Genomic DNA, 134,535 nt, shown 5'->3' with positions numbered 1-134,535 from the left:
AATTATATATACATGTTAAAGCACACTGTCTGTTTAAGGTCATTTTCTTTTTATTATTATTATTTATTTTTAACACAGTTTATAACTGATAAAGCAATTCCAACTTTTGATCAGGTGATACTTCTTTTTAAAGCATTTACAATATGGACCACAAAAGAAATTTTTATTTTTAAACATTAACCGAGACACAAATAATATTTATGTTGCTAACTTCACAAACTCTTGACCTAATTGTCTCCACAGTATTACTAAGAATTAAAGGACCCTAACTTATTGTTGTTGGTCTAAAGTCCTATGCCTAATAGCTTAATTTTAGACAACCTCAGATGTTCCCCTACCCATAATCTATAATTGAATAGATGTGGTATTAGCTTACAAACCTTTTGATTATAGAAAATTGCCACCAATAGTAAAGACATTGCAGGGATACAATATCTTCCCAACTTCATGTCAGTTCCAGGCAGGATTAGATTGTCCCCTTGCATTCAGTCAGGCTTAAAGTCTGCCAGGTGTCAGTGGGGAAACTGAGTCAGGAGACTCCCACCTCAGCCCATGCTGAACAGCTGCTGTCCCACCCTTCCCTTGAGATCACCTATTCAGTTCATAGAGCATCTCATCAGCTTACTGGCATCATGTATTGGAGGCTCAGATCACCTTTCTTGCTACCCCTACCTGGAGTTAGACTCAGAAGAACAGTCACTTAATAGTCCCATAGCATTTAAAAATGGCAAGTTCCAATAACCAGGTTTCAAATATGATTATAGTTTCACTTTGGCTAAGGAACATCTTTTGAGGCAAGTCTTAAGTGGCTTACATGCCTTTCTATATATGTTCTAGTTCCTGATTAAATGGCAATCATAAAATCAAACTTACCATTAAAACCTTGACTTTTCCATCAATGCCAAGTTTTACCCAAAGTTACCTTCCTCTAGGAAATTTAGACTGAAATTCTTTTCTCCAAGCTAAAGATGTCATTGATTTATTCTCAGTAATTAATTCAGTCAATTGTTTTAATACTAATTGCTTTTACCTCACTTTGTAACATGTCCAATTTTTCTCCCCATCACTCCTCTTCCCCAGCTTCCTAATACCTTGCATTCTGATTACTCCTTCCCTCAATGTACCCTCCCCTCGATCACACCCCACCCCTCTCCTATCCCCATCTTCTCTCTTTTTTTGCAGGGCAAGATAAATTTCCTTACCCCTATCCCTGTAGTTCTTATTTCCTGATTGTATGCAATAAAAATTCTCAACATTCGTTTCTAATATTTTGAATTTCAACTTCTCTCCCTCCCCCCCTCCCTCCCCAGCCCTACTGAGAAGGCAAGCAATTAGATACAGACTAAATATGTGTTATTTTGCAAAAGACTTCCATAGTAATCATGTTGTGTAATACTAATTATATTGCCCTCTGACCTACCCTATCCCCCCTTATTTTCCCCCCTGCAATTGACCTTGTCCCTTCTTGAAAGTGTTTATTTCTAGTGATTCCCTTCTCCCATTTGCTCTCCCTTCTACCATTCCCCCTTGCTCCACTTATCACCTCCTCTTCTACTTTCCTGTGGTGTATATAAATTTTCATATCAAATTTAGTGAGCATGTTATTCCCTCCCCACATGTAGGGAGAGTAGCTTTGTTTTTCCCCCTCTTGCCTTCTCCCTTATCTCCTCCATTGAGTAAGATTTTTCTTATCTCTTTTATGAGTTATAGCCTGCCCCATTCCATTTCTCCCTTTCTCTTCCCGGAATTTTCCTCCTTCACCTCTTAATTTTTATTTTATTTTATTTTTTTAATGTGGATATCATCTCTTATTGTACTCTCTATCTATCTATGTGTGTGTGTGTGTGTGTGTGTGTGTGAGTGTGTGTGTGTATGTACAATCTCTCCAACTACCCAAATACTGAGAAAAGATTCAAGAGTTTAAAATATTTTCTTTCCATGTAGTAATGTAAACAGTTCAGCTTTGGAGAGTCTTTTGTGATTTTTCTTTTCTGTTTATGCTTTCATGCTTCTCTTGATTCTTGTCTTGGGAAGTCAAATTTTTAAATATAGATCTGGTCTTTTCCTCAACATGAAATCTTCAAATTCGACTATCTCACTGAATGACCATTTTTTTCCCTTAAAGCAGTATATTCAGATATGCTGGGTAGGTGATTCTTGGCTTCAATCCCAGTTCCTTTGACTTCTGAAATATCCCACTCCAAGCCCTTCCATCCCTTAATGTTGAAGCTGCCAGATCCTGTGTTATCCTGATTGTATTTCCACAATACTCAAATTGCTTCTTTCTAGCTGCTTGAAGTATTTTCTCCTTGATCTGGCAACTCTGAAATTTGGCCACAATATTCATAGGAGTTTCTCTGTTTGAGTCTCTTTCAGGAGGTGACCGATGAATTCTTTCAATATCCATTTTACCCTCTGATTCTATAACATCAGGGCAGTTTTTCTTGATAATTTCGTGGAAGATAATGTCTAGGCTCTTTTTTGATCATGGCTTTCAGGTAGTCCAATAATTTTTAAATTATTTCTCCTAGATCTATTTTCCAGGTCAGTTGTTTTTCCAATGAGTTGTTTCTTCTATTTTTTCAAATTTTTGGTTTTGTTTACTAACTTCTTGGTTTAACTCATAGTCATTCATTTCCCTGAACTCAATTCTCTCTTTCAATGAATTATTTTGTTCAGTGAGCTTTTGAACCTTCTCCTCCATTTGGCTAATTCTGCTTTTTAAAACCTCCTTCTCCTCATTGGATTTTTGGATCACTTTTTCCAATTGAGTTAGCCTCTTTTTAAAGCTGTTATTTTCCTCAGCATTTTTTTTTGGTTCTCCTTTAGTAAGCTGTTAACTTGTTTTTTAAAGTCTTCTATTGCTTGAGCCTATTTTAAATTCCCTTTGGAGGCAGAGGCCTTGACTTCCTCTGACAGTATGCCCTGTTCTTCCTCATCAGAAAGGATGGAGGGAGACACCTGTTTCCCAAGAAAGTAGCCTTCTATGGTCTTATTTTTTTTTCTCTTTTTTGGGCATTTTCCCAGCCAGTTACTTGACTTCTGAGTTTCCTCTCCACAACCAGCTTGCCTCCAGTTCTGCCCAGCCAGTGCTTGGGGGCTGAGATTCAAATGTGCTGTTCCCAAGCCTTAAAGGTTTTCGGTGGGGGGCAGGGCAGTTATTCAGTGTGAGATTAAGATCAGCTGGTCAGGTGGGGGCAGGGCCGCATGGGGCTCAGTTTCCTCAGGGGGTTTACAAGGAGACCTTCAATAATGCATGCAGGGAGGGGGCGGAGCCAAGATGGTGGAGTAGAAAGACGCACATACACATAGCTCCTAACCCACAACCCATGGAACATCTACAAAAAAGTAACTCACGGCAAATTCTGTACCCAGAGGCCACAGAACATTAGAACGAGGGAGATTTCTGTTCCAGAGACACTTGCAAACCTCTTGCAAAAGGTTCTTCGTGCTGTGGACTGGGCGCCGGGACTGGGAGCTGAGTACAGCCCTGCCGCGGCCGTGGCACCGAGAGGAAAAGATCCAAGCGGGCTTCAGGGATGGAATCTCCAGCAGCCACGCGGGTCCCTCCACTCACAGGTGACAGGGGTCGGTGAGAGTGTCTCTTTGGCGGGTCAAGAGGGGAGTGGGGTGCCCCCATAACTCAGGCCCCCGCGGGAGGCAACAGCGGAGACGGGAGCAGACCGGGGCTCCCCAAGCAGGCAGGAGCCCAGATCCATTGTTGAAGGTCTCTGCATAAACCCCCTGAGGGAACTGAGCCTGTGAGGCGGCCCTGCCCCCACCTGAGCACCTGAACTTAATCTCACACTGAATAGCAGCCCTGCCCCCGCCCAAAGCCCTGAGGCTGGGAAGCAGCATTTGAATCTCAAACCCCAAGCGTTGGCTGGGAGGATCTGGAGGCGAAGTGGGTGTGAAGAGAATATTCAGAAGTCAAATCACTGGCTGGGAAAATGCCCAGAAAAGGGAAAAGAAATAAGACTACAGAAGGTTACTTTCTTGGTGAACAGGCATTTCCTCCCTTCCTTTCTGATGAGGAAGAACAATGCTTACCATCAGGCAAAGACACAGAAGTCAAGGCCTCTATATCCCAGCCCACTCAATGGGCTCAGGCCATAGAAGGGCTCATAGAAAATCAAGTTAGAGAGGTGGAAGAAAAGCTGGGAAGAGAAATGAGAGACATGCAGTCAAAGCATGAACAGCAGATCAGCTCCCTGCTAAAGGAGACCCAAAAAAATGCTGAAGAAAATAACACCTTGAAAAATAGGCTAACTCAATTGGCAAAAGAGGTTCAAGAAGCCAATGAGGAGAAGAATGCTTTCAAAAGCAGAATTAGCCAGATGGAAAAGGAGATTCAAAAGCTCACTGAAGAAAATAATTCTTTCAAAATTAGAATGGAACAGATGGAGGCTAATGACTTTATGAGAAACCAAGAAATCACAAAACAAAACCAAAAGAATGACAAAATGGAAGATCATGTGAAATATCTCATTGGAAAAACAACTGACCTGGAGAATAGATCCAGGAGAGACAATTTAAAAATTATGGGCCTACCTGAAAGCCAGGATCAAAAAAAGAGCCTAGACATCATCTTTCATGAAATTATCAAGGAAAACTGCCCTGAGATTCTAGAACCAGAGGGCAAAATAAGTATTCAGGGAATCCACAGAACACTGCCTGAAAGAGATCCAAAAAGAGAAACTCCTAGGAACATTGTGGCCAAATTCCAGAGTTCCCAGATCAAGGAGAAAATGTTTCAAGCAGCTAGAAAGAAACAATTCAAGTATTGTGGAAACACAATCAGGATAACACAAGATCTAGCAGCCTCTACATTAAGGGATCGAAGGGAATGGAATAGGATATTCCAGAAGTCAAAGGAACTAGGACTAAAACCAAGAATCACCTACCCAGCAAAACTGAATATAATACTTCAGGGGAAAAATTGGTCTTTCAATGAAATCGAGGACTTTCAAGCGTTCTTGCTGAAAAGACCAGAGCTGAAAAGAAAATTTGACTTTCAAACACAAGAATGAAGAGAAGCATGAAAAAGTAAATAGCAAAGAGAAGTCATAAGGGACTTTACAAAAGTTGAACTGTTTACATTCCTACATGGAAAGACAATATTTGTAACTCTTGAAACTATTCAGCATCTGGGTACAGGGTGGGATAACACACACACACATGCACATGCACACGCACACACACATAGAGACAGAGTGCACAGAGTGAACTGAAGAGGAGGGGATCATATCTTTAAAAAAAATGAAATCAAGCAGTGAGAGAGAAATATATTGGGAGGAGAAAGGGAGAAATGGAATGGGGCAAATTATCTCTCATAAAAGAGGCAAGCAAAAGACTTTTTAGTGAAGGGAAAAAGAGGGGAGGTGAGAGAAAAACATGAAGTTTACTCCCATCACATTCCACTAAATGAAAGAATAAAATGCACAGTCATTTTGGTATGAAAACCTATCTTACAATACAGGAAAGTGGGGGATAAGGGGATAAGCAGGGTGGGGGGGATGATGAAAGGGAGGGCATGGGGAGGAGGGAGCAATTTGAGGTCAACACTCATGGGGAGGGTCAGGATCAAAAGAGAGAACAGAAGTATTGGGGGACAGGATAGGATGGAGGGAAATATAATTAGTTCTTACACAACACTACTATTATGGAAGTCATTTGCAAAACTACACAGATCTGGCCTATATTGAATTGCTTGCCTTCCAAAGGGAAGGGGTGGGGAGGGAGGGAGGGCAGATTGGCAGACAGGGGCAATTAGAACGCTCAGTGTTTTGGGGTGGGGGGAGGGGACAAAAGGGGAGAAAAAGTGGAACCCAAAATTTTGTGAAAATGAATGTTAAAAGTTAAATAAATTAATAAAAAAAAAAATAATGCATGCAGGCTACTGCCTGCTTTGGGAGCCCCTGTCCACTGCTGCCTCTACTGCTGCCTCCTAAGGGGGCCTGAGTTATGGGGACACCCTGCTCCCCTCTCAGCCAGCCAAAAAGACCCTCTCACTTACCGTTGGCACCTGTGGGTTGAGGGACCTGCGCTGCCACTGGAGATTCCGTTCCCTGAAGCCTGCTCCTCTCAGTGCCACGTGGCCAAGGCAGAGCTGGGATCTGCTCCAGGTCCAGTGCTCGACAGATCTTTCCCATTGGTTTTTCAGGTCTCTCTGGAACAGAAATCTCCTCCACTCTTTTGTTCTGTGGCTTCTGCTGCTCTAGAATTTTTTTTTTTTCTTTTTTTTTTCTTTTTATTTAGCTTTTAACATTCATTTTCACAAAATTTTGGGTTACAAATTTTTCCCCTTTTCTCCCCTCCCCCCCCCCAAACGCCAAGCATTCTAATTGCCCCTATGACCAATCTGCTCTCTCTTCTATCATCCCTCTCTGCCCTTGTCTCTGTCTTCTCTTTTGTCCTGTAGGGCCAGATAGCTTTCTATACCCCTTTACCTGTATTTCTTATTTCCTAGTGGTAAGAACATTACAGTTGATCCTAACACTTTGAGTTCCAACTTCTTTAGCTCCCTCCCTCTCCACCCCTTCCCTTTAGAAGGCAAGCAATTCAATATAGGCCAAATCTGTGTAGTTTTGCAAATGACTTCCATAATAGTTGTGTTGTATAGGACTAACTATATTTCCCTCCATCCTATCCTGCCCCCCATTACTTCTATTCTCTTTTGATCCTATCCCTCCCCATGAGTGTTGACCTCAAATTGCACTCTCCTCCCCATGCCCTCCCTTCTATCATCCCCCCCCACTCTGCTTATCCCCTTATCCTCCACTTTCCTGTATTGTAAGATAGGTTTTCATACCAAGATGAGTAGGCATTTTATTCTTTCCTTTAGTGGAATGTGATGAGAGTAGACTTCATGTTTTTCTCTCACCTCCCCTCTTTATCCCTCCACTAATGAGTCTTTTGCTTGCCTCTTTTATGAGAGATAATTTGCCCCATTCAATTCTCCCTTTCTCCTCCCAATATCTTTCTCTCTCACTGCTTGATTTCATTTTTTTTAAAGATATGATCCCATCCTCTTCAATTCACTCTGTGCACTCTGTCTCTATGTGTGTGTGCGTGTGTGCATGTGTGTGTGTGTAATCCCACCCAGTACCCAGATACTGAAATGTTTCAAGAGTTACAAATATTGTCTTTCCATGTAGGAATGTAAACAGTTCAACTTTAGTAAGTCCCTTATGACTTCTCTTTGCTGTTCACCTTTTCATGGTTCTCTTCATTCTTGTGTTTGGAAGTCAAATTTTCTTTTCAGCTCTGGTCTTTTCATCAAGAATGCTTGAAAATCCTCTATTTCATTGAAAGACCAATTTTTCGCCTGAAGTATTATACTCAGTTTTGCTGGGTAGGTGATTCTTGGTTTTAGTCCTAGTTCCTTTGACTTCTGGAATATCCTATTCCATGCCCTTCGATCCCTTAATGTAGAAGCTGCTAGATCTTGTGTTATCCTGATTGTATTTCCACAATACTTGAATTGTTTCTTTCTAGCTGCTTGCAATATTTTCTCTTTCACCTGGGAGTTCTGGAATTTGGCCACAATGTTCCTAGGAGTTTCTCTTTTTGGATCTCTTTCATGCGGTGTTCTGTGGATTCCTTGAATATTTATTTTGCCCTCTGGTTCTAGAATCTCAGGGCAGTTTTCATTGATAATTTCATGAAAGATGATGTCTAGGCTCTTTTTCTGATCATGGCTTTCAGGTAGGCCCATAATTTTTAAATTGTCTCTCCTGGCTCTATTTTCCAGGTCAGTTGTTTTTCCAATGAGATATTTCACATTATCTTCCATTTTTTCATTCTTTTGGTTTTGTTTTGTGATTTCTTGGTTTCTCATAAAGTCATTAGCCTCCATCTGTTCCATTCTAATTTTGAAAGAACTATTTTCTTCAGTGAGCTTTTGAATCTCCTTTTCCATTTGGCTAATTCTGCTTTTGAAAGCATTCTTCTCCTCATTGGCTTTTTGAACCTCTTTTGCCAATTGAGTTAGGCTAGTTTTCAAGGTGTTATTTTCTTCAACATTTTTTTGGGTCTCCTTTAGCAGGGAGCTGATTTGCTGTTCATGCTTTGACTTCATGTCTCTCATTTCTCTTCCCAGCTTTTCCTCCACCTCTCTAACTTGATTTTCAAAATTCTTTTTGAGCTCTTCCATGGCCTGAGCCCATTGAGTGGGCTGAGACACAGAAGCCTTGATTTCTGTGTCTTTGCCTGATGGTAAGCATTGTTCTTCCTCATCAGAAAGGAAGGGAGGAAATGCCTGTTCACCAAGAAAGTAACCTTCTATAGTCTTATTTCTTTTCCCTTTTCTGGGCATTTTCCCAGCCAGTGACTTGACCTCTGAATATTTTCCTCACACCCACCTCACCTCCTGATCCTCCCAGCCAGTGTTTGGGGTCTGAGATTCAAATGCTGCTTCCAGCCTCAGGGCTTTGGGCGGGGGCAGGGCTGCTATTCAGTGTGAGATTAAATTCAGATGCTCAGGTGAGGGCAGGGCTGCCTCTCAGGCTCAGTTCCCTCAGGGAGTTTATGCACAGACCTTCAACAATGGATCCAGGCTCCTGCCTGCTTGGGGAGCCCTGGTCTGCCGCTGCCCCTCAGCTTCTGTCTCCCGAGGGGGCCCGAGCCATGGGGGCACCCCACTCCCCCCTCGACCCGCCAAAGGGACTCTCTCACAGACCCCCGTCACCTGTGGGTGGAGGTACTTGCGCGGCCGCTGGAGATCCCGTCCCTGAAGCCCGCTCGGATCTTTTCCTCTCTGTGCTGCGGCCGGGCTGTACTCAGCTCCCAGTCCCGGCGCCCAGTCCGCAGCACGAAGGACCTTTTACGAGAGGTTTGCAGGTCTCTCCGGAACAGAAATCTCCCTCGCTCCAATGTTCTGTGGCCTCTGGGTGCAGAATTCGCCGTGAGTTACTTCTTTGTAGTTGTTCTATGGGTTGTGGGTTCGGAGCTATGTGTATGTGCGTCTTTCTACTACGCCATCTTGGCTCCGCCCCCCTGCTCTAGAATTTGTTGAGAGTTCTTCTTTACAGGTATTTTATGGGCTGTGGGGTAAGAGCTCAGTGTATGTGTATCTTTCTACTCCACCATCTTGGCTCCTCCCTCGGAATGATTTTCTTTAGTGAGATTCTGTACCTCTTTTTCTATTTGGGCAATTCTATATTTTTAAGGAATTCTTTTCTTCAGTGAATTTTTGTGCCTCTTTAACCATTGGGCCAATTCTGTTTTTTAAGCTGTTATTCCTTTAGTATTTTTTGTGTTGGTTACCAAGCTTTTGGTTCTGTTTTCATAACTTTCTGACATCCCTCTTATTTCCTTTCCCATTTTTTTGCCACAATTATCTTTCTTTAAGTCTTCTAGGAATTCTTATTAGGCTTCAGTTCAGTTAGAATGTAGCAGATGGAAGCTAATGACTTTAGGAAAAATAATCAAAAAATTAGAAAGCAAAACCAGAAGAATGAAAAAAAATAGAAGACAATATGAAATATTTCATGGGAAAGACAACTGACCTAGGAAATAGATCCAGGAAGGACAATTTTAAAATTATGGCACTACCTGAAAGACATTCTCAAAAAAAGAGCCTAGGCATCATCTTTCAAGAAATTATCAAGGAAAACTGCCTTGATATTCTAGAACCAGAGGATAAAGTAGACATTGAAAGAATCCACAGATCTCCTGAAAGAAATTTCCAAAGGATAACAACTAGGAATATTGTAACCAAATCCCAAAATTCCTAGGTCAAAGAGAAAATATTGCATGCAGTAAAAAAAAAAAAAAAAAAAAATCTCAGTATTGTGGGAACACTATCAGGATAACACAAGATCTAGCAGCTTCTACATTAAAGGGTAGAAGGACTTGGAATATGATATTCCCAAGGTCAAAGGAGCTAGGATTAAAACCAAGTATCACCTATTCAGCAAAAGTCAGTATAATACTTCAGGGGAAAAAAATGGTCATTCAATGAAATAGAGGACTTTCAAGCATTCTTGATGAAAAAGCCAGAGTTGAATAGAAAATTTGACTTCCAAATACAAGAATCAAGAGAAACATGAAAGGGTAAACAGAAATGAGAAATCCTAAGGGACTTAATAAAGTTGAACTGTTTACATTTCTATATGGAAAGATAATATTTGTAACTCTTGAGACTTTTCTCAGTATTAGGGTAGCTGAATGGATTTTAAATATATGTGTATGTGTGTGTGTGTGTGTGTGTGTCTTATATATATATATGTAATATATATATATATATATATGACATAGGGTGAATTGAGTATGAAGGGATGATATCAAAAAAATAAAATTAAGGAGTGAGAGAGAAATATATTGGGAGAAGAAGAAAGGGAAAAGTAGAATGGTATAAATTATCTCTCACATAAAAGAGACAAGAAAAAGTTTTTTTCAGTGAAGGAAAGGAGGGGAGAGGTAAGAGGGAAAGAATGAATCTTACCCTCATCTGATTTGGCTTATGGAGGGTATAACATGCACACTCAATTTGGTATGACAATCTAGCTTACCCTATGGAAAAGTAGGGGGAAAGGGAATAACAGGGGAGCTGTGGGGGAATGATAGAAGGGAGGACAAATAGGAGGAGGGGGTAATTACAAGTAAACACTTTTGAGGAAGAACAGGGTCAAAAGAGAAAACAGAATAAATGGGGACAGGATAAGAAGGAGGAAAATATAGTTAGTCTTTCACAACATGACTGTTGTGTGAGTGTTTCATATAACTACGCATGTATAACCTATATCAAATTGCTTGCCTTCTCAATGAGAGTGGGGAGGTAGGGAGGAAGAGAGATAAGGTGGAACTCAAAGTTTTAAAAATGAATGTTAAAAATTGTTTTTTTGTGCAACTGTGAAATAAGACATACAGGTAATGGGGTATAGACTATCTTACCCTACAAAAAAAAGGAGGGCATGGGGATAAGAGAAGGAAGAGGTATGATAGAAGGGAGGGAAGAATGGAGAAGGGGTAATCAGAATGCATGTTCTCTTGGGGTGGGTGCAGGGGAGAGATGGGGAGAAAATTTGGAACTCAAAATCTTGTGAAAGTGAATGTTGAAAACTAAAAATAAATTTAATCTAAAAAAGGAACTCTTGTCATTTAGTCTGCAGAAGAGGAAGGTAAAGATTGACTTGATAAATGGTCTGCAGGTCTACAAAAGATAGAAAAAAGTAACCAACTGCTCCCTGTTTCTACTGAAAACAAGAGGAGACAGGTTTATTCTGCAGCATGAGAAACGTAGGTGAGATATAACGAACAATTTTTTCATCCTGTCAGCCACTGCTTTTTTCTACCTCTGGAAAAAGTCCCTGCTGGTATTTAAAAGTAGGTTAGAAAGTAATCACTATGAGTAAAGATTAAATATGAGGGCAGTCTGGACTTGATGACTATTAAAGGTCACTTCTGACCCTATCAACATCATGGAATCATTTAGGCATTTCTGACTCCCTCCTAAATCAGGAAGCTGAAAACTGTGTGGTTAAGGGCATTAGGAGAGATGGGCACAGGAGGAAGGAAGTCATGGGAAAGCTGACAGCTCAGAATAACTTAATTTTTAAAATATTGTCAGTGCCAGGTTTGGCTTAATTTTAATTTAAACCAGAAAGACTAGTTTAAAAAATGGTGTCAATGAGCAGAGGAAGAGGGAAGGGTTAGTTTTCCAAATTCAATATTCTTTCTGTTTATTTTTATCAATGATTATAGTAAATCATATTTATGAAGTGCTTAAAGGTTTACAAAGTGCTTCATACGCATTTTATCATTTGAGACTCATAACCACTCTGTGAGGTAAGCACTCTGAATATTACGTCCCCGTTTGCTGATAAGGAAACTGAGGCACAAAGAGACTTTGGCACTGTAGACACTATTACTGCAGAGTTTTACAAAAAATGTTCATATGCCTATGACCTTTCCCATTCTACTGAAAGGTCTGTGATACTCCAGATAGGTTTAGTGAGCATTTGTATAACATTTTAAGACTGATAAAGCATTTTATATATGTTATCTCTTTTAGTTCCTGTATCAACCTTGTGAGGTAGATTCTTATCCCCATGTTGATGTTGTTTAGTTGTTTGTTTTGCGTCTGACTCTTCATGACCCCATTTGGGATTTTCTTGACAAAAACACTGGAGTGGTTTGCCATTTTCTTCTCTAGTTCATTTTACAGATGACAAAACTGAGGCAAACAGGGTTAAGTGACTTGCCCAGGGTCACACAGCTAATAAATGCCTGAGATTGGATTTGAATTCTTGTCTTCTTGTCTCCAGTCTACCTAGGGCTCTATCCACTGCACCACCTAGCTGCTGTTGCAGATGAGGAAACCGTGGTGGAAAGAGGCTAAGGGACTTGTCCAGTGTCATATAACTACTGAGTGTCTCAGTCATGATTTGAACTCGGTGCTTCCTGACTGAGTCTGATACTGTGCCACTTAGCTTCCTAGGAAACATAATGGCCTCCCCATTGCTTTCATCCTCTAGTTTGCTCACTCTCTACAATTTGTACTGTAGCATGATAATTGAAAACTTCTACAATAATAACTCTATCCTCCCTTTTCATCCACATTTCCCATTAGATGGCTCCATGAACTCATAAGTTCTAACTAGTGATTATGTTCCCTGCAAACATTTCTCTTCTAAGCTTCTGATGACATCATTCCCCTACATGGAGCACCATCCTGTCACCATTCTATGAGTACCTCATTCTTCTCTGATTTTCTAGGTAACATGGTCTGTAGCACACATTTAGTCTGTATGTTATGAAAGTATATTGCTAATTTTTTTTGTATATTTTAAATTGCTAGTTTTTAATGTATATTTTATGGTACCCAATGAGATTACAAATCTTTGAGGGCAGGGGCCATTCGTTATATTACTCATATTTTACTCTTGATCATACAAAAGAATCACTGGTCTCACAGGCCTTTCACAGTGAATTGGACTTTTGGTGATGGAGGGGTTAGGGTGGAGGGTTCAGACTTGAAATTTCATTTTGTATAAGGAACTCTTGGTGAGAAAATACCCTGTACCAATTCAGAGCAGCAACTGTGACTCACAGATTATAGACTTAGAGAGTTTCCTGGGGCAACTTACACAGCTAGCAAGTATCTGAGCCTGGATTTGAACACAGGTCTTCCTGTCTCCAAGGCTGATTTCCTTTCCACTGCGTCTCACTGCTTGTCACCTTGTGCATAGCAGGCGGTAAATAGACAATGGCTGATTGGTTAATTAACTCTCCTAGAGAAAAAAAAAAGGAATTCAGAATCTCTGTATTGGAAGAGACTTCAAAGGATGTGTAGGTCAAACTCTAACAGACGAATATCCCCTCAGCAATAGTGTTCATCCAGCCTTCACTGGAAGACTGTTATTGAGGTTATGACAGCCAGATGGTTACAATGGACCTGGAGTCAGGAAGATCTGAGTTCAAATCCAACCTCAGACACTTATTAGTTGTGCGATCCTGGCCACATCATGTAAATCCTATTTGTCTCAGTTCCTCATTAGCAAAATGGGGACACACTAGAGAAGGAAATGACAAACCAATCCCGTATCTTTGCCAAGAAAACCCTGTGGACAACATCCATGGGGTCATATAGACTCAGGCACGAGTGAATTACTAAACAAGAACTGAGGTTAAACCCACTATCTCCAAAAGACAGTTCATTCTACTTTGGATAACTCTAATTATTAGGAGGTTTTCCTTTATATTGAATTTACATCCTACTCTACGACTTTTGCCTCTTGTTTTTACTTTTGTAGTCTGGAACCAAGCAAAACAAGGTGCACAGTAGATGGAGAATGGAACCTAGAGTCAGGAAGACCTGAGTTCAAATCTAGGCCCAGAATCCTGCTAGCTGTGTAACCTTGGGCAAGTCACTTAACCTCTGTCTGCCTCAGTTTCATCATCTGTAAAATGGAGATAATAAAAGCACCTACCTCTCGGGTTTGTTGTGATGATAAAATGGGAAAACATTTTTAAAAGCATTTACAAACTATGGAAATGTTAGGGGTTATACTTAATAAAGTGAATCCTTCAAAGTCTTGAAAACAGCTATCATAGTCTCCTTGGTCTTTGTTTCAAGCTTAACAGCTTCAGTTTCTTCATTTTTTCATGACAGTGTTTCAAGTCCCCTCATTATCCTAGCCAGCCTTCCTCTAGATATCCTTTTATTTGTCAATGTCCTTCCTCAAATGTAGCACTCAAACCAAACTCAGAAAAGCAGATGTTGTCTGATCAGACTCACCAAGAACATTAGGACCACCAGGCCATTCAGTACCATGAACACTAGAAATTATCCCTCTCACATTGCTTTGAATTTGGATTTGGCATTCTGGTTCGTTCATCCATTTTCTGTGACCTTAATGAGGTTGCTTCTCCAGGCTGGTTGGTTGCATTGATGTCTTGGCCTTACGGTGATCAATTTTGCTGTTTTAGAATGTGGGCAGATATGCGGTTGTTTTTCTTGGTAGGTTCATGGCTAATCAGTAAGCCACAGTACTTCCTGTTATTCCTTAGTACTGGCTGTGTTCCTCCATTCTGGTCCATTTTTCTGAAAGGGAAGCCTGTCAGACCAGATATCACTATATAAATAACTATACCAACGCTGGTTTTTATGGGGTTTTTAAAAAATTCCACTTCACATACAACTTCAAATGTCTTTCTACTTGAACATGCCCATGTGCACATGCATACAAAGGTAATATTTTGAAAAGTAGCATTACTGGTAATTATGTGCTGTGTGTGAACGCATATTACTGAATGGACTGTCTCTACATGACCAGTGACTCCAAATCATGCACATATGGAATCCATTCTTTGAAGATGGTGAATGAAGCTACCATTTGAGCATCTGTCTCTTCACAGCTGGCTATTTGTACTATTTAATTTAGTCCCATGAGTCACAGTGATCAAAAAGAATAAGTTAGGATGAGCTAAGAAAAATTTAAGGAGCTTTTAAGTCTCCTTTCTAAGTGGAGCAAGTAGTGCTTCGCTGAAATACCTTACTTCACAGAATGTTTGGGTATTTGGTAGTATGGTTCATGGAAATTTTTTCATTAGCTCATTGTTAAGCAAGAAATTTTTTTGTTTCAAATGTCTTTGAAACATTTCAAACATGACAGAGCCCCAAGATTTAGGGAGAATATTTTGTCATCAATTGAGGATGACTGATTGCTTCCGGGGAGAATACCAATAGGGGCTGGAAGTGTAGCCTCTGAGAGTTACGTCCAAACTACTATCCTTGGTCTCCTAAGTGTTGAGTATGAGAGTGGGTTCAATAAGTGACCCCAAATGGGGCTCAACACAGAAACAGGGAGATGACTGCTATGCTCTTTCTCCCTGGTCAGAGCATACCTGGAGTTCTGGGTGCCAAAGTTTGGGGAGGACATTGCTAAGTAATGGGAGGATGGCAACCAAGATGTTGAGTCCATACCATAGGGAGAATGTTTGCGAAAACTGGAGATAGTTAGCTTAGAGAGGATGACTCAGGGCCCATCTAAATACCTGAAGGACTGGCCATCGGAAGAAAAATTAAATTTGTTCTGTTTGGCCCCAGAGGATAGAACTAGGAGCAGTGGGTAGAAGATGCAAACCAGAGCATCCAGGCTTGACATAAGAAAAACTTCCTGTGAATCAGAGCTGTCTCAAAGTCGACTGAGCTGATTTGAGATGAAGGAGGTTCTCCATCATTGGAGGTCTTCAAGGAGAAGCTAGATGACTACTTACTGGCCATGCTGTAAGAGAGATTATTTCCTTTTCAAGTAGGAGTTGAACTAAATGGTTCTAAAACTTCTGTGATTCTATGATTCTGGGTCCTGTGCTATCTGAATTCCACTGACATAATCTTATTTCTACAGCTTTGAAATCTGACTACCACCTGAACCCTTTATCTATCATAACTATATATAAATACACACATATTCATAATACATACATTATACTATACTATATATGTATGATGGTATATGTATTATATGTATATACACATACATGTGTGTATACACACATATATAGTAACCAATATATACATTGTATGCATATAGCATATGTGATATATACAGTAATATGTAGTACTTTTATGTGGTAACATATATAAATATATGTGTATACATAGCAACATATATATATTATACATCAACCCCCATACACACATGTAAAGTTGTCTTTCTCATGGTCTCCTTTTTTCCATATTAATAAAGTCTAAAAATGCTTCCAACATTTCAGATGTCTTGTGAATTGATCCCTCAGTGTCCATACAATTATGTCATTACTATAGAAGGAAAACTTTTTCAAAACTAACCAGTGGTTGACTTGTCACACTTTTTCTTTCCTGGAATTAATTCTTTAAGGCCAGCATTTTTTTTTAATGTAGTGGCTTTCTTTTTGTCTTTGCTGTACTATTTACAAGTAAAGAAACAATACTTGTAATACCCAATTGTCTTCATGCCTATGGGCTGGCCTTTCCATATGCCTGGCATGCATTCCTTCCTTACCTACACTTCATGGAGTTCCTCTCTTTCTTTGAGATATAGATCAAGTGCATTCTACATGTATGGCCTTTCCTGACCTCAACTGCTAGTGGCCTTTCTCCAAAACTACCTTGTATTTAACCACTTTGTGCCTACTCATTTTATACTTATTCTGCAGATATATACTTATGGACTTCCTCATTAGAGCACAAATTCCTTGTGTAGAAGGATTCTTTCATTCCTTGTATTTGCATCTCCAGCACCCAATACAATGCTTGGCATATGGTATTTAGCAAATTCTTATCAATTAATGCATTTATTAATATTATTGAATTGATAGATATTCCAAGAATACTTTTCACACTTAATGCTTCTCAAGTGAAGTTTTACATTTTGAAAGTTTGAAGTTTTTTTTTTTTTTAATAAATTAGTATCCCTGGAGCTTAACACAACTCCTGGCACATAGTAAGTACTTAATAACTATTTATCGATTGAACACATTTTTATGTTATCTTGAAGGAGACTACAACCCTCATTCTAGAAACTAAAAGCTCATTCTGATTTTTGCGTAAGTTAAAAGAATAAACATGAATGTCACTCAGTAAGCATGAGTGACAGAGAAACTATGTTTGCATCTTTGAATTTAGCATCATACAGTTCACTCAGGTCCCCAAGAAATTGTGTATTGAATGTGTATTGAATATTGCATTACTTTCAGATTTAATATTATGTGATTTCATATTTATTTTGGAGAAATTAATTGTTAAAATAGGACCTAGTTAATATTCAAACCAGAGTTGGGAAACAGGAATCCCAAGGTTAGGTGTACTGATACGATGAAACAGATTAAGTACCTGAGATGTAGACTGTGGTTTGGAAAAACCAACTAGTGGGGCAGTCTTCTTTGGGGTCTTTGCTCCCATATGGAATTCAACCATAAATTCTCAGATTTCAGGGGGTAATCACCAAATCAAGAACAACCATTAGTTTTTTGCAAGTTTTAGAGACCAGAGCAGGACTTACATTTGTTCTTAGTCTTGGCAAAGAGACTGAGTAGAGGAATCTGGGTCACAGGCCAAATGTACTCTGAAATGAGACCCATGAATGAAATGCCAACCCAAAACAACATGTACGTACTCATTGTGCAATGCAGTAACATTTAAAATTAGTGCTGAAGGTGATGATTTCCCCCCCTGCCCACCTTTTAACAGATGGAAAGCTCATTCTCATGTGAGATTGGAGCAATATTTTATTTTCTAAAAAAAAGGGTTGCCTTTAGTTTAAGAGTCCTCTCATACTGTGGCTTTCAAGGATGGTTTCTTAATGTGATTGTGACACTGTTGGTCAGACGTAGGATGTGTAGGCACCAACTATGGGGCAACTATGGGGTCTGAAATGCAGGGAGATCTAAATTAGTCACTAACTTACATGAACCAAGTTGTTTCATTGCAAAATACAGTTGCGGTTTTCCTACCTCTCTCTTTTCAGAAAACAGTGCCCTAAACAATAAAACTTCTTAATCATTTCATGAGGGTGAATGTGAATAATTTTCATAACTAGAATCCTTTTATGACCTTGGATGGTTCACATTAAAAATACTCCTTTAAATATCTCAAAAAAAATTCATGATTTTATCCATGTAGATTCTACTTCATCAGAAGTTTTCTTTGTTTTAAAAAATACCTTAAGAATTCCTAGATCCCTTCAAAATTCAATTCAAATGCTATTTCTCACATGAGACTTGTACTGATTCCTTTAGATTTTAGTGTTTTCTCCTCAAAATTATTTTGTATTTCCTTTAATAGCACCTACCTCCTAGGGTTGCTGTGATGACTAAATGGGATAATCTTTGTATATTGCTTAACACAAATACTTGTTCTCCTTCCCCTTTATGTGTATTTTCTATATACTTCTAAATGTTGCTGTTTTCTGGTTGGGGGAAAAATGTTCCTTGAGGACAGGGACTATCTCATTTTTGTTTTTATATCCAGTGTTTGGCACATAGTAGGAATTTAATCAATTCTTATTGATTGATTAATTAGGAGTTTCCATGGCCAAAAAATATGCCATTTGGTTGGAATCTTTCCATTGATATGCTACTTTGGACTTAGCAAGGTTGGACCTTCAATTACAGGTACAGAGACCAATGTTAGGCATATACTTCAATTCTTTCCTGTCTCATAGAACCCGTCAGAGATTTCATTTCACCGACCTTCAAGAACCTAGGATAATTAATCTTCATACCAGAGTGAGGGATTAGAGGAAGATTTAGAAGGAGAAATAAAAATGTTAATCATACTATAACAATAATGATAATCATAAATTCTTATAAACGATTAGAATCACATAATAAGGCTACCATAAAGATAGGGATATTATAAAAAGTGATAATATTATCTTTTCTTTATAGTAGTAGCTAGCATTTGTACAATAATTTAAGGTTTTTAAAATACTTTGTGTAGATTATCACATATGATCCTCACAACAACGTTGGAAGGTGCCATAGTTATCCACATTTTACAAATAAGGAAAATAATGCTAAATTTAAGTGGTTAAGAGAGGTTAAGTGACTTGCCTATAGTCGTACAGCAAGGAAGTGTTTGAGACAGGATTCAAATATAGAGCTTTCTGAGTTCAAATGTAGCATTCTCTCTACTATGATACTTAGTTGTTGTTTTTTTTAAAGATGAGAACAAAGATTTAGGAACGAATGTTGAGAATTGTTTTTGTATGCAACTGAGAAATAAGAAATACAGGTAATGGGGTATAGAAATCTATCTTGCCCTACAAGAAAAGAGAGAAGATGGGGATAAGGGAAGGGAGGAGTGTGACAGAAGGGAGGGCAGATTAGGGGAAGGGTAATCAGAATGCATGGTGTCTTGGGGTAGGGGGAGGGAAGAGATGGGGAGAAAATCTTGTGGAACTCAAAATCTTGTGGAAATGAATGTTGAAAACTAAAAATAAATAAATTTTTTAAAAAAAGATGAGAAGAATGTGAGAAGAATGATAGTCCATGTGTACACATTGCCTTCAAATTTATAAAACATTATTTTGGTAATCAATCAAATAACAAGTATTTATTAAGCACCAGCTGTATACCAGGCACTATGCTAAATTGAATAATAGGAGGTAGTGCTTCTATTTTATACATAGAGAAACAAAGATTCACTGAAATTAAATGACTTGTCCAAGGTCACACATCTAGTTATGGGTGGATCCAGGACTCAAACCCAAGTCTTCTGACTCATTGTTCTTTCTACTACTATTCAGTCCCTTATCAGTGTAGATGCAACCTGCCGAGATAAAGAAGGTAATTGACTAGAACGCTGACATGAAAAGATATTATTGAAGTGAAGGTTTAGTATGAGCTGAATTCCTTTCCCTTCGTTTGGACAATTGTTAAGGGAACTATTTTGTGCAAAGTATTGATCTTAAAGTTTACATTTAGACTAGGGAGTGGTTAGTTACATTTAGACCAGGTAGGGACATAGGCATGTCCTATGGATACCTGTGTTATCACTGTTCATTTCCTTTTCCTCAAGGTATGCCACTATGAATGAGTATATACCATTTTAATAAGTAAATGCAGGTATAATTTGGGGAAGGAGATAGCATGAACATACAAAGGTCTGGGCTTAATATATGGCACCTGAAGTGAGCCTTGAAGGAACATAAGAATTCTAAGACATGAAGGTGAGGTTGGAAGAAGTAGAGGGGTGGCATTCCAGCCAAGCAAAACTGCTGTGTAAAGAATAAGTGGTGACTTTGGAAGATTAAGTTCAGGGATCAGCAAGTAGGTCAACTTATCTGGAAATATTTGAAGAGGAACACACACTAAAGAATCTGTCTTACTCTGCCTGGTTCTGTAGATTACACTCATCCATATCTGCCTATCCTGTACCATTCTTATCTATGGTCTCCTTCAAATCCCTCTCAGTGTGCTGAGGGCCATTGTCTCATTCTCTTGATATTAAGTCAGCACTGGAAGAGATTATGGGCTATCGTTTCTCTCTCGGTTGTCCCACATGATGAAATGGTTTCAGAGAAACTTGGGAAGAGTTTTGTGAACTGATGCAGAGTGACAGCACCTACAGTAGCCACAATATGTTAAAGACAAATAATTTTGAAGGACTTAAGAACAATGCCAACCATGAACAGAAGCATGCCTTGTACCTCCTGATGGAGAGGTGATGGACTAGAATGCAGATAGATATTGATATCTATATCCATACATATGGGTGTATTTTTCAATAAGGCTGATGTAGGAATTTTTTTTTGCTTGACTATGTATATTTGTTATAAGGATTTTTTTTCAAGTGGCATGGAGAGAGATAGAAAATAAGAAAATAGATTTTTAAATGAAAAAGGAAAAAGAAATAAATTTGGAAAGGTAGGTTGGAGCCAAAATGTGAATGGAGAGAAAAGGGTAGATATTAATAGAGGTAGATTTGACAAGTCTTGGTAACTGATTGAATCTGAATCACTGTAAAGATGTTGTTCCCATAAGAAATAGAGAATTATGGAGAAGGAACAGCTTTGGTGCTGATGTGCAACATAATGGACTTGATTTTAAACATGTCAGATTGGGATATCTATGAGATCTAAGGCTGTAGCTCAAGGGAGAGATTAGAGGTTCATAGATTTAGTAGTCATATGCATTTTGGTAATATTTAAACCTATGAAAGCTAATTCACTGAGAGAGAGAGAGGGAATGGTGAGAGAAGAGGGCTGAGGACAGACTCCCTTGACAGAAACTCATGGGACAACAGTGTCACAAAAGTTGAATGAGGAAAAAAATACTCAGGAGAAGAATGAGGTCAAAGGTACCAAAGCTTTTAGAAAAGTTAAGAACAGTGAAAAATGAGAAAAAGACAGATTTGTTTTTTAAAAAAGAGTTTGTTTATTTGTAGTTTAGGAGTAATGTTTCAGTTGAGTAGTAAGTTTAGAAGCCTGATAGCACATCAGTCTCTCAAACCTCTATAGTATTTCCTAACATATTCCACGCTGACCTTCTCCCAGCTTTGAATTGCTATTCTGGGCTCCTTTTAATAACTCCTGCCTAATCCTTTGGATTTGTTCACTGCAATGAACTTTTTGCTTGACCCTTGCATACTATTCTGCTTTCATTTTGAATCACGGCCTGGGACATCAATTTCCACCCTTCCTTTGCTCCATTTATTCATGCTTTCCATATCTGTCTACCTGTCCTTCCCTGTTTTGTATCTAAATGTTGGATACTCATTTCCTCTAGTAGTGAGATCAATGTATGTTGATAATTATGGTTAATAAGTAAGCATGATGGTGAAGGGAAAATACCTAGATCCTACTATGATTCAAAAGGATAAGTACGATGCCATCTTAGATCAAACCAAAGCTTTAGTGGGGTAAACAAGTCCAGAGGGTTAGATAGGAAATGGAGCCTAGAGCAGTAAGTCCAAACAAGGTGGGGAATTTCTTTATGGAGTAAGACAGGAGACATTATAACGTCATGTGGAGCGAGCAGCAAAAGATGTTAGTAAATTATATATTTCATGTAAAATCTCTGTCTGAGATAGCATCCCTTTATGATGGCACCATACTAGCTATGCCACTTCTTTACCCAATTCTTTCTGCACTTCTGTGGACTGGGTATCATGTATATTCTTGTACTGGGAATTTTCCTATCAAAATATTTACTATCTCTGTCCTCTTAGGGTAGCTGTTCTTAACCCAGAGTCTGAAAACTTGCTTTTTTTTTTTAAAGTGCTTTGCAAACTTATTTTTATTTTAAAAAATATTTTTTGTTTACCTCATTAAATATTTCCCAATTACATGTAAACATTTTTAACATTAATTTCTAAAAATTTTGAGTTCCAAACTCTCTCCTTTCCTTTTGTTCCTCCCCTTGCCTTGAGAAGGCAGGTAATTGGATACCGATTACACATACAAAATCATGTGAAACATATTTCCATATTAGTTATATTGCAAAAGAAAACAGACAAAAAACCCAAGAAAAATAAAGAAAGTTAAGTAAGCATGTTTCAATCTGCATTCAGAGTTTATAGTTCCCTTTCTGGAGAGGGATAGCATTTTTCATCGCAGGTCCTTTGGAATTGCACTGGCTCACTTTTTTGATCCAAATAGCTAAGTCTTTCACAGTTGATTATCTTTACAAGATTGCTGTTCCAGTGTATGATGTTCAGTTCATTTGCTTTGCACAAGTTCATATAGATCTTCACAAGTTATTCTGAAACCATCTTGCTTATCATTTCTTATAGCAAAGTAGTATTTCATCACAATATAACACAACTTGTTCAGCCATTCTCCAACTGATTTGACCTAACTTACCAAGATTTTAGCAAAGCATTTTAAAAGTATTTCATCTTTTTCTTAAGGAAGGGGTGGAGACATGGGCTAGATGATGTGCAATGATACGGATTCAGAACTGATTTGACGGCATTGGTCTTTGAAACAAAATAGTCATCAGTGTTTCTAAGTCAGTTTGGAAAGAGATCGCCAGGATCGTGCCCCTGGGGAGCTATATTTGTCTTTGTGTTATCATTCTTATTGATGATTGGATTAAAGGCAGCTATGGTATTCCCACTCAGTCTGCAGGTGAAACAAAGCTGACAGAATGAGAAAACAAAAAGTTCTTGGTAGGTTAGAATGTTGGTCCTACTCTAAAAAAAAGAATTTCATTTTAACTGGGGTAAATATAAAATCTTACACACTTTCAAAAATCCATTTCACACTGATTATCCTGGCCCCCCACTGCCGGAAGGCTTTCTAGGTTCTCTAATACATAGATATTTAGGCAGGATTTAAGGAAAACTTTTTGACAATGATTGTTGTCTCAAAGTGGACGAGGCCCCTTCACAAGGTGGTCAGTTGGACAGAATGATTTCTTCAGGTGAGATGTTAGCATATTTTGCTACTTAATGACACCCTTGCAGTTTTTAAACCACCACAACAAATGGCCGGCCAGTGTAGTCACTGCAATGTCATTTCTTTTCGAGGTCTTGCTGTGTGACACTCAGTACTGAGGAGGAGTTTCCTTAACATTTGCATTTTGAAAATTCACAAACAAAAGTTTGACAAATCATAGAAAAAGGTCAATACCTTCCCATTGCTAAAGGAAATACATTTACTGGACAATTTATTACAGGGAGAATGTTGCAGTGGAAATATTTGGTATCCTGAACTGACTTCTCACTGTTGTAGCCCATTGCGGCTACTTCTGGGGACAGAAAAGTCTACACAGAAGTGGCGGACTGGCCAGTGATGCTATAATCAACCAACTTTTATTCTATCAGGGGTGAGGAACCTGTGGCCTCAGGACCACACGTGGCCCCCTAGATCCTCAAGGATGGCCTTTTGACTGAATCCCCTTAATGAAAAGATTTGTTCTGCAAAACTTGGACTCAGTCAAAGGGCTGTACCCAAGGACCTAGAAATCCACGTGTGGCCTAGAGGGTGCAGCTTCCCCACCCCTGTAAAGTGTTTAACTCACATAAAGGGAGGCATAAGGTTCAATTTAAGATACCCAGAGTCTTGGGAGAAAGGCAAGAGTAGGGTAAAGCTACACAAAGGTGTAGCCACAGTCTTGGAAGGGACAACCTATATCCAAACTCAGCCAAGGAGGGGCATCTAGGTCTTGAATGACAGACTTTTTAGGCAATAAGAGGAATGGCATCCATGATCCTAAAAAAGGCACCATCCTGACCTCATACATAGGTTATATACTAGGATTGTCTCACTCTTAGTTCATTAGGGTCTTTCCCAGATAACTGAGTAGTCCCAATAAAGATAGGGCCAGGGCTTGCCTGGGGGAAGCATAACTGATTTTTCCCCCATTTCTGACATCAGGGGCAGGGAGGCACCCATTGGGGGTGTGTATGGGCATTTCAAACTTTTAAGCATGGAATGTTTATTCATAGAGGAAAAGTAGTATTAGGCAGGATGAAGGAGTAGAAAAATCTGTCACAGGAAAGGCTAGGCCCAGAAAACCCTAAAGGTTTTTTGGACTATCACACTGACACAGAGGTTCTTGACAGCAAACTCTCCTGGCAAAAATAAGAAGAAATAAGATAGTTATTTTAATATAATCTTGAGTATTTTTGGATTTTGACTATAAGTAACTTCTTTTCTACTGAAAGGAACAACACAAAAAAAGTCCAAAAGGTTATTTTGTTCTCACCTTTCATTTCTGCTTCTTTCTGGACAGTATAAATGATTTTTCTCTGAGGCTGCTATTTATTTACTTCCATCCCTCTCACTGTAGTCTGTTTCTAATGACTTAGTCTGATTAGTTTATTTTGGGAATATGTTGCATGAAATTTATTTATAAAGTGCCCAAATTTGCTCTTTAGTATATGCTAGATGGTAGGTACAGGCTCAAGTTTTTGACTTATCAAATAGATTTTTTTCATTTTAATACTTTGCAAACTGAAAGTCAAAAGGTCTATTGAATAAAGACCTGCATTTAAGATCTGCCTCCAACTCTAAGTTAGAAAGAGTTGCAGATTCTCTTCAGTGGAGAGAGTTTTCTGTAATGACGAAATCAGAGATCTGGACCTAATGCAAAACCAAACCAAACCAAACCACTTAAATCACCTCAAACTAAAAGGCATTTATACACATCTCGCAAGATGAGGGTAATCATAGGGTACACCAATAGGGAAATTCAATAGAAAAAAAATGCCAAGCTATACTTATACTAACAGTTTCATTTTTAAATTTAATGATAAAAACTTCTCACTTCCTGATTTAGCTCTGAGACATCTAATTTTATTTAGGTGACCACAAGAATCACTCAAATATTGCTTTTTTTATAATATATTAGAGGCATAAGGTATTTTTATTAGTTGATATTTATAACTTAATATTTTTGTGACTATGGAGGTTATCATGGTGTAAGTGGATAGAGAGATAGTCTTGGAGCTAGGCACACCTAGGTAGAAGTCATACCTCTGAAATGTATATTGGCTGTGTGACACTGCGCAAGACATTTAGACTTTTTCTGATCTAGGTATCAATTCCCTAAGACTGTACACTACAGAAGGACCACACTGAGTTCGATAGTTGAGATGTCACCTTGTCCTGCTTGGAACTAGAGCTTCATCTTCTACAGGAAGTCCTTCCTAGCGCCTCTTAATTCTAGTGTCTTTCTTCTGCTGTTTCCTATTTATCCTATATATAATTTGCTTTGTATATATTTGTTTGCATATTATCTCCTCCATGTAAGCTCCTTGAGGGCAGGGACTGTCTTTGTATCCCCAGTCTTTAGCACAGAGCCTGGTACATAGAAGGTACTTAATTGATTATATAGATGTATATACCCTATACTCCAATGAATAGCAGTCAGTTGTAAATTGCTTTATAGAGCTAGAGAATGACAGCTAAATTAAAATATCTTGAAGAAATATACCTTAGAAACATTCAGATTTTGTGGGCACTAGAGAGGAGTTGTATTTTTTAAAATGGTTTTCATATTGATTTATATATTTAAATATATTTATATTCTTAATATCTTATTATCAAAATACTCTGTTTCCCAAGAAAGTAGAAATGTCATAAAAAAATCAATAAAGAGCAAATGAACTAAACCAAGTATATGCCAAGGAAGCTGGCGCTGGAAGAAACACAATTTCAAGGGCATTGAGGGATCAATTTTCAAGATATCTGAAAGAGGGAAAGACACCAAAAGCATGGGGAAAATCACAGACCTTATTCCCCACCCTCCTACTCAAGGCCATTAAGAAAATATGTATAACTACTCTTTCATATGGTTACTTTTCTGTATCTACCAGACCTTTATGAGAATAATTTACGTATTTATTGATTGATCTTTGATGAGGATTTGAGAATAAGGAGGTTTTTAATAAATTATATTCTCCAGCAGATCACATCTTTACAATAATGCAGTTGACTGAAGAAAACTTAAGGGGAAGATTCCCCCATGGGGGATTTGTAGGAAGATGTAGCCAGGAGTCAGAGGAGCAATCACTAGTAGGTCACCAATTCCATTACTGGGAGGGAGTGACCACATCAGTGAGATCACCCTGGCTGAAGTGTAGAAGCAGGTGATTAAAACACTTCTGGGCTCTTTAGGATCACTCTTGTTATTTGACATTCATCCACTAGATGGTGCTCTGAGGTCTCCATTCAGGGAGTAAATTTGGCTGAGTAAACATTGCTACCTTTGTGATTGTAGACCAAGGCTCTGAAAAATCTCCAGGTTTATTTTAAGCTACTGAGGTAATGCAGATTTCAGTGTGCTGCAAATATTATTCTGACAAGTTTAAATCTTAGTTTAATTCTTTTAAATTAATTTAATTAATTAAATTAAATTAATTTAATTCTTTTTAACCACGAGGTTTGTTTCTCAAACATAATTTTGAGTTCATTGAACTGTTCCACTGAATTTTAATTTTAAAATGCTTTAAGTTCCAATGTATTCAAATGCTCTTATTTTCTGGCATTACTTCAAAGTAATTCATGATATTAAAAAACAAACAAAAATGTGGCCATGTGTGGCAGTGTGTACTTGCAGTCTCTGCTGCTGAAGAAAGCTGAGGTTGCTTAGTGAATCTCTAGCTCTCAGGAGTTCTGACCTTCAGTAGGACTAGAAACCATCTGATGTCCCGGTCACACCAAGTGTGGAACCAATATGGTAAATATTGAGAGCGAGGGGGCATGAGGCTGCCTACGCTGGGGCAAATCAGCACAAGGGGGAAAGAGATGAAGTCAAACCTCCCTCTGATCAGGAGTGGGATTGGCCCATGAGTGGCTACATTTGCAGCCTGGGTGAGATAGAGGGGCCTAGCCTCCAGATACACAAATACGTAAATGAGTAAACAAACAAACAGACAATCCAAACCAACCAAGGTTATAAAAATCTCAAAGCCATTACAGGATTTGAAGGAGCATTACTGGAATTTTCATTTTACAACAAAAACTTCAAGAGTGGGGTGGGAAGAATTCAAATGCATGGTAAAAATGAAGCTTTACATGTCTTAAAATGTTCTTTAAAATGTGTTCCTTTAAGTGCTTACAAATATATGAATCATGAATGAATACTGGTATAGCATTTATACCTTAAGAGTCAGCGTGATTTGTTAACTTTTGAAAGTTATTAATTTTAGTTCATAGCATCAGGTTCAGAGCGAGAACGGACCTTCTAAATTAGAAGCTATTTAATCTAATTCTCTAATTTTACATGAAGGCCTTTTGTGATTTTTCAGTTTTTTAAAGTTTGTTTTTTAGAATTTGTGTATTTACTATCATTCTAACAGGATAAAAAATGTTCCCATTAATCCCAATTAATCACCTCAGTACTTGATTTTTCCAGTAGGTCATTAGTAGTAACCCCTTATGATGAAAAAGCATTTGTCAATATTTTGTTTGCAGGCTCTTCAGAGAAGAGAACTTAATGACTGAGGATGAACATATAGCAAAATATACATAATCTTGAATGTGAAACACTAAAATATATATGTATACATATATACATGATTAATTCCAACTTATATCAAAAAAGAAACACTAAAATACATAAACAAATAATTTGCAGTAAATGGCAGAAGAGTGTCCCAGTGGATAGAGTCTTGAATTGGAGTCAGAAAGACCTGAGTTCAAATTCTACCTCAGATATCTACTATTTGTGTGACCCTGGGCAAGTCACAACCTCTTTTAGTCTCAAATTCTTCATCTGCAAAATGGGGATAATAATGGCACTTACCTCATAGAGTTGTGAGGATGAAGCGATTATATGAAATGCTTTGTAAAGCTTAAAGTGCAACAAAAACTCCATCACTTATTATTAAGTACATTGCAAGGGGAAAGCACATTAACAGTTGGTCAGCTTGGAGTTTAACACTTGGATAAAGAGTTAAAGGAGGTAGTCACTCCCTTCCAGATTAGTAAAAGAAAATTTTACATAAAAAATGATACTTCAGAAAATGCTGAAAATAATAGAAAGGAGATTGGTTATCCAGCAAAGACTGAAAACAAGCGGGGATAAAGCACAAAACTACATTAGTTACGGTTTCATGTATGTATGTATGTAAGTATTTATGTACAGATACATATTTTGGTGATATAAGCTTATAGAGAAATATTAGAAATTACAATAGAGGTCAGCAATCATATGAAGTAGCAGTTTAGTACAAGCTGTCCACCACAGAATGGGATATGTGTGAGTAAAGTGTAAGCTCTTTGAGGGCAGGGACTGTATAGCTCTTATTCATCCTTGTACATCCCAATAAAGATAGTGCCTTACACAGAGGAGGTGCTCAAAGAAAGTTTACCAAATCAAATCTACAAATGTGTGCAGACCTCTGTTCTGCTTCTTGCATTTCTCTTGGAGTTGTCAGGCAGCAGACACCATTATCAACTGCTCCTCAGCCCTTTCTGAAGTCACATTGGCTGTCAGGTAGACGACCATCTTCCAGGTGAAGGATCAGCCTATTAAGGAGGACAGTAGCAAGAACTTTGCCAGCAATGACTAAGAGAGGGATCCCCCTGTGATTGTCACAGGACAGTCTATTCCCTTTACCCTTATAGGGATGGACAATGGAGAACTCACATGGGGCAGGCGAACACATGGTGGCCAGAAGAAACAATACAAGGACTCTCTCAAGAACTCTGAATTTGACTGTGTGACATGGGAGACACTGGCACAGGACCGCTCAGCATGGCATGCCTATATCAGAAAGGGTGCTGGGCTCTTTGAGCAAAGCAGAATTGAGATAGCACGAAGTAAATGCAGAATGTGCAAATTTGGGAAATCCATCCCAAATATACACATGGACTACCTGGGCCCAACCTGTGGTAGAGCATTCTGAGCTTGCATTGGTCTGATCAGTCACAATCTGACACATTGAAATTTCAGTTTATCATGGTGATGTCATTTTGGTCCTCTTCGAAGATGAAGGACAACAGCCAACGAAATCAAATGGAAATAATTACTCAGTTTTCAGATTCTGATGTCTCACTCAAATTTTTCAAGGTTTATCAAATGAGAGAAAGAGTGTCAAAATATTTTGTAGTAATAGATTGCAGCACAAATGGTCTGAGCTGGTTCTAAATCAGATTAATCCAGTGAGATCAGGCTTAGGATTGGGATGTGTTGTGGGTCTCAGGATAAAAAGTTTACCTAATGGTTAAAAGGAAAGTCAATAAGAATATAGCATTGATATAAGTGGACATGCCTCACTTCTGCCTCTGTATCTTTCACTGCTAGAGATTATCCAGTGAATGGCAACCAAAATGACAAAGAGACTTCAGTCCATATCACATGGACTAGTTGAAGGAATTGTGGATGTTTAGCCTAGAGAAGACTTAGGAGAGACATACAGATGTGTTCAAATATTTGAAGGACTGTCATGTAGAAAAGGAACTATTAATAAAATAATAACAAGGAGCATTTATATAGTGCATTAAGGTTTGTATAAATTTATGAATATTATCTCATTTTATCTTCACTGCAACACTGGAAGGTAGGTGTTATTCTCATTTTACAGATGAGGAAACTGAGATACAGAGATGTTAAGGAACTTGCCCAGGGTAACACAATACATATCTGGGGTAGGATTTGAATGCAGAACTTCTTAACCCCAAGTTCAATGCTCTATCTACTGTACCAACTAGCTGACTTTTAATTATAGATTGTTTGTATCAAGGAGACAGAATCAGGAGCAATGGGTGGTTTTGTAAGGAGATAAATTTATACTTGATGGTAAGAAAAACTTCTAAACACTTGGTTGGTTGGTTCGTTGTTGTCCGTCTTTAAAGAGGACCAAAATGACATCACCGTGATAAAGTGAAATTTCAGTGTGTCCGATTGTGGCTGATCAGAACAATATGAGCTTCGAATGCTCTACCACAGGTTGGGCACAGGTAGTCCATATGTATATTTGGGGTGGATTTCCCAAATTTGCACATCTTGCGCTTACTTTGTGCTGCCTCAATTCTGCTTTGCTCAAAGGACACAGCACCTTTTCTTATGTGGGCACACCATGCTGAGCAGTCCTGTGCCAGTGTCTCCCACGTTGCAGTCAAATCCAAAGTTCTTGAGAGAGACCTTGAGAGTATCCTTGTATCATTTCTTCTGGCCATCATGTGATCACCTGCCCATGCAAGTTCTCCATAAAATAGTCTTTTTGGCAAGTGTACATTTTGCATTTGAACAACATGGCCAGCCCATCAGAGTTGCCCTCTCTGAAGCATAGTTTGAATACTTTGCAATTCAGCTAGAGCAAGGACTTCAGTGTCTGATACCTTATCATGCCAAGTGATCCTCAGAATCTTCCTAAGTCAGTTCAAATGGAAGTGATTCAGTTTCCTGGCATGGCACTGTTGGACTGTCCAGGTTTCACAAGCATACAACAATGAGGTCAGCACAACAGCTCTGTAGACCTTCAGTTTGGTAGTCAGTCTAATACCTTTTCTCTCCCAACCTTTTCTTCAGAGCCTCCCAAACACTCAACTAGCTCTGGCAATGCATGCATCAACCTCATTGTCAATGTGTACATCCGTCGAAAGTACACTACCAAGGTAAGTGAACTATCCACAGCATTCAAAACTTCTCCATTGATTCCACGTATGGATGGTGTGGTGGTGACTGATGGAGCACCTGTGGTTTTTTTGGTGCTAATTATTAGGCCAAAATTAGCACAGGCAGCAGAGAATTGATTCATACTTTGTTGCATCTCTGTTTCAGAGGCTGCATTAAGTGATAATCATCTGTAAACAGAAAATCATGCACTAACACTCCCTCCACTTTGGTCTTGGCTTACAGCCTTTTCAAATTGAAGAACTTACCATCAGTAGGGTAGTTGACCTTGATGCTGTGTTCATCCTCATTGAAAGCATTTGTCAACATGACTGAAAACATCATGCTAAAAAGCATGGAAGCAGGAACACAGCCCTGTTTCACTCCATTGGTGACTGGGAAGGCACAAGAGCTTTGTCCATTATCCAGAACTTGGGCAAACATGCCATCATGAAATTGACATACAATATTGATGAACTTCTCCAGGCAACCAAATTTTGACATAATTTTCCATAAGCCCTCACTACTAACAGTGTCAAAGGCCTTGGTCAGATCTACAAACGTTGTGTACAGACCTCTGTTCTGCTCCCAGCACTTCTCCTGGCAGCAAATATCATATCAACCCTTTATGAAGCCACACTGGCTCTCAGGTATATGCCCATCTTCCAGGTGAAGGATCATCCTGTTAAGGACTCTAGCAAGAACTTTGCCAGCAATGACTAAGAGAGAGATCCTCCTGTGATTGTAGCAGGACAACCTATTCCCTTTACCCTTACAGAGATGGACAATGGAGACATCCTTGAACTCCTGGGGGATAACCTCCTCTTGCCATATAACCTGGAAAATTTCATTGCCCATACAATTTCACTATTATGGCTCAAATTCCTGTGGCGATAGGCAAGTGATGAAGCAGCAGGTGTGGATACACTGGGAGCTGTCACAACTCTGCACACAGGCGGCCCAGGCCATAGGGTTGTTTCTCATTGGAAGCAGCAGTGGGATTTGGCAGTCCCCTGGGTGTCTGAGCAGCCTTTTAAGGATTGTACTGGAGGAACGGGGTTAGAAAAGGTGCCCTAAACATTGTCTGCTTACCCAACCCTGGCCTGATTACCACGGCAGGCGAGGAATCCCACTATGTGGTCGAAATACACAAAAAATGTATGACAACATCTGCAAAGATGATTCCACTCACCATCGGCACATCAGATGTGTGCACACTAATAGACAACACAAAATCCAATAGATCTGAGAGAACTACTCTTGTTGCAAGAGAATTCAACAGGTATCGCATCCAAATAGCAGCCTTGAGTGAAACAGGGTTGGCAAATGAAGACCAGTTTACTGAGGTTGGAGCTGGATACACCTTTTTCTGGAGTGGGTGCAGTGAAGGGGAGCGCCATGAAGCTGGTGTGGGTTTTGCAATCAAAACTAATCTAATCAGCAAGCTGGTATGCCTGCCAGAAGGAGTGAATGACAGGCTCATGACAATGTGATTGCCACTCACAGGAAAATGTCATGCTACCATCATCACTGCCTATGCTCCCACCATGAGAAACCCTGATGAAGTTAAAGAAAAATTTTATGAAGATCTAGAGACCCTTATCATCAATGTGCCAAAAGAGGACAAGCTTATAATTCTGGATGACTTTAATGCTAGAGCAGGCTCATACTACCAGACTTGGTAGGGAGTCCTAGGGAGGAAAGGAGTTGGAAACAGCAAGAGCAATGGTCGTTTACTGCTGAAGACTTGTGCATTGCATGACCTCATCACCAACACTGTCTTCCGTTTACCTAAACACAATACAACTTCATGGATGCACCCTTGCAGCAAATGCTGGCATCTAATAGATTATGTGATTGTAAGAAGAGACAAACAAGATGTGAAAATGACAAAGGCAACGTGTGGTGCAGAGTGGTGGACTGATCATAGACGTATCCTTTCCAAGCCAAATATTGACATTCATCAAAAGTGCCAATCCTAAGGCAAAATGAGTACCAGAATAATTAATGTCAACAAATTAGAGCTCTTCTCTGAGCATGAACAGTTTGCTGCTGACTTGGAGGGAAAGTTGAACCAACACACAGTGAACAACAGTGGAGAAAAGGAGTGGGCAGCATTCAGAGACTTGCTGTATAGCACTGCATTTGCTCATCTGGGTCAGAACACTTGCAAACACCAAGACTGGTTTGATGAAAATGATGGGAATATTCAGGAGCTGCTAAATGAAAAACAAGAACTCCACAGGATTTATCAGCCAGATAGTTCAAGCACCTCTAAGAAGGCAGCATTTAATTCCATCAAAGTACAAGTAAAGCTTAGAGAGATGCAAGGTTCCTGGCTCAGTAAGAAGGCAGATGAAATTCAGTTTTATGCTGATAGTAACAATCCAAAGTGCTTTTATGATTCCCTGAAAGCTTATTTATGGACCAAAAACCTATGGTGCATCACAACTACTCAGTGCTGATGGAGCCACATTGATTAGTGATAAGGACATGATCCTAGAGAGATGGGCTGAACACTTCCATAGTGTTCTCAACAGACCATCATCAATCAATGCTGAGGCCATTGACCATTTACCTCAGTTTGAAGTCAATCCCTCCTTAGCCGAACTTCCAACTGAAGAAGAGGTTTTGAGGGCCATTAGGTTCCTTTCATGTGGCAAAGCACCTGGTGCTGATTCTATTCCAGCTGAGATTTACAAGGTAGGGGGACCATTGCTCATACAAAAGCTGACTGAAATTCTAAACACTTAAGAGTCATTCAAAAGTAGAATGGACTAACTCAAGAGGAGTGGGTTCATCCTTTTTGGAGGCTGAACCATCAGATGGAAGGTACACTACACCAGCAATCCTTTTGGTGGTGAGTTAGACTAGATGACTGCTAAGGTCCCTTTCAACTCTCGAATTCTGTGAGACTATGATTGTGCAGGTGATGCATAAGATAGAAAAGAAATGGATACCCATAACACACCTGACTGTTGCCTAATCAAATTATAATATAATTGGGAAATTGTAACAAGATAAAATGCAGTTAAATATACATTTTACATTTTAAGACTCAGTCAGTATGTGGCCTTCAGGGATCCTTCTGTATGGATTAGTGAGTCCCTTCAATTTGAGTTTGATATCACCATACCAGACGCAGAGCAAGGAGAATATTGTATTTCAAAATCCAAGTTCAATACACTAAGTAGTTGCCTGAACTTTGAACAAGTTTATTTACTTTGTAACGTTCTCTTATCTGTACAATTTGCCTGTATATATCTTGTGAGAATAACTTGAGAGAGTGGATGAATGGGTGGATAGGAAAATAACTGCAAACTGCAAAGTGCTGTTTATGTCTGACAGATGATGATTGAATTACCTGGTTGATGGTCAATACGGTGCATATGAAATAGCTCTGAGATCTGTTTTTTAAAATGTTTTTCCTGCCAATATTGCTGCTATAACAAGAATTTATATAGTGTTTACTGTATACCAGGTATTATGCTGAGCATTTTACAAATATCTCTCTTGATCCTCACAACAACCCTGGGAGGTAGGTGCTATTATTATCCACATTTTATAGTTGAGGAAACTGAGGTAGACAGAGGTTAAGTGACCTCTCAAGGGTCACACAGCAAGTCAGTTTCTGAGGCTAGATTTTAACTTAAGTCTTCCTAATTCCTGGTCCAGTGTTCTATCTTGTGCCAATTATGTTGCCTACTAATGATTTATAGATCAATAATGCATTTATTAAGCACTTACTAGCCATCAAGCACTGTGCTAAGTGCTAGGAGTACAAATACAAATACAAAGGGGAAATGATCGTCTGTATCCCTGAATGGATTTTACTAAGTGGAGGTGATTCAGGGAGAGGAACTGGAAAAACTCAGAGTCAGAAGTAGAGCCAGGAGACAAGAATCTTCTTCTTAACATGCTCTTTGACCTCTTGACTTTCCTTTGGAATCTCAATCTTGACTTTTATGATCTGTCAAACCCTGGGTCAATTCACTCACTTCTCTGGACCTCAGTTACCTCATGTGTAAAATGAGACAGTCACACTAGAAACCATATTGAAATAGAAGGAATGGAAAACAAAGAAACAGCGTAAATAATAAAGGATACAATGCAAACTAGCATATTAATATACAAGTAAAAAAAGTCTAAAGAAACCAGAAAAAAAATTCACATAAAGGCACAAACACATTCAAAGTACAAATATACGATAATAAAAAATACCTTAGAGCTGTATAACACTTCCAAGTGCTGTAATATCCTTTCTTTATTTGGTCAAATCTGTTTGCTCTAGTTAGAGAAGGAAGCTTACTTATGGTTTTAATAAGTAATAACTTAAAAATAAGTTACTTACTTATTTTCCCAAATAGCTGTTTGTTTTTGAATTTTTTTTGCCTGTCATAGAACACAATTTAAGAGTACTCTACTTAGAACAAATTCTCTTCCTGAAGATGTTGAACTTTCCATTTAAAATATTTTAGAAACAACAATTTATTTAAACTCTACTATTTTTCCTATTCCTATTACTTCACAATAATGTATAGCATTTTATAAAAAAACCAATATTACACAAATCTTGAAACTAATTTGGCAGTTTAGTATGTCTTATAAAAATAGCATCACTAGAATTTTCATTCTTACAATAAAAATATCAAATAAAAATTTTGGAGGGAAGAGGTAAAGTGCAAAATAAAGATTTATATTTCATATAATGTTCTTTTAAAAATTCACAAATAAAACAAATGAACAATGAGTAAATAAAGGTACAAAGTATCTGCAAAAATAACAATGTTTCCTTTCAACTCTTGAAAGTTGAGAACTCTTCTGGATTTTTCAGTTTATCTTTCAAGTTCAGCTGCTAGAATTTCCCCCCAGGTATCTGCATCCATAGGGCACATATTTTTTTCTGGAAGGCTAACGGGAGAACAAATGTTGCTGTATCTGCCACTTAGCCATTCATGCTTCACCTTACTCTTCCAGTAGTTCCTCAATAGTGTTACCTGAAAAAGGTAAGCCATTATCATTTAAAAACAGGTTGAGAGTTTGTTTTCAAGGTATTCAGCAGAGGGAGAAACACATACAACCAAATATATAATTAAATGAAATATAATAAAATACAGGAATACATACAATATTACATGTAAAATATAGGAATAATTTTATATTATACAAAGTGCATTCATACTAGAACTTTGCTAGAAATCAGTCACGTACACTGAACATAAAGAAAAGGAAGTGTTTCTTACAAAGAGAAATGGTTTCATTTTCATATTCATATTTCATATGAATTCACATTTCACATTCACAATTCACATTTCATATTCATGGTTTTATGAATAATAATAACTCCTGTTAACCTAACCTCACTTCCTTTTAGGTGACCACATCATCTGGGGCACTCCCCTAACTTCCTCTCCTATACAGGGAGGGGTTGAGGGCCCCAGAGATCTATTGACTACTCCTACTCAGAATTTACCCTGAGAAGCTAGGGTTTCTAATAGTGTCAGTCATGTACCTCTACTGGTACATTTCCAATTGATAACCAGCTAGTCACCTTAGTTGGGTTTTAAAGGTATTTGCTAAAATGATATAGTAAAAATAGTTGGTATAAAATGTCCCCCCACAAGAAAAAAGGGTACACTCTCCCCTTGCACACACAAAATTACTGGAGAAGGTTGGCTCAAGTACAAAGTACAAAAGTAGTGAGATACATGTAGGGAACTATATAGCAAAAGGGCACTTCACAAATCCCAGTTGCTGGGAATCCTTTTCTCCCTTTGTGAAGTTCTCATGAAGCTCCCATTTGGTGTAGCTTGTTGGTGGATTCTGAGGCTTAGTGTTTTTCTAGAGTCCAAGCTGCTTTCTTCCTCCAATGGCTCTCTTTCTGTATCTTTTTATTGGTATTTTTTCTTTTGCATATTTCTGCTGCTCCCTGCTGGAAGTGTTGTTTTCTATTAGTCAGTCTCTTCAATAACATGGTCACCAGGATTGTAGAGGGGCATAACTCTCCCTCTGGATTCATCCCCTATTTTCATTTACCTTTCATTCAATGGCTCAAAGACCTATGGTCCTTTCAAATAAATTAAGGGCTTGGGCACACATTATAATGAGAAAACAGGAAAATTCCTTAATAACTAGCATTCCCTATTGATGAAATGGATAATTAGGGAAGAAGGAGAAGCTTGTATTTAAACTCAACAGAGTTATTAATTTGGTAGATTAGGGGAATTATGAAAATAAAGTTTACTCAGCTATTAGGAAAACATTTGCTAAAACCTGCCATGCTATTTTTGTGGAAAATTTTGAGAGACAGGGGGCTAGATGATAGTACAATTTGGCAGATTTGGACCTGACTGAACTACTGGACTTTAAGATTAATTATCACTTGTTTATAATATCATTTTGCTAGGAGTCCTCCAATGAATCACTCCAGGGATTTGTGCTTGAATCTATGACGTTTATTATTTTTACCAGTGACTTAGGCATCCATGGTAGGTTCATCAAATTTATAGATAACACAAAGTTAGAGGGATAGCTAATATGATGGATGCCAAAGATTCAAAAGAGAAAGGATTAACTTTAAAATCAAAGTTGAACACAAAATATCAATTTCATAAGCAGGGAATAGGAGAAGTATGGCTAAATAACAGTATGTCTGAAAAAGGAGGGTTTTGGATGGCTCAATATGAGTGTGATATGGCAGCCAAGAAAACTAATGGGGTCCTATATACCAAGAGGATCAAAGAAAGATGTATAACAGCTTTTTTTGTAGTAGTAAAGAACTTGAAACTAGGGGAGTGACAACATATTTGGGAATAATAGATAAACCACTTACGGAATATAAATACAATGGAATATCATTGTGCCATAAAAATGGTGAAATGAACAGTTTTGGAAAAACCTGAAAAGATCTGTGTGAACTGATGAAGAGTAAACTGGGTAGAAGCACGAGAATAATTTATAAAATATAAGATTATTAAAAAGCACAAATTTGAAAGACTTGAGAACTCTGATCAATGCAATAGTTAATTTTAGAGTAGTGATGATGAAAAGGGTTATTCATTTCTTCACAGAAAGGTGAGAGATTCAAGATGTAAGATAGGACATATTTTCAGACACAATTAATAGAAATTTATTTTGCTCGACTACTATTTGTTACAAGAACTTTCTCTTTTTCTTTTTTTTTCAAGAGGGATGGGGAGAGTGAGATGAAATACGTATAGGATAATAGCAAAAAGGAAAAGGAAAGAGAGTCAATGGGAAAGCTTTTTTAAAAATGCAGACAACAGAAGGAAGAGCAGAAAAGAAGAAAAGACAAGTGAGTGAGATGAGGAGATTGTGAAGACTTTTCATAATAAAAATATGGGGAATGCTGTATTTTCTAAATAAAATTTCTCTTCCATAATGCCTCTCTCCCTGGATGGTCAGTTGGTGTCGCCCCCCACCCCCTCCCCCCCCCCGCCCAGCTACCAGCTTTCTTTGAAAGCACTGTGGGCTGTACCCGAAACTTGGAAGTTACTCAAATCTCTTTGTTTGCTGTACTGTTGCCACATCAACATTACCAGCTCCCCCTTCTCCCCCTCCCCTCCCTTCTAAAGCCACATCAGCAGTTAAGTTAGGTATTAAATGAGGTAACTGTGTTGGGATAGGTGAAGATTTCCTGGGGCTTATCTAGTTTATCGTGCTTAGATTGTAAGCCCACCTCCCAGCCAATGGAGAGGTGGGATAGCGGGGAGGTGGGATTCTCTGCATTAGAGTATAAAAATTGTGCTTTGATTTCTGTAAGTTGCTTCCTTCCATCAGATTCCCCAACCTGGTGGAGGGACGTCCCTTTCTCGCAAGAATTGTAATAAATCATTTTTCTGTTCTTATTGAGAAGCCTCTTCATTTATTTAAAACTTAGAGTAAAGGTCTTTTTATCCCATACACAAGCAGTATGAAAGCTTGAGGTTGAACTTAAACACTTGAAAAACAAGTTGCAATTCATGGAGATTTGCAATTTCGTGTAAAATCCTTTTATTCTGTTCTTCTGTGTGTGTGTGTATGTCTGTATGTGTGTATATATATTATATATATACATATATATAATATATATATATGGAAATGCCTATTTTACTCAGTTTGTTAAGTTCAGAATAAAAATATCTTTAAACTTAACCTCTATGAATATTCATTTCCTTGACCATCATCTATCTCTTTTTGACATATAGCATTAATAAATAATGTGCTCCTATACATAGTAAGAAAGGTAGAATGTCCAGGAATAAAGAGGTAAGAGTCTTACTTGTACTCTGTTATACTTGATAAGATCACATCTGAAGCATTGTGTACAGTTTGGGATACCACAGCTTGAGAAAATGAAGTGTCCATAGCAGAGGATGAGGACGTTTGAAGGAAATGAGGGAAGTGAGGCTGTTTAGTTTAGAGAAGTGTTAAAGGGAATATGTTAGCTGTCTTCAAGTGTTTCAAAGGCTATCATATGAAAGACAGATTATTCTGGATGGTTCCAAAAAGCAGACTTAGGACCAATGGGTAAATCTAACAAAGAAGCAAAACCAGGTTTGTTGTAAAGAAATACTTAAAAATTCATAGGATCATAGATCTAGCTAGAGATAGAAAGGACATGAAGGCCATATCAGAAGTAGAATGGGATGCTTCTGGAGAAAGTAGTATGTTCTCCCTCACTAGAGGCCTTTTAGCAAAGGCCAGGCAATTATTTGATTGGCTTGACTGCAGAAGGGATTCTTTTTTCAGGTACTAGTTGAAATAGATGGGTACTCAGGCCTCTTCCAACGCTGAAATGTTGTAATTCTGATGGATAAGGCTTCTCTCAAATTCTGACTATACTGGCATATGTATGTTTATGTATGTATAAGGATAAAGATAGTTTATTAGAGATTATGGTGGGTAAGTCATAAGATGTTTTGAGTTTTAAAATGTATAATGTATAAATGCATAAATATGTGGAATTAGCAAATTTTTAGGATGTTACCATTTTTTGTTGTTGTTACTGCTAATAATATAGTCATTTTCAATGTTTAAACTTACCCTCCATGAATATCCATTTCCTCGATCACCATCTATCTCTTTTTGACATATAGCTCTGACAGTCAAACAGTGGTGCTTCCATAAGTAGTCACAATTCTTGATTGCTTGATTCCAACTCTTACATGTTGTTGCAGCTCGGCATAAACTCTGAATGTCGAGTTGGCTAAAAATTTTAATAGTGACTTCTGGAGGTAATATTTCAACAAAATTGTCTTTATTTTCTTTCTTCTTATCAGGACAAGCAGAGTTAAGTTCTTTACCAGCAACAGGTGAATTACTATTTCTTTTGGAGATTTTCTGCATAATTTGATGTTTTGGTAAATCTGTTTCATATGTGACCTAAAACACAGTACAACATATTCATTTTCTTCTTCAGAACACACTATAGATTCTACTCATACTTTATCATTTTATTCTATTTGAGAGTTACTTTTCCTAAATGAAATTATTCCCCCATATTTATAAAAGTGTAGGAATAGTAAATGTTAAGTAGTTGAGCCTTATGGGGACCTTTCAAGGTAGTGTAAAAATTATCTTCATTTTACAGATGAGACAAGAGTTCAGAGAAGTTAAACGACTTGCCTAAAGTTACCTAGCTAGTAAGTGGTGGAGCTGACCTTAAATTCACTGACTTCAAGTCCCTCGCTTTTTCTAATGTATTACACTAATCTTAAACGATGTAGAAATGTTCTTCCAAAAGGCAGAATCCATGTTTTAGTTTATAATGTTTTAACACCAGCTTGTTGCTTATGTGTTAATATGTAAAATTCAATTCCTTAAACTCTTATAAAATTAAGATACTTGATGTCTAGCAGACTGACAATGACTAAAAATACTATGCCGTTAATCTCTTGTCAATTTGTGAATAGGCCTAGTAGGTAATTTATGCAAAAAGTCCAACACATGGGTTTTGTTTTGGGTTGGTTTTTTTTTGGCCACATAATTTCTAAAAGCATTCATAGTAGCAGAAAGAATACTGGACTTGGAGTCACTCATCAACTTACTCCTTTTGTGATTTGTGCTATTTTATTCACAAACTATGAACCTTAATTTCCTCACCTATAAAATAGCTCTTACATTAACTCACAGGGGAGAAAAAAACAAAATGTGAACTACTACTAATAGTTCATTTTAGCACTAGAGTAATAATAATAAAATAATAAATATGAACAAAATATAAACATAATATAAATAAAAATTAAAATATAATAAATAAAATTTATATATAGCACTTATTAATGTGTGAGATTTTGTAAAATGATTTGGAATTATTATCTCATTTGATCCTCACAACAACCCTGAGAGATAGGTGCTATTGTTATCTATTATCCCCATTTTATTGATGAGGAGGCAGATTGATATTAGTAAAGTGACTTGTGGAAGGTCAAATAGCTTCTAAGTATCTGAGATTGGATTTGAACTGAGGGTCAGGATATCTTCCTGACTCCAGGCCCTCTGGAGTGCCTAAAATCATCTAAAATTGCTAAGGAGTCAAGATTCAAGTCATTAAGGCACTAAGTCTAAACTATACAGTTTAGTGGCATACTTTGTGCTTTGGAATATTCCTAGGAGCTATCCAGCCAGCACCATTAGTTGAAAAGATAGGAAAAAACACAGGGTTTTTTGACTATTCCCCCCCCAAATAACTGTGTACTGTGGCTTTGTAGGTTACACTACTGAGCCAATGATTTGTTTCCATACATGCCTATCATTTTCATTGTAGTATACCTATACTTACCTGAACTCTTAGCTGACTGTGATCACTAGTGGGATAAGGCAAGAACAGGGATGCAAGATAGGGCTCTTTATATCCACCACTAAGTCCAAACTCTTCCTCCCCCAACCCTATAAACCAACTCAATGACCAATACCAGTTTAAAGTGCCCTATTTTTGTACATAAATGGGCTTAAAATACTACTTATGTTTCATATATTTAGTTTTACATCTCTATTACAAAGATCTCCATGTTCTTTTAAAAACTATCAATTATTAGGATGAAATGCTTTAAACAAACTAAGCATGAGACCACTTTCTAAATTTGCTATTAAATAATGAAAATAATAACAAAATCTGGAAAACATCCAGAAGGAGGCAAGAAGCTGACAGAAAAGCAAACAAGATTTTTTGTTATTTTGTTAATGTATATGCTATGGTTTCTGACATATGGACATCCAGGGTCCTGTGGACATCCTACACAATGTTAGGAGAAATTAAGGGGGCCTCCATCATATTACGTGAACCCCCTATGCTGAAATTATGAAAGGATATGAAAAAAGAGTTGCCCAGAATGGGCAGGAATGAATAGTGTTTGATAGGTTATCATGGAGGGAACTAAACAATTAATGAAAACTTAGATCCATTTGAGTATCCCTAACATAAACATTAAAAATTGTAAATAAATTACGTCTTTCATCATACACGGTCTCTTTTAAATGTCTACTTAAATGTTTTATTGGTAACAAATTATTCCCTTCTTTCAAAATATTGCTCCTCTGAATTAGGTTTCCGTATTGGGTTTTCTCCAAACTACAATTCCTACCATTCTGTTTATTTTGGTGCTCTAATAATTAATAATTTCCATCTTCTGAGTCAATCTTGAGCTGAGGTTATGATGGTGAAAATAAAATAGAAGCCTTCTTTATCTAAATGTGGTCCCCAGATAGGGCAAAATTGTGAAGGTTTACTTTTTTAGTACCAGGGACCCTCAAATGTCTGGTAACTGTCTCTCCTCTATCAAAACCCTTTTGCGGAGATCCTAAATCCTAAATCATTTACACCTGACTTCGAGTTTTAAGTCAGGGCTACCACTCCAAGAGGGCATCTGTTTACATTTCAAACCACGTAAGCGTCTTAGATTCTTCCACGGCTAATTATGGAGAGACGTGTTCTTCAGTTGTAGGTATTTCAGGCATCTACTAGCAGAAAGCTGGGGAGAATGCCTTTGCTAGGTTCCTAAAGCATGACTTCTAAAACCAGCTGTGGATCGTCCCACATCACACTCCCTGTGCCTGGACTGATTTCTCTCCCCGTCTCCTCCTACTAGTTTCCCTGAATTCCTTCAAGGCTCAGCACCTTCTGCAAGAAGCAGTTTCCCAGTTCTCTAGTGCCTTCTCTCTGAGACTACCTTCCATTTACCCCGCGCATAACTCGCTCGTACATAGGTAATTTGCATGTTTTCTCTCCCATTGAACTGTAAGCATTTGGAGAGCAGGGGCTGTCTTTTGACATTCTTCGCATCTCCGCGCTGCTACACGGTAGGCGCTTAATCACTGTTAATCGATTAATTAGAAAATGATCCTCAGCAACTCGTGATTTCTCCGTATTTTTTTTTTTTTTTTGGATTGTATAGGGAACTTTGACAACCTTCCCTCGTCACTGAAAGCTACAAAGTATCCTAGGTCTGTCCTTTCGCAGTAAGGGGGACACCGGGCAACCACTTTTAACTGCCTTCCCTCGTCACTGAAAGCTACAAAGTATCCTAGGTCTGTCCTTTCGCAGTAAGGGGGACACCGGGCAACCACTTAACTGCTCTGAGTTTCTTTTGAGTTCCTCACCTATAAATCAGGTGTAAATTTTCCCCGCAGCACGTGCCCCACCGCAGGGTGAGACAAAGCACTTGGTAAGCTTTAAGATGCCATTAAAAAAACAAAAACCCGGCAAAGTTACCTCCCCCCGCCTGCCCCGCCCTCCTTCCGCAGAGGGTGTCAGTCCTGGGCCGATGACAGCCCCAGGAAGGACCGGGCGCAAGCCCTCGGGGAGAGATCAGTCACCAGCCCCGAGGAGTGGAGACACACGCCTACTCCTCGGTCGCCCCCCGCCCCGGGCCGCCTTATAACTGGGGAGTTTGACAATGACCGAAACAACCACGGTCCCCATCAACTGTCACCGAAGCTTGGGAGCCGGCGCGTCAGGCTCGCAGCATTCGCTGGCAAAGGCGGGACGCGTGGGCTGCCAGGAAATTCGGGTCCCCTACCTGCTTGGGGCTAGGGCAGCCGTTACACGGCCCCCCCTCCCTACAGTGCTAACGGCCGTTTAAATGCTTCGGAATTCGAATCCAACCCCATCTTGCCAGCTTGCTCTACGCCCCGCCCACTTCGTCGTGCCAGACGCCTTCTTTCTGCGCAGGCGCAAAAGCGAGCTGCACAGCGCCTGCTGGGAAGAGTAGTTTTTAGAGTTCCAATTGGACAAGAATGAGAACGGAAGGCGGCAGAGCTAAAGACTACAAGAACCAGAGCCGCGGGGAAGTCGCGATGGGGGTGGACACGTATGAGGCTTGCAAACCTTTGGATTGGCTGCTGAGGGGAATCCCGGCTCGTCATGGGGCGGGGTCAGCAAGAGGGTGTCTCCCGTGTTTTGGCGTTCGTGTTTCAGCGGTGCTCCAGGGTATTATCCCGCAAAGGGGTCCTTCAGTCCGCAGGCCGGTGAGGCGTCGCCGTGCGAGGCCGAGGCTTCGGCCGAAGCTGCTCTCGTCATGGCCGGGGGATTCGAGCTAGCGCCGGCATCTGGCGGCCCGCGGGTGGCCCTGTCGCCCGGGGAGACGGTGATCGGACGCGGGCCGCTGCTGGGTGTAAGTGTACGAGCAGCCCCCCCGCCCCGGGCGCGCCGCGGCTCGGCTCGCCCACCCTGCCCTGGCGCTTTGCCTTCCGATCGGGGTGGGCGCGTGCTGCCCAACTAGCCCCGCCGTCCCTTTAAACAGGCCAGAAAGTGTCTTCCGCTGGGGGCGATGACGCCTGGGTGAGCCAAGTGTTTGCAAACTTCGTTGAGCCTCCCAAGTGTGCGTTGCTGTTTTCACCTTTTTTTTTAAACCAAGGCTTTGTCACTTTGTATCCTCGATGCTGCGGTGCGCACGAAAAGTTTTATCCACAGACCCCCCAAACCGCATGATACACTTGTAATTTTAGTCTGCACTGTTAACATTTTCTCCGTTACTCTAGTCCACAGAAGCAACAAAACAAGACACCAAGCCCTGATTGAAGTGTTTGCCAGATTTCTGAGATGTCCATCGGATCTCTGCTCCAGCAGCACCTTTGCTTTTGTAGCACCTAGGTGTAGGCACTTTGTATGATAGAGCGCTGAATTTGGAGTCAGAAAGACCTGAGATGAAATCCTGACAAAGATGCTTATTAGCTGGGTGATCCCGGGCGGCTCACTTAACCTGTTTGCCTCAGTTTCCTTATCCGTAAAATAGGCATGCTGATAGCTCACTGGGTTGTTATGAGAATCAAATGAGATAACACGTGTAAAACCACTTTGCAAAACTTAAAAAGTGTTATATATGACATATATACTGTATTATATATAGTGTATATAATATATATTATATAAGTGTTATACGTACCCACACATATGTATACACACGCATATAAATAAATGCTCACTGTGAGAGAGGTTTGGGATCTAGAAATGAGTAAATTATGCTCTTTATCTTCCATTTGATTTATTAGAAACTTACCCTCTTATCTATCTTTGCATAGGATTGTTTTAATTAGTGCCAAACGGCATTTAGTCCAGTGTTCTTATTTTGCAAATGGGAAAACTGAGATGTAGAGAAAGTGACTGAGTGAATAATTGGCAAAGGTAGGCGTGAAGTCTGGTAAGCTTCAAGGTTTGCAAAATCCTTAATAAGTATTATCTCATTTGATCCTCAGTCCTGTGAGGTAGATGCTATTATTACCCCTATCTTACAGATAAAGAAACAGAGGTAAAAGATTTAGTGATTTAGGGTCACACAGCTAGGAAGTACTTGAGGCAAGATTTGAACTCAGGTTTTCTTGATTCCTAACTTTGTGCTTTATGCTTTGTCCACAAAACTTCTTGTTCAAAAAGCAAAGATGAAAGGTGCTTTTAAGAAACCAATTGTCCATTGTCATGAAATATTAGAGCTGGAAGGGTAGTCGTTAGAGATGATCTAGTTCCACTTGCTTATTTTCCAGATGATGTAATTGAGAACTAGAAAGGTTAAGTATGTCCGAAGTTACAGCTAGTAGTACCAGGGGCAAAATTGGGACTGTCACTGTAGTATGACTCCCAAGTCCAGTATTGTTTCCCCCATTTTATTACTAACCAAGAATTTTGCCCACTTTCGAGAATTTAAACAATTTCTCTGCATAGATATCCCAACAGATGCAAGTATTGAATGGATGAGAGAGAAGTTTTTGTTCTTTTTTTATAAAGAAAATAAAAGGGACTTGGTTTACATCTGCTAAACTCCATTCAAAGGTGCTAAGCTTTTCTTCCAAAGACTTTGTACTCAACTTTCAAATCACAAAAACATTTATTAAGTTATTACTGTGTACAAGACGTTGTGCCAGGTAGTTAGTATACAAGGACAAAAATAATTTCTTCCATAATCTACACAACAACATAATACAAATCAATTTGAGACTGGTGAATGAATACAATTTAGGACTATCAGGAAAGTCTTCACAAAGGAAATGGAACCTGAGAAGCAGTAATGTAAAGGAAGTGGATTTTAGGCACCTGGAATAACATGTACAAATGACTCGAAGCAGGAAATAAGCTTTGAGGAATAGTTAACTAGTTCCTGTTTTCTAGTGTAAAGGAAATCAAATTAGAATTTTTTTGTGGTTTTTGTTGTCCTAAAAGTGCCTCTGATTGAATAATGTGATTGGGAGGATTTTTCCCACCCATTGATGGGCCTGCCCTTTGTGGGAAGCTTGATTATGGGAATAGTTTTGTAGGAGGGTCCCAAGTGCCTTTTGTTTTTTCTCGAGTCACTGGGTTAGAGGGTTATGCCCTCTGGCCCTAAAAAGTGCATAAATACTCTGAGGGTGAGATTTTACTTTGGGGTTTACTGACTGGAAGTGTTTGTTTGGCCAGATGATGACTCTGGGCTACAGCTTTAAGGAGCCCCCCCACCCCCTGCTTTGAAAACCCAGATGTCATTTTCTGGTAATTATGGTCAGACAGCTATCTGTCAAGTTATGGTCAGACAGAAGAAGCCATATCTGTTTATTACTTTGGGAATTAGGGTGTTGGCTCCCCTAAACTAGGTGAATGATGTATGTGCTTGACTAAAGGATTGATACATGTGCTTGATTAAAGTGATTGTTAACCCCGCAAAAGTTTTCTTTCCTTTTATGAATGCAGGTGAATGTGATGGCAAGTCCCCTTGGGTATGTTGGGTTACTTACTGTTAACTTCCAATTTGACTAGAATGGAGGGTTTGCAAAGGGGATTTATTATTATTACTATTATTATTATTAAAGAAGAAAAACTAGATAGGAGCCAGAGTGCACAGACCTTAAATGCTAAGTTGAGAAGTTTGTATTTTATCCTAGAAGTAGTGGCATTGATTTTTGAACAGAAGAACGACCTTGTAGGAATATTATTTTGACAGTTGTGTTGGATAGAATGGAAAGGTGAGACTGGGAGCAGGTACAACTACTTGTGTTTTGGACATGTTCCTTTTTTAGTTACTGAAAGAACTGGCAGGTGTGGCTGCTAAACCACTAACATTCATTTCCAAAAGCTTATGGAGAGCAGGAGAGGTGCTGCAAGATTGCAGCACTTATTTTCACTGAAAACTGGGCCAGTGAGTTTGATTCCCATTAATGGAAAAATTCCAGATCTAATTATTAAAGAGATAGTGAACACGTAGAAAAGGAAATGATGGTCTAAAAGATCCAATGTGACTTTAACAAGAATGTGAAATGAATGTTATTAATTCTGTTGATAGGGTCATTAGAGTAGTAGGTTAGGAAAGGGCCATAGAATTTCCTCAGATTTTAGCAAAGCATTGTTGATAACTAGTCTCATGTTATTCTTGGAGAAAGGATGGAGAAATGTGGACTAGGTTATAATACAATTAGCTGGATTTGGAACGGTTAGTAGTTGAATTGCCAGAGCCCAAAAAATGGTTGTCAGTGTTGGTTCCACATCAGCTTGGAAGGAAGTCTTCAGTGTAACAGTCACTCCAGGGATTTGGACTTAGCCCTGTGCATTTAAAATGTTTATCACTGACTTCAAAAAAAGAAATCCATAGCTTGCTTATTAAATTTTCAGGTGAAACAAAACTAGGAAGCTAGCTGACATGATGAATGGGAGTGTCAGTATTTAAAATTGAAAGGCTCGAATATTGAGCTGAATTTATAAAGTAAAATGATATAGGAATTATAGAATTTTACCCTTTGATACTGGTGGAATAGTTAGATAGTAGTTTGTCAGAAAGAGTGTTTTAGTCTTTAGTAGTTTTCAGTTTCAATATGAGCCAGCAATGTGATGTGGCAACCAAGAGACTCATAACTGTGGACTGCATTAGAAGAGGCAAAGCTGCTCGTAATAAAGACATAATAGTTCTTCTATATTTTGTTATGGTCAGACCACACTTGGAACATAGTGTTCCATTTTTGGCATCACAGTTTAGGCAGGATGTTGATAGAAGTAGAAACTAGCCTCTGTAGGAGGGAAATTGGAATGGTGAAAGGCCTTGAATTTCTGCTACTTGAGGATGGATTAAAGGAACTTGATATTTTTAGCCTGGAGAAGAATAGCCTTGGGGGGAATGATAGAATGTTCAGGTATGAACAAGATGTCCTCCAAGGGCCTTCGAACCGTGAAATTTGGTAAGATGACAAGTAAACAAGACATCAAGGGAGAAATTGGATTTTGACACTAAGAATCTTCTGAAACAAATTGGCCATATATTTTATAAGAAACATTTTTTTCTAACTTCAGAATCAAATCACAGTGCGTATAGCATCCAGGGACTACGTCTTTCAGGTGCAGCCATTTGTGACTACCCTGCTGGAGCTCTCTAAATTTAGTGTTTCCATATCACTCTCTGAACAAATACTAAGCACCTATTATTTCTAGGCACTGGGGATACAAATACAAAGAATCAAGCAATCTCAATGCACAAGGAGCTTATATTCTAATGGGGAGACAACAGGTACATACAGAACTATATGCAGCAGTTAAATGCAGTGACTTTAGAGAGAGGGAGTGCTAATAATTGAAAGGATTGTGAAATCATGCAGAAGACAGTTGCATCTTGAGAAAGAAAGGGACTCTGAGACAGAGGTGAGAAGAAATGTATTTCAGCCATGTCTGATGGCCAGTGCAAAGGCACAGAGATGGAAGATGGAGTGTTGTGACTGGTTTACAGAGTTTGAGAAGAAAAGTACTGTCCACCAAGGCTTGAAGGTTAGGTTAGGGCACGGTTTAAGGCAAAGGACTTTAAAAACTAAACAGAGATTTGTATTTTATCCTAGAAGCAGCAAGAAGTCACTGGAATCATTTAGTAGGGACGTGCCTGGTCAGATCTCAGCTGAAGGAAAATGTCTTTGGTCTCATTGTATAGGATGCTCGGGAGTAGAGAGAGGCATGAGGCAAGCAGACAGTTGCAGTAATCTAGGACCAGAACTAAAGCAGTAGCTTGGTAAGTAGAGGGAAAGAAGGGATCACTTGCAAGATATGTGAAGATAGAGATGGTAAGATTTGATATCTGACTTTATATGTGGGATAAAGGAATGGGAGGAAGCCAGGATAATGCCCAAGTTACAAATTTGGAAGCATGGAAGGATAGTGATGCCATCTCCTGGATTCCTTGGCTGCTTTCAGTGAGCTAAAATCTTCCCTTCTACCAGAAGTCTTTCCTGATCCCTATTAATGCTTCCCTCCCTCAATTATCTAATTTATCCTTTATATATATCACTTGTTTGTAAGTAATTGTTTGCACATTGCTTCTTCCTTTAGACTGTAATTTCCTTGAGAGCAGGGATTATTTTTGCCTTTCTTGGTGCCCCAGTGCTTCTCACAGGTCCTTCATTTCCCCGGCTATACTCCTCTGGACTGCACTTTCTTCTCCCCACCTTCCCTGCCTGCCCTGCACTTACCCAGCCCCCCACCCCTCCACCACTTTTCTTCTTCCTTTGTGTGTTGTCTTTTCCTATTACATTGTGAGCTTGAGGGCTGGAACAGTTTTTGCCTTTCTTTGTTTTTTCAGTACTTAGAACCATTCCTGACATGTAGGAAATCCTTAATAAATGTGAAAAATTTGGAGATTTTGGTTAAAGGGAAGAGAAAGTTTGTAGGATTTAGGGAGTGGAACCGATCTCCATTGAAGAGTATTGAAGGAAAATGGTGTGAGGCGGGAGTTTAGTTAAGGGGAATCTTGGAGGAGAAGCAATCGTGGTAAGTTGAGGAAATGCCAAAATCAGGTGAAGGACGAAGATTTAAGGATGGAGACGACTTGGATATGAGGTAGGAGGGAAGGAGCTGGTGAATAAAGAGTGAGTGAAGGTGAACGAAAAGGAGAGTTTGAAGGAGAGTAGACTAGTGCAGGATATAGGATTAATAACATAATTGGAGGAGTTGGCATTGGTGAGAAGGCCCATCTTCTCTTTAGAACCTGGAGCACTGGAGGAGAGATTGTGGGGGATGGTGAATAGGAATTTTGAGGTTAGTAGTAAACTAGAAGGGAAAACTCAGGCCTTTGTTTTCAGTAAAGTAGGAGCAAGGTCCTCTGCTGGGAGGGAAGGGGGAGGAAGTGCTCTTAAAATAATTGTATTTGGAAAAATTGCACCATTGTTTGATTAGACTTATAAGTAGTGCTCCAAAGCATGCTGACTTACATTGTTCACATTTTTAATATCATGAAGATAGTACATTTGAGAACAATGGGCATGAGTAGTCTGAAGTACAATTCTAGTTTTACAAAGAGCATTTTGAATTTTTATTTCAATTCTTATGGTTATTTGAATTCATTTAGATCTAGTATGTTGTGGGCCTTGCAAATTTTGATAGTTGGCTTAAATTTAAACTAACTGTACCTTTATAGTTCTAATTCAATACACGTTTTATTTCTTGCTTTATTGAAACACACACTGAGGTGACCATATGGTTTGCATTTCTTTTTATAGATAACAGACAAAAGAATATCAAGAAGACATGCCATCCTGGAGGTGGTGGGTGATCAACTGAGAATTAAACCGGTAAATCTGTTAATGATTTCTCTTCTGTTAATGACTTCAAGTTTTTCTTACCTTCTGAGTATGGAAAACTAATTTTGCATGCTAATAGAAAATATAGCAGTAAAACTGGGAACGTGGTGACCATATGTAGCTAGAAGATGTTGATACAAGTTACCTATTTCTTTCCTAAGCAGTATTGTTATATATAAAGTTGGGAAAACTGGTTGGTACTAATACTAATTTATATCATTACCTATTTTAAGAGAAATCTTGCAAGGAAAAACATAATAGTATATAGCAGTCTTTGAGAGAATAATCTAGTTACTGTGTCCTGAAGTTATTTTTTAAAAAGCAAAACAAAAGAAAATAAAAATGTGTCCATTATCCTAGTTTAGCTTAAAAAAACTACAGCATTTAGCCACTAGTTTTTAAAGGTTTTTAAAGGAAATTTAAGAACTTCTGCTGAGGGCTAGGACTTTGGCTCTATAGTGTTTCTGATTGACATAGATTGCTTAGACTCTCATTTCAGAGACTCTTTGATGTTATCATTCTCTTTTGTATTCCCAATGAATTATGTGAATGAAAGAAATACATGTATAAATCCATATTTTCTCTTGATTGGTAGCATGATATAGCATTAAATGTTAGGTAAGAACATGTACAAATCTTAGTGGAATCTTGATTATAGGCCTTCAATTTTTTTTCTCTCTGAATCACTGTGTTCTTTTTGTTCTGTTTTGGTTTTCTGTCGGTTTTAGTAAAGATTTCTAGAGATTGTTGTTTTATTGAGTCATTGTTAAATGCCTCTGTCATTGGAGTTTAATAGCCAGAAATGTCTGTTTTATAGTACTTACCTTGGTTAATATCTTGTTAGTGTCACTTTTGTCTTTGTATCTCCAGTACTTTATACAATACATATAATAAATGTTCATGGAATTGAATTGAATTGTATTGATCATAGTAGTCAAGTTTTTCAGAGTTGATCATCATTACAACATTGCTCTTACTATGCCCAATGATCTCCCAGTTCTTCTCACTTCACTTTGCTTCAGTTCATATAGGTCTTGCCATGTTTTTCTGAAACCACCCTTCGTCATTTCGCACAGTAGTTCTCCATCACAGTCATATGCCATAACTTGTTTAGCCGCTCCCCAATTTATGAACATCCCCTCAATTTCCAATCCTTTGCCATCAAAAAAGAGTCCTTTTCTTTTTTCTGTGATCTCTTTGTAGTCGTGTTACTGAGTCCAAAACTATGCAGTTTTATAGTTCCAAATTATTCTCTAAAAAGGTTGGAACATTTCACTATTCCACCAGCAGTTCATTAGTGTGGCTATTTTCCCCTTATTTCCTTGCATTTGTCATTTCTCATAGTTGTGAGGTGGTACCTCAGAATTGCTTTAATTTGCATTTCTCTAATCAATGATGATTTAGAGCATTTTTTTAATATGGCTATCGGTAGCTTTGATTTCTTCTTCTGAAAGCTTCCTGTTTGCATCTTTTAGCTATTTTCAGTCAGAGAATGGCTTTTATTTTTATTAATTTGACTCAGTTCTGTACTCAGTATATATTTGAAAAATGAGGCCTTTATCAGAGAAACTTACTTAAAAATGTTGTTTTTTAATGGTACTGTTGGGCTCACGTCAGCAAGATTATGCTTAAGATTCTGCAAGTTAAGTTTCTGCAATATGTGAACCTAGAATTACCAGATTAGGCTGGTTTTTGAATTGACAGAGAAACTAGAGACCAAATTGCTAAGATCAGGAGAGGACCAATATCCATATAGTAAAAGGTATGGTTTTCTTCCTAGTAGCAATGTATGGTTGTGAAAATTGGACTAAAAGGAAAGTTGAGCGCCACAGGACTAACACCTTTGAATTGTGGTGCTGAAGAAGACTTTTGAGAGTCCCTTGGATAGCAAGAAGCTCAAATCAGACAATGAAGACATTACTTCAGACTATTTACTGGAAGGTCAAATACAAAGTTGAAGAAGCTTAAATACATTGGCCATGTAATAAGAATATGGGGCTCATTGGAAAAGACTCTGATGTTATAGAAGATTGATGGCAAAAGGAAAAGGGGATGGCAGAAGATGAGATAAAGAGATGTCAAGGAAACAGTGAACATGAACTTTGATTTTGAGAGATAGTGGAGGATAGTAGGGCCTAGTGCACTATGGTCCATGGGGTCATGAAGGGTTGAACATGACTGAACAACGATGGTTTTTACTTTTTCTTTGTCTGAGATCATGATCACCACTCCTGCCTTTTTTACTTCAACTGACGCATATTCAATCCTGCTCTAGTCCTTTATTTTAACTGTGTGCATGTTTCTATTTCAGATGTACCTCTTATAAAAACATATTATTGGATTCTGGTTTCTAATCCATTCTATCTGCTTCCATTTTGTGGATGAACTCATCCCATTTACATTCATAGTTATGATTACTATGTATTTCCATCCACCCAATTTTCTTCTGTTTCTTCCTCCCTCTCTCTTTTTATCCCATCCCTCCTCAGAAGTATATTTTACTTTTAACCACTGCCTTCCTTAATCTGTTTGCCCTTTTAGCATCCCTTTCCTTTCTGTTATCTCCTTTCCCTCTTATGACCTTATTGGGTAAGTTGCAATTCTTATATAACTGAGTATGTATATTTAATCTTCCCTCTTTGAACCAATTCCTTTGAGAGTGAGGTTCAAGCATTGCCCACCACACCACCTCCATTTCCCCCCCAACCCCATTGTAAAAGATCTTCCTTGCATGCCTCTTTTATGTAAGAAAATTTCCCCCATTCTACCTTTCCCTTCCTCTTTCTCCCAGTACATCCCTCTTTCTTACCCCTTCAATTTTTTGGAGATCATTCCAGTGTAATCTATTGACACCCCTGCCCTCTATGTACACTCCTTTTAACTGCTCGAATGATAAAATTCTTTGGAGTTACCATGTATCATCTTCCTTTATAGAAATGTAAACAGTTTAACTTTATTGATTTTTTTCATGACTATTCTTTCATGTTTACCTTTTTATTTATTTCTTGAGTCTTCTATTCAAATGTCAGATTTTCAATTCAACTCTGTCTTTTCATCAGGAATGCTTGAGAGTTTTCTACCTCATTAAATATCTAATTTTTTCCCTGAAGGATTATACTCTGTTTTGCTGGGTAAGTTATTATTGGTTGTAATTCTGGCTCCTTTGCCTTTTGGAGTGTTATATTCCAAGCTCTCTGCCTTTTTAACATGGAAGTTGCAAAAATCTTATGTATCCTGAGTGTGGCTCCATGATATTTGAATGGTTTCTGGCTGCGTGAAGTATTTTCTGTATCACCTTGGAGCTCTGGAATTTAGCTATAATATTCCTGAGAGTTTTCATTTTGGATTCTCTTTCAGGTGATGAATGAGGAATTCTTTCAGTTTCTCTTTTACCCTCTGAATCTAAGACATCAGGGAAGTTTTCCTCAATTTCTTGAAAGGTGATGTCTGGGCTCTTTTTTTGATCATGGCTTTCAGGTAGTTCAATAATTTTTAAATTATTTCTCCTGGATCTATTTTCCAGGTCACTTGTTTTTCTGACGAGATATTTCATGTTGTCTTTTATTTTTTTCATTCTTTTGACTTTGTTTTATGTTTTCTTGATGTCTCATGGAGTCATTAGCTTCCATTTGCCCAATTCTAATTTAAAATTTTTTTTCAGTGGATTTTTGTGCCTCTTTTATAATTTGAATAATTCTGTTTTTTAAGATGCTATTTTCTTCAGTATTTTTTGTACCAAGCTGTTAATTCTTTTTTCATAAATTTTTGCATCATTTACATTTCTTTTCTCAATTTTACTTCTGCCACTCATCACTTTCTTTAACTTTTCCAAGAATTCTTGTTAGGTTTGGGTCCAATTAGCATTTTCCTTTGAGACTTCTTTGGTAGTTGTCTTTATATTACTGTTTTCTTCTGAGTTTACATCTTGGTCTTTCCTGCCACTATAGTAGCTTTTTATGATAAAATTCTTTTTGTTGTTGTTTGCTTATTTTTCCAGGCTGTTTCTTGACTTTGAACTTTATGTTAAAGTTGGGCTCAGCTCACATGGAAGTAGGGAGGCACTGTCCCAAGTTTCAGGGCAAGTAAATGGCACAGTGGATAGAGTGCTGGGCCTGCAGTTAGGAAAAGTCATCTTCCTGAGTTCAGAGCTGGCCTCCAATACTTAGCAGCTGTGGCAAGTCACTTAACCCTGTTTGCCTCAGTTTCCTCACCTGGAAAGTGAGCTGGAGAAGGAAATGGCAAACCACTCCAGTATCTCTGCCAACAAAGCCTCAAATGGAGTCACAAAGAGTTGGATGTGACTGAAAACAAGGGAACAACAAATAACATCTCTTCCGTCATAGTAGCTTGTTACGATCAAATTCTGTTTTTGTTGTTTGCTCAAGTTTCCAGCCTCTTTCTTGACTTTGAACTTAAGGTTGGGCTCTGCTCCCCAGTGGGTGGAGGGCACTGTCTCAAACTTCAAGCTTTCTCGTGTTGCTGTTTTCAGAGTCCGTTTTAGGGGTCTGTGAGTTTTGGCATTTCCAAGGTGGTATTATCCTGGGAGAAGTATGGTCACTTCTCTCCTGGTCTGTGCTCTGGTATTTATCCAGAAAGGGCCTTTGATCCCCTCCAGCCACTAGTACTAGTGCTCTCTCTCTCTTTTGGAACTGTGACCAGAGCCCCTGTTCTCTTGTGACTGACTTTCAGCACTCTTCCCCATGTTACATCTGTGGCCTAGAACTATATCTGGGCAATAGAATTGCCAGTCAGCTCCAGCTGTACCCAGTGGCAGCAAAGTTTCCCCTGTAGTCTCTTTCTGATCAGTTGTCTGACCCCCTTACCATCTCTAGGCTGAGAGGTCCTGAAGCTGCTGTTGCTGCTATGGTCACTGTTGTTGAACCAGTGGTCACCGGTGTTGATCACTGTATTTGTTCTGGACCGGACTGCTTCCCCCTACTGTACCCCTCCACCCCAGTATCACAGATTTCTCCTGTTGACCTCTTAAGTTTTCTTAGGCCAGAAAAATGTCTCACCCAGATGTTTTGTTGGCTCTGCCACTCTGCAATTATTTTAGAATTGCTTGGAGGGGAATGTTGGGAGAGTTCAGGTAGCTGACTGCTTGTATTCTACCATCTTGACTCCAGCCCTGGCTGATGGGTTCTTGCAGGATAAAGAGGTTTTCCCAATAATGAGCTTCCTGGGTCATAGTAGAGGAATCAGAGAAGTAGTGTAGTCACATGAGAATTAAGAGGACAAGTGACCATCCATGATCACAACCTCCAGTCCTTCTATCCTGTCAACAGGCAATCACAACTTCATGAAACTTGTAGAACATGCATGTGGAACCCAAAGACTTCATAATTCATACAAAAGTTTGAATATTTATGTTAGTACAACAAAGAAAGGGGAAAAAGGACAGAACTCCTCCTGAAGGGGAGGAGCAAGGCAGTGGTCAAAGCCACATTCTTTTCCCTTTGAACTGCTGGACCATGAAGATATGATGGTATCTCTATCTACAAGGGTCCAAGCTGCACAATCAATTTCACAGTCTAGTGCAGACTAACTGGCGAAGACATAGGGAGTCCATTTTGGGATGCAAACAACAAATTATGTCAGCCTAGAGGGGCTTTGTCTTTGACACATTCTGGGCCTCCTGCATACTCTGGGTCCAGTGTTTCTAGAAAATATGACAATTCAAAAAGACAAGTTCAGGAGACCCCTTAGCAGTCCTTAACAATTCCTGCTCTGTCTATACTCTCATTTTTTCCCAGTATTAATTATTTGATGCATTAATTTATGTCAACACTATATTCCACTCTTAAATCTTTTTCTCCCTGATCCTGTTGATCATGCTTTGCCAAACCATAACCCTGGATTACTCTCATCATCTGTCTTGCTCATCCTTACTTGCTGCTGAACAATTGGAGAAAATAATGAAACCATGTTGATTGAATTGACTTTAAATTTTTTCTAGCTAATCTTAATTGGGCCTTTACTACAGCAAAGTAATCCTAATATTTTTTACCCCAATTTATTTCTACTTCACCACAACACTGTTATATACCTCTTTGTCCCTTCACAAACCACCTACTACACTTCCTCCACCCTCTGTGCTGAAGATTTCATCTCAGACTTCACCAACAAAAAATTGAGTCTGTTACAGTTGTCAACAACTTGTATTTCCTCCTTTGCGAACTGCCTGTTCATATCCTTTGACCATTTATTTATTTGGAATGACTCTTGTTCTTATATATTTGAATTAGTTCTATATATATCTTGGATGTGAGAATTTTGTCAGAGAAACTTGTTGCAGAGGAGACACCTCCCCCCCTTATCTAATTTGAACTACATTACTTTTGTTTGTGCAAAAACTTTATTTTTATCGAATTCTTTTTTTAACCTTCCATGATCCTCTTTATCACAGACATTTCTTAAATTAATCCAAACTATCAATGAACATGAAAACATGCTCTAAATGATTAATAATTAGATATAAGTTAAAAGAACTGTGAGGTTCCATTTCATACTAATCAGGTTGTCAAAGATAACAAAAAAGGAAAATGATCATTGTTGATGGGGCTGTGAGAAAACAAGTTCTTTAGTACACTGTTGGAGCTGTGAATTTGCCAAGCCATATTGGAAAGAAATTCAGAACTATATTTAAAGGTACTAATTTGTGTGTGCGCTTTGACCCACTACCAAAGACCCATATGCATAGGTAATTATAACAGTTCTTTTAGAAGTGGTTTCCCATCATTTGGGGAGTGGCTGAACAAATTGTGGTATACGAATGCACTAGAATATTATGAAATGCAAAAGTAATAGTTTCACTCAAACTTGTGAAGATTTGCATGAACTTGATGCATAGTGAAGTAAAGCTGAAGCCAGAGAACTATTTATAAAATGACAGCAACATTGTAGAGAAAAACAACTATTAACTAGTAAGGACCAGTCAATACAATGACCAACTACAATTCCACAGAACTGATGATGAAACATAATTCCCACTCCTGACAGAGAGGTGATGAGCTCAAGGTGGAGAATGAGACATTGTCAGACCCAGCCAATGGGTATTTGTTTAGCTTAAATATGCATATTTGATACAAGGGTCTTCTTTCATATTGGTGGAGGAGAAGTTCAGGGAGACAGCAAGTCTAGGGTTACCAAAATGAAAAAAACAGAAATCTATAAATTTAATGCTATTGAAGTATTACAAAAATGAATGTCGTTAGTGGAAGGATTATTAGTAGGAAACAACAGACCAATGGGTAAGCTTTGAAATTAAGGTATTGAATTTATTATACATTTAAAAAGTGAAGCAACTTGCATGTGATAGAGAGTCATACTTTTATGTACAATGTTCTTTTTTGTTCTTAATTGTTTATGGACGTATTATTTGCTATTTGCTAAACTCAGAATAAATGAAAAAAAGGATAACTAGTTTCAAGTCTTTAATATAAAATATATATTGAAGTCATGTAAAATATATATACATATCATATAAAGCGACTTCTAATAGGTCCATAAGCTATGTGATCAACTCTCACATTACTAAGAGAGAAAGCAGTGGCATAGAAAATACAAAGTGGTAGATATAGAATTATAGAGAAATAAGGAACACCAAGTCTAACAAGTTATTCCATAATCTGCAAGTTACTTAGTTGGCTTCGTAACACTTTTATACTTGCATTTTAAAATATAAATGTGATCATATTGTTAGAATTTATTTTTAAAAAATTATTTCATAAAGACTTAATTCAACTTGAGCTGAAAAGCTGTCTAGCATTAGACCCTTGCTCAGCTAATCAACCTTTTCTTGATTCTTTAGTACGGAAATTTTTGAGCCAGAGGATGTCATAGAGAAGTTATTTCTTAGGTGATAAGATTTTTAGATTTAGAATTTTTTCGTTTTTGTGTTAAATGTTTATAAGATCATAAATTTATTTATTATATTTTCCTGTTAACTATATTTAGTTGTATGTCTTTTTTGGATGAAAAGGGAAAAGTAAGAATGAATATATGTAAGAACCAACTGAAGCTTCCTAGTGCACTTGCTCTTCCTTTGCATTGCCACATCTGTGGGGAACTTTTTTTTCCTCTTTTTGTGGGCAAGTATATAATGGTAAAGCACTCCAGTATCTTTGCCAAGAAAACCCTAAATGGTGACCCTATATATGTTTATATATGATGATACGGTCAGTATGGTTATATTTGAAAATATTTAGGGCACACTTTTTACCTAAGTTACATACTGCTTGAGTGTTATTTTTTTTTTCTATGTAGTTTTATTTTGGTATATTTTTAAGAAATGATCATTGGTTCTAAGGAATAAATTCTTTATTGTTATTTTTCTGTTTGACAGACCCATACAAATCCTTGTTTTTATCAACCTTCTGAAAAGAGACAGCTAGTGCCATTGGAGACAAATAAATGGCATAGGTTGAATCCTGGAGATAGTTTTTCCTTATTGGTTGACAAATACGTTTTCCACGTTTTCTCCACACGGTCTGAAATGGAATGCGCTTTACGGTAAGGTCTTCTGATTTGATGACAGTAAAGAATGCTATTTGCCGTGCAGTCTCTCATTTATAGATGTTAAGCCCATAAATGCTTGATCAGAAGCCATTTTAAGACCAAACTATCCAAGAAAATCAAGTAGTTGCATGATTGTTAAGAGATTTTTTTCTAGAAAACTTTTGACTTTATGAGTAGTTGTTATGCCTAAAAAATAATCAAGCTTATCTGTGATTTGTGCTTACCATCCTCCATAAGAATAGACTTATTTTTATGTAAACAGAGCCAAATGTGAAGGCAGAAGCCAAAAGTTAAATTGACTTCAGTGGAACAAATATTTCCCTTCTTTGTACTTTGCCTTTTAAATTTTACAGCTATTCTCTGTCTTTTCAGAACCTTGGCAAGCTTTGGCTTTGATCCAATTCCCCTAAAAATAATAGAATAGGAAAGCTGAGAAAGTAAGAAACTAATGAAAATCAGATATTCTCTGTAATTTAAAACTCTTATCCCTGCTATTCTGAGACTTTATGAAGGAATGAAGAGAAATTCCTGCAACGGAAGAGTCACATAATTCAGGTTGTAAAGGACCATGATGACCGTCTTGCCAATCTTGCTCCTGACTGAAAAATCACATCTTCAGTTAGCGGTCTTTCACTTGTTTTTCATTTGCAAGATTGTTGGTGAGGAAACCTTTGTATCCCTAGGTGAACTTTACCATTTAAAAAATGGTTTTAGTTATTAGGAAGTTTTCTCCCTGTCGAAACTGTCTGCATCTTCTATCAGTTTCTCTTAGTTCTGCTTCTCAGAAACTGAGAATGATTTTAATATTTTAGTTAGATGAAGTAACTGTTACTCAGTTTGTGTATTCATTTTTAAAACTGGTACTTTTCTCTGGGGAACAGCCTATCTTACCTTTTAAAAAGTATGAGCTTTCCTATAGTTTTTTGAACTGAGTATATTTTTATAACCACCACTGGAATGGGTTACTATTTCTTTTCTATTTTTTTTTTGAGTATGAAATTTTTTAAAATTTATTTTTAGTTTTGAACATTCACTTTTATGAGATTTTGAGTTCTAAATTCCCCTGCTTCACTTCCCCTCCCCAAGACAGCATGCAATCTGATAGAGGCGATACTTGTGTGATCCTATTAAACACAGCTCCATATTAGTCGTGTTGTGAAAGAAGAATCAGAACAAAAGGGGAAAAGCACGAGAAAGAAAAACCAGAACAAAAAGAGATAGAAAATAGTATATTTTGATCTGCATTCAGACTCCGTAGTTCATTCTCTCGATGTGGATAGCATTTTTCATCATGATTAGATCATTACGTTGCTCAGAAGAGCTAAATCCAACAAAGTCAGTCATCACACAATGTGCTATTATTGTGTACAGTCTTCTCCTGGTTCTGCTCACTTTACTCAGCATTACTTCAGGCAAGTCTTTCCAGGTTTTTTCTGAAAACTGCCTGTTTACCATTTCTTATGGAAAAATAGTATTCTATTACATTCATATACCACAGCTTGTTCAACCATTCCCTAATTGATGAACATCCCCTCAATTCCAGTTCTTTGCCACCACAAAGAGCTGCTTATAAAGATTTTTGTACATGTGGGTCCTTTTCCTTTTTTAATGATCTCTTTGGGATATAGACCTAGTAGTGGTATTGTTGGATCAAAGGATACCCACAGTTTTATAGCATGTTGGGCATAGTATGGGTTACTATTTCTAAACAAATGGCTCAGTTACTGACATGAAATATTAAAACTCATTTCTTTGCTCTACATAAATTGAACTCCAAAAATTGTGTTCTAATAAATGCTTGAAGAGAAATGTTGGACCTCCCAATAAAACCAATTTATGCATATTCATTGACTGAAGTTATTCAGAATCTTGTTAATTTAGAAATTATGCTGCACTTGGTAGTGTTTAGTACATCTGTATAAATTAACATAGGTTCAGAGTCTAAGGGAATAATATTGGGACTTGAAGTCTATGAAGAGTAAGTATTTTCATTAAAACTTAAAATAAGACTTAAAGCCCTAGTGCTATACTTTTTTCAGACTGTTGTAGTATCTAGTGCTTTGTTGATGCGATAGAGTAGAAGGGAGTGGTAAACTTTACAAATACCATATTAGATTAGTCATTTTTTTCATGTTTGTCTGCAAGCCTAACTAAACAAAACATTAAGTTGCTCATTTTATTTTCCCTATTTAGAGGACTTATTATTTCTCTGCATCTTTTCAGTTTAGTATAATAGTAAAATAAATTTCTTCTAAAAGAGTACTTAAGCTGTATGACTTTTTTTTTGTTAAGTAATGTACATAGTTCCATGTCATAAAGAATCTTCAAATGTTCCATTTGAAATGAATTTTTAGTCTTTGCTTGGAGTGATTAAGGGGAAGGAAAGTTGTTCTCTTCTTTGCTAAACAAGTATGAGCTCTTCCTGTTCCTTCAAGGAGCCCTATATTTTTGCAAATATGATTCAGAAAATTAGTGAGAATATTGAATTCACACTTATGCATTGTTGATAATAAATAACCTACCAAATTTTCCATCCTTTTAAAATAATAAAACCAAGCTCTTTTTCATTTTGTAAACTTTTTCATATTTGTATTGACTTTTGAATGATTGAATTTGAGAGAATGATTCATAATGCCTACCAATTGATCCTAGAAAAACCCTATTTATAGTGTAGTAGTTAATTTTTTTTATAATGGTGTAAGTTCCTTAGCTCATAATTCACTAACAAATGAATTTTTACTTTATAGAAATAGTCAAATGCTTGATGAAGATGATCTGCTCAATGAATCACCAACATCCCCTGTAAATAGCTTTCCTGTTACTATTGAATGTGCTAGTTCTCCAGTGGAACCACCCTCACATTGTACCAAACATATTAATTCAAGTCATTGCTTAGAGCTGGAGGAAACAACGGAAGTAGCCATGCCAGTCACTATACCCCAGAATAATTTGGTGAGACCTTTTTAAGATTTGATCCAAATTTTTAGAGTATGGATTGGATAGGAGAAAAGTAGAAGTAGTTATAATATAAGCAAGGCAACATGGATTTCTGTATTTGACCTGCTTTTCAAGCTAATCTTTTAAGAAATCTTGAACATTTCAAGAGTGAGTAAAACTAATGAATTCTTTCAAAGCATTAGCAACTTCTGAATAGCTAATAATGGATTATTGAATGATGGTTCATGTGAAGTAAGTGATTCTGAATTTATAAATATAGTTGTGTCAGCAAGTTATTTACAAGTAGTATTACCAAGAGAAGCAGTGTGAATGTGGTGTAGGAGGTAGAGTGTTGGAGTCAGAGTCACTAAGACCTGCATCAAATTTTGTTGCCAAAATGAGGTCCCACTCTCTTTGGTTCCTCACCTTGATGAAATCACATGTCCTTTTGTCTGCTACATAACTTCTAATCTGATTAAATGAATACTTTTTCAGCTTCTTCCTGCAAAATATAGAAACAGTAGTGAGCAACCAAATTCTTTCCAGAGGAAACGAATTCTCCCATCTTGGATGGTTCAGGGAGATCTAAATGTTCAAAACCTTGAGGTACCATTTGCCCAGGAAGGTAAATTTATCTTTCTGCTATTAGTAGATATTTTAAGTTAAACATTACTTAAATTCTTCAGAAGGAATTTAGTTGGGATAAGTAATGTGAGTTATAAATCATAATTTTCAACCTTTATGTAATAGTAAGAGAATTTTAGAAGTTCACATAAAGACTAGGTTAAAACACAAATTATTGCTTTGTATTTTATCTTTTATGTTTTATTGATTATTTTTGAAACAAGGGATTTCTTCCTTTTACATCTATGCTACTAAATTTGTCATACTAATATAAATTCAAAGCCTAACAAGTTGACCTATACTGCTAAGTTATCACTACTTATCTGCTGGCAGCTACTTCAGTTGGAGATGTAACATGCCAAGGAAATATTCAGTCTTTATAGAGTTGACCTTGCAAATTTCAGCCTAGTAAGAGATGGAAACATTATAACAGTCTAACCGATTCAGAAGTCCCATTGTTTTATTACTGTAGTAACAGAACTGTAGAATTTTGGGCTCTCAAGGTCCTTAGAGATGATTCAGTCCAAAGCTTTCTTTTGCAACTGAAGAAGCAGCCTCAGGGAAGTTAAAAGTCTTGTTCAGTATCACTTTTATACAGTTACTGGCCAAGTGGGGTCTAGAACTTAGGTCTCCAGACTTCTAGTCTAGTATATTTTTCACAACAAAAATGAGCAGTACTTTTTTTATAGTCAGCTGTTATTTTCTGCTTGACTGACTGGGGGAAAATATTATACCTTTTTATGAATTTACCTTAGATCATGAACAAGAGCGTTTAAATGCAGATGGGATTTTATAGTGCAGACGAAAAGAACATTACAGTTGGGAGAAGCCTATGTTTGGCACTTAGAGCTCTTCAATACCTGGTACCTTTCCATATTTCATTCTCTCATTTTCCTTTCCTTCATGTACTTTATGATGCCTCTGTACTGACCTACATGCTGATCTCCATATGTGCACCATTCCTCTAGTGCCTTTGCTGTCTCCTGTTTCTGAAATGCCATTCCTTCCTTGCCTCTGTCTCTTGATATCCCTGGATTCTTTCAAGATTTAGTTCAAAGACCTTCTTCTCTAGGAGTTTTTTCAGCCTCACCTTCTCCCCTCTACACGGAATTGATGGCCTGGAGATAGAAAATCCATTAAATGCAAGCTCCTGTGGTTGAATCCCTCTGAATCACTCTTTCCTGATAACTGAACTGCTAGTGCCTTGCCTCAAAAGTTACCTTGTAGTTAATAACTTTATATTCTTTAGAAATATTTTTTCACTGCATATACTTGAGAGCAGCATGAGATAGTGCAAAGTGTGACCCATGGGCCACATTGCAGCCTCAGAACTCCTATTTGGGCCTGAGCCATGTTAAAATGTAATTGGGAAATATTTAACAAAATAAAAATACAGTAGAACATAGGCAGTAATAATTTGTGATTTTGTAAGTCAGTATGTGGCTGTAAGGATCCTGATATATGGCTTATTGGATCCCATTGCTATTTAAGTTTGACACCACTGATACAGTGCCTAGAGAGGCAGCCTCAGCTAGGAAGACCTGGATTCAAGTTGTGACTGATTCCTGCTGTCTGTGCAACTCTGGACAAGTTTCTTAACCTGGCAGTGGTTTAAGCAGCTCTGAAGCTTGAAGTCACAGACAAGATGCTGATCTGCACAGGTGGAGGAAGTTCATTTCCAGGTGTTCCATAATAATGAAATCACAGACCATCTTTGAATCTGTGTACACAACACTTATATGTACTCATCTACCTCATCAGAAAGTGACCTCCTTTGGGTGGGGATTTGTTTCATTGCATTTGTCCTTGGTATCTGACACACAGCATGGAACCTGGTGGGTACTTAATAAATACTCATTGATCCCAGGCTCCTACTGAAAGCCCTTTTAGGCTTGTTAGGACCTCCCACAGTGAGTTTGTGTTTGGCTGGGATGGCCTTTGAAAACCCAAGAATCAGTTAGATCTTGAATAGAAACTTTATTGGTATTCAAGACAACCTGACAAACAATTAGCTGAAATGGACTGTCTTCTGCTCAGCAATTCATTTTTTGGTGGAATTTATTCAACATAATTGCTTCTCTTTTATATTGCCCATATGACATTGTTCATAGTTTGCTAAAACATATTTTCCCCAAAGTTACCATAAGCTATTATTATCTTCCACTTGACAGGGTCCCATATTAAATTTGAAGCACCTTTTTGTGTTCTGTGTTTTGGAAAAGTGAGATCATTTTGATAATGTGCTCAACATATATTAATGTAGAACACAATGTACTTAAATGAAAAAGACCCAGCCTTCAAAATGTCATTGAAAAAACCAGTTTGTGCTCAAGTCTATCTTTTTCTTAGACATTTATGCTATGAAGATATGATTGTCCTAATAGTGTATTTAGGCTCTCTAAAACCTTGTGTTAAATGTTTTACTTTTTTTTTTTAGGCAGAAAAATATTTTCTGATATAGACTTTATAATCACGTATTAAGCATTTATTGAAGGATCGGCTGTGTACCAGACTGTATGCAAGATGCCAGGGATAGAGATACAAAGAATGTATGTGTATGTGTGTGTATTTATACACACAGAATGCACACATGCGTACGCATACATACAGAATAAATGTGAAGCAGATACATATAAATAAATATAAGCTGGTTAAATGCAAAGTAACTTAGGAGGGAGGATATTAGCAGTGGTAGGAAAGGCTTCAAGTAGGTGATATTTGGATTTCATCATTAAGGAAGAGAAGGATTTTATGAGGTCAAGTTAAGAGGAGAGTACATTCTGGGCTTGGGGGGTGGGGCGGTGTGGTGGCAGAATCCTGGAGATAGATGGAATTCCTTGTATGAGGCATAGATATATCAATGGCAGTTTAAGTTAGTGGAGTTTTCTCTGCAATCTAAATTTCAGGGTTTGTTTTTAGTTCAGTACATATTTGGGCTATAGTAATACTTTGTACAGTATATATATATAATAATAATATTTATGTGGATGATCTGAGTCCTATAGAATCTCTGAATCATCAAAAAATACAAGTAATATTCACTGAAGGTAGTCTAGCCCCAACTTTGCTGTATGATCATGGACAAGTCAGTTGAGGAATCAGATTTTGTTTCCTCATTTAAAAAAAAATGCATTTTTTTAAATTGGGAAGGGAAATAGTAGATCTGTTGTGTCATCCTTGCAGGGAACCTCTGGTGCAGAATTACCCTCCTCTATTGCAGAGCATCTCCTCTGTAACTTAGTTTTACAAAGTTGCCAGGATCCTAGAGAGGTTGAGGTGCCAGGCCTAGAGGCCTGAGGGCTACCCGAGTCTTACCTTACCTCGCAGGTCTTCGGCTGGCCAAACCGGATAAACGTATGAGAGAAGAGACTTTCCGGAGTCGAACAAGGGTTAGGCTTTATTCAGGGTCTTGGTTACATGTGCAGGGGGAACTCTTCCTTAGGAGGGAGAGAGAAATCTCCCAAGGAGGCAAAGATCTTACAGTGAGGGAATGAAAGCAGAAGTGGAAGTGGGGAGGTGGAGGGGGAAGAGCGAAGAGAGGAAAAGGGAAGAGGCGCCTTCTGTCCTGTAAGGGCCCCTCCCGCGCTAAGCGCGCCTTCAGGCTTTCCTGACCCTAATTAAGCTCTCCAGCCGCGTAGTTTGCACCTGAATACCGTGCCTGTTAGATAACAATAGGTGTGCCCAGATCTGGGACAGTCTCGAGGGTGGGGATGCCTCTCCCATCACGTTCTCATGGGAAGAGGCGGAAATACACAAGATAGCTCGGTCTCACTCCTCGATTCCCTGCTGTTTCCTGGGGGGCCTCATGAGAACTCTAAGATTTAGAAGTTCCCACCTTTACCCGCCCGAGACTGTCCACATGGAATTGAGCTTCCACCCCCAACATTGAGGGACTTGCTCATAGTCACATGACTAGTATACTGTGGTTCGCCAGTCTAGAGTTGGAGGAGATCTCATCTAACTTCTAACCCTTTCATTTTTAAGATGACAAGAGTAAAGCCCAAAGAAATTAAGTATCTGATGCAAAGTTACACAGGTATTAAGCATTAGAAGCAGAATTTGAAACCAAGTCCTCTGACTCTCAAGAGCCAGTGATTTTTTTGCTATACCAGTCTTCCAGACTCCAAGGCTAGCCAGCAAGCTACCACAGCACTACTAACCTCCCGAGATTACTTTGAGTGTCAAACGAAATAATACGTATTCTGTTTTGTATAATCAGTTTTGTGAAAGTCAGCTCCTGTTACTTCTGTGCCGTAGACTTCTATAAAGAAAGCTATAGGGTATTCTATTTAAAAACAACCGTATTCCTAAGTTATATTAAAGTGCTCTCATGATCATCAAAGAGTCGTTAAGTGCTAACTATGGTGCAGACTTTTTGGGCAGACTTTGTGCTTTGCACTGAGGAGCATGTAAGTTAAAAAATGAAACATTCTCTACTCACAGAAAACTAAAATTTATATTTATGCAAAATGAGGCTAATATAAATTGAGAACGCATTCAAAAGTGTTCTGAATTGTGACTCAGTGTCATAGAAAAAAATTATATGCTTAAGCAGAAAGTGACGATGATTAACTATGTGTGGGTCAGAGACCACTGACTCAAATAAAAATCAGAGACTTCTCAAGGTAGAAGCAAAGCAGCAAGATTTTATTACAATCTCACAAAAGAGGGCATCTCCTCTCTGATAAGTAATCAGGAGAGTGAGGCAATTACAGAAGGCAAAAATAGAGATTGTATAGCCCTAACGCAGATCCCACCCCCCTGCTGGCCTTTTACTCCCATTGGCTGGGAGGCAGGCTCACCATCTAAACTCGACAGTCTACCCTGTGAATAGGGGATAAGGAAGCAGTGGAATAACCAATAGGCATTATGTTGATGTGGCAACCCAAGGGAGGGTTGTGTTATGCTGATATAACAACCCAAGGGGGGTTGTGTTGATAACCCAAGGGGGGGAGTTTAAGTTTCATATTCCCAAAAGTCACATGATTTCTGGGAATCTGAAACTTAGGCCTAACCATCTACTAAAAGCCTTTTGTTAAGCACTGAGAAGTCTTCACTAACTTCATTCCATTTAACTAGTACTTAAGCTACTAAAGTTTTCTAGTTTGAATTATGCATTAAATGATAGTTGTTTTTATTTTTAGACATATTTCAAGCATCCTAATTGGAGATATCTGTACAGAATGAGATATTTTCTTGACTTATTTTTCTTTCACTACAGCCTTGTTCTAGGGCTTCCTTATGATATAGAAGTAACCCTGAGTTTTTAGTTTTTGAGGGCCATGCTATAGTGGGACTCCAGTTTGGGTAAGTCTTACTAAGCAAGAAAAATCAACTGACAAGACTGTATTATCTACTGTCTGAAAACCATTCCATATAATGGAGAAGAGGTTTGTAATCAGAATTGACTGCTTAATTATTATTGTCATAACAAGGAGATGTCTGAATGCAAGAGATTAGGACCTTTATTGATAGAGTAGTACCATCAGCAAAAGCAGGGCTTTTTGAAATGAGAAGTGTATTGGATCATTTATTGAATGCAAAACCACTGCTTCAGTCTACCTTTTGTTTAGGAAATATCTTAGGAACAACTTGGTAAGCTACATGTTAACAATACAAATTTCGCTGTTTCCCCTAGCACTTAGCACTCTGCATGGCACGCAGTAGACCAGGCCTATACGACCTACGGCCAGTGGGCTACTTACAGCCAGCAAGCACACCAAAGGATTTTAGATGGATGTTTTCCTGTACGGTTTTTTCAGGCCTCCCCAAATTCTTTGGCGTACAACAAGCAACCTGCAGGCCACAGGTTGTGCAGGCCTGCAGTAGATAGTTAATACTTATTGACTTGAGTTTTTTAAAGAAAATTGCTTTTTTTATCCCTGAGAGGGCTAGTCCCTCAAATTATTTCAGTTGTATTCCTATTTGACTTTATATTGCCTGTGGATACGGCTTCAAGCATTTTAAGCCATAGTTTCTTCATTGATAAAATTTTGAATTAAGGATCATGTATGGGGGGAGGGGTCATAATCTACATAAAATGACATTTATCTACTTAGTGCCTACACATATATAAAATTTATTAATGTTGCTGGGTTAAAAGCACTTTCTCGTGAGAGAACATTAATTTAGCATATAGATGGTGGTATAGGATCTAGGGTTGTAGGTTGTGAGTTTTAATTCACTTTTCTAAGCCTCTGTTTCTGCATTTGTGAAAGAAAGGAGTTGAACTGATAGGTGAAATCATTTTCTGTTCTAACTCTGTGGTCCTATTTGCCTGACTCTACTAGAAAAATCAGGTATTGAAATTCAAAACAGCTTTGTAAATAGTTATTGGACAAGTTGGCATTAATATAAATGAAAAATTAGTTTAATGTTATCACATTACGTAGTGAAATATATGATATATAATTTATTTTTTATGATAATGGAGTAACAAAAGGAAGACTGCATGTATGCAACATCATTAACAACAACAAAAAAATGGTTATCTTCCTCAGAAAATTCAGAAAATATTGAAACAGAGCAAGACCTAAGGAAAAAATGCAGGGTTACTGACCAGGGAGACTCTACCAGTTCATCAAAGGTAATTTTTTTAAAATTTAGTTTTTCTTTCTCTTCCATAGGTATTCTATATGAGAAGAGTTTATTATAGCAAAGTCGTGTCAATCTGAAACAAAACTGTTTATGGTTTCATTGTTATAATCATTTATTTACTAAAATATCTAGATAGTACAAAATTCCACTTTGCTTTTTGTTTGTTGACTACAGAAAAAAAAAATTTGACTTGATAGAGCAAAATGCTACCCCAAAGGCTCTCTTCTAACAAGGTGTCTCCCAGTCATTTGTCCAAAATCATAAGAGATCCTTTTAAAGAATGCAAATGTTTTTATTCAATGATTATTAATATTAAGTGAGGTGTAAAGTGGGAAGATATGCTCACCATGGGTGTTTGTGCTGTCAAGGAGATTTAGCACAGAGTCCAAGTGGAAGAGGGTTCTAGATTCTGATTTTGTAATTGAGACTCTGTGATCATTGCACTGAGGCCCAAAACATTAGGCCCCAATCTCAAAAGATTCCAAACTAACTAGTCACTTGGGAACAATCAATGCCTGGAGACTAAATTGTGGTATATAGATGAATTGGCAACTGATAGGTCAGGTCTATCATTAGCTATACATACTGGTCAGACATTATACCTGGGCAGTGAGTCTGGCCCAAAATTTAATATGAAAGAGCAAGAAAAGACTGCCATTAGGAAATTATTCAGTAGTAGGCTTATCTTTTTAGTACCAGTGTTCCTCCAGTGATGCTCTGTGGCTAAGAGTCATGTTCTACTGCAATCTCTGATGAAATGAATTTGTGGGACAGCTGGAGAACAATGTATATGCACAGCTAGGGCAAGAATAAGCTGAATCATGTTACCAAGGAAGAACTGTGCACTAGAAGCAGCATATAGGATGATCAGGAAAGATGAGCCAGTCATGTCATGAGAGCAGGGGATAACTGGCCTGCTTGACTGGAGGAAGCCTCTTACTCTGCTAGGATGCACTCCCCCTTTGGAATCCCTCATCTGTCTTTTGAGTCCCTTGATGCCTGGACTATCTTCTGCCTCTCTTTGTGTTCCCAGAGCTCAGCACAGTGCCTGACACATAGTAGGTGCCTCATAAATACTTTTTTGATTGCTTGACAAGAGTCGAATGGAATGAGGAAGCATAGATGGTTTTTGATCTGCCTTGCTGGAGGGAATATGTACCCAGGCCAGTGAAATCATAAATTCTTTGAAGTACAGAATATGTTCTTTTCTATTATGGACAATTTTGGTATTCACAAAGAAAAGAATTAAAATGTCAGCTTTTGAGATCTGATCTTTTCAGTTCAGGAGAAGCAGTGTATTAGCAATATGACCTGGGCAAATTACTTAACTGTTTGGTCTTCTAGGCATCTGTCTAAAGATTGGGAAATGCATCAGTAAGGATGCAGTAGAGAGCTAACACAATGGATCCTGTAATTTTAAGCTTTCGATAGTAAGGATATGTTACAATTTATTTTTGGTTTGTCTTTCTAGGAAGTGAGTGGATCATCTATTGTAATGGGTGTAAGTAAAACAGAAATGACTAAGGCCAAGTCAGAAAGATCTGAAATCCCACAAAAGCAAATTGATGAAAATCTCCACAATGAGGACTGTGAACATGGAAAATCTCCTAGAAGCAAAAGAATTAAGATGGATGAATGTGAAAAAGATATGCCCATGGAATATTTTGGGCATCCCAAGAGTCACCATGGCAACTCATTCCAGAATAAGGATTCAGGGCTTGACCTAGAACTAAGCTCTGATCCTGAAGCTTCAAGTTCAACTAAAAGCAAAGCTATTCCACAAGATTCTGGGGAAAATCATCCCAGGAGAACACCTTGCATTTATGGAGCAAGTTGCTACAGGTAAAAAGTGATTGCTTTTTAAATTCACTATATTAACAGACTCGTTACTCCACAGATAGAGATATATTAGAGTACAAAGAATATCCTCTGAAATATAAAAAAAGGCATGATTTAATACATTGGTTTATAAAGTGGTGGTTCAGTTTTGAAAAACCAAAATCTTGAAAAGGTTTATTCTACTTTGATGAATTGTAAACTCTGTAATTGACATTTTTATAAAAATCATTTTATAAGGTTATGGAATTTGGGGGTGGGCAAAATCATGAACTTAATACTTATTAATAAGGTAACACTGAAAATAGCCTAAGGATAAAATTTAACAAATAAAAAAAGTTGAACAAGTTTAATCTAGGCATGTATTACCTCTGATCTTTTTAGATAGTAGAGAGACTTCTTTAAAAATAGCTGTTTTTATTCACATGGCAATTAGACTAGCCTAGGCCCTCATAATTTCTTAACAATGACTATTTTGCCCTCTGGATCTAGGACTTCTGGGCAGTTTTCGTTGATGATTTCTTGGAAGATATTGTCCAGGCTCTTTTTTTTCATCATGACTATAGACCAATAATTCTTAGATTTTTCTCTCCTGAATCTATTTTGCACATCAGTTGTTTTTCCAATTAGATATTTTACATTTTCTTCTATCTTTTCATTCTTTAGATACTGTTTGACTGATTCTTGATGCCTCATAGAGTCATAAGGTTCTATTTGCCCAATTCTAATTTTTATCAAATTGTTTTCTTCAGTTAACTTTTGCATCTCCTTTTCCATCTATCCAATTTCTCCTTTTAAGGAGTTATTTTTTCCAGTTAATTTTTGTACTTACTTTTCCATTTGTCTAGTTTTCCCAATTAGGTTTTGTGCTTCCTTTTCCATTTGTCCAATTTTCCTTTTTTTTAATAGTTTTATTTATTTTTAGATTTCAACATGCATTTCCACAAAATTTTGAGTTCCAATTTTTCTCCCCATCTCTCCCGTCCCCTACCCCATAACACCTTGCATTCTGATTACCCCTTTCCTCAATATGTCCTCCATTCTGTCATTCCCCACTCTTGCCTTATCCCCATCTTCTCTCTTTTCTTGTAGTGTAAGGTAAATTTCTGTACCCCATTACCTGTATTTCTTATTTCCCAGTTATATGCAAATAACAATTCTCAATTTTCGTTTCTAATACTTTGAATTCCAGCTTCTCTCCTTCCCTCCCTCCCTACCCATCCCCACTGAGAAGGCAAGCAGTTCAATACAGGCTATATATGTGTCATTTTGCAAAAGACTTCCATAATAGTCATTTTGTGTAAGACTAACAATATTGCCCTCTATCCTAACCTGTCCCCCCCTTTTTTCTATTCTCTCATTTGACCTTGTCCCTTCCCAAAAGTGTTTACTTCTAGTTACTCCCTTCTCCCATTTTCCCTCCCTTCTTTCATCCCCCTCACCCCACTTGTCCTCTTCTCCCCTACTTTCCTGTAGTGTAAGATAGGTTTTCATACCAAATTTAGTGAGCATGTGAAGAGAGTAAGCTTCACTTTTCCCCTTACCTCCTCCCTTTTCTCCTCCATTGAATAAGATTTTTCTTATCTCTTTTATGAGTGATAGTCTGCCCCATTCCATTTCTCCCTTTCTTCTCCCAATATTTTCCTCTTTCATCCCCTTAATTTTTTTTTTTATGGATATCATCTCTTCTGATTCAATTCAACCCGTACTGTGTGTGTGTGTGTGTGTGTGTGTGTGTGTGTGTGTGTGTGTGTGTATAATCCTTCCACCTTCCCAAATACTGAGAAAAGTCTCAAGAGTTACAAATATTACCTTTCCATGTAGGAATGTAAACAGTTCAGCTTTAGAAAGTCCTTTTTGACTTCTCTTTCCTGTTTACCTTTTCATGCTTCTCTTGATTTTTGTGTTTGAAAGTCAGATTTTCTATTCAGTTCTGGTCTTTTCATCATGAATGCTTGAAAGTCCTCTCTATCATTGAATGACCATTTTTTCCCTTGAAGTATTATGCTCAGTTTTGCTGGGTAGGTGATTCTTGGTTTTAATCCCAGTTCCATTGACTTCTGGAATATCCTATTCCAAACCCTTCAATCCCTTAATGTAGAAGCTGCCAGATCCTGTGTTATCCTGATTGTATTTCCACAATACTCAAATTGTTTCTGTCTAGCTGCTTGTAATATTTTCTCCTTGACCTGGGAACTCTGAAATTTGGCCACAATATTCCTAGGAGTTTCTCTTTTTGGGTCTCTTTCAGGAAGTGATCAGTGGATTCTTTCAGTATTTATTTTGCTTTCTGGTTCTAGAATATCAGGACAGTTTTCCTTGATAATTTCATGAAAGATGATGTCTAGGCTCTTCTTTTGATCATGGCTTTCAGGTAGGCCCATAATTTTTAAATTGTGTCTCCTGCATCTGTTTTCCAGGTCAGTTTGAGAGTTTCATTTCTGCATTGTTGGTACCTGGCATAGTGCTCAATAATACAAAGCAGGTGTTTAATAAATGCCTGTTGATATTTAGTTTGTTGTTTATCCTTCTTCATCACTCTTTGTATTTTTCTAAGGATACTCCTGTATCTGCTTAGTACCTTTTATGGCAGCTGAATATGTTGTTATGTTGTTTTACCATTCCTGCCCTTACTACACTGTATGGTACTACAGCCTAGTGGGATTGAAAGGATCGCAAAGTTTGGATTCTAGTCTTTTCCTTCTGTTGTGTTTGTGTCACTTTTTCACATTAAACACAAGGATACAATGTCTTCCTGATCTCTAACATTAAAAAGATATATGGTTCATTTATTATAACTTGTTAGTGAACCTAGAGTTCCTTCTGATTACTGCTTCCACTTCCATTCATAAACCTTCAGTAATTTGCTTAATAATCAAACTATTATGCACTTTCTACGGACCAGGTTTTGCACTAGGTGTTGAGGATATAAAGACAAAAGCACCTCATGTAGAAGGTGGTTCCTGAGGTGGTCTGGAAGGAAATGAGAGATGGAGATTAGGAGAGAGAGATAGCCAGAAAGATGTGGAGATAAGGTAAGAGATGATTGTGTATGAGGACAACAAGCTAGTAGGTAGGATGGCTGGATTGTAGAGGGAGTCAAGGGAAAGCGTTAGTCTGGAAAGGTAGCATAGGGCCAGGTGGTAAAGAGTTTTAAATGGAGAAAAAGAGTTTCTGTTAGATCCCAGAGGTAAAAGCAGTACACTGGAATTTGCTGAGTGGGGAATTATGGGAAACGACATGGTCACAACTGCACTTTAGGAAAATCACCATATGCTAAGGATAGATTGAGATGGGGAGAGATGTGGCCTGCAGACCAAGTAGGAGGCCTTGCAGTCTTCTGAGGGAGAGGTAGTGAGGGCCTGGATTAAGATGATGTGTGCATGAAGAGGAAGCATGTGTGAGAGATAGTGTGGGGGTCTAAATGACAAGATTTGACTGCTGAATTAATATGTCCAGAGAATGAAGGGGAGACTCAGAGAAGATGCTGCAGTTGGGAGCCTGGGTGACTAGAAGGATGGTGGTGCTTTTAATAGAGTAGTTTGAGAGGAGGGTGGGTTTTGGGGTCGGGGAGAATAATGAGTTGTTTTAGAATAGGCTGTGTTGAGATGTTTATGAAACATAATGGACTGGAGCTCATAGAGTTGATAATTAAACCCTTGAGAGCTGATAAGGTCACTCGGTGAGAGTTTGTAGAGAAAAAAGAAAAATATAGCATATGTTCTTCCAGCACTACATTGCAGACATGAGTCCCTTAACTTCTTTTTTAAGGTTTTTATTTCACTGTATTTATTGTCTTTGCTGATGGGTACATCATTCCTCATGCTGTCTCCACCTGTTTTCCTTTATGAATGACTGTTGCTTTCTTTCTCTTTGGTTTTCTGTCTGGGTTATACCTAGTGTGCTCTATAGTAGCCAGATTTATGCTAGCTGGGTGTAGTTATATCAAACTTGCTTTGTCTTTCTCCATTTTCAGTTCAAAGCCTACATGATCAAAACAAATCTCCAGACAAATATTTCATTTTGGCTCTTGCAAAGAACTTAAATAATTTGCCCATACTTGTTGTTAGTAACAGATTTAGCACTAATAAATTCTGGCTTGTAAATAGTTTTAAAAGTAACTTTTACCAAGTGTAATATTCAAATATTCTTCCTGAAATGTATTTGCCACCAAATATTTGCAAACTAAAATCTTTTCAACAGTCTCTTCACAATATGCAGGAAATAGGGGTTGGATGCAGACAGGTATTTAAGAATGAATGATCCTCCAGAGAGAATCCTGAGTAGACACATAGTGAGTTGTTCTGTGAAATCCAACACTTTAAGAAGTGATGACTGTGATGGTAATATTGCTGATCTTTACTGTGTGGTGAAAGCTCAGAATTTCCTTAATTCATGTTTCTCTAATAAAATGATTTATAGCATTCTTTCATATTGTTGCTGATAAGTGTTCTTCCTTTGAAAACTGCTTGTTCATATTCTTTGATCATTTATTTATTTATTGAAGAATGCTTTTATTCTTATTAATTTGAATTAATTCCTTATATGGCCTGATTTTGAATCTTCTACCAGAGAAACTTGTTGCAAATTTTTTTCCTAGTTAACTGTTCTCTTGTAATTTTAATTGCACTGATTTTGATTATGTAAAAAAAACTTTTTAGATTTTATATAATTAAAATGATTGATTTTATTTTCTGATCTTCTCTGTCCCTCATTTGTCCATGAACTCTTCCCTTAGCCGTAGATCTCAAAGGTAATTTCTTCCTTGTTTTTCTACTTTATGATGTCACCTTTTTTATTTAATTTGTGTATCCATTTGGAGCTTATCTTGTACAGAGTAAGGCATTTGTACAATCCTTTTCCCACTGTTGCATACTGACTTTTCAAGAAATTTTTCTGTAATACATATTAACTCTAGTTCCCTTTTCTCCAAAAGCATTATTTCTGAATAAACAGGACATTATATATGATATATCATAATTTATTAGAGTTGAAAAGGTCTGTAATGATAATTGAATCCGATTGTTCTCTCCATTTTAACAAAGGAAGAAATTTTTAAAAGATTAAACTTTAATGAATGAACTTGTAGTCATTTCCTTACACATGTACGTTTCATTCTTTACAGCAGGGGTCAGCAACAGCACTAGGTATGAGAATAGGAGCTAGGAGAGTGAAAAAAAGGAGATTCTTAGGATAAGGTTTGTAGGATGGTACTAGAACCAGTCATGTAAGAATATGCTAGAACTTATTCTTTCTTAACAATAGCCTTCAGGAACTCAGGATCACCTCCATGCCATGATGAAGCATCAACTTCTATGATGGCCTGTTATTATTCCTGTAGAGAAGGAGAAAGAAATAAGTATTTCTATATCTGCTATGTACCGGACACTTTGCTAAATGCTTTTTACAAATATTATTTCATTTGATCCTCAAAATAACCCTGCAAGGTGGGCGCTATTATTATCCCTATTTTAGAGTTGAGGTATCTGAAACAAATAGAGGTTAATGACTTGCCCAGGGTCACACAGGTGTCTAAGGTCATATTTGAACTCAGATCTTTGTGATTCCAGGCCTGGTGTCCTATCACCTACATCACCAGTTGCCTCTGCCAAGTCAAACCACTATCATTACCTTGACTACCATTCCCCCTCACATCCCTTGATAAGGACAGCTCAAGACCTTGACTTCAGTAGCCTTGGGTATATAATCCTTCCATAATAGGCCTTGCAGTTGTCATCTTGGAAGGCAACCCCTGTGAAGATCAGTCTGGCAGCTGCTCCCACAGGTGCTGCAGCCACAGCTACTGAAAAACCAGAAAAGAAAGTTCCTGCCACCAAAGTCTTTGGCACTGTCTTATGATTCATCAATAGAAACTGATATAATTCTACAATGGAAATGTCATTAAAGAAGAGTTGTTGTGAGAACCTAAGAACCATGGGACCTTTCCATTTGACTTGTACTTGGAACCTTCCATGCTGGTTCCCTCCTCCATTAGAAGGTGAGCTCCCCAGAGCTGAGCACAGTGGTTTTCATGTAGTAAGTACTTAATAAAGGCTTTATTCATTCATCACTTGTATGTACTTTACATATTTTTCCCAGCTGTTATCACATTCTTATTAGAATGCATTGTATTCCTCGGGAGGGAAGTAAGTAGGTTCAGACAGAAATATGTTCTATGAAATATAAGTGTATGAGATAATATTTGTAAAAGCTTAGCTGAGTTTGGCATGTAGTAGATGTTACATAAGTGCCTATTCCCTTTTCCTTCCTATGAACAATATATCCTCTTTTCACTTAATATTTCATTCAAAGAGATTAAACTGACTTTTTCAAAATTTGCAAATTAAATTTTTTTCTGAATTATTCATGCATGTAAAAAACATTCATTTTTGGTTCTTATTTCAATAGTGAACTTTTCTTTAGAATAGAATCAATCAAAATGGAAGCTGCCAACATCTTGTATTTTTTCTTGTCCTTTAACTTCCACATTTAACTGCAAGTAGATAATTATTATCCAGCTACTCTGTTTCTGAACTCGCACTTTTAAGAAATAAAATTCTATTTTATTTCAAAAGTATTGAGTATCCATTGTTGTCTTAAATTAACATATTTAAAAAGAATAAAACCTTTCCTTCTTACAACAGGAAAAATGTGTTCTACTTTCCATTTATCTTGTGAATACTGTATTCAATTTCTCCAAACAACATACTTATATAATCAACCAATAAAACACATCGACTGTTTAAAAATGTTTTAATATTCTCTTATGTGCTTAAATTTTATAAGCAAATGTTTGTATTCTTGAATCAACCCAGAATATCTTTTACTTTTTTTGCTTTTTGTTTATCAAAAACCTATCAAGGTTTTTTCTTTCAGTGGGCATTTAAAAGTAGTCTTTAAAAGTTGTCATGCAGTGAGTTTGCCATTTGTGTATTTATCACCAGATTTTCAGTGGAATTCAGTTCTTTTTTTTTTTTTTATTTAACCTTTAACATTTATTTTCACAAAGTTTTGGGTTACAAATTTTCTCCCCTTTTATGCCCTCCCCCCCCAAACCCAAGCATTCTAATTGCCCCTGTGACCAATCTACTCTCTCTTCTATCCTCCCTCTCTGCCCTTGTCTCCGTCTTCTCTTTTGTCCTGTAGGGCCAGATAGCTTTCTTTACCCCTTAACCTGTATTTCTTATTTCCTAGTGGTAAGAACATTACAGTTGATCCTAACACTTTGCGTTCCAACTTCTTTAGCTCCCTCCCTCTCCACCCCTTCCCTTTGGAGGACAAGCAATTCAATATAGGCCAAATCTGTGTAGTTTTGCAAATGACTTCCATAATAGTTGTGTTGTATAGGACTAACTATATTTCCCTCCATCCTATCCTGTCCCCCATTACTTCTATTCTCTTATGATCCTTTCCCTTCCCATGAGTGTCGACCTCGGATTGCATTCTCCTCCCCATGCCCTCCCCTCTATCATCCCCCCCACCCTGCTTGTGCCGTTGTCCCCCACTCTCCTGTATTGTGAGATAGGTTTTCCTATCAAAATGAGTGTGCATTTTGTTCTTTCCTTTAGTGGAATGTGATGAGAGTAGACCTCATGATTTTCTCTCGCCTCCCCTCTTTATCCCTCCACTAATAAGTCTTTGCTTGCTTCTTTTATGAGAGATAATTTGCCCCATTCAATTTCTCCCTTTCTCCTCCCAATATTTCTCTCTCACTGCTTGATTTCATTTTTTTTTTTAAGATATGATCCCATCCTCTTCAATTCACTCTGTGCACTCTGTTTCTATGTATGTGTGCGTGTGTGCATGTGTGTGTGTGTACTCCCACCTAGTATCCAGATACTGAAATGTTTCAGGAGTTACAAATATTGTCTTTCCATGTAGGAATGTAAACAGTTCAACTTTAGTAAGTCCCTTATGACTTCTCTTTGCTGTTCACCTTTTCATGGTTCTCTTCATTCTTGTGTTTGAAAGTCAAATTTTCTTTTCAGCTCTGGTCTTTTCAGCAAGAATGCTTGAAAGTCCTCGATTTCATTGAAAGACCAATTTTTCCCCTGAAGTATTATATTCAGTTTTGCTGGGTAGGTGATTCTTGGTTTTAGTCCTAGTTCCTTTGACTTCTGGAATATCCTATTCCATTCCCTTCAATCCCTTAATGTAGAGGGTGCTAGATCTTGTGTTATCCTGATTGTGTTTCCACAATACTTGAATTGTTTCTTTCTAGCTGCTTGCAATATTTTCTCTTTCACCTGGGAATTCTGGAATTTGGCCACAATGTTCCTAGGAGTTTCTCTTTTTGGATCTCTTTCATGCGGTGTTCTGTGGATTCCTTGAATATTTATTTTGCCCTCTGGTTCTAGAATCTCAGGGCAGTTTTCCTTGATAATTTCATGAAAGATGATGTCTAGGCTCTTCTTTTGATCATGGTTTTCAGGTAGTCCCAGAATTTTTACATTGTCTCTCCTGAATCTATTTTCCAGGTCAGTTGTTTTTCCAATAAGATATTTCACATTATCTTCCATTTTTCCAATCTTCTCACTATGTTCTGTGCTACCTGTCTTTCTCATAAAGTCCTTAGCGTCCATCTGTGCCATTCTAGTTTTGAAAGAACTATTTTCTTCAGTGAGCTTTTGAATCTCCTTTTCCATTTGGCTAATTCTGCTTTTGAAAGCATTCTTCTCCTCATTGGCTTTTTGAACCTCTTTTGCCAATTGAGTTAGGCTAGTTTTCAAGGTGTTAATTTCTTCAACATTTTTTTGGTTCTCCTTTAGCAGGGAGCTGATCTGATTTTCATGCTTCTCTTTCATCCCTCTCATTTCTCTTCCCAGTTTTTCCTCCACCTCTCTAACTTGATTTTCAAAATTCTTTTTGAGCTCTTCCATGGCCTGAGCCCATTGGGTGGGCTGGGACACAGAATCCTTGATTTCTGTGTCTTTGTCTGATGGTAAGCATTGTTCTTCCTCATCGGAAAGGAAGGGAGGAAATGTCTGTTCTCCAAGAAAGTAGCCATCAATAGTTTTATTTCGTTTCCCTTTTCTGGGCATTCTCCCCAGCCAGTGACTTGACCTCTGAATATTCTCCTCACACCCACCTCCCCTCCTGGTCCTCCCAGCCAGCGTTTGGGGACTGGGATTCAAATGCTGCTTCCTGCCTTAGGGCTTTTGGCGGGGGCAGGGCTGCTATTCAGTGTGAGAATTAAGTTCAGATGGTCAGGTCAGGGCAGGGCCGCCTCTCAGGCTCAGTTCCCTCAGGGGGTTTATGTGCAGACCTTCCACAATGGATCCAGGCTCCCGCCCGCTTGGGGAGCCCCTGTCTGCAGCCGCCTTTCAGCTTCTATCTCCCGGGGGGGCCTGAGCCATGGGGGCACCCCATTCCCCTCTCGACCCGCCAAAGAGACTCTCTCACCGACCCCCGTCACCTGTGGGTGGAGGGGCTTGTGCTGCTGCTGGCGATCCCGTTCCTGAAGCCTGCTCGGATCTGTACCTCTCGGAGCCGCGGCCGCCGCAGGTCTGGGCTGGGCTCCGCGTCTGCAGCGCGACAGACCTTTTGTGAGAGGTTTGCAGGTCCCTCTGTGGGTGGAGGGACCCGCGTGGTCGCTGGAGATCCTGTCCCCGTAACCCACTCAGATCTTTTCCTCATGGTGTCCTGGCCGCTGCAGGGCTGCACTCAGCTCCCAGTCCCGGCGCCCAGTCCGCAGCGCGAAGGACCCCCCGCGAGAGGTTTGCAGGTCTCTCCGGAAGAGAAATCTCCCTCGCTCCAATATTCTGTGGCCTCTGGGTGCAGAATTCACCGTGAGTTGGTCCCCTCTAGCCGTTCTGTGGGTTGTGGGTTCGGAGCTATGTGTATGTGCGTCTTTCTACTCCGCCATCTTGGCTCCACCCCCAGAATTCAGTTCTAAAGAAAGACATAAGAATGTAAATTCTATCTGTTGATTTGAACTGTCATACCTTCTACCAATGACTGATCAAGCCAAAGTAATTTAGTTTTCATTGTATCATTTATTATTGTTATAGATGACTTTCGTTTTCAGTTAAGAAAACACTTATTAAATTATTATCAACTACCAGGCACTGGAAATAAAAAGATGAAACTGAAAAAGTCTCTGCCCTCGAGGAGATTGTATTGGGGCAGGACCTTGGTGAGAAGATAGAGCATTTGAGGCATGCCAAAAGTCTTCGTTCCGGTGTAAGCTGTTAAAGCTGTTTAAGCTTAAAACTGCAGTAAGACTTTTGGACACCTTGTATTTAACATCTGCACAAAAAAGGGTAGGGTCTTAAAGTCTTGTTTAGTAGAACTTTGAAATTATCAATGATTTCAGTATCAATGATTCAGTCACAATTCCATCCAGATCCTAATATAGATGACTTCATAAATTGCTGCTTAGCTGGACTGGCTGTCTCCTGATACACAATCTATTGCTGACGTCTAAACTTAAAATGTTTTGTACTTGAAATCTTTTTCCTTTAGGACTTGACACAGATTGGTCTCTGTTGCATAGTCTTTGAGAACCTAGCGTCAACCTTGATGTCATAATAAGGCATCAGAGTGAGATTTTAGTGGGAGATTTCTTATTGGTCGTTTAAAAGTTCAGAAATACTAACTACATTTGAAACTTTTATTTTATAAGGCTGTTTGTCTAATAAGGAATATAAATTTGTAAAAAAAAAAAAGTATCAGTAAAAACTGAATGGATGTTCTTGACCCACTGAATGGGATGATCCACAGAGTTCTGCACTGACTTTGCAGCATAAAATAAAACCTCCTTTTAAAAATGAGTTTGCCTCTGAGGTTGGGGTTACCCAACATTTGAATAAAAAAATATTTCAGATTCTGCCAATTCTCATTTCTTACAATGTATTTGTTGAATTCATAGGAAGAACCCTGTCCATTTTCAACAGTTCAGCCACCCTGGTGATAGGGACTTTGGAGATGCACCAATTGTGAATCAGGATGAGTGTGACAACAGACCTGAGTGCCCTTATGGAGCTTCTTGTTATAGGTATGTAAATCTAAAAATATCTGGTAGTAATCGTCATTTCTGAAGAGACATCTACAGCCTAGCAGAGCATCTTTATAGAGGGATTCTAGCTTTTATTTTTTTGGCTGCACTCATGGTTTCAGTTTGTTATTGTTCAGTCATGTCCAATTCTTCACAACTCCATCTGTGGTTTTCTTGACAAAGATACTGGAGTAGTTTGCCATTACTTCGCCAGCTCATTTTATAGGTTACTGACGCAAACAGGGTTAGGTTAAGTGACTTGCCCAGGGTAACACAGCTAGTGTCTGAGGCCAGATTTGAACTCATAAAGGTGAGTCTCCTGATTTCAAGCCCAGTGCTCTACCCCTTGTATCATCTATCTGCCCTTCACTGTGCCACCTAGCTCATGTGGTTAGCACATTAAGATTTTTGGATAATAGTATATCATTTCTTTGGACAATTTTGGTATTCTATCACTGTTTTTATTTGTGTAGACATCTGCATTGCTATCTTTTGGCTAAAATATATTTGTTATAATCAGTGACCTTTCTTATTATAATGATTTCCAGCTTACCTAGAAATGTTTTTCAAAATAGGGATCGCAGGATCATAGACTTAAAACTGGAAGGAGGTCATTTCATTCAACTCCCTCATTTTATAGATAAGGAAACTGACTTCCAGAGAAGTTGAGGGTCTTGCCCACAGTCACACGGACCATAAAAATGGCATTGGAATCTGAATTCAGATCCCATGATTCCAAGTTCTGTACTCCCAACTTGAACTTCTGTTTCTGCTGTGCTGTCCTGCCTCCAACCAGCCATCTTAGGTGATAAGTGTGATCTAGGTTTATTAAGGAGGTGACCTCTTGATGTGTTTGTTAATCCTAATACTGTAATTTTTAACAGGAAGATGAGAGTAATATTCAAATGTTAGGGAAAAAAGTTATCAGGCTAATGTTTGCTCTTTCTAGAGTGTGTCCCTCTTACTTGGTAAGTTGTAGTATGTCTTTAATCTAATTTTATTCTGACCCTTAGAAGTTTAACATAAACTTAACAGTGGGGCAGGTAGGTGGCACAGCGGATAGCGTGCTGGACTTGGAGTCAGGAAGGCTATCTTTCTGAGTTCAAATCTGGCCTTAGACACTTACTAGCTATTGACCCCGGGCAAGTCACTTAACCCTGTTTGCACCAGTTTCCTCATCTGCTAACTGAGCTGGAGAAGGCAATGGTGAGCCATTCTAGTATTTTTGCCAAAAAAACTCCAAATGGGGTCCTGAAGAGTCTGACACCACTGCAACAACTAATCAACAAAGCTTGACATTACCTGAAATAGTGTTGACCACTTTTCTTTCAGTTTGAGTTGACAGAATTTTCTGTGTAATCCCTTTACTAAATGTGCTTTAAATTAATTTTTTTCACTTAGAAAATATTTGTGGTACTCAGAACTTATTTGTAATTCAGAAGCTGTGTAAGATGTATTTGATAGTGCACATAGAAACTTAAATTTTTAAAAGGAATCATTTTGTCAGACTGATTCTTAAATCCACGTAGATGGACTTCTTAGTTTTGGAAAAGAGATTCCAGGCTTAACTTTCCAACCACAAATAAACATTTTTGTAGATTCTCTGGCATACTGGTGAGATTAAAATTACACTATCACATTCAATAACTGATTATTAATTTGTAATCCACCTTTCTCCTTTTATTTCTGTTAAAACTCAACTCCTGAAAAGGTCAGTCAGCCCCTGAAGGAGTTGGTAGACTGATGAGATTTGCTTCTAGCCTTCAAGGCACATGTTCGTTAACTAGGTAGGTGGAATCCCACCCAGCTGGGAGACCCCATTTCTATTTAGAGTTTAAGCAGAATCCAGTCTGGGTGAGTCTATGCCTGGTAGGAACCCCTCGTCCTTGATCCCTTCCGTTATAGTTTAGGGCAGCTCAGCTCATGATGGAGAAAACTAGCTAGAGGGGTCTGGATAGAGATAGCTTCCCCTTGCCCAGATACTTGAGATGGCTGAGCCTCATGATCAAACCATATTCTCAGCATGAGGAGTTGAAGACTTTTAGCCAACCTCGCATAAAATGTCCACCAATCAATTTTGATCTTCACTTGTCTGGGGAGTTCCCTTTCAGAAGTAGTTTATGAGTCTCCTATGGTGAGAGAAACCACTGACCATCAATTTATTGATCTCCAAATAGCCTAATTAATAAATTGATTATTAAGTACCCAGAAACTCTGTCCCTTGGGTTTCTCATTCATCTCCCTAGGTGCTGTTTTGAGAGTAATGTTAATACACAGAATATTGGAGAGCCTAGGAATGAAGTGGGTGATTTTGTATGTTTTGTTAAATGGAAATTTTTCGCCAAAATGAAGGCATCATACAGTTTTTATGATCTTAGTCTTCCCATCTTGTTTTGGTACAAGGCCAGAGGAGAAATGTTTGCCACTTTTATAATCTTAAAGTGAACTACAGGACTGTTACCAACAGTATGAGCTTTCAGATCAAATACAATCACCAAAACCTCATCGTTTTTCTTGGTAACGTTCAAGCAGCTATTATTGAGAACAGAGGCTTTTTTTTTTTTTTTTTTTTTTTTTTTTTAGCCATTCTTAATTAGATGAACTCTTAAACACTTCCTGGTGGCAGAATGGGGTTGCTTGACTTCCATATCAGCTTTTCCCAAGAGAGTCCCCTTTGCATGGGATGCTCCTCCAAATGAGTTGGCCTCCAGGACAGTGCCCAAATAGGTTTTCTTGTACTGTTTGTCATTCTACTTTTGATATTTTTTGTGACTATGGAACTTTGCGGTTGTGCAAAGATCATGACACTTTCCCATGGTGTTGTTGTCTTGGCCTGACAAAAAGTTAACTGAAATGGGTATTTTTTAAATAATCTCTACATCATTGTTTTTTAAAAATTTGATAAATATAAAAGATTATAGGTAGATAATTGTAGGTAATACCTAATTATAGGTAGATAAAGTCCCTAAAAGAGAAGGGATGAGTAGGGTATAGAATTCCAAGAATATTAGCTCGAAGATGCTTTGAGATGATTTCCCTTCTCCCCCTTTCTCTAGGTTTTATAATATATATAAATCATTAAGTCATAAGAATTTGTCTTTCTCAAGCAAAATAAGGGAAATAACAGAAAGCCAAGAAGAATGACTTCTAAAACTTCCTATCAAGTTAGGTCTAACAGAAGCTTAATTCTTTGTATAACATCAAAGTATGCATACAATATTTAAGCCCAGTTCTAAACCAGCTCAATCATCAGAAGCCACATGTGCCAGTGAAAAACAATCTGCTGTACAGCTGTGGGGTTGCAGGGTCTTCCTTACTTGAACTAAACTACCAAGCTTTCAAACTCTGCTTTAGCAAGCACAACTCCGATGGTCTGACCACGTTATTTGAATGCAAAATGTATGCTTGACAAAAAGAATATTTACAGAGAACTCACACAGGGCAAGCATTCATTCACATGGTGGTCAGAAAAAGTGATACAAGAGCACTCTCAAGCTCTCTCGTAAGAACTTTGGAATTGACATGATCTAGGTGCAAAGATTGAGATACTATAAACAAATTAGTGGTGCTTGGAATAGTGTATTTATCAGATTTATGGAGAAGGGAAGAATTTTTGACGAAACAAGAGATAGAAAACATGAAGTGCAAAATGGATAATTTTGATTACATTAAACTGAAAAGTTTTTGCACAACCAAATCCAATGCAACCAAGATTAGGAGGGAAGCAGAAAACTGGGAAAGAATTTTTGCATCTAGTGTCTGTGATAAAGGCCTCATATCTAAAATATATAGAGAACTGAGTCAAATGTACAAGAACATAAGTCATTCCCCAATTGATAAATGGTCAAAGGATATGAACAGGCAGTTTTCAAAGGAAGAAATTAAAGCTGTCTATAGTCATATGAAAAAATTCTCTAAATCACTATTGATTAGAGAGATGCAAATCAAAACAACTCTGAGGTACCATATCACACCTATCAAATTGGCTAACGTGACAAAACAGGAAGATGATAAATATTGGAGATGTGGGAGAGTTGAACACTAATTCATTGTTGGTGGAGCTGTGTGCTGATCCAGCCATTGTGGAGAGCAATTTGGAACTATGCTCAAAGGGCTACAAATATGTGCATACACTTTGGCCCAGAAATACTGCTTCTAGGACTGTATTCCCAAGAGATCATAAAATTGAGAAAGGGTCCCACATGTACAAAAATATTTATAGCAGCTCTCTTCGTGGTGGCCAAAAACTGGAAATTAAGGGGATGCTCATCAGTTGGGGAATAACTGAATAAATTGTGGTATATGAATGTAATGGAATACTATTGTATTATAAGAAATGTTGAACAGAGAGACTTCAGAGAGGCCTGGAAAGACTTTTATGAACTGATGCTGAGCGAAAGGAGCAGAACCAGGAGAACTTTGTACACAGCAACAACCATGGTGTGAGAGGAAGTCTCTGAAGTCCTCCTGTTCATCATTTCTTATAGCACAATAGTATTTCATTACATTCATATACCACAACTTGTTCAACCATTCCCCAGTTGATGAGTATCCCCTTAATTCCCAATTCTTTGCCACCACCAAAAGAACTGCTATGAAGATTTTTGTCCATGTAGGTCTTTTTCTCATTTTTATGATCTCTTTGGGATACAGCCCAAGAAGTAGTGTTGCTGGGTCAAAGGGTATGTGCATTTTTATATCCCTTTCTGCATAGTTGGGAGTTGTGGGTTTTGTTTTGTTTTTTAGTAAACAAATTAAGTTAATAAGTTTTAAGTGCTAACTGTGTGCCAGGCACTACTTTAAATGCTGGGAATACTAATGCATGGAGGAAAAAAAGGCAGCCCTTTTCAGGGCTGCTTATCCGTCTTTGGTGTCCACCTTTACCCAGCTCTCACCTATGTGCAATGGCCACAAATGGACTAAACCAAGTTAAGAGTGACTGACAGGCCTCAAATCTGGTAGTGTGTTGGGGGCTATGTACCCCAAGCATGTGAAGACTGGGCATATGAGGACAGTGGCTGTGGAGGTGGCTGAAGCAGGCACTGTGGAGCACTTAGAGGGTGGTTAGACATAGAAAATGCCCTGGTCATCTACTGCATCCCAGGCCATCTCAAATCATTGTGACTTGTCCTGCCACTGGACTTTGGTGTCTCAGAAAGAGAGAGTGAGGTTGATAACTTTATCCAACTCTACCTCACTGAAATCCAGTTCACATGCAAGTCAAGACATCACCCCATGACGTCATTGGTTCTTTTCAAAATGAAGGACAAACTACCTAAAAGGGAGCTGGAAAGGGAGTAGAAGAGGACAGGTGATGATTGGACTCATTATAGGGGAATGGTAGAGAAAAGTCAGGAGATTCAGGAGCACAGCCTGGAGAAAACTGAAGATGTATCTCCTTAAAAATCGAGGTTCTGGAAGAATCCAGTCAATCAGAGCGAAGGTGCTTCCAATGTGAGAGTGGTGCTTCCAACCCCTAGTTCAGGGGTAGATGAGATTTTAAGGTGAAAAGGATTCTATGACCTCAAAAGAAAATCCTATGAGATAATTGGGAGTACGACCTGGAGAGGAATGAATGGTAAGTGCTCCAACTCTAAATCCAGCACTCTTCATACTACCTCAGACTTATTAAATGTTGGTTGAATGAATGAGTGTGTCACTACAGCTCATTACCAGAGTGTTGATTCTTTTTATAAAAATTCTTAAGAAAAGACCAGGAGTTAGCAGAACCAAGTTTTTAATGCCTAAATGAGATTGTGTCTAAGAAAAATACAATATACTTTGAGGTTGCCGTCAGAAAGGAAAACAACTATATTTTCTGTCCATTCCTAAGTAACTTTTGTGATGGCCTGACAAGAGTGAAGGTAAATAAGGAGTTCAAGATGCTTATTAGTCGTATTTTAGGAACTTTTATTTTTGTTTTGTGTAATAAACCTGTCAGATTTTCGTGGTTTCAAAGAAGCTCTATACATTGTTAATGCCAGAAAATTCTATTTTATTCAAGTCCCAGGTTTGTTAAGTCAGGGTGGTATGAGGATCTTTGGTGATTAAAGTTGTAAAGATCTCTGCAAATTCTTAAATCAAATAGGCATTTCTTGAGATGTTCCCACTAGGAAAATTCTCTTTCCTTGAGATTAATATTTTAAATAAATTATTTGAAAGTGTCTTAGATCATTGTATTGCTCAGAAGAGCTAAGTCAAAAAACCTGGTCATCGCACAGGGTTACTATTACTGTGTACAGTGTTCTCCTGCTTCTGTTCACTTCACTAAGCATCAGTTCATGTAGATTTTTCCAGTTTTTTCTGAAATCCATCTACTCACCATTTCTTATGGAACAATAGTAGTATTTCATTGCATTCTTATACCACAACTTGTTCAGCTATTCCCCAATTGTTGGACGTCCCTTCAGTTTCCAATTCTTTGTCTATGAAAGAGCTACTATAAATATTTTTGTACATGTGGTTCCTTTTCCCATTTTATGATGTCTTGGGATATAGACCTAGTAGCAATGTTGCTCAATCAAAGGGTATACACAGTTTATAGCCCTTTGGCCAGAGTTCCAAATTGCACTCCATTATGGTTGGATCAGTTCACAACTCCACCAACAATACATTAGTGTTCTTACTTTTCTCATGTCTTCTCCGATATTTATCATTTTCCTGTTTTGTTGTGTTAGCTAATCTGATAAGTGTGATGTGATACTTCAGAGTTGTTTTGATTTGCATTTCTCTAATCAATAGTGATTTAGAGCAGTTTTTCATATAACAATAGATAACTTTAATTTCTTCCTCTGAAAACTGCCTGTTCATAATCTTTGACCACTTATCAATTGGGAAATGACATATTCTTATAAATTTGATTCAGTTCTCTATGTATGTTGGAAATGAAGCTTTTATCAGAGACATTGGCTGTAAAAATTTTTGTCAGCTTTCTGCTTCCCTTCTCATCTTGGTTACATTGGTTTTGTTTGTGCAAAAACTTTTAAATTTTAATGTAATCAAAATCATCCATTTTGCATTTCATAATGTTCTCTATATCTATCTCAGGTAAACTATTCCTTGCTCTTCTAGTTTGCTGATAGTATCAGCCTTTATATCTAAATCATGTACTCATTTTGACTTTTTCTTGGTATAGAGTATAAGATGTTGGCCTATGCCTAATTTCTGCTATACTGTTTTCCAGTTTTCCCAGCACTTTTTGTTAAAAAGTGAGTTCTTATCTAAGAAGCTAGAGTCTTTGGATTTATCAAATAGTAGATTACTATAGCCATTGACTGTTGTGTCTTTCATTCCTAATATATTCCACTGAACCACCACTATTTGTCAGCCAATTCAAGTAGTTTTAGTGAATGTTGCTTTGTAGTATAATTTAAGATCTGATACAGCTAGACCAACTTCTTTGATATTTTGAAACTTTTGTTCTTCCAGATGGATTTTGTTATTATTTTCTCATAAGGTATGATAGACTTCTGTACCCAGTTGAGTGTGTGTTTTTCCTTCTTTGAGCCAAATGTAATGAGAGTTAAGGTTCAAACAATGTTCACCTACATGCCTTCTTTCCCTCTGCTGTAATAGGTCTTTGCGCTTCTTCGTGTGATGCAATTTGCCCTTTTTTGCCTCCTCTTCTTCTGCCAGTACAATCCTACTTTTCACCCTTAATTTTTTTTAATCATAGCATCAGTCAACTTATACCTGTACCCTCTATCTTTGTATACACCTTCTAAATGCCACAATAAAAATATAGTTCTCAAGTGTTATAAGTATCATCTTCCCATGTAGGGATGTAAACAATTTAACCTTATTGAATAACATCGTTTATTTTTCTTTCCTGTTTACCTTTTCTTGAGTCTTAGATTTAAAAATTGAATTTTCTGTTCAGTTGTGGGGTTTTTTTTATTAGAAATGAGTGAAAGTCCCCTAGTTCATTGAATGCTCCTGCAAGATTATATTCACTTTTTCTGGATAATTGATTCTTGGTTGAAATCCAAGCTCTTTTGCCTTCCAGAATATCATATTCCAGGCCCTTCAATCTTTTAATGTAGAAACAGCTAAGTCCTGTGTAATCCTGACAGTGATTCCATGATATTTAAATTGTTTCTTTCTGGCTGCTTGCAGTATTTCCACCTTGACCTGTCAATTCTGGAATTTGGCTACAATATTCCTTGGAGTTTTCATTTAATGATGTCTTTCAGGAAGTGATTGGTGGAGTTTTTCAGTGACTATTTTGCCCTCTGGTTCTTGGCCTTCAGGGCAGATTTCCTTCATAATTTCTTGAAAGTTGCTGTCCAAACTCTTTTTTTGAGCATGGCTTTCAGGTAGTCCAATAATCCTTACATTGACTCTCTTGGATCTGTTTTCCAGGTCAGTTGTTTTTCTAATGATGTATTTTACATTTTGTTCAATTCTTGATGTCTTATAGAGTCATTAGCTTCTACTTGCCCAATTCTGATTTTTAAGAAATTATTTTCTTCAGTTAACTTTTGTACCTCCTTTTTCATTTGGCCTGTTTTACTTTTTAAGGAATTGTTTTCTTCATTCAATTTTTGTGCTTCATTTCCCAATCTATTGACTCTGTCTTGCATACCTCTCACTTCTTTTTCCCAATTTTTCTCCTACCTCTCTTATTTCATCTTTTAAATCCTTCTTGAGTTCTTCCAGGAAAGCTTTTTTGGCTTGAGACTAATTCATATTCCCCTTCAAGGTTGCTGATATAAGTATATTGACAGCGTTGTCTTCTTCTGAGTTTGTATTTTTATCTTCCCTATCCCCATGGAAATAGTCAGTTTTTTCTGTTTTGTTTTGCTCATGATGTTTGCCTATTTCCTGGCTTTTAAAGTTGAGCTCTCCTGCCAGAGCACAGGGAACACTTTTCCCAAGCTTCTTGTGCTGAAAACCAGGGTTCTGGTCACTAGCTTTGTGTCCTTGGGCCTCAGGTGATAGCTACTGAAATCTTTAGAGGTCTGAGACCTTACCTAGTGCTGAGCTGGAGTCCTAGTTGTGGTGTCAGACATGTGCTGAGCCCAGGCTGGGTTTTTCTGCATTTCTCTGAGGCTACACTGAAGTATGAGAAGGTCTGCTGCTGGAGGATACCTGCCTGCCCCGTGCTTGGCAGAGGCAGGGGGAAGTCCAGGTACTGGAAGATGTCTGCTTACCTGGGGCCATGCAGAAACATGGCAAGGGCCAGCTGCTGGAGGATGCTTGCCCACCCAGGGCTGCACTGAAGCATAGGGAGGTCTGACTGCTGGAAGATGCCTGTCTGCCTGGGGCTACACCAGCACACATGGTAGTTCTCTAAGCTGGAATTTGTCAGTTCCCTGGCTGTGCTAAGGCATATGGGGGGTCTTGGTGTTGGCGTTTTCCTGCTCTGCTCTTCTAGAGCTCAGGCTCTCCCACTGGCTTGCTGGCTTGCTGGGATGCCTCCTGTCCTAGCCTGCACTGCCCCTTTACCTAAGCTATGCAGACCTTTTTTTACTGATCCTCTTAAGTCTCCTGGACCAAAAGACTACTGCATCCTGTCTTTTTGCTGGCTTTGCTGTTCCAGAATCTTTTCTAGGGTGCTATTTTATGGGTGTTCAGGGTTGAGAATGGGAGAAGGACAGCAATCTACTGCTTACTCCACCATCTTGGCTCCTGGAATTTCTCCACTTCAGTTTTCACAGAAATTTTTTTTTATTCAAGTTAATTTCAATGTGAAAAATTTCCTGAAGTACAGAAAATAGAATTTAATTTCTTTCTTAAGAATGGGAAACATGCTTACTTCTGTCCAAGATAAATTAAAGAAACTATTAGGCATTGTAAGGGATGCAAAGAATTATGTGACACTGTCTCTGTTTTCAGGGAGTCTGCAATGGAGTTGAGAAGGTAAGATACTTAGAAGAAAAGATAACAAATGATGTGATAAGTGCTAAATATTCTGGACAAAAAGTGGTAGAGAGAAGTTCAGAGAAAAGGGAGACCTCATTTTGGGGTGAAGAGGGGAGTGTTTTCATTGGGTACTTGAAGAATTTAGATAATCTGGGCAGAGAGATGGTAAAAGATGATTGTTTTAGGGATGGAGTGAAAGCCACAGGTGGGATCCGTATGTCAGACATTGAATGATAGGGAATAAATGATGGGGAATAATAAATATTATTTCCTGGCTTCCCTGTTTGGCCTTAGAACTCTTTATTTTAAGGTATTTCTGGTGCCCTTCAGTACTTCAAGAGTCATGATTTCACCTCTTTGGGTCCCCCTGGTGCTGACATTCTGAGCACATCTGATATACACATGATTGCTAAAATCATCACCTAATGACAGAACCATCTGGTGATGATCACTTATGAATTTAGATTAGATCTTTGGAAGACAAACATATATATATAATATATATATAGTCTATCCTGGTCCTTACTTGAAACCTTTTTATATTGGTTAAAATCTTTCATATTGATAACGCCATATTGGCACTTCACTGGCGTAGTTGTTAATAACCCCATCTTATCTCCACACCATTTAGGTACTAGTCAGACTTTAAACAAAGTCTGTTTGGTAAACTTTTCTAAAATCTTTGATATAATCTGCTTTTAATTCATTCAAGAACTATTTGATGACTTAAAACATTTTTTCTCTTTAAGAATGTAAATTGTGTCATTAAAATGCAGCTACTCTGTGAGTTGTGTCTATCTGTCAAAAACAAGGAAAAAATAAAATGTCATTATTTTTAAAGTAGGAAACTAATGAACAAGATGTACCATTTTTCATTATCAGAGAAACAACAGTGTCAAAAATATAATTGGTATTTTCATTTTTAAGCTCTGAAGTGAAATGTGGAAAATCCCCAACTCAACTTGTTTCCACTAGGCTGTATTTCAGTCTTTTGTGGAAAAAGCAAACTGTACAAGTCAAAGAAGCAGAAGTAGGGATGGCTGGGTGACTCAGTGGATAGAGCATGGACCCTGGAGTCAGGAGGACCCAAGTTCAAATCCAGCCTCAGACACTTGTCACTTAACTTCTGTGTTACATTGGGCAAGTCACTTAACCCCAATTGCCTCATCTCCGCTCTCCAAAAAAAAAAAAACCACCACAGAAGTAGAAATACTAACCCAGGCCACAATTAAATAAAACTTTGAGACTTATTTGTACCCTCAGTAACTTAATTGCATCTGCTTTGGAAGCATCAATGCTGTCTTGATTGGCACATGAGCAAACATACATCTGCATGGCTCACTTTATCTAGTCAACCCCAGACCCTTTACCTCCTGTCCAATTGCACATTATTTCCTTGCTGTCTGCCCTATTGATTCTTCCCCCCAAGTCACTCCTTGCTTACTACTTCATGCTCTAAGATAACCAAATATACTAAAAAAGATTACCAAAACAACTAATTTTGGTAATTGCTTCTGGAAAGGGCATGCCATTTATAGGTGAGAGTCTCCTTTTACTAGAATAGAAGCTCCTGAGGGGTGGAGCCAAGATGGCGGAGCAGAAAGACACACATACACTAGCTCCGAACCCACAGCCCATAAAATATCTGTAAAAAAGAACTACCAACAAATTCTGGAGAAACAGAAGCCACAGAACAACGGAGTGGATGAGATTTCTGTTCCAGAGAGCCTGAAAACCTCTCGCAAAAGGTCCTTCACGCTGCAGACCCAGAGCCCAGCCCAGCCCTGCATTGGCCACACAGCGCCGAGAGGAGTGGATCTCTAGCAGCCGCGCAGGTCCCTCCACCCACAGGTGACAAGGGTCGGTGAGAGGGTCACTTAGGCAGGTCGAGAGGGGAGTGGGGTGCCCCCATAACTCAGGCCCCCTGGGGAGGCAGCAATGGAGGCAGGAGCAGACCAGGGCTCCCCAAGCAGGCAGGAGCCCAGATCCATTGTTGAAGGTCTCTGCATAAACCCCCTGAGGGAACTGAGCCCTATGTGGCAGCCCTGCCCCCACCTGAGCAGCTGAACTTAATCTCACACTGAATAGCAGCCCTGCCCCCGCCAAAAGCCCTGAGGCTGGCAAGCAGCAGACCCCAAGCGCTGGCTGGGAGGATCTGGAGGCGAAGTGGGTGTGAAGAGAATACTCAGAAGTCAAGTCACTGGCTGGGAAAATGCCCAGAAAAGGGGAAAAAAAATAAGACTATAGAAGGTTACTTTCTTGGTGAACAGGTATTTCCTCCCTTCCTTTCTGATGAGGAAGAACAATGCTTACCATCAGGGAAAGACACAGAAGTCAAGGCTTCTGTATCCCAGCCCACCCAATGGGCTCAGGCCATGGAAGAGCTCAAAAAGAATTTTGAAAATCAAGTTAGAGAGGTGGAGGAAAAACTGGGAAGAGCAATGAGAGACATGCAAGCAAAGCATGAAACATAAGTAAACACCCTGCTAAAGGAGACCCAAAAAAATGCTGAAGAAAATAACACCCTGAAAAATAGGCTAACTCAATTGGCAAAAGAGGTTCAAAAAGCCAATGAGGAGAAGAATGCTTTCAAAAGCAGAATTAGCCAAATGGAAAAGGAGGTTCAAAAGCTCACTGAAGAAAATAGTTCTTTCAAAATTAGAATGGAACAGATGGAGGCTAATGACTTTATGAGAAACCAAGAAATCACAAAACAAAACCAAAAGAATGAAAAAATGGAAGATCATGTGAAATACCTCATTGGAAAAACAACTGACCTGGAAAATAGGTCCAGGAGAGACAATTTAAAAATTATGGGACTAGCTGAAAGCCATGATCAAAAAAAGAGCCTATATATCATCTTTCATGAAATTATCAAGGAAAATTGCCCTGAGATTCTAGAACCAGAGGGCAAAATAAATATTCAAGGAATCCACAGAACACCACCTGAAAGAGATCCAAAAAGAGAAACTCCTAGGAACATTGTGGCCAAATTCCAGAGTTCCCAGGTCAAGGAGAAAATATTGCAAGCAGCTAGAAAGAAACAATTCAAGTATTGTGGAAATACAATCAGGATAACACAAGATCTAGCAGCTTCTACATTAAGGGATCAAAGGGCATGGAATAGGATATTCCAGAAGTCAAAGGAACTAGAACTAAAACCAAGAATCACCTACCCAGCAAAACTGAATATAATACTTCAGGGGAGAAATTGGTCTTTCAATGAAATAGAGGACTTTCAAGCATTCTTGATGAAAAGACCAGAGCTGAAAAGAAAATTTGACTTTCAAACACAAGAATGAAGAGAACCATGAAAAGGTAAACAGCAAAGAGAAGTCATAAGGGACTTACTAAAGTTGAACTGTTTACATTCCTACATGGAAAGAAAATATTTGTAACTCTTCAAACTATTCAGTATCTGGATACTGGGTGGGATTACACACGCACACACATAGAGACAGAGTGAATTGAAGAGGATGGGATCGTATCTTAAAAAAATGAAATCAAGCAGTGAGAGAGAAATATATTGGGAGGAGAAAGGGAGAAATGGAATGGGGCAAATTATCTCTCATAAAAGAGGCAAGCAAAAGACTTATTAGTGGAGGGATAAAGAGGGGAGGTGAGAGAAAAACGAAGTTTACTCTCATCACATGACACTAAAGGAAGGAATAAAATGCACACTCATTTTGGTATGAAAATCTGTCTTACAATACAGGAAAGTGGGGGATAAGGGGATAAGCAGGGTGGGGGGGGATGGTGGAAGGGAGGGCATGGGAAGGAGGGAGCAATTTCAGGTCGACACTCATGGGGAGGGACAGGATCAAAAGAGAGAATAGAAGTAATGGGGGGCAGGATAGGATGGAGGGAAATATAGTTAGTCTTATACAACACGACCATTATGGAAGTCATTTGCAAAACTACACAGATTTGGCTTATATTGAGTTGCTTGCCTTCCAAAGGGAAGAGGTGGGGAGGGAGGGATGAAGAGAAGTTGGAACTCAATGTTTTAGGAACAACTGTCGAATATTGTTCTTGCCACTAGGAAATAAGAAATATAGGTAAAGGGGTAGAGAAAGTTATTTGGCCCTATAAGGCAAGAGAGAAGATGGAGACAAGGGCAGAGAGGGATGATAGAAGAGAGAGCAGATCTGTGATAGTGGCGATTAGAATGCTCAGTGTTTTGGGGTGGGGGGAAGGGACAAAAGGGGAGAAAATTTGGAACCCAAAATTTTGTGAAAATGAATGTTAAAAGTTAAATAAATAAAAAAGAATAGAAGCTCCTTGAGGGCAATAACTATGTTTGCATTTGAATCCCTAGCACTTAGGGCTTAACACAGTGCTTGGCACATAGTAAGTCCTTGATAAAAACTGTTCATTCTTTCCCAGAGTGTGTATCTAGCTCCCTTGACTAGACAAAACAGATATTTACGTCACTGTTTCCTATTGAAGGCTAGGGCTTCAGGAAGTAGACATATTTGGTAAATGAATAGCTTGGTAATTAAGGTGTTGTCAAACACTTGAGAATAGAATTTGGATTTCTAGATCATGGCTTAAAATAGGAATGACAGCCTGTTTGTTACATAGGGATGGAGCTTAGGAGGAGCAAAGGAGAAGGCAGCAAAGACAATAAAGAGGAGAAGGATTGGAAGAGAAAGAGAAGGAAAGGCAGATGGCAAGCCCAGGGTAAAGGGTCACTGAGAAAGAAAACAGGTTGTTTAATGTGTACTTTCCTGTATTCTTGGAAGTCTAATCAAAGGATCTTTAAAGTGAACAGCTAGTGAGGAAACTGTCAAAGCGTATCCACCAAGATACATTGTTTTCTTTGCCAAGGAGAATGATCTTTGCCTTGGAAAGGACAGAATCAAATTGGCCAATAGGAAGTTGATAACCAAGGTAAGTAGAGATTTAGTAAGAAAGTTTCTTTAAGAAAGTAAGAAAGAAAAAAAGTAAGAAAGCCCTTTATGAGTTTGTCATGCCCAAATTAACTGTCTTTAGAGACTCTAGGTTCCTGGCAGTTATGATGACTGAACCATTGAAAGACTGTGGAGAACAGAAGGAAGGTGCCATCTGATTTGAGAAGAGCAAGTATCCTGATTTTTAATAAAGGGAAGAAAATGGGGCTTTAAAATATAGACTGATAACTTTGACTTTGATTCCTGGCAAAATGTGAGAATATTATAGATGTTAGTGAACATCTAGAAATGAAAATGATAATCAAAGAAAACTAACACAGTTTTATCAAGAACAAGTCCTGACAATCTAACATCTTTTTGTTTTGTTTTGTTTTTGATGGCATGACAGCAGGACTAGTCTATTACATTGAAGGGATGTATAGATACCATTTACCTAGATTTTAGCAAATAATTTGTCAAAGTATTTCATGCCATTCTCGAAGACAAATAAGAGAGATGTTGTTCAGTTGTTATCTGATTGTGACTCTGGACCCTTCTGTCCCCCACTATCTCTCAAAATCTGTCCAAGTTCACATTCATTGTTTCCATGACACTAACTGTCCATCTCATCCTTTGCTGTCCAGCTTGAATTAATTTCTATAAGTATTGATGGATTTGATGTCCTTGCTTTTCAAGGGATTCTCAAAATTCTTTTCCAGCATCGTAATTTGAAGGTGTTGATTCTGTGGCACTCAATTTTCTTTATAATCCAACTCTCACAGCCATTCCTCAATCAGCAAGGTGATGTCTCTCCTTTTTAATATGCTGTCTGGATTTGCCATAGCTTTCTTTCCAAGAAGAAGGTGTCTTTTAATTTCATGATTGTAGTCGCCATCTGCAGTGATCTTTGAGCCCAAGAATATAAAATCTGACACTGCTTCTCTTTCTTCTCTCTTTGTTTGCCAAGAAGTGATAGAACCAGTTACCAAGATCTTGGTTCTTTTGATTTTAACTTTCAAGGAAGCTTTTACACTCTCCTCTTTCACCTTCATCAGGAAGCTTCTCAATTCCTCTTCACTTTCTTCTATTGGATTGTTATCCTCTATATATCTGAGATTGTAGATATTTCTCCTGGCATCCTTAATTCTGGCTTTTGGTTTGCCTAGTCTGGCATTTTGCGTGATGTTCTCTGTGTATGAGTGAAATAAGTGAGGTGAATATACAGCCTTGTCGTACTCCTTTTACAGTCTTAGACCAATCAGTTGTTCTATATTAGGTTCTGACTGTTAGTTTTCTGCCCTCATACAGGTTCCTCAGGAGACAAATAAGATGATCTGGTGTTCTTATCTCTGTGAGGGCTTGCCATATTTTTGCTCTCTCCATAATCTATTAAATTTCAACAATTTGGTCTCTCATTCCTCTGGTTCTTCTAAAAGCAGACTGCTGTTCTGGTAATTCTCTGTTCATATATTGGTGAAGCCCAGCTGGCAGAATCTTAGTCATAACCTTGCTGGCATATGAAATGAGTGCAATTTCCGATCCAGGGACCACTGTTGAGTTTTTAAATTTGCTTGCATATTGAGTGCAGCACTTTTACAGCATCATCTTTTAGGAATTTAAATAATTCAGCTAGAATTCTATCCCCTTCATTAGCCTTGTTAGCAGTGTTTCCTAAAGGCCATTTGAATTCATTCTCCAGGATATCTGGTTCTAGATCAGTAACCATACCATGATGGTTATGAGTAATGTCAAGAAATTTCTTGCATATTCTTCTGTATATTATTGTCACCTCTTAATCTCTCCTACTTCTCTTAAGTGTCTAATATTTTTGTCTTTTGTCATGTCTGTTTTTACATGAAGCATTCTCTTGGTAGCTCTAATTTTCTTAAAGAGATCTCATCATCCCTATTCTGTTGTTTTATTTCTTTGCATTACTCATTTAAGAAAATCTTATCTCTCCTTACAATTCTCTGGAAATCTGTATTCGGTTGGGCATATCTTTCCCTTTTTCCTTTACCTTTTGCTTTCCTTCTTTTCTCAGCTATTTGTTAAGCCTCATCAGACAGCTCTTTTCCTTTCTTGCTCTCCTTTTTTTGTTTGTTTGTTTGTTTGTAATTTTTTTCTGCCTCATGTAAAGTAAGGCAAACAGAGATTAAGTGACTTGCCTGGGCCACACAGCCTGTAAGTGTTAAGGCCAGATTTGAACTGAGGTCTTCCTGATTCCAGGCTGTATTCGCTGAGCCATCTAGCAGCCCTTTAATTTAGTAGAGATTAATAAAAAGGTTTTTACTTGGGTCCAGAGAATCAGTTTCACAAGAGCAAGATGGGAAAGATGTGGCTGCATTTAGAGAAGCCTGATGTCTGATTGATGTTCCCAATAATGCCCTGATTAGACCACATATGGAATATTAGGAAGAACATTGACAAGCTAGAGTTTCCAGAGGATGGCCACCAGGATGGTAAATGACATCTAGTTTATGCTGCCTGAGTAATGGTATGAGTTGTAAAGAGACTAAAAAAAGAGTAAAGCCTTTTTATAAAGAAAAAACTTCCCAACAAATGAATCTGCCTCAGAATACTCTGGAATGCCTTAGAAGGTTGAAGTTTCCTCTTGACTGGATTTCATTAAGCAGTAGTGGAATGACCACTTGGGGTCATATCATGGAGAAGATTGTGGTTCAGGTGTGGGCTGGACTGCGTGACTTCTGAGGTCCCTGCCAATTCCGGTAGTTTTTGTTTCTGTGTCATAAACTAATTTCTAAGCAATTATTAATTGGTAAACTTGATTTTATTTTATTCTTTTTTCCTTACAGGAAGAATCCTCAACACAAGATGGAATATAAGCATAGTGAATCATCAGGTAAATCTTTTTATTTCATAAAGCTGAAAATCATGAAAATGGTATTACTTATGTTGAGATTCTGTGAATACGTGATTTCATTGTGATTTTAATGTTTAGCATATTAATCCAGATTCAGAAATTCTTAAACTTTTAATGGCAAATAATGAGGCACAGTTCACTTGACAAAACAAAGGAAAATTCAAGGGTAGATAAAGCAGAATTATAGGAGAACAATTAGCTTTATAGAAGATTTTTTTCTCTATAATCCAATGAGCATTATTTATCAATTAATTGCCAAGCATTTATTAAACATCTCTTGTATTATAGGCACTGTGCTTAACAGTGAGGATACAAAGACAAAAATGAAACCATTCCTGCCCTCACAGAACTCGCTTTCTATACATATACATAAATTAGTGTATACAAAATCTGTGTAAATGAACTATAAAGTTTTGGGGCACTGGCAACTGGGGAGATCAGAAAGACTTTGTGTAAAAGTATCTCTTGAGCAAACTTGCAGTAAACAAGGCATTCTGAGAGGCAGAAGTGAAGGAGTGTGTTATAGTTAAGAAGGACAGGTGGCCCATTCGCAGGTGAGGAGGTACAGATGGAGGATCATGTGTGAGGAACAGCATGGAGGTAGTTTCTTTGGACCACAAACAGTGGGGGTGGGGAGAGACTGGGACCAGGTTGTAAAAGGATTTAAAAGCCAAACAGACAAGTTTCTATTTGAATGGCAAGTCTTCAGTTGCTGTGTGAGACACTGAGGATATAAAACTAAACAAAAAAGTAGTCCTTATTCTTGAGAAGCTTATCCTTTACTGGGTGGGTGAGTTGGAGGGAAGGAGGAAAGGATAAAACACTGACACAGATTAGTAAATAAAAAATAATTTATGGAAGAAGAGATAATTAACAACAGTTATCATTTCTATACAAATAATTCTGTAGTCTAGAGATCTAGTTCCACTCTTTCTCCTTAGCCTCAGTCTCACACTGCCACTCAGTGGATGTCCACAAACATCTCAAACCCAGTACGTCCCTTTCAGTTCCACTGCCCCTCTTTTTCTTCCTGTTGAAGGCACCATCCTCCTTCAGTCACCCCAAGCTGTAACATCACAATCATTTTCTAACATTCACTCTGCCATATCCCACATAGATAATCAGTTGACCAGTCTTGTATATTTTGTCTCCTCAACATTTCTCATCTGTACACTTTTCTCTACTTCTATAGTACCATTTTGGTTCAGACCCTTCACATTTCTCATCTAGATTATTGTAATGCCCTCTAATTGATCTCCCTTTCTCATATCTCTCTTGGATCCAGTCTGTTGTTCACACACCTGCAGAATTGATATTCCTAGAGTACGGGCTGACAGTAAGCTCCAGTGATTCCCTTTCATCTCTAGGCCCAAATATAGACTCCTTCATTTGAAATGTAAAGTACTTCAAAATCTGGATTCCACTGTCCTTTCGAGGTTTATTATTCCTTATTCCCCTTCACACAGTCTGAGATCCAGCCAAACTTCCTCTTCCTCAACGATGACACTTGATCCTTCATCTCTGTACCCTTGAACAGACTCTCCCATGCCAAGAATGCGTTCTCTTCTTACCCCAGACTCTTAAAACCTTCACTTTCCTTGAACACTCAGCTCTCGTGCCTCTTTAGGCACAAGATACCACTTCAAACAAGTGTTTATTGAGTACCTGCACTGTGACAGAGCGTACTAGGTCTGGGAGATCAAGAGACAAAACTGAATTGTACCTGTGCTGAAGAGTCACGTCTCATCAGGGGAGACAACAGATCAGCACACAGATGGATTAGCCTGAAAGGTCTCACGCTGGGGACACAGCAAGGAATGAACAGTGACTCGAATGGTGTAACTATACCTTTACCAAGATTTTCAAAGGCTATAGGAACATTAGCAATTTATGATATGTGATGCAAATCCAGACTCAGCAGTTGTAATCAAATGTGACATAAACACGCTGGCCCCTCCTTAGAGGCTTCTCCAGGCCCTCATTGCAGTCAGTATAGGCAGAAGAAAGACAAGGGCATTTTAGGGGTTCTCTGTGGCTGCTGGGGCCTCTCATCCTGAGCAGCTTTTTGTTTTCCTTGTTGCCCCCTTGGGCAGAGGACTGCTGGATTATCTCCTTTGTGTCCCCAGCACCTTGCACAGTGTTGGCCTGTAGTAAACACTTAATAAATGTTTGTGGATTGATTGTAAAAAGGAACATGCTATATGAAAGGAAACAATGCTTAAATAAAAGGAGAATTTAAAAGTAGCCAAAGGAAATAGGTAATCTATAACAATGAGAGATAGCTGCCCTCTGCTGCTGGGGGAGGGAGACATGGATTCAGAACCTTAAGTATAAGGTCAGGTTTTATTAATATATTAATCAGTTTTATTGATTTTTTTCTCTTATTTGTTTTTCCTTTAAGATCTTTGTTTTAAAGGATAGCTCTTTTGGGGAGGAAAAAGGTAGGGATACAAGGGGAAATTTGGGTGATGTCAAAAGATATCAATAACTATTTTAAGATAAATATTTTTTAAATGTCAACTCATTTGACTTGGCTTAAAGTACATAACAAATTTCTTTAAAAAGAAAAGGCCTTGAGTAGTAGAAGAAGCTGCATTAGAGAAGTCAAGGATCTGTAATTTCCTGAGTGTTGGCACTTAGTAGCTAGGTCTTATAGAGTCACCTGACTGCTTTTAGAAGTTAAGGGACTTACTTGTGAGATTTGGATTTAAGTCTTTCTGATGCTGGATCTAACATTTTATCTACTAGGTCTCCCCATGTTGTATTCATCACTTATTTTGATCCCTTGTTAAAATGTCATATTCCAGTTGGCATTTATTATCTTTGTAATTTACTAAAATTATTCTTTGAAGTTTGAATTTTTTTATTCAATTCTACTTAAGTATCTTTCTACTGCTATAATAACACTTGCATGTATTTCTGCAGAGATGAAAACCAAAAGATCCAAACGCAAAGCTACTAAGAAAGGTGAGTAAAATGGTTTAACGTGAAGTATTAAAAAGGGGTTATTCTATGTGAGAAAGACTGAGAAGAAAAAAAACACGATGAAAATCTGGTGAAATCCTCTTATATACTGGATATAAAAATAATAAAGTTTAAGAAACATCAGGTGTCTTCTCTGAGCATTTCATTGTGTTAGAACCTAGACAAGATAAAGGGTTGCATGAGATACTTCTGCCATTCGTGGGGAGAAGAAGCAAGAACTACATTTCAGTGGAGTTCTGACCTCATTTATGTGGTTACTGTCTCCAAAGACTCAAGTGATATAACCCAGCCACACCTCTAATGGGATTCTTTTTCGTGTCATTTCACAGATCCTCCACAAGGAATCTATCTAGTGTTCCAAAAGGCTTTCTCTTTAATATTTCTTGGGTTATTAGTGTAACCTTCAGGTTCCCTATTTCTCATGGCTTAGCCCACTTCCATTTCTGATTGTTTCCTCAACAGCTCCTCCTGCTCTGCTTCTTGCACACGTCATTGTTAGAATGGACTACAGCCTGCTTATGCTGCTCTTGTGCATCTTTCTGTTTCCCTTTAGGTCACCCACAATTTTGATTATTCATAGAGTTTGGTATTACATGATTCATAACATGCAGCATCACTTGAAGAATATTAATCCTAAATGGGTTTTTTTTTGTTTGGATGGGTTTTGAGGGCTTTTTGTTTCTCTTTTTTGGGTGGGAGTGGGGGCGAGTGTGTTAGTAACCAGCACAAGATAGCTATAACACAAAATAATTGATGATAAATTCCTTAGAGAGGTTCAAAACATAAAACTTTCTGATTTGAGGGGAATCTGACTGGGGGAAAAAATAAGAAGAGATTTCACAATAGAGTTGGCTTTTAGATGGACTTTAAAGGAGGGGTAGGATTTCAACAGGCAAAGATGGAGATGAAGGCATTTTTCACATAATCTGCGTGTACACTAATGAGAAGTGCTAAAATCGAAGTTTCTATTACATTTGAAAATTAAAGTTAGAACATTGAAAGGAAATGACATTTCTATAAGTGAAAGTATTTTTTAAAGAAATTTTTAATGTTACATATTTCTTGTCAGTGAAATTGAAAACACTACTCATGATCTGCTCACGATCTGCTATAATGTATTTCTAATCAGATCCAACACATCTATTTTTCTTTTAAAAGAAAAGAGCCATAGATACAATATGAAAGTTTTTACAAAGAAAAAATATTTTTTGATGAAGTTGCTTGCTTAAAAAAGAAGAAAATATTGAAGTATTAGTTATTGGCTGTTGATTTTTATTGAAATAGCTGCTGTCTTAAATCCCAGTACAGAAAACCTGTATGGAAAATTAGCAGTTTCAAAAGGTTTCTGTTTATATAATTAGCTTATAAAATGATGATGTGATTTAAAAAGTACCTCTGAAAAACACTTCTTCCGCAATTCTGAAAATACGGTATCTGATAAAAGTGCACGGTTACAATAAAGTTGTAAAGGAAACATAGATTCAAATTCTGAAATATATTCATTTAGAACTTTGAAGATACAGAAAAAGAGAAATGGAATGGTTTCTGTTGACACTATATGATGTGTAGTACTACTACTTGAAAAAATATTAAAAGAACTTGTATTTTTTTTCTAAAGCAGATCTTATTTTCAGGGATTTTGGGGGATGAGGGGAATGTCATTACTACATCCGTGGTATCTTTATTTGCTCATTGTAATCTATCATTTAAAAAAATATGTCTAACAACTTTAATTCTGTTTTGCTGTTTATAGAGCAACCACATTGTTAACTAGTTAACATTTCATACTACCGTATTTCTTTTTAGAGTAAATGAAGGTATTGAATTTAAACTCAAATTCATAAAATTTAGGAGCCTAAGGAAATCTTCAAGAGCACTTAGTATAAGTCCCTCATTTCATAGAATCTTGGTTATGATCCCAGTTCTTCAGGCTTTTAGAATATTATTCAAAGCCCTCTACTTTTTTATAGAGGTAGCTGTTAACTCTTGAATGATCTAGACTGTGCCTTCATAGTTTTTGGATTCTTTTCTTTCTGGCTAGTTGGCCTGGAAACTCTGGAATTTAGCTCTAGTATTTCTGGGAGTTTTCATTTTGGGATTTCTTTCAGGAGGTGATTGGTAGATTCTTTCAATTTCTATTTTGCCATCTGGTTCTGGTATCTGGGAAGTTTTCCTTTTATAAATTCATGAAATATGATGTCTAGGCTGTTTCTTCAAACATGGCTTTTAGGTAGACTAATAATTCTTAAACTATCTCTCTATTAGCTCTCCTTGCTCTATCTCTCCTGCTCCAGTTTAGTTTTTCTGTGAGATAGTTCACATTTTGATTGAATTTTTGTTTGATTTTGGACTTTATGTTAGAACTGGGCTCTGCTCACTCTGGGGCAGTAGGGGTGTTGAGCCTAGTCTTCTGCTTTTTATGTCCTGCTGCTTTCTCAGCTAAGTTTGGGGTCCTGTAGGTTTTCAGTGCTTGCTCAGTAGCATGACCTGGGCAGAGGTCTGGTCACTGCTTTCCTGGTCTGTGCTTTGGTCCTTTCCTAGGTAGAGTTCTGGCTTCCTTGCAACTGCAAATAATCTTCTTCACTATGGACCCATAACTAGAACTGAGTAATAGACAGTGAGGTTGCCAAATGCCACCTGGTCCTGTACTCAGTGCTACCATGGTGATGCCCTCCCAGTGGTGATACCACCCCTGTTGCTGCTGCCACTACCTCCGAGGCCCACAGCTGGTGCCACTCAAACATGCTCCTGGCCAGCCCCCACTCAGGGTCTGCAAACCTTTCAGTCTTCCTTAGGTGTCTTGGGCTGGAAAAATGACTCGATGTGACTTTTTATTGGTTATCCCACTTAGAATTTGATTGTGATGTGCTTTATAAAAGTGGTTTAGAGGAGTATGTTGGGAGCTGGGGAAATGGGATTACTTTGCTCTGCCATTTTGGCTCTGCCCCTAAATGTACTATTTTCAACATGAAGTCTTTCCTGATCCCTTAGCTTCTATTTCTTTCCTTCTCTCCTGTCACCTTGTTTCTGTTTTATGTATCTATATATGTACATGTCTTTCCTCACTAGATTGTAATCTGTGCAATGTAGAAGGCTTTTTGACGTTTGTCTTTGTTTACCTAGTGCCTAGTACTATTTTTAGCACATGGGAGGCATTTAATAAACATTTGATTACCCTGCTACCTTTGATATGCTTAGATCACCAGGTTCTGCCAACTGGGTGTCCCAAGTTACAGAAAGAACTGTTGATGTGATTGCTGAGCCAGTGATAGTTGCCAGATTGTGGGGAACAGAAGAGATGCTAAAGAGAAGAGAAGGTTCAAGACTCTGATTTTTTTTTTTTTTTAGAAAACAGAAGAGAGTGAGAAAATTCTAGAATGTAGTATTAAAATGATGGTTAGTGAATATCTAAAAAAGGAAAGAAACATTGATTGCATAGAGCCACCATGACTTCGTTAAGAATAGTCCAAGCCAAATTAAAGATTTTCTTTTTTAAGAAAAGTTAGATCAAGATTTAGCCTACCTAGATTATAGCCAAGTATTTGATAGCATCTCTTGCTGTTCTTGTTATCAAAATGAAGAAATGTAGGCTGGATAATAGACTCAGAGCCCACAGAATCACTGCGCCTCATATCACCTTAGAGGGTTCTTGAACTGAGTGAGCTTTCAAGAAGCAAAGATGAAGAAGGAGAGTGTTCCAGAAAAACGAGCAGACGGTGCAAAGGCACTGAGATGGTGGATGGACTGTTGTGTGTCAGGAATGGCAAGTAGACCAGTTTGGCTAGACCATCGAGTCTATGGAAGAAGGGATAATAAGGCTGGAAAAGTAGGAAGGTGTCAGGATATTAGAAGTTATACAGGCATGACATCTAAGATTAGCAAAGGGATAATCCTGCCTTACTCTGCCTTGGCTTGGGTGCCGTATTTTAAGAAGAATATGGATAAGGTGGAGAAAATCTAGAGGAGGGTGACTGGTATGGTGAAGGGCATCAAGATGATGCCATATGAGAATCAACTGAGTGAATTGAAGGTTTTGGGGGGGTTTTTTGGTTTGTTTTGTTTTTTACTGTATGGAAGGGAAGACTTAACAGGCATTTCCATAGCTATTTTCAAGAATATCTTGTGAAAGGGCTGGACTTGTTCTTCTTGTCCCAACGGTGCAGAGACCAAAAAGTGGAAGTGCAGAATGGCAGGTTAATCCTCACAGTGAGAAGTATCCCAAGGCTCACTGAGCTGCCTTGAGAAGGCATGGATGGGGTCTCTGGAGATTTCCAAGCAGAGAACTAACTGCTTGTCAGGTTATGTTTTAGTGGAGATTATTGTTTCAGGGCACGTGAGACTAGGTGACCTTTGAGGTCTCTTCCAGTTCTAAGTCTAGGATTCTCTGATGGCAGTATGTAAGACAGAGAGTAGAATGAGGCGAAGCCAGAAGGTAAAAACTAATAAGGAAGCTCATGTAATAATAGCTGTCAAAGGCCTGAATTAGTGAAGGGGAAGCGAGGGGAGGATATCAAAGCAAACATGGTTCAGTGACTTACCCAGGGTCAAACAGCTAGAAAGTGTTTGAAGTCAGATTTGAACTCAGGTCTTCCTTAGTCCAGGCTCAGTGATCTATCCACTCTACCACCTCACTGTCATTAATTCATGGGGAATGTTTTAAAATTTTTTTTATATTTATGTGAATAGAAAAAAAGCCCCCAAAACTTTAAAAACTGTTTAGTTCTATGAAATTATTGTGAATGGGAGAAAAAACTACTAAAAAACAATGACTTTTTTGATCTAAAGTAGCTGCTCCCTCTGATGTTATTACTTTGTTCTTTTCAAACATTTTTATATGAAAGCACATGGGAATCTCAGGATAAGGCTCTTTTAGGGACTGTTGCCTTGCAGCCAACTACCTTAATGGTGAGACTATTTTATAACAATTCCTTTAGTACCCTAGGAACTAAACTCTCTTGGATGGTGTTCATCTTCTGCTGAATTGTCTCTGTAATAACTAGGCTTGTATGACTTCATTAAGCTTTACAGGTTTTCTCTTTTCATTTAGATCTTCGATTTCTAGGTATAATCCATGCTATAGCTTCTGAATCAGAGAAAAGTTGTGTGAAATGCTCCCAGTATTTAATTTTTGCATAAAAGTAAATTATACTTATTTTATGAAGATACAGTCACTTCATTCCTTAGATATACACAACAGAGTTTCTTAACTATTGTCCAAGCAACTTAAATGAAAAGGTTAGCGATATTTATTTTAGAGATAGAGTCTTGATTCCTGAACTGGTTGCCAAGGTACAAGAAAAGTTATCATAGTTAGGATCAACAAGTGGCTCCTTTTCAAAGCAGTTTGCTAAGCAGATAGGCATCCATTAACCTTTACGGAATGCTGTTTGGCCTGGCTTTGTTGAGGAAGAGAGTTGATGTTCGCCTCAAAATATATCTAGACTGCTAGGAAGCTCAGAAAAGCAGGCTTCCAACTAGATGATTGTTGATGTATATAAATCTCAGTCATTAATTTAATTGATAATTGCTTGGTTCACAGAGTCTCAGGTCAGTGCTTTAAAACGTATAGTGTCATTTATAGTGTCATTTCTAGCATAATGTCAGCTGAAAATGACCTGCGGTCACTTGGGTGTATTATTGTATAAAACAATGGGAAGAAAGCTGATTTGTTTGCAAGGGAGTTCTTTCAGGTGGCCTAGCTCTCAGAAAGGCAGCCTGGGTGGTGGAGAGCACATTAGATTTTGAGTCATAAGGGTTGAGTTTGAATCTCAGCTCAACCTTTCACTGGGCATGTCATTGTTGGCAAGTCCTTTACCTTCACTGAGCTTCAGTATCCTTATCTGCAAAAGAAGTCATTGAACCAGAGAATCTCAGAGTTCCCTTCTGTTTGTAAGCCTACAGTTCCTCACAGTGCAGCTTACTCAGATGCCATGAGTGACGTTGAAGATGAGCAGATTTGATCTGACCTTAAAGAGGCTAAGAATAAAACTTGTTATTTTCTTTTACTTAAAAAAATTCACCTTTTATAATTCTCCATTTATCTTTATTGTTTCTTTGCTTTTTCCTAAATTCTAGCTGCGTTTAGCTCAGTGACCACCATCTCTGAATTACTGTATATAAATATTTTAGAAAAAACATTACTATTGTGTTTGTCCTTTGTTGTGAAGAAGACCATGCCATCAGAGAAATAATGACATGACTTGCACTTGACTTTGTTTTGAGTGAGGGAGGGCTGTGCAGGTCATCAGCCTCACTTCTCCTCCAGAGCCATCTGAATCCAGTGACCAGGATGACTGCAGATGACCCAGGGAGACCCGGGAGCACTGGGAGACCTTGGCCCCTTTAGACCAAGGTCTTTGCAGATACTCACTTAGGGGGAAATAATGCCCATTTGTTGCATAGGCCTGTTTAAGAAGTAGTCAGGGCATTGCCCCTTTAATGAGGCAAAAAAAAAAAAAGAAAGAAAGACATCAGGCTGGGAGGGAAACAGCAACAGTTACTATTGATAATCAATCTTAAGCCAGGAGGGTCCAAAAGAGCCCTTAGGCGGGGCCCTAGCATCCTTCAATGTATGAGCTTCAGAGTGTTTTAGGATTAAGGTTTTGGGAAGGGAAGGGGATCTGGCCAGTAAAACCCAAGTTAACTGGGCATCTTATGGTCATCCAAATTTACCTGCCCTTGGAAAGGAGAAGGAAGGGGAGGGGGATACAGATAGGAGAGAATGAGCTGAATTACCCGTGTACAGAAGTGGAAGGCAGAGTGATGTAGTGGATTAAAAGTTGGCCTTGGAATCAGGAAGGCCCATGTTCAAATACCACCTCTAATGAATACTAACTAAAGTTATGTACCCCTGGGCACAAAACTGGGCAGTCTTCTTACACTCACTGCACCAAGCAACAATCTGAAACTAAGTTACAGATGAGTTGCCTATCTGTGCTAGGGAAGGGAATTTCCACACTGTAGTTCACCACACCAAATAAATCATAGGTTCAGGTGAAAAAAAAAAATATACATTCAGAGGCAAAGGTGCTAACTTCTTATCCTGTGACCCAGATCTGTCTAACCAGATATTGCATTTCAATGTTTGTTTGAAACTAGTGTGTTCTGCCATACTTAGTAGAAAAGTTTAGGCAAAAGCTTTCCCGGTGGAACCACTCTTGGTATGGTTGTACTCTGCTTTCCTTTTGCTTACTGTGGAGGACTACATATTGGGGTGGGATAAAGGTTCCAGTTGGGTGCCAGGAGCATAGTATTTGGAAGTTTTTTGGTGCAAATATAATAATAGAAATCGTAGGCTTGACAAGCTAAATGTTTTTGACATAATAATTACAATAACTCTACTTTTCAAAACCTTTTGCATATATTATATGGCTTGATACTCTCAATAGCACATTGTTAGTGATTATAATGTCCATAGAGATTTAATTTTATTTATACCAGTCTGTGTCTTAATGGGGATCAGCACCAGTGGAAGTGGTTGAAAACCTTATAATAATAACTTGCACTTATATAGGACCATTTGGGTTTACAAAGTGCTTTCTTCCAATAACTCTGTGAGGTAAGTAATGCAAGTCTTTTATCCATACAACAGATGAGAAAATTGAGATTTGGAGATTATTTTTTCCTTTATATTATACTGCCCCCTCATGTGGATAAATAATACTCAGGTTATCGTTTAGTATACTTCCTAGAACTTTGTGGTGGCTGCTCATCTCACTTTTGGTTCTTCTTTCTCTCCTGCAACCAGAGCTTCTGAAATTAGCTTTCAATAAACTAAGAGATAGTACTGATTTAGAAATAATTAAATTATTGAGTATTTGAATTTTCTGTTGTTGTAGGTGCGAGTGTTTTGGATGAAGATAGTGATGACGATGGCCGGCCGAATGAGTGCGATCTAAATGACAGCTTTTTAGATGATGAAGAAGAAGAATATGAACCAACAGATGAGGATTCTGACTGGGAGCCACCAGATGAAGACCAAGAAGGTGAAGATGTTGAAGAGCTTGTGAAGGAAGCAAAAAAGTTCATGAAAAGAAACAAATAACTCCTCCTCCAGTAATATGCAGGATTACGTATTAAGTTGATTTTCTCTTAAAGAAAAGACATCTAGCATTGAGGTTCCTGGGAAGTAATTGTTTTCCTACCTTTTATAGTTTTAATTTTTAATCTTGTCCTTTTGAATATATAAAAGCTTAAGCTTTCAGGATCATGGAATAGCTACTGAGCAATCATGCTTTTATATTGTAAAAATAAATTTAATTTAATTGTCTTGACATTTAAATTTTGTTCCTAAATGTTCAAGAAAGAACTCAGTTAAGTAGCAGCTTTTTTTCTTATGTACTTTTCTTCTGGTAATAAAAAATGAAAAATAAGACTTAGAGAGTCTGATTTTTTTCAGACTGATTTTTACATTGACCAGCAGTTTTGTCTTCAAAGAGAAAAAAATGTGCTATGCAATTATATTAAAAAAAAATTCTGTCATTAGTAAGGAAGTTGAAATCTTTCTTGGTTATCATAGATAGTTCTTTTAAACTGAACCAGATTTTTTAAAATGATAGCCTTTACATAATGGTTGTACTTAAAAAAATAGTTTAAGAGTAAGCACTGCAATTTTTTAAACTACTTTCGCTCTTAACAACTTGGAAAAAATCAGTCAAAATGGATCCTGACAATGGTGGATGTAAGTGTCGACTTTGCAGGGATGCGATTTTATGTCCCACATCATGTTACTATAATTTTTGGCTTTTCTTAGTTTAAGTGTGGAAAAGCTTAATAGCTTTATGCGAAATTGTAGTCTCAGGGAATAATTTTTAACTTTGAAGAAGGTTTCTTTACATTGAGAATATGGAAATAATTGAGACAACTGTTCATGTTCTTCTGATTGGCCTTGGCTCTAGGTGAAAATTACAACTCCTGGGTTAGTACCTTTTTAGCTGGTGAAAATAGTTGATTTCTCAGTGACATATTGGGGGTGGGGAAGCACTCATCAAATTGAATAAAAAAGCATGTTTAAAAGTATGATGTTTTCATTTTAGCTTAGTTTGTATCAAAAACAAATCTTAGGGAAAGAGGATGCTATATATATGAAGGAAAGGAGGTCTCTTTTACTCATACCTTTCAGTAATAATCAACAAGAGGTGCTGCTTGATTTTCAGTACTTGGCCACCACAAAAAGAGCTACTATAAATATTTTTGTACATGTTGGCTCTTTTCCCATTTTTATGATCTCTTTGGCATACAGGTGTAGAAGCAGTATTGCTGGGTCAAAGAGTATGCACATTTTTATAGTCCTTTGGACATATTTCCATATTGCTCTCCAGAATGGTTGGATCTGCTCACAGCTCCACCAGCAATGAATTAGTTTTCCAACTCGGCCACATCTTCTCCAACATTTATCATCTTCCTGTTTTGTCATGTTAGCCAATCTGATAGGTGTGATGTGGTATCTCAGAGTTGTTGTGATTTGCATCTTTCTAATCAATAGTGATTTAGAGAATTTTTTCATATGATTCAATATCTTTAATTTCTTCCTCTGAAAACTGCCTGCTCATATCCTTTGTCCATTTATCGATTGGGGAGTGACTTGTGTTCTTGTAAATTTGACTCTGTTCTCTATATATTTTAGAAATGAGGCTTTTATCACAGACCTTAGTTGTAAAATTTCTTTCCCAGTTTTCTGCTTCCCTTCTAATCTTGGTTGCATTGGCTTTGTTTGTGCAAAACCTTTTCAATTTAATGTAATCAAAATTATCCATTTTGCATTTCATAATGTTCTCTATCTCTGTTTGGTGATAAATTTCTCCATTCTCCATAAATCTGATACCTAGATCGTGTACCCATTTGAACTTTATTTTGGTGTACACTGTCAGGTGTTGGTCTATACTCTTTGGCATGTTCTTGTTCTCTCCGGGGCAGTTAGGTGGTACAGTGGATGGAGCACCAGTGTAGGAGTCAAGAGGACCTGAGTTCAGGTCTCACAGACACTTGATGCTCACTGGCTGTGTGACCTTGGGTAGGTCACTTAACCCCAATTGCCTCATCCTGGGTCATCTGCAGTCATCCTGATGAATATTTGGTCACTGGATTCAGATGGCTCTGGAGGAGAAGTGAGGCTGGTGACCTGCACAGCCCTCCCTCACTCAAAACAAAGTCAAGTGCAAGTCATGTCATCATTTCTCTGATGGCGTGGTCTTCTTCAGCAATGAAGGATGGACACAATACTATTCTATTCACATTCATTTTTTAAAAGATTTTTGTTAAAATTCCATAGTTAGGATCAGTGTCGGACTAATATTTTAAAAAAATTTTCTCTGGATTATTGTGTAATACTTAAATTGTGCACTACTTATGGTTATGAGAAATGAGCTTCCTTTCCCTAGGTATGAGAACTTAACTATTCTTTTTATATTTTGTGGGTTTTTGGTCCACATCTCTTATTTGATCATTGTAAAGAAATTGTGGTGTGGAAACTCCTGCAGATTCAGATAGGCATCTCCTCTGTAACTGAGAACCCTAGAGTTTCCCATTGAGGCACAGCTTGGGTCCAGGCACAGCTTGGGTCCAGGCACAGCTTGGGTCCAGGCACAGCTTGGGTCCAGATCTTCACTAGGCTAAGACCAATCCTCTCTCATTTATGTCATGTTGGTTCTGATTTAGTAACCCATACACCTCTTCTCACTTTTCTTGTCATCTTGCCAGTTTGACCTACTTAAGAATTAAATATTCTCGTTTAAACACATCTTTGTGTTGACGTAGTTCTTATATATTCATGTGATAACCGTTAAAAGAACACAGAAGAGGCAGTGCTCTTAGCAAATGACCTAAGGATTTTAAACCTTGGTCAAGGCACATGAATCTCACACAGTAAATGGAAGTATAGGGGGTCAGCTGCATCTAAAGATAGGATGTCTTTTATTTCCTGGTGTCTTAACCAGGTAGTTATTCTTCAAGTGCCCTTCAGATCTAGTGACAGCACATTGGATTACCTCCACAAATTGAGGTGCCAGATATGTAGAGAGGATAACACACAATGAAGATAATCCATGTGTTGTTTTTATTGTGCTTCTCAACAGTCAGCTGTTGAACTCCCATGGCAGCCACATGATCAAAGTACCATGAAGTGAGCTTGTACCAGACGGTACTACCCGAGTGGTGTTAGATCTTAGAGCGTTTAAAGTTAAAGAAACTGTTTCAGTGAAGTTGGAGAATTGGAATCCACATTGTAGTGAATGATGAAAAAGAAAATGTAGGTAATGAAAGTAAATCCTTCCAGAAATTTAATGGTGAAAGGAAGAAACTCGATCAGGAGGACAAGGAAATAAAGCTTTGGGATAAGAATAACTTGAATAGCTTCATAGGCAAAAGGGTAGGAACCATTAGAGACAGAGAGACAGAAAGAGAGAGAGATTATAAGATATCAGAGCTGGAAGGAGCTTAAGAAACTGTTTAGCACTTTAATTTTGTAGATAAAGAAAACATCCCCCAAGTAGTTAAGTGACTTTATAGTGACAGAGCCAGTATTTAAATCTGTTTTGAACTTCAGTGGTTCTTTGCACTGTATACACTGTCCCTAAAACATTGGATTGATGATACAGGACAGATGAGGAATAATTGTTGGAAGGAAGTCCAGGGAGAGGTAAGAAGAGACAGAATTTAGGATTCAGATGGAGATGTTAGCTTTGTTGGGAGTTAGATATAAAATAGATCTAAAGAGTGTTACAACACCAATTATAAAGTGGTAAGGTCGATAGGGGGTTTATTAGAAAGTAAGATGAAAGTTGTAAGGAAGCCTTTCAGTATTCAAATGGATAATTTTATGGATTTGGATATTCCCTCCAGCAATGCAGATTGTGATTCATCCATGCTTATCCCAGCCCATGTGGTGATTGTCTGTGTTCTGTAAGTTTATTACTGTCTGCCCATCTCCAACCTATAGAAGAGTGGTGACCAGTGAAGGGTGTTTTGTTCTAAAAAAAAAAAAAAAGAATGTGAGTGGAATCACAAGGAAATTGAACAGTCTTTCCAGGAATGGTAATATTTAGTTGAGTAGAGTTCCCAGAGGAATGAGGGAAATTGGTGTATGTGGTGTAGGTGGGTGCGGGGTGAGTATAGGAGGTGGAGAGACATTGGGGGAAAGAAGAGCGATGTGCACAAGTGGAAAATAGGAATACCAACTCTATTATTTTGATTATGGCAAACCAAGAAACAAAGAAAAATACAACATTGCCCTGAGGACAGACGAGGAAACAAAGAGTACTATGTACAAAGTTTTTAGACCTAATGTAATCATTAGGTTAATTTTCCATGCTCTAAATGTAAGATACTTATCCGCAACCAAGTTAATCCTGAAAGTTAGTTATTCAGGAAAGAATTAGAAGAACTGATGATCTTAGACTAATAGTAGGACTGGCAGGGAACTGAGGGACCAGCTAGTCCAGCCTCCTCATTTTATAGAGGAAGAAACTGAGGCCCAGGGAGGTTAAGTAATTTGCCCAAGATTACCCTAGTGTTAAGTGTATCAGAGGTGGGTTTTTAACCCGGGTCTCCTGACTGGAGCCAGTTTCCTTTGTATTATGTCACTCTGCCTCACCAGATGGAAGGAGAGCTTGTAGATTTATCTTTGGTGACTAAAGGAACTGACAGTAGATTTCATTGTACACTGAAATGCAAGAAGACAGATTTTGGGGGATGGAGTGCTTGATCATCTTGTTCTATAGTGTTTGTGTTTCAGTGTAAGCAAAAAGATGGCCATGAAGATAATTGCAATTTATATTGATGTGTTAACTTCTGTTGCAGATGATGAAGTAGAGAAATATTATGAAGGTTCTCAAAATAAATCAACATATATCTTGACACTCGATAATTTCAACTCCAAGTTGGGCAGAAGAGTATACAGCAAAAAAAAAAATAATGCTCAAGATTAAAAAATTGAAGGAACCAAAAGGTTGTAGCCTACTAAGAAGCCCAATGCCCATTACATCATGAACATTTTGTTTTTGGACACTGGAAAATGCTACACACAGCCAATACTAAATGTCAAGTAAAATCAGATTAATTGTCTTGGAAGTTAGCTAACAATCAGTTGGTGATGAGGGAAATATTTCAGAACTAGCTGTGTAGACCAAAGGAATATTTGCTCAAAGACCGAAGTTAAAATCAAGTTAGATAAGAAGATTTCATATAATTAGAATTGCTGTAATGACCTGACCTAAGCTGGTGGTGTATTGGGAAATGGATGAAAGCAAAGATCATTACCATTTCTGATTTGGGTTAATGAGATATAAAATTTTTCCCCTAACCTTAAAAAGGAGGCCAAAAGAGCACAAAAGCCATCTTAGCCAGAAAATACTTAATTTCCTTACAAGTGAAGAACTTGACAACTAAGCACTGTGCCAGTTTTCATTTTTAAAACATCGAAAAGCAGCGGAGGAGAAAACCATCATGGACAAAAGTTTCTCATTGAAACACATCGTCCTGAGCATTTATAGATGAAAGCTGTAAAGAGTAGAATGAACAAACACAAACGAAAATCATTGCCAGTGGATTTTATAGTGGTCCAGTCTAATAGCTGAGAGTAGGTTCAAGTCATCAAATGACTACATAAAGAGGAACAGATGCACTTGACCAAACACAAAAAAGTCTGTATTGGAAGGGACACAGTTTTGAAAGCGTTCAGGAGTCAGTTCTCAAGTTATTTTAAAAGAGCCATATGCCTACTTTTTCTGTTTTATAAAATCTTTTATGAGTGGTTCATATATGTATTGATGGGTTATTGATGAAAATATTTTTAAAAAGTAATAAGCTGCAAAGCCATTTTTATGCAAAATAGACCACATCTTCACAACCATATTTTTCATGAAAGGTGTAGAGAATTCAAGTTGTAAAAGAATACTATACTTGGACAAAAATGTGTGTGTATGTATGTATGTATACCATTTTAAAGGCTTTCCTCAAAAAAGTTGTCTCTCATGCATAACTTCAGATGATAAAAGATTCCATAATAGAGGCAGTCAAAGAACACAAGAGACCATTATTGAAGCAATGGACCCTCTTAGCTTGCCTATTTTTGTTGAGGGCACCATCATCATCCCTGTTCACTCAGTTTTGTAAACTTGCTGTTATCCTTGATTCATCTCTCATACTCTAAATCCAATTAGTCGTCCGGGTCCTGTTGATTCCATCTGCCTCTTCCTACTCTCATGACTACAATCCTAGCCTCTCGTGACTGCAACCTGGACTGTTATGACTCCTAATTGTTAGCCCTGCTCTAATGCTTCCACTCTACAATTGCTGAAAGTATCTTCCTAAGACACAGGTGTCTGATACTCTGCTGCTCAAAACTTTCAGTGGCTCACAGTTACATGTCGGATAAAACACAATTCAAGGACTGGTACTTAAGGTGTGTCATAGTCTGGCTCCAATCTACTATACTTTTCTAGAATGTTTCTTGTCACTCCCTTTCACATAACACTGGTTCCAGTTTAACTCGACTACTAGATGTTTCTTGAACATTTTGAAACCTTTCACTACGATGCATCCATTCCAGCAGACCCCGTGCCTGGAATGAACCTCAACTCGGCCTCCCTAAATGCTTCAAGGAATGAGCTTCAAATATGCCTCCCTGAATCCTTTGAGGAATGAGCCTCAACTGTGCCTCTCTGAATCCTTCAAGAAGTGAGCCTCAATTCTGCTTCCCTGAATCCTTTGAGGAATGAGTCTCAACTCTGCCTCCCTGAATCCTTTGAGGTTTCTAGGATATTTAGGCATTGTGATTCAGGCATTGTGACCCTCTTGAACCTTTCCCTGTTCCTTCTCATCAGTTTTACTGACTTCTTCGAATTACCTTATATTGACTTGTGTGGTCTTCTCAGATTACCCTTTGTCCTGGCTCAAATTCATTTGCAACTAAGCTATAGAGGATCCTGGGGTATATAAGAATGCCTTACTTTGATCTTCAGTCAAGAGGTAAGGATCAAAAAGGAAAGACGATTTTAATCTTGTAGCATTGCATGGATGACTATAGTTACTAGGACTAAAGAGCTGTCAGCCTACTATATTTGGACAGGATGTAGCCACTGTGCTTCAGCATACTGAAAGCCCAGCAAAGGGGAACTTACAGAATCATAGATCGTAGGATCATAGATTTAAAGTTGGAAGGGACCTTAGAGGTCATTGAGTCTAGCCTCTTCATTTTACAGATGAGGAAACTGAGGCCACAGAGAATTCCTCAGGTTCTCATAGCTATTAAGTGTCTAAGACAGGATAAGCACTCTATCCACTATGTCACCTAGCTTCCCCAGTGAGCCCAGCAGAGACATTAATGAGAAACAATGATGACACATGGATTGAAAAGCAGACCCAGTGGAGCAAGCAACTTGCCTACTGAGGAGCAGGCCTTGTGAGAGGAGTGCCGGCATACTGCAACATCTCAGATATTAGTCATCCTGACACAAATTTCCTCCCCTTTGTGGGCTTTTCATTCCGTAAGTGATTCCTATTCATGTTCACTCTCCCATTGATGGTGTATGTGTATGTGTAATTAACTTCTGATATCTATCTGAGCATACCCCATGCCTATCAATGGGTAAGTTTTATTACAAGTCTTACTTTGCTGTTTCATTAAATGCCTTTTCTTTGAGCTAATTGCGTTCTTTGACTATTCAAGAAAAAGTGGACACATGAATGGAGACTCATGAGCTATCGTTTCTAATGGATGTGTATCCTTTAACCTGGGATATCTCTTCTGGGGACTCCACATATGAGAGCACAATGCCACAGGTTCTACAAAGTTCAGTGGGACCAATCAGTAACTACATTACATTTGAAACCAGGGACCAACTGATTGAAGCCCAGAATATAATATATCATATATGTCTGCAAAGTTTTAAGTTTGATGATCCAACTGTTCCACAGATGAGATACTCCATCTCTTAGGTCTGAGAATTTTCTCTCTCTATCCATCTTACCTGGAATGCTCTCTGTCTTTAATTTTGCTTGCTGACTTCCCTGTCCCAACTAAAATTCCATCTCCTACTGGAAGTCTTCCCCAACCCCTCTTAAATCTAATGTTTTCCCTCTTTGAATTTTTTTCCTTTTTATCCTGTATATATGTTACACAGCCGGGCAGGGATGTCTTTTGTTTTTATATCTCCAACATTTAGCACTAGTGCATAATAGGAACTTAATAAATAAATATTCATTTAATGATTAGTGTGAGGGTTGTTTTTCATTTCCTGCTGTGGCCCGTGACTTACCACAAAAGTGACTTATTTAAAGAGCAGTTGATGCTAAGTAGCAGGAAATACCTATGAATCTCTCCATACCAGCTCAAATTCAGTGTCAGGCTTTTTTTTTTTTTAATTATTATTATTTTTTAATGTTTAACAATCACTGCCATACAATTGAGATTTTATCCCCCCCACACCTACCCCCCACTACATCCCTCCCTCCCCACGACTAAATACAATTCTGTATAGCTTCTACATATACTTTCCTATTGAGTATATTTTCACTATAGTCATGCTATGTAGTCAGACTAAAATAAATGAAAGAAATCATATAACAAATCAAAACATGATACACAAACACATACACATACACAAACATGATCTGCTACATTTTGTGAATGACTTCCATATTTCTTTCTCTAAGTGTGGAAGGCATTTTGCCTTGAGAACCGCCTTTGGGATTTTTTTTTTTTATAAGAAGTTTTTGCGTTATTACAAAATTCCAAGTCTACCAGAAAAAACTCTCGCACACTGTGGTCGTTGCTGTGCACAAAGTTCTCCTGGTTCTGCTCCTTTCACTCAGCATCAGATCATATAAGTCCTTCCAGGCCTCTCTGAAGTCTTCTTGTTTATCATTTCTCATGGCACAATAGTACTCCATTACATTCATATACCATAATTTATTCAGCCATTCCCCAATTGATGGACATCCCCTTGACTTCCAGTTTTTGGCAACTACATAGAGTGCTGCTATAAATATTTTTGTACATGTGGGACCCTTTCCCATTTTTATGATCTCTTGGGGATATAGTCCTAGTAGCGATATTGCTGGGTCAAAGGGTATGCACATTTTTGTAGCCCTTTGGGCATAGTTCCAAATTGCTCTCCAGAATGATTGGATGAGCTCGCAGCTCCACCAACAATGAATTAGTGTTCCAACTCTCCCACATCCTCTCCAGCATTTATCATTTTCTTGTTCTGTCATGTTTGCCAATCTTATAGGTGTGATGTGGTACCTCAGAGTTGTTTTGATTTGCATCTCTCTAATCAATAGTGATTTAGAGCATTTTTTCATATGATTATAGATATCTTTAATTTCTTCCTCTGAAAATTTCCTGTTCATATCCTTTGACCATTTATCAATTGGGGAAAGTGTCAGGCTTTTTAGAGAAGCCTGATAGTAAGAAAAATCTGAGCTTCTTTGAAGGCAGAGGAGAGGGAGTCTATGTAGAGGAAGACACTGAAGATATTCCAAGGAGAAGGACTAATTGATGGAATCAAGTCCCTGAGCGGCCATGACGGAATTTGAATCAAGAACAGAAAAGTACAAATTTTCCTTGGAGCAAAGGAAAGACACTTCTCCCTTTGAGGGAGGGAAAAATGTGATGGATAAGTGTACAAAGATACTTTGAGATAGACAAAAGATAAATGAGGAAGTTCATACTGGATGGTGTTGATTTCAACAAAATATGAAGGAATATCATTGCAATATGAAGAACATGAGCTGGATAATATGGTAAATGTTTGGTCATGGAAGTAGCTTAGACTAATGTCTGTGAAAAGGAAATGGTTGTTGCCAGATTCATTCATCAAAATCCTGTTTATCCATCTGTCATTTTTGAGCTTAAGACCTTGTATCTTATTGAAAACTGACTTTGTTAAAATAGTGACATGAGTGGATTTCTGCCATGAAATTCAAGTTTTAAATAAAAATGTTTCTGCATCTTGTTATATTCCAGGGTTTCTTTCCAAGTGTGCAGCAATATCTAATTAGCTGTTCAAACCAATAAATGATTACAAGTAAAAATGAAAGTAAAGCCATGACCTGGATAAATTAATTCACAGTTAGTTCTTCCACATTTACAGACATTAGGCCAAGTTTCCAAACATCCATGAACTTAAATGCTGTTTTACATAGTAAATTTAATAATTACTTCTTTCTTCAGGCAGATCTGGATTTAGGAAGATCTAGATTTAAATATGGCTTGGACATTTATTAGTTGCATCATCCTGGGCAAGTCACTTATACAACTCTCATCTATAAAATGGAGCTATTAATAGCATGTATCTTAAGGATTGTTGTGAAGAACAAATGAGATGTGTGCAAAGTGTTAGGCAAATCTTACAGCATTGCTTACATATGACCTATTATTATTGTATTATTTGGGTTAGTCCCATGAATTGCATTTCTCTGTTGTATTTCCACTCCTTACTTTCCACCCCCAGGAGAATATAAGTCCTTTGAGATCTGAGTCTTTCTTTTTATTGTATCGCCAGGACCTGACAATGCCTTACACATAGTAAGTGTTTAATAAATGTTTACAGGAAGAGATGAGTTGATCTTCTCAGGGTTAGTTCTGTGGCTGTGGTGGAAGTGATATGATGGTGAACGTAAGTGAAAAGGGTGAGCTGGTGGTGAAAGCTCAAGAAATGCTAGAGGTTTTTGAAGATGGTAAGAGACAGGCAGTTTTGGTACAGGAGAAAACAGTGCTGCCTTTCTTATAAGTTTCTCCAGAGTAGTTTAGGGCCTGGAAACACATTTTCAGGCCTCTTTTGTTCTTGCTTCTGATAATGAAGTTTTGGTCAATAGAATGCTTTGTTGCAATGCTTTCTCCACTTTCCTCTAGCTTCACTACAGATCAGATTTCCATGACAACTCTGCAGACACATATCTCTGTGTATATATGTCTCTGGGGAATTCCTTCCAAAAACTCCCTCTTATCAATAGTTGATTTTAGAAAATCCTTCTTAAACACTGCTTTTATTGCTAAGTCATAAATTGTGATTATGTAATTATCACTGCAGTGTTCCTTTCATTAAATAAATAAACAGTTATTCAATTTATATTCTGTCTTCATTAATTGTTAGGATAATTCTTTTCCTGTGGTTTTCCTACCCCGCCCCCAAAAAAATTCCCTCAGGAGGGAAAATGGAAATGGTGAAAGGCCAATTTTTGTTCTTGTAAAATGGATATTTCAAGATCTTTTTGATCTGCTCTGTTTTATTATAAACACTTACTCTGGTATTTTTTCATGTATCAATTTTCTGGGAGTTTGTCTTCTTTCAATAGTAAGTGCTACTCTCTGTACCTGTAATTTGTGGTGATTCTGTGTATTAGCTTGTTACGTGGTAAGTAGCTCCTCAGAGCATAGCACGTGGTCAGTGAGTGAGGATTCAGGGAATGACTTGCTGGCGAATTAATAAAAAAGAGGAAAGAGAGAAAGAGATAAATGCCTTAGCTGACCTCACTAAAACAGATTTTGGCTATAGATAAAATTTAGGAAAATTGGCTTCTCCTAAAGACTGCCTTGTCAGTACCCATGTCCTTTTAAAATCAAATGAATAAGAAGATTGAGGCAAAGGTGCTCCAGTGCCCTCCTAGGGACCAGGCCATTCCTTGGGGGAGTGTAGAGACTTGTGGCCAATTGTATTGTGGTGTTCCATCTTCCCATCACCATTTTGGTATAGATGAAATCAGGTTAAGATGAGTTTCCAGGCATAGCCTGGAGCAGTGGACAGAGTGCCAGTCCTGGAGTCAGGAAAACTGAGTTCAGATCTAATCACAGACATTTATTGTGTGATCCTGGGCAAGTCACACCATCTGCCTGCCTCAGTTTCTTTATATAATAGTACCTACCTCCCAGGGTTGTTGTGAGGATAACATGAGGTAATATTTAATAGAGAAGAATTCTTAAATGCAGATCTTAAAGCACCATATAAATGCTAGCTGTAATCATCATCATCGTCATAGAGATCACAGGACTTACTATATGCCAGGCATTGTGCGAAGTATTTCATAGTCATGATCTCATTTGGCCATTATTGTCTCATTATTATTTATTACGATTCAGATTACTAAGCATCTTAATGCTTAAAGGTAGATGCGACATATTGAAGAGGATGTGGCCATTCCGAACCACCCTGCTGGTGATGAGAGGGGATCAGTCTTTCGGAGCACTATGCTCACAGTCACCTCCTTGCCCACACTCATCATTACTCAGTCCCTAGTCACCTGAACTTTGTGAGCAGAGGAATAGGATGCCACTGTTACTTGCAGGATAAAATAGGAAGTCCTTTGCTTATCATTTAAAGCCCTTCTCAGTGACTCTGTTGATTCCACTTTACTTCTTTCACTCAACATTCCAGCCAGATTGTCTCATTTGCTTTCCATATACAACATCCGAGTCCCGTTTCTGCACCTTTTCATCGACTGCCTCAGCTTCGTTAACTCAAGCCCTACCTCCTACAAGAGCTCTTTCTATATCCTCAGCACTTTCCCCATCCAATTATTTTGTATTTACTTCATATGTAGAACCAAGAGTTATTCCCCTCTTCCCCAATTCTGAGATTGTGCCCCTACAGAAAGTAGCTAACTCAGATATAAAGTATTCTGTATGTCCATATTCCCAAAAAACTAGTTTAAGAGCCCTCACCTCAATAGTTTGACAGAAGACACAATTCAAAATAAAAATATTTAATGAAATGGAGTGCTAAGAAAAGTACCAATAAAATATTTCTCCCCATAAACCTGAGGGTACACTTTCTAATAGATCCACTCAACATTGGTAGGAAAAGTGGACAAATATAGAGAACTTGTACATAGGGGCAACACTCAAGGAGTATACTTCACCAGGGTGCAAATGTGCCTGGAGGGCATGGTGTTAGTAAAGATATGTGGCCAATGGGTACATGTAGAAAATAAGTGTGGCCATGGTGTAATGTACCAGGGCCATGGATATGGTCTCATAGTCTCTCCTCGATGCTGCTTCCCTGCCTCCAGCTTCTAGCTCAGCTGAAATCTTGTTATTTCTTCCTTAAGGGAAAAATAGGTACTGCTGAAATTAAAGCCCATATACTTTTTTCTACAATAGTTTTTTTTTTAAGATATTTAGAAAATGATTTAGAAAGCAATGAGGGCCTGTCCTAAGGTGGTGGCAGTATCAGAGGAAAGAAGGAGGTATATACAAGAGATGTTGCAAAGGCAGAATAGCTTGTACCTGGTAACAAACTGAACATGAAGGGGGTTGGGAAGGAGCAAGAAGTCAAGGATCATACCGTGGTTTCAAGCCTTGGGGAGTGGGAAGGTGGTGGTGCCCTTGAAGGTAAAAAACAAAATTAGGGAAATAGATGGGCTTGAGTGGACAGCTAATGATTTTGGTTTTGGACATGTTGAATTTAGGATGTGTACGAGACGTAGTTTGAGATGTCTAACAGTCAATTGGACGTGTGAGACCAGGTTAGGGGAAAGGAGAGGACTGGATAGAGCAGAAAATCATGGTTCAAGTATAAAATGGTTATTTGACCAGAAATTAACTCTAAGACAGCCCTGGCAGAGTTTTCCAACCCAAAACTTCTTGTACTTTCCAATTTAGTTAAAAGGTAAGGGAAAAAAATCCAGAGATCTAAACAAACTTGTAATCTCTTCTATCAGTTTAGCTGAATTCTGGACCCAATACTGAGAAAGCGGGTGCAAAAGCTTATTTCTTCATAGTATATATCTCCCTGGAAGAATGTCACCTGACTGAGGGCAGGGACTCTTATTTTATTTACTTTGTATCTTCTGTGCCTGACATGTGGAAGACACTTAACAGTTGATACATGATTAATCAATTCAATTGGATTAAAAGGAAGAGAATTATTGGAGCTATCTGAGAGAAGCAATGAGCAACTATTCCATCCTAGCTTTGGTAATTGTACCTATCCCAATGTCTGGTAAATGTAGGAAAAAAAGATCTAGACTTCTAGCTAAAGTATGATGATATTGAGAACCTCAGTATCCACTAAGTATTATTTTATAGAGTAAAAATATTGATTTCATAATTGCAAGATGATTTGACTTCGAAGCCACTACAGTATCACTAAAATCACTGGCAGTAGCATTTCTCATAATCCAGTAAGGTTCATTTCTTCATTTATTAAACTTACTCAGCTGCCTATGACTAAATGCTATACTGTGTTGTCGTTTCATAAAGATATATTAGCCTCTCTACTTTGCCTGAACACAAGACAGAATGATATGAGGCTGATGAGGAAAAACTAAGGGCAACAAGAAGGGATTAAAAAAATACACTGGGGGAAAGAAAGGGACTAAAGCAGGGTGAGGAATGATGTGCAAGGTGGTTGTTCATCCTCCATTCTTGAGGAGGACCAATGTCATCACAGGGTGATGTCTTGACTTGTGCAAGAATTGGATTTAAGTGAGGCAGAGTTGCACAACTGCAGCTTCATTCTCTCTTCCAGAGTCATCGAAGTCTAGGAGCAAGACAAATTGTCAGGATGATTGGTGATGGCCTGGGATGTAGTTTGGCATCTTTAATGTCTGGCCAAGCTCTAAGCGCTCCACGGCACCTGTTTTAGCTGCCTTCATCGCCCATGGTAGACACCCCTAACTTGCCCGGGGGTTTGAGACCTATCAGTTACTCTCAAGCTGGTTTAGCCTTGAGAGACAGTGTACTCTTGTGTGACTGCTGTGCATGCTACAGCTTCTTGGAACAACAATCGAGTGCTGGATGAAAGGTGGACACCAAAGGTAGTTGAGCAGTCCTGAAAAGGGCTCTCAGTAACCCCTCATACCAGAGGTGACGGTCCTCCTGAACACCCAGCATGCCCCTGTGTAAGGTAGATGTGTTGATAATAATTGACAAGAGAAAAGGCAGAAACATTCAGTTGTTTTCTTCTGTTTTCTCTGCCAAAGATAATAGTCTTTGGACAGAACAAAAGGACAGAATATAAATGATTAATATGTATCTAGCCAGGCGATACTCAAGATAAGTAGGGTGAAAAGAGGAGACCATTCAGCTACTACTCTTGATGCAGGCTTGAGAAATGAAAGGAAAAAAAAAACTGCCAGATGTGATTGCTGAGCCAGTCTTTGATCTTTAAAAAATGGTAGAAATAGAAGAGGCCCCAAGAGTACTGAGAAAAGCAAAAGCTGTCCTGATCTTCAACAAAGAAAGAACTATCTGTCTGTAGTATTAGGCTCTACTTGGCAGGCATACATTTTAGGAAAGACATTGCTAAACTGGAGAAAGTCCAGAGGAAAGCAATAAGAAAGCTAAGGCACTTGGAGTTAAGGCCATAGGAGGATTAGCTGAAGGAACTGGGGATGGCTAGACTACAGAAAAGAAGTTAGGAAGGACATGATTAGCTGCATTAAAAAATCTGCCAGTCTCTTATGGGAAAGAGGGATTAGATTTGTTTTCCTTGATGGGAACTTCCAGAACCAAGGTCAGTGGGTGGAAGTTACAGAAAGGGAAACAGGTTTGAAATAAGGAAAAACTCCCTAAAAGAGCTACCCATAGGTGGAACAGCTTGCCTCTGGAGGTAGTAGGGTCCTCCTCACTGAAGATCTTTCAGTAAAGCCTAGACGCCCAATAGTCAGGGACACTGTAGGTAGGAATTTTTTTTTCAATTTTTATTTTTCTTTGAGAAGTTAGGCTATGTGGCCTCTGAGATCTCTTTCTACTCTGAGATGCCATGATGCTGGGAAGACACTTGTGGTCACAGGGTTTCTGATGTGGGTTATGCCTCAATTTCTGCATGTGGGAGGGAAGCAATTAATTGGTTTTTAAGATCTTTTTCTGTTGTTTTTATACTCATGCAACAGTTAATGCTTTCATTAGGAAAAAAAAATCTTGTTCTTACATTTGTCACTTTTGTAAGAACAAAACAGAGCCTTCTATTCCTTATCCATAGCTTTTAAAAAAGAAAACTTTATCTTTGCAATTACAGTGAAGTGGCAAGTAAATGGATACAGGAAGGATCTAGGGTTTTATCAGGACAGGGTGTTTTTTCCACTGAAGCAGTTTATCTGTGATTTCATAGATAAGTTCTGTCCTGTTGCCTAAGTCTCCCAGAGGTCAAATGACTTACCTAGGATCACACTTAACACAAAGGTAAGTGTGAAAAGTGGAATTTAAACTCCATTCTTCCTGATGCCAAGTTTAACATTCACTCCACTATGCTAGACTGCCTCTCTTCCCAATTAAAATGTAAAGGAGTTGGATGACTATGGATTCTCAAATACAATTTTATCCATGGATTCAGAGATGTTTTAACATTTGGAGTGCATTTTCATTAATAAGGAAGAATTCTAGCCAAATCAGTACATTACTGAATTGGATAATAAATTAAAAAGTTGACGTTTACTAGTCTTTGACCGTATTAATATGGAGGATAGCCTTTTGTTATGGAATGCCAATTCTGACCAGAAGATGGATGGTTCCTTTTGTTTATGGTGACCCTCCTGTAATTCAATAGACTTGTGTGCATTGGGATGTAAATCCTAGGAGACTGGAAGTATTTCAGGTCCTACTGTGTCAAAGGTGTCAGTTCACCCTCATTGTTTGTAGTAACCCTTTCTAAGAAGTTAATATTTATAGCACCTCATTTTGCATTAGCAAAGAATTGGAATTTGAGAGTACGTCCATCAGCTGGAGAATGGCTGAACAAGTTGTGGTATATGAATGTAATGGAATGTTATTGTTCCATAAGAAATGATGAGCAGATGTATTTCAAAAACACCTGGAAAGATTTACATGAACTAATTGCTGAGTGAGGTGAGCAAAACCAGGACAACATTGTACATAGTAACAGCAACATTGTGTGATAATTAACTTTAATAGATTTGGCTCTTCGCAGCAATACAATGATTTGACAATTCCAAAAGACTCATAATGGAATGCTATCCACATCTAGAGAAAGAACTATGGAGACTGAATGCTTTTTTTTTGAGTTTTTCTTTTTTGTGGTTTTCCCCTTTTGTTCTGATTCTTCTTTCACAATATGACTAATGTGGAAATATGTTTAATATGATTGTACATGCATTGTCAGATTTGCTTGCCATCTTAGGGAGGAAGGGAGGAGAAAAGGGATGAAGGGAGAAAAAAATTGAAAATCAAAATCTTATAAAAGTGAATATTGAAAATTAAAATATATGATTTTTTAAAAGAGTTCGCCCCAAAAGAAGGGCATTTTAAAGAAATTCCTGTGCATTAGGGCTTTTGTAAAATATTAATAGTAATAATAGTAGCTGACATTTGAACAGTGCCAATCACTGTGCTCAGTGCTTTGTAAATATTATCTCATTTGATTCTCACAACAACCCTGGGAGGTAAGTGCTATTATTAGCTCCGCTTTACAGATTCAGAAACTAGGACAAACAAACAGAGGTTAGTGACTTGTTGGATTTGAACTCAAGACGTCCTGACTGTAGGCCCAGCACTCCGTCACAGCACTGCCTAACGCTTTAAATTTGACAAAGCTCTTTTGTTGCTCTTATTTAGTTGTTTTAATCATTTACAACTCTTTGTGACTCCATTGGGGCTTTCTTGGCAAAGATTTTAAGGTGGTTTGCTATTTCTTTATCCAGCTCACTTTGCAGATGAAGAAACTAAGGTAAACAGGGTTAAGGGACTTGTCCAAGGTCACACAGTTAATAAATGTGTGAAGCCAGATTTGGACTCACAAAGATGAGTCTTTCTGACTCCAGATCCAGTGCTGTGCCACCTAGCTGCGCCTCAAAGCTCTCTACATATGTAATCACATCTGATCCTTACAACAGCCATATGTGGGAGACAGATACCTACAGAGGAAAAAATGGAAACTCAAGAAAAGTTAAATGACTTATTCTTGGTCATATAGATGATACCAGGGAGGGCAGATTAATTAGAGTTGAGTATAATTACATTAAAAAAATTGTGCTGTTGATTCATATTTCAGATCCGGTGGCAAATTAAGAATAGCTATCATATGTAAAATGTGTCCTTTAATGAACAGAAAAGAGCAGTGAGAAAAATGTTTACTATTCATCAACATTAAAACAAAAACTGTAGAAGGACTTTTTGGAGATGTCGAATACACATACATACATATGTGCATATATTTGAACGTAAAAGTTCTGATTTTTCAAATGATAACTTTTGCTTTTGTCTCTCCTAAAGCTATTTTAGTGGCAATCTCCAGTTCCCTGGGTTCATCTGTTTTCTGTCAGGAAGTGGTGTAGAGAAAGGGATTGAATGGAATGGATAGCTTGAATTGTCGAAGACCAGCTTCCTTGGGTGGGGAATCACCAGATTTTCCTGGTTGCCACCAGAAATAAGGTTTCAGTCTTTGTGGTCACAGAAAAATGAGTTGAAGTTGATGGTCATCTAGCAATGGAAAAAGATAGTGTGGGCTAATCTGTTGTGAGCAGTCCGTTTCTCTCCATCTTTAATCTTTGAGATCCAAAATGCTGGATAACTCTCATCTACCAAAAGGTCTTTGGGAAACTATAACAAGTTGTGCTGCTCAAGGTGCTTTGGATTTTAACATGGTTATATTTTATTTTCTTTTTCCTTTTAGTGAATTTTCTTTCATCCAAATACTAAGAGTGAGTTCTTCAGGGATATACTGAGAATGGAATACAAAGTCAAGGTCAAGGAAAAACAAATGGGAATGGGGATTATAATTTTATAATTTATATTTATATATTTATACAAATTACATATTTATATTTTATAATTATATTTATAATTTTGAGAGGATTAATGTATCCCCTTGATCTTGTGATCACCCACAATTGCACCATTTCCATGTTCATAAGCTCTGAAATTCCCTTATCTGATTACAGTCTATTGGCATTCTACCTCTCCTTCTGCCTTCCCACTCAAACCCCTCTCCTCCATCTTTGCCATGACCTCCAGTTCCTCAAACCCTCAATTTTCTCCCAGACCATCACCCATGCACTGCTGTTTTGCAACCATTTCAGTTGTGTTTGATTTTGTTACCCCATTTGGGGTTTTCTTGGCAGAGATATTGAAGTGGTTTGCCATTTCCTTCTCCAACTCATTTTACAGATGAGGAAACTGGGGCAAACAAGGTTAAGTGACTTGTCCAGTGTCACACAGCTAGTAAGTATCTGAGGCCAAATTTAAATTCAGATCTTCCTGACTCTAGGCCTAGCATTCTATCCACTGGGCCACTTAGCTGCTCCAACCATGCACTAGTTATATTCTTTTCCTTTCCCTATCTTGATCCCTCAGTGAACTAGCACAACTCTACACTGTTTTTTCTCTTGAATCCCTTGTCCCTTTATCATAACACCAATCTTGCCCTGCCAGGCCTCAGCCTTGGACTGCTCCCACCATCTGTTGCCTTTACCCCTACACATGTGCTACTGAACGAAGGTGAAGCAACTCATGAAACTGTGCTGACTGGGTCCTCTACAAATTTATGTTCCATAATCTGAATTGGGCACTCTGCTTATAAGGTAATCTTTTTACACCTCCCTAAAGAATTCACTGTCCCCATCACCACAGTGGCTCTTCTAAACCTTTTCATCTCTCCTCACACATTCCAGGGCTCCCCCTTCCACACACTCTCAGCTGAAAACCTTGCCTTATCTTTTGCTAGGAAAAAAATGACACTGTTAGATTAGCTTTCACACTAAAAAAATTTACTTCAAAAGGCATGATAAGAAATATACAAACATTCTTCTTTCCACAGGTGGGAGGCATAACCGTCCTCCCTCACCCTGTACCACCTCAGTCTCTGGGAAGGGGAGAGGGATTAGGTTCATAGCTTCCTAGAGAGCACAGTCCCAGTTCCAAGTCCAAAGCCCTCATCATGACTGAGTCCCAGTCACCTTGGCTTCTCAGAATTTTTGTGCCAGGTTGGCTGGCTATTCCATCCCACCTGCAATTTTAGCTCCAAGGTCACCATCATCACAGCTCAAACTCCCAGATTCCATGGGGATCACCTCCAGCATCTGAAATGGAGACAGACAAGTGACAGAATAGAAACAAACACCCCCAGACTCATTTCTGAGAGCTGAGGTAAAAGGGAGGGAAAAGACTCCTTCCCTTCTCAATAGTTTGGTTCAAGGTATCTCCACTGTGAGTGAACTGGGATCTGGATCTTCCAGACACAGCTCATAAGAGTCAAGGGGAAAATGCACAGCAGAAAAGGTAAGAGGGATGCAGAAAGAATAATAACTCAGTCTTGTCGGTTTTAAAGACACAGGCAGCCAAAGGTGGTAGAAGATGCAGTGGGTTCCATGGCCGACAAAATGAGCATGCTCAAAAAGGGCTACCCCATATTAGAACTAGGCATACCCAGAGAAGTCTGGGTTACACAGATGCATTCTGCCACTATGGCCTTCTTCACCTCTTTTGTCACATGAAGAGAAGGCGCTTTTTCTTGTCAAAACAAACCACATCTGTGCACATGATCCCGTTTCCATCCTATCTCTTCCAGCATATTTCCCCTTCTATCATCCCCACTCTCATTTATCTTCAATCTCTCCCTGTCTATCTACAGGCTGCTGTACCATTGCCTATAAATATGCCCACGTCACTCCCCTCCTAAACCCTCACTTGATTCATCCATCTCTGCTAACTCTAGCCCCATTGCTTTCCTGCCTTTTGTAGCTAAACTCCTTCAGAAGCCTTTCTACAGTAAACAACTACTTTCTCTCTTCTTAACTCTCTACAGGCAGACTTAAAACCAAATCATTCCACCAAAACTTCTCTCTCCAAAGGGTTAACTATCTTTTAATTACCAAATTGAACTATTTTCAATCCTCATCCTTCTTGATCTCACTGCAGCTTTTGATCGTTGCCTTTGCACTTTCAAGTTTGTCTTCTATGCTTGAAATGCCCTCTCTCCTAACCTCCATCCCCTGCTTTCCTATCTTCCTTAGGACTTGGCTCAAATATAACCTTCTCCAAGAGAGGCCTTACTGTTTCTCCATCCCCTCCACCTTTTCCACTGCTAGAGACTTCTTTCCAGGATTTACACTCCCTTTATAATGCATGTAGCTTGAATATACACAGTTGTATGCATGTTAACTTCCCCATTAGAATATGTGCTCCTGAAAGGAGCTTTTACACTAAAAGATTTGCTTCAAAAGACATGATAAGAAATATATAAACATACTTCTCTCCACAGGTGGGAGGCGAGGTCATAGAGCAGGAGAAGGGGAATAATCTATAGCAAGTCTAGAAAAGTAGTTAGGACCTCATTGTAAACAGCTTTAAAAGTCAGAATAGTTGTGTTTTTTCATCTTAGAGGTAAATGGGAGTCACAGAAGTTTATTGAACAGGGAAATGATTTGGACTCCAAACTTGAGATTGAGATGTCTCTGGGATATTAACTTTGAAGTGTCCAGTATGCAGGTGTTGATTTAAGACAGAGTTCAAAAGAATCTGAGGCTGAATATACAGATCTGGGAGCCATCTGCAGAGAGCTGGTAAGTTAAGAGCTGTCATAACGACAGTGTATGGGGAAAAGAGAAGAGGGTTCAGGACAGAGTGTTGGGGGTATATCAACAGGAAGCAGGTATATGTATGAATGAGTAAAAAGAACTGAGAAGGTAGCAGAAGAAGGACCCAGAGAGGAGCAGACTGTCTAAGAGAAGAGTGTAGTCAACATACATTGCAATTGTACTTACTGATTCTTTTGGGATTTCTGTGTATGAATACTAGTATAAAGATTTCTTCCATCTTTCTCCTCACCTTCCAACCCTTCTTCCCTCCTACATCCCCTTAAATTGGAACAAACAAACAGCTATTTGGAATAGCTGCTTGGGGTACAATATCTGGACCAGCCACCAGGTGGTGGTCCAAACTCTGGACCTCCCTTTGATTACTTGTACACCTATGAACAGGACCTAAGCCCTAAGTTTCTTTAAATTTCTGTATACATATGAACTGCTTAGCTTTGTATGTCTCTTGTAGGGGCCAAAATTGTCCAATTTTCATAAAAGAAACTGAGGGAGAGTCAATGGGACTTTACTTGTTTTATTGTGTTTATTTTATCTTCTTAAACATTTCCCAATTACATTTTAATTTTGTTGCCACTCAGGAGTTTTGTGGATCATTTGTAGTCCATGGATCACAAGTTTGACTCCTCTAATTTAGAGAACTTTTTCATAATGGGATAGCTTGGATTTCTTCCTCTGAAAACTGCTTTTTCATATCCTTTAATTGTTTATCATTTGAGGAATGGCTCTTATTCTTATATATTCCTCTCAGTTCCATATATATATATATGTATGTATGTATGTATGTATGTATGTATGTATGTATGTATGTATGTATGTATTAGAAATGAGACCTTGATAAAAGTCTCTAATAAGAGAAATTTACTGCAAGTTTATCCCCCCAAATTTACCTGCCTCTCTTCTAATTAAAATGAGAATGGCTGCATTGGTTTTGTCTGTGCAAAAACCTTTTAGTTTTTTGTAATCAACATTATCTATTTTGTTTCCTGTTAACTTTTTATCTCTTATTTGGTCACAGACTCTTCTGCTACCCATGGATCTGAGAAATAATTGCTCTCTTGTTCCTCTTTTTTGTTTATGATTTCACCCATCATATCAGTCATATACCCACTGGAAGCTTATCTTTATACATGGGGTAAGATGTATATCTCATTTCTGCCAGACTGCTTTCCAGTTTTACAAAGTTTTTGTTGAATAGTGAATTCTTGCCACAATTGCTGGAATCTTTGGATTATCAAACATTAGGCTACACTGTTTATTTATGTCTGTATCTTGTGTACTTAATCTGTTCCACTGATCAAACTCTCTATCTCTTAATGAGTACCTTTTTAAGGTATCCAGGCTTAGTATCTTAGTTATTTTCACTGGGGGTGGAGTAATCATCAAGGCTGACCCCTTTCCCTTAAGAATTTTTAAAAGTCCTTGGGAACAGTTATTTAAAATTAAGGGATCAAACTAAGTAACCTGTATAGTTCCTTTTATTTCTCATGACGTTTATTGCGGAAGGCATCTCATTCAACAAATCTAAAACAGGACTTGTTACCATTCCTCATAAACCCTCCCAAGCTCCATATTAATGCCAAGGGCACTACCACCTTCCCAGTAGCTCAGGCTCCCAATCTTAGCACTGTCCTCACTTCTACACAGGACATCCCATTACCTTGCTCTGTGCATTTTCAGTGACTGCCCCTCATGGCTGGAATTCTATCCTTCTTCACATCTCTACCTCCTGAGTTCCCTGGCTTCCTTCAAGTCCCAGTTAAAGCTCCACTTTCTACAGGAGAGCCTTTCTAGATTTCTCTTAATGTTAGTGCCCTCCCTCTAAGATTATTTTCAATTTATCTTCTATAACCTATTTATTTACCTGCTGCTTCTCCTGGTAGACTGAGAGCTTCTTTAGAGGAAGGACT

At 38.3% G+C, this 134,535-nt stretch overlaps 2 protein-coding genes and 1 pseudogene across 4 annotated transcripts; 1 reads left to right on the top strand and 2 right to left on the bottom strand.

The window, feature by feature from the left end:
• Positions 1-34,193: 34,193 nt before the first annotated feature.
• Positions 34,194-44,410, bottom strand: FBXO48 (F-box protein 48). Of its 3 annotated transcripts, none has more exons than XM_072635369.1 (3): positions 44,327-44,410; positions 40,045-40,383; positions 34,194-35,996 (listed from the first exon to the last, which is right to left on the bottom strand). In XM_072635369.1, exons 2-3 carry the CDS (start codon positions 40,345-40,347, stop codon positions 35,835-35,837), a joined length of 465 nt encoding a protein of 154 aa, XP_072491470.1. In that variant the 5' UTR covers positions 40,348-40,383; positions 44,327-44,410; the 3' UTR covers positions 34,194-35,834. The 3 variants fall into 3 exon arrangements, with proteins under 3 accessions (XP_072491470.1, XP_072491468.1, XP_072491469.1); XM_072635367.1 differs by lacking the exon at positions 44,327-44,410 and adding an exon at positions 44,019-44,182; XM_072635368.1 differs by lacking the exon at positions 44,327-44,410 and adding an exon at positions 43,600-43,998.
• An 81-nt stretch (positions 44,411-44,491) lies between these two features.
• Positions 44,492-111,516, top strand: APLF (aprataxin and PNKP like factor). Its single transcript, XM_072635366.1, has 11 exons — positions 44,492-44,612; positions 50,929-51,000; positions 59,354-59,520; positions 62,274-62,478; positions 62,959-63,088; positions 69,588-69,673; positions 71,156-71,526; positions 82,391-82,516; positions 100,086-100,132; positions 103,079-103,120; positions 110,977-111,516. Exons 1-11 carry the CDS (start codon positions 44,517-44,519, stop codon positions 111,180-111,182), a joined length of 1,548 nt encoding a protein of 515 aa, XP_072491467.1. The 5' UTR covers positions 44,492-44,516; the 3' UTR covers positions 111,183-111,516.
• Positions 84,875-85,332, bottom strand: LOC140520909 (small ribosomal subunit protein uS12-like; annotated as a pseudogene).
• Positions 111,517-134,535: the final 23,019 nt, after the last annotated feature.

This window comes from Notamacropus eugenii, chromosome 1 (assembly GCF_028372415.1).
Source record: "Notamacropus eugenii isolate mMacEug1 chromosome 1, mMacEug1.pri_v2, whole genome shotgun sequence".
Lineage (NCBI taxonomy): Eukaryota > Metazoa > Chordata > Mammalia > Diprotodontia > Macropodidae > Notamacropus > Notamacropus eugenii.
The sequence above is the reverse complement of the archived record's forward strand: the minus strand, read 5'-3'. Positions and strand labels throughout refer to the sequence as shown.

Coding starts and splice junctions, on each gene's coding strand:
- FBXO48 (XM_072635369.1), bottom strand. CDS start 40,347: ATGCAGAAAATCTCCAAAAGAAATAGTAATTCACCTGTTGCTGGTAAA. Junction 35,997..40,044: donor GAAATGGATATTCATGGAGG/GTAAGTTTAAAC, acceptor TACCTTTTTCAG/GTAACACTATTGAGGAACTA.
- APLF (XM_072635366.1), top strand. CDS start 44,517: ATGGCCGGGGGATTCGAGCTAGCGCCGGCATCTGGCGGCCCGCGGGTG. Junction 51,001..59,353: donor ATCAACTGAGAATTAAACCG/GTAAATCTGTTA, acceptor TCTGTTTGACAG/ACCCATACAAATCCTTGTTT. Junction 103,121..110,976: donor ACGCAAAGCTACTAAGAAAG/GTGAGTAAAATG, acceptor CTGTTGTTGTAG/GTGCGAGTGTTTTGGATGAA.